The 144,179-nt window shown below is 42.0% G+C and overlaps 1 protein-coding gene across 1 annotated transcript; it reads left to right on the plus strand.

Annotated features, from left to right (window-relative positions):
* Nucleotides 1-15,502: 15,502 nt before the first annotated feature.
* RNF180 (ring finger protein 180) lies at nucleotides 15,503-116,509 on the plus strand. The gene is made up of 7 exons (XM_084833316.1): nucleotides 15,503-15,625; nucleotides 27,578-27,710; nucleotides 36,928-37,023; nucleotides 39,414-40,361; nucleotides 89,625-89,838; nucleotides 98,265-98,390; nucleotides 112,220-116,509. Exons 2-7 carry the CDS (start codon nucleotides 27,606-27,608, stop codon nucleotides 112,414-112,416), a joined length of 1,686 nt encoding a protein of 561 aa, XP_084689442.1. The 5' UTR covers nucleotides 15,503-15,625; nucleotides 27,578-27,605; the 3' UTR covers nucleotides 112,417-116,509.
* The last annotated feature ends 27,670 nt before the right edge of the window (nucleotides 116,510-144,179 follow it).

Genomic DNA, 144,179 nt, shown 5'->3' on the forward strand with positions numbered 1-144,179 from the left:
TTTAGGGGACAATGAGCTCCGGCATGCATGCTCCCTTCTCTTCTAGCACGGTTGCAAGGAGGAGTTCTGAAGTGTTCACTGCTGGTTTTGATTAACCACAATTTGTCATGTCTTTCAAGCCTGACAAACTGTGAGTAATCTTAACTATGGTTAGTGGAAACAAGGCAATTTCAAACTATGGTTTACGAACTCCCCACCCCCAGGAACGCCACCTTTCCCCCGTCTCCGCACTCCATTTACCGAGTGCGGAGAGGCAGCCGGCATGGTTCTTGCCAAGTTGGCTACGAGGAGGCAGGGGAGGGGAGCACGGTTTCCTGGCTCCAAGCTCGGAGTCTTGTCTAAGAGCAGGAAGCCAGGAAACCGAAAAATTCGATGGCCCCCAGACACTGTCTAAGGGACACAGGATTGCTCCCTTAGGTACATTTCTTTTTATTAATAATAACATGGATATACCACCTTTCCACCAATGTCACCAAGGCAGTGTACAGCAATTCCAGTAGAAGTGATAATACATAAAACATTAAAACCCTGTTAGAACAGCATTGAAAGCTGTTCTTAGGTGACATTTCTACAAGCTTCATCAAAAATCACAACCAGCCTCTTCCCAAGTAGCATCATTTCACTTTGGGAAACTATGGAATGTACAATAAGGAGAGGCTATAAGCAAACCACACCTTAATTTTCTTTTAAAATGTCCAGTGAACTCATATCTAAATGTGAAGACACAATTTTTAAAAGTCAAATGTTGTTCATCAGCTGTGACACATTTGCCAAACCTGTAATTTTCCTAATACTTATTATTTTAGCTGTTTGCAAAAATCTAATGCAGTGACATATGCATGATGTTTTAGCACATTGTACTTTGAGGATTTCACTTTTCTTCACAGTGCACATCCCATGCACCTGACTCACTCTAACCAGAATAAGTACTTCCTTTAGAGGAAAATGGAGCAGATCGCTGGCTTGATTGCTCATGGAAGTGAATGGGAGGGGGAAATATTTTGTGTAATTGGGTTAAAGACAATCTCCTTTGTGTATCATAAAGGAAAATGATTGTTGTAACAGTATTACTCACCTGAGAAATCAGATTTGGTCCTAAGTAAGTGTTCTAAAATAATTATTTCCCAAAAAAATGGAGACAAATGGCATTTTCCTCTGGATTACATCGCAGCCAGAAATAAATTTGTGGATGCGTCAGAAGGATCAGAATTTGAGAAATCCTCTGGCACGACAGACGGTTAAGAGCCTATTCAAATATCCAGTATGCATGGGCACAGTCCTCTACATGACTGCCTCAGAAAGCATGCAAGGGTTGCTTGCTTGAAAGGGTGCCCTGCAAAATGTAGTACCTTATAACATAGGCACAAACATTACAGCAATTGTCCCAGCCATTTCAGGCCCAATTTAAAGCGCTGATGGTAATTTTTAAAGCCTTAAATGGTTTAGTACCAGTGTATTGAAGGATCGCCTGCATCCATATGAACCTTGTTGTCGTTGTTCAGTCGTTAAGTCATGTCCGACTCTTCGTGACCCCATGGACCATAGCACGCCAGGCCTTCCTGTCCGCTCTCTCCCGGAGCGTGCTCAAGTTCATATTCATTGCATTGGTGATGCTATCTAGCCATCTCATCCTCTGCTGTCCCCTTCTCCTTTTGCCTTCAATCTTTCCCAGCATCAGGGTCTTTTCCAGGGACTTTTCTTTTCGCATTAGGTGGCCAAAATATTTGAGCTTCAGCTTCAGTATCTGTCCTTCCAATGAGCACTCAGGGTTGATTTCCTTTAGGATGGACTGATTTGACCTCCTTGCAGTCCAGGGGACTTGTAAGAGTCTTCTCCAGCACCACAATTCGAAAGCATCAATTCTTCAGCACTCAGCCTTCCTTATAGTCCAGCTCTCACAGCCATACATTACTACTGGGAAAACCATAGCTTTGATTATACGAACCTTCCATATGAACCTGCTTTGGTCTTAAGATTTGCTTCAGAAGCCCTGCTTGTGGGCTTGCCATCAAGATCTTTCAGATTGGTGGGCCCTAGAGGCAGGAGCTTTGGGATGGCATCCCCATATTTGTGGAACTTCTTCCTTTGGGAGGTACATATGGCCCCTACTTAACTGGCTTTTAAATGGAGCTTGGAGACCTTTTTATTTCAAGCTGCTTTTAATTAATATTTGTGATGCTCTGTATCGTTTTTAAGTGCTGCTATCTTAATGTTTTAATGTTTTTAGTTTGGACTGGAGTTTTTACTGACATATGATGAATTATATAGTACTGCTGATGGTTCTGATATGAACCACCTTAGGAGAGTTTTGGCCCTGAAGGCTGGCACACAGATTTTGAAATAAAGAAATATTTAAAGCAATCGTCTCTTACAGCTCCTTCTTGATCCATCCTGGCCTTTGTTTTGCCTCTCATCCCACTGAAATGGAGTTGCCATCCAAAGTGCAAATCATACTACACAAGGACAATAAACAGCAGCACAGTAAGAAAAAAAAAGTAAGTCTGAAACCTACGTGGGAGTAAACTCCTGGGGGAAAGATTTAGCAAAGACTTAACAGAAAATTCCCAACAATGTACTGCGGTTTTGTGTAATGAAGGTTCACAATCTTCAACATCAATAAACCTCCAAGAGAACTGATATAAAAGGACATATGATGGTATTTAACACCTTGGGAGCTTTATAGGATCTGTAACAGTGGAAATGGCCATTGCTGGCATTGTCTAGCACAGGGGTGGGCAGAAGGTTGATTTCCACATGTTTTGGACTTCAACTCGCAGCAGCCCCTGCCAGCATGGACAACAGTCAGGAAAGCTGGGAGTAGTTGAAGTCCAAAACATCTAGAGATTTACTTTCTGCCCAACCCTACTCTAGTACATAAAGCTGACTTTCACCATATGGGGTATCCCTACAGCACAGCAACTAAATGCTGGAAAATGGTAATTGGCATTATTAATTTTCCATTTACAACTGACACCAGAGGTGTGTGTGTGTGTGTTTCACTTACAACTCACACACACACACCTTCTACGAATATTCAGGAACAATTTGTTTATTAACAGTAGCTAGATCAACTCAAAAATATTGGAAAGGACAACAAAGACCAAGGAAAATGAATTGGAATTGGAATGGCTGAACAGAATATGGGAAGTGATTAACTTGGTAAAACTGATAACACAGTCAAGTGCAAAGAAAACACAGAAGCTTGGAGAGCTATACTTGTTTAAATAATAAACACTGCTACAACACCTATTTTACTTTGTGAATCTATTTATTTGGTATTTATTTGAAATATTTATAAATCAACCCTCTGCTCAATGAGCACTCAAAGCTATGCACAATTAAAATGAAACACTAACAAAATTAATATATCAAACTACCAGCTAAAAACAGATGCAAATAAAGAGACCTTCCTTACAATAAAACCAGCAAATTACAATAAAATCATATAGCAATTTTAATCATTGAGAGCCTAACAGACGAATACCGTCTTCTTCACTAAACATTTAAAGGACAAGGAGCTAACTTAAGGTCCTTAGGGAGGGAATACCACAATCAGGGTGCTGCTACAGAGAAGGCCATGTCTCCAATACCCACCAGCTTCTCCTTTCTAGGTTGTGAGGCATGCAACAAAGCCTCAGATGATGATTGCACATTATGAACAGTTCCATAAGGGAAGAGGCAGTCTTTCAGGTGCTCTGACATAGGGATGTACGGAAGTCACTTACCTTTTCGAAGGGTGACATTCGTGGGGGGGGAGGCGCTCCGTCCCTCTCCCCGAAATTCTCTCCGGCCAGCTCCGCTCTGCGGAGATTCCACAAAGCCGCCGGCCGGGGCCACCCGCAGCCAAACATCTGGCTGCTGGGCAGCCTGCGGGGACACAAATGGTGTCCCTGCATTAGCCGTGATAGGCTGCTCAAGTATTTACATAGCCTATCATGGCTATAGTGATGAAGGGAATGGCGGCCACGGATGCAGCCGCCATTCGCAGAGCAGCACAAATGGCACCAGGTAAGTGTCCCGTTTCACACGCCTTTCACGGGGTGGGGGGGCAGGGGGCTTTGTTCTGCCACAGATTTCGGGGGGGCGAATGCTCTGGCATTCGGCCTCACCAAGATCCATGGCGGAATTCTCTGACATCCCTACTCTGACTTCAGTTTGTTCACCCACATCTAGATCCTTGCTGTGTCCAGACAATGGCTCAAGGCTTCCAAAGCCTCTTTGGCATTAGTCAAAAAAAGAGGGAGAGAGAGTTGGGTGTTATCAACATAATGATGAGTTTGGTGTGACCAGGGTGGGACATGTCCGGGTCAAATTCAAGGTGTTGGTTTTGACCTTTAAAACCCTATATAGTTCCAGCCCAGCCTATCTTAAGGAGCACGTTCAGCAACACCAAACAGGCCGCTTAACAAGATCAGCTTTGGATGACCTTCTCCTTGTCCCATCAGCCAGGACAGCTAGACTGGTGAGGACGAGGGAAAGGGCCTTCTCTGTGGTGGCCCCCACTCTGTGGAACTCCCTCCCTAGAGAACTCCGCCATGCCCCCTCTTTAATGATCTTCTACCACGCATTAAAAATGTGGTTGTTCAGGCAGACATTTGGGTGGGTTAGGGTATTTTTAGAAATATGATGTTTTTAATGTAGAATTTTATTGTTTTAAACTGTTTTTAATATTGTACATCGCCCAGAGTGGCTGGGTGACCAGCCAGATGGGCGATTAATAAATTTAATAAAAAATAAAAAATGTCAGTTTCATTCAGGAGCTGGGCTGCCACCACTCTCTTAAGCACCTTAGCAAGGAAGGGAGTATTTGCAACCGGACAATAGTTGGCATAGATCTCTGGATCCAGGGAAGGTTTTTTCATAAGTCTCCAGGGGTAGACCATCTTAATGGGTCCCCCACCCCTTCAGGGAGGGACTGGCACCATGAGACCAAACTTCACCAGAAAGTGATCTGACCATGACAACAGGGTGATTTCCAGCACCACCCAGAACTATGTGTTGGGCTGATGACAAGCTGAGACAGCCCCATGGAAAATGAAATCCTGAGCTGATCCTGTTAAGGCAGTTTTAGTGTGCATGTTGACCAGGGCCCTAGGGTTCTCCATCACCACCTCATCCAAGGTCAAGGAGACCATTGGGCAGCAGGCTGGGCAGGACACCAATAGCATCCCCAATCTGTCTCTTTGGCCCAACACAAAGAGATGTGCGCACCACAGAGCTTTCCTCTCCTGGGAAGTGACTAGGGAACCCTTAGGGACAGGGAAGCCCCATGAGCACATTACTGCCCCACACATTACTGCCCATAGCAAATATATCTATTTATTACATGTACATCCTGCCTTTCTTCCAAAGAGTTCAAATCAGCATACATGATTCTCGCCACTACATTGTATCCTCACAACAACTCTGTGAGGTAGGCTAGGCTAAGTGAGAGTGACTGGCGAAAGGTCACTCAGAGAGTTGCATGGATGGTTGAGTGGAAGATTTGAAACCAGGTCTCCCCAATCCTAGTCTGACACTCTTAATCACTAAACCATACCTGCTTTCAGTTACTTGGATTGAATGAGAGACAGAGACAATGTGCTCATTTCCTATTATTAAGGAACATATAATGATTTGAATAAATAAGAAAAGCAGGAAAATAAATCTCTTTCGCTATCACTTGGGGATAATGGAGACAAACCAGCTTTTAAGAAAATAAGCTGTAAATGGCACACAAAAAACCTCTGATCTGCAGAATTCCATCATGGCAATTTAAAATAAAAATGTTTGAGCCTCCTGCAGGTTTTCCAAGGGATGCCAGCTTCTATTATTATTTCTTTCCCAAAACCACACACTCCAACATTTATAGGAGTTGATTTTCTAGATTTAAGCACAGCACAATCACAAATGGGTTCCAAAGTTTTGATATGTTATAGCCAAGGCTTAATTTGAGGCAGAACTCAATGCCAAGTCCTGTGCGCCTGGAACCAGAAACTGTTCAGTGGCAATGCACAGCCTTAGAAGGCAAGTAATAACCAAGAGGAAAGGGTCTCCTAGTACACACAGGGTACATTTCCTTCACAACTGCATAATCACAGTTTCCCCCATGCATCTGGGATTAGGCAGAAGGGCGTCTTTTCCATGGTGGGGTCCCTAAGGGGCTATGCCTTAACAAGATTTTGATGCGTAGCTGCAAGCCTTGGATACCAGCCTGCTCTTTAGAAATAGACACACACACACACACACACCAGATGCTATTTGACTCAAGACAATATCAACTAATCCATATTGCTATGTGCAATTTCTTAAATGTTCCCACTGATCATTATTCCAGAGTTACTATAATCATAAACCTTCTCCTCCTATTTCCAGTTACCATGAGGACTACAAACTTGCTATAGCACACTGTCACTATATTACCTATACATTTCTCCATGGGTGGCACCAGAGGGCTAATTAGCTCATCCTCAGTCTCCCTCCTATTGCTGGTCTCCCTGTGATTACTATGAAAGAATGGCACTTTTCACATACAAATTATAAACCAGAAATTAAAATAATGCTCCAGTACTAAGCATACTTGCTTAAAAGTTAACTCCATCAAAATTGGTGGGACTTATTTCAGAGAAAATACATTTAGGATGGGAGTATTGATGTGAAATATATCATTATTTCTCTTTCAGAAATCTAACATGTAAGACAAAACTTAACTTCCCCTCCAGAAATGCACTTTGCCTTTCATATTTTCAGCTGAGAAATAAACTTGGAGATGGAAAAAAGAAACATGAGGTTATCTCTAATGCCCTTCGAATTATTATATTCAGACAGTGAAAAGTGTAAAAAGCTATTATCAAAGTTGTATAAAATGTTGATATTGGAAAATAACCAAGGTAATTGGTTTAAACAGAAATGGAGATGACACAAGGAAGATATCAACTTCCAGAGGAACAACAGAAAAATATCTCTCTGTCTCCCTTGGCAGCTTCACTTTGCATAAACATAACGGAAAATTATGATAAAATACTTTATCATTAGTATCTGACTCCTGAAAAATGGCAAAAATATCTTATTTACCACATTTGCATTGTTGGAAATGTAAAACTGAAAATGCAGATTTTAAACACGTAGGCTTGGAAGTTGGATCCAGATATGCTTTTCCATGAATGGATTGGCTCCTCCCTAGAAATAGGCCAACAGGAAATGTTCAAGATCACTGAGATTCTCTGAATCTCTACTTGAAACTCGGATTGCCTCACTCTCATGCTTGTGATCTTTTTTCATTTCAAATAGGAAAGGGGTGCATTTTTTTAAGTATGCACCAAACGGCCACATTCTCTGCCATAGACTAAAGCATGAAAATGCAATTTAAAAAAAAAAAGATTTTTTAAAATGCAGATTTTTTTCTTTATGTGCACATTTTTCAAATGCAAACAAAAGTTTGGGAAAATGCAAGCTTTTTCAGAAAATGTGCTTGCATTTGGAGAGCAAATTTGAGTAAAAAAAATGAACCAAAATGAAATTCTCATCCATCTACTCCTACCCTATGTGGAAAAGTCTTCAATTTAGAAGAGGCTTTCACTGTCAGAAGTCAGGGAGACAATTCTCACTTATTCCCCTTTCTTCTTCAACCCTCCTTCTATGCTGTTCCAGAGGCTCCCCAAACCAACCAATCCGTAAGGATGTGGGGGGCAAGGGGGAATCAATGAAAATTACCTCCCCTCTTCCTCTAGTGTGAGCATCCTATGGAGTCGAGCTCTGCTCTCGAGTTCTCAGGATCCAAGCCAAGTGGTATTGTTCCCTAATAATGCAGTTTTGGAGGGAAATGCTTGATTATATAAAATATATTCTATATCAGTTATCGTTGCATTTGAGAATATTGCTTTTGTAAATGGCCCAAAGAGCCTCAGCTATGGGGCAGCATAGAAATGTGAATGAATGAATGAATGAATGATAGGTGATTTGACAGGAGTTGCTGGACCAGCACAATCACAATCTCATTATAGCAGCTAGGATTCTAGTGGCCTCTAAATGGAAATCAAATAGTATATCTGCTATTGTAGAGTGATTAGGGCTGCAGCACACTTCAGTCCTATATACACTTACCTGGAAGTAAGTCCCATTAAACTCAGTGACTCTCTTCTGCATAAACATGCATAGGATTGCACTATTACTAGGGAGTAAGCCCTGACCATGAAGAGATTTACAGTGAGTAAAAATGCATAGGATTTCACTGTAAATAAGGTATTGCTCACTAAAATGGGATTAACAACATTCTACATTATCTTCAGAGATTACATAATGAAAATGTTTATTTAATTTGAGGTCCTTTTATATGATCCTGGATGACATGGCATGATTTATCAGACGTACTTGTTATGATTTCTTTGTGTTTATAATAGATGGTTTGTGTCAAGACAGTCTTTTAAACCTACATTATGTTTTGTATGTGGGAATAAATTTGTAACTTTAAAAGGGGGGAGGAGGAGAAATGCACTTTGCCCATGCTGTCCCCCCCCCACACACACACACACACACCTCCCGCATCCTTGCTTCTTTGGCCAAATACAAGTTCCCTAAGATACTTGGCCAGTTTAATATCCAGAGGTCTACATCCAGGGGAGATGCACAGAAACAATGTAGTCACAGTGGTTGTTTCTTTCTCTCTGCTTATGGTGGCATCTTTCCAGATCATCTGGATTATTTACCATGAGCAGAAGGCAGCCCTTGTGATGAAAGTAATAACATTCTAAATGTGCATTGAATGGTGGAGAGGAAGATTTAGTGCCTATTGTTACGGCAAGCAGTTCAGACAAACCCTTTGCATTGCTACAATTATTTCCTCCATTTGGGGATGGCCTGATTAGGTGGCGGGGGAATAGCTTTTCATCCCATAAACTGAGTCCTTAAGAAGGCCTTTCTCGGTGGTGGAACATACCCCCTTTTATTTATTTGTGATGGAGTTGGGGACCTTCCGTAGAGCATTCTCTCCTGAATCAGTATGCCACCATCTACTAGGATTCATATTTATGTCAAAATAACAGTAGTAGTAGTAGCAGCAGCAGTAACAGTAGTAGTAGTGCAGTAGAGATTTCCAAGGCGATCCTATGGTACATTGGCCAGCCACACCAGAGCGAACTCTGATGTAATACATTATGTTCAGTTGATGTATTGATTTCTATCTTCATTCCAGAGGGACCACTAAAGTAACTTATATTTTTTTAAAAAATACAATGGGGCTGCTTCTGCCTCTCTCAACCCCTGACATTGCTCTGAGATGTTCGACCAGCGCAACAGCTACAGAAACCAATGCTACATAGTAACACCAACAGGCACATCCATAGCATCCCTGCCAATTCTGCCACTACCACGGGGGTGCAGACCCTCATCCCTAGGGGCTAAATCCAGCCCTCCAGGGGTTCTCCAGAAGCCCATGCCTCCTTTTGCTGGCTCAACAGTGGCGTACCACTAAGATCACTGACGTTACTAGAGACAAGGCACTAGAGACAAGGCCTTCTCAGTGGTGACCCCCTCCCCTATGGCATTCACTCGCAAGGAATATATGGCTGGCCCCATCTGTGGATACTTTAAGAGTGTTTTAAAAACTCATTTGTGTTCCTTGGCCTTTAATTTAAAGGAATCTTTTTAATACTATTTGCTACTGACTGATATCAGACCCACGCAACCCCAAATTCATTAGGATGATTGCCAGCATCTGTAGGTTACTGCCCCAAAGAAGGGACTTTATCACTTTTTTCTCCTTGCTGCGACACACACATACAATTAACATTACTCCCACCTGTCCTTGTTCTTTGCCTTTAAGAACAAATGCACAATCTTTCTTTTGCTGACATTGCCAAGATATTTCTGTGCCACCTCCACAAGATGGTCATATAAGACTGATACGCCAAACAAAATAGATTTGATTTTATATTTTCACCCCAATAACACTTGCTTGCTTGGCAGTAAGAAAACGGTGGGATCTTCATTCACAGTGTTCAGCCAGTTAGTCAGGCCTCCACTGAGAGTGAGGAATTCCATGAAGAGCAATGTGCATCTGTGCACAGAGCATCTACCTTGTAGTTTTCATCCAGGTCTCTACTTTATGCAGGCCCTCCCTATACACCTACAAGCTAGACGCCATTTTGCTACTTCTGTCATGCTTCACAAGTGGAAGAACTGCAGAATACTCCAAGCACAATGCAGGTAGGACTATGGGGCTAGCCCAGGTTTCCATGCTCTTGCAATGTCCCTGGAAGTCATGGGAGTAGAGCGCGGGAAGGCTGATTGGTCTTTATTTTTAGGGAAAGAGAGGCACCATAGTGTGTGCTCTCCCCATTTCTGCCATCACCTTTAGCAAACATTACTGTGCCACTCCTAATCTTTGGGCTTAGGGAAATGCGTTTGCAGCTTTGGGCTTTGCAGCTTCTGCTGTGACTGCTACCTTTAAATGATGGATGCTTCTTTTGGCACTGCCTAGGGATGGTTTTACAGCCTCTCTGAACTGTCAGTATTGGGATCGTTGCATTTTGCCAAAGCCCACATATCTCCATCTAACAAAGATTTCACAGGATCTAACCCTTATTTCAGAGTTTTCTTGCAACTCATTGCTTTTCCTGCTCCTCATTTTGTCATTTCATTCAGGAGTCCTGAATTTAATTATGAACTCAAATGTCTGTTCTTTAGAAACTGTATCTTAATATATTGCATTTCAAAACAATTTCTCTCGGCTTTAGTGCACGACAGCCTCATCAAACAGACTAGAATCCCAAGTTCTTCTATTATTTTTGTCAGCACCTGCAATGTGCCTTATTGGGGGCTGCAAAGCAAGAAGAAATAGCAATTAGTGCTGCATCCTTCAAACAATAATATTGATCTAGTCCCACAAAGGACCCTTGATGATCCTTCATTTTTTAAACAGAAGTGGCAGCTTTTGTGAAGAGAGAGTAATAACTTAGTGTTTATGTGTATTGAGAAGTCAAAAATAGTGCAAATTCATCTTCCAGAACTTTGCCATGTTATATTTTTGTGGTGTTTTAGACTACAGGCTGTATCATGTTCTAGATGTATCTTAGTAAAGTGTTTTATGAATGCAATGGATTTGTGATCCACCAATGTAATAACAAATATTTGATGTGTTAATTTATTAAAACTAGATGCAACAGGGAGTCTTATTTTATATATACACACATACGTCAAAGCTAGTTAACAGTTATTATGCAACAATGAAATTAAACTCTAAATCATTGTAATTAACTATTTAAAACTATATTTAGTTAACAGTTCCTCCCTCAATACAGTAGCTTAATGGGTGTGTAAAAGCTCTGGAAAGAGATGTCTACTCCTAAATTAAGTACACATGGACTCTTGTAGGAATGGGAGACAACAGGCTCTCACTCCAGCCTTTGCCAGCAGATAATTGTGCAATAAAAACATAAGCTCTTGGCTTTGACATATAATTGACAATACTTGATGCAGTCAAAAAACAGGCTAAGAATGAAACTTTTATTAACAGGAACAGTATACTTCTGATCACCTGATGTTGGGTACAAAAAGAAGAGGGTGGCTTTCTACTGCAGAATTACTTGGAAACAACAGCCCAAAATCTAGTTTCCCCCTTCCATAATGTCTAGCCCAGCATAGCCCTGTCCTGATGCCACCAAAATCTGTTTCTCTGCCCACACTTGGCAATGGTGGAGCAGAGGTGATTAAACCAACCTGGCCTCATCTATTGGCCAGTGTACGAGGAGCTGCATGGAACTTGCTTTGCCTCTCCCTGAAGAAGAAACACTCAGCTCCAACTGACAGTTGTCTTGGGACTGGAGAGCAGCATGCACTGGCTTCACACTTCAACCAGGAGACCAAGAGCCACTGGGAGGCTGCACCCTGTTTCCTAGGAAGAACATCAAGGAAAGAGAGAATCCAACCTGATCCCATCCATCGGCCAGAGGAGGAGCTGCTGCTCCAATACTTACTTTCCTCTTGCTTATTTATTTATTATTTAATGTATTTATTTATATCCTGCTTTCCCTCCAAAAACAGTGCTCAGCGGTGCAAAAACGAATAATAAAATGCAGATTTAGAAACAAAATCTTAATTAAAACATAATATAAAAACAAATTTAAAACAGTTTTAAATCCTTTTTCTTTTTGTATCGTATCTATTAGACTGTGAGGCTGTGTCTTAGCTTTCAATAGCAGTACAGCGCTCCTGTATTCTTGCAGACCTGCCCAGAATCATGACTGTCTTATGAGCCTTCCAGAGACACCTGGTTGGCCGTTCTTGGAGGCAGAATGCTGGATAAGGTGGACCTTGCTCTGATACAGCATGGCAGTTCTTTTGTTCTTAATAGTCTAGTCTCTGTACCCCTCACCCCAAAGCAATAGCTCTGAATAGAATATAAGTGCCAATCCACCATGAGGACACAAACATATGCACATGAACGTTAGAGTAGAAGCATACAGTGTTACTACTCTCATTATCTGGAGAAGCTAAATTAATGGAGGAAACATATACCTGCAATATGAGGTTGCTATAATAATCCAATATACTAAAAGCATCTCCAAAGTGTGGATCATTATGCAACAAAAATGACACCATTCACGCACAAGAGGAAGGTACCAGCAGGCTCAGGAGAAGTCCAGGTTTACAAAAGTATAACAAATCTGGGGGGGGGGGCTGTAAAAGGAGGGGGGACAAAAACAGACCAATGAGAACTTCAGCTTGCTCAGTGGGCATGAAATGCTGCTCACCGACTATTTGCAGGGGGAGGGCGGGGCAATGGCAAACTAGGGAGTGGGAAACAGAATAGAATATCCTCCTGGAAAAGGGCATAGCTTGTTGACAGGAGTCCTAAACATTTTGTTGCAGGTCTCACTTGTTTCTATATAGTGCTGATTAGGAAGCAAGCCTCAATTCACATAACACTGGCTACTGTGGCCATATGCAGAGACAGGAGTAGGTGGGGAAAGAACCTATTACCAGGTACAGTTAATTGCCAGCTACCATTAGCCTACGGCTACCATATGTTATAGTTCTAATGCCCACTCATCAAAAAGAATGAGTACCTATGTATTTAGGGCATTTATACACCACTCTGTATAATATTTATCCCAGGGTTGCTAACAATGCAAATTAAAACAAAACAACAACAGTAAAATATACAATAAAACAACTGATCAAGTTGTAGGTCTCACAGATGTCAGCATCTGCATTGTCATGGCATATTTAGGTCCACAAACTGGGACCCAGATGGTTTGAGATTACTTCATGGGTATTACAAAAAGCTTTGGAATAAGTTACATGCAGATTTTCTGCCATCAGAGTCCAGCAATAAAACCAATTTTTTCACTTAAACAGATGGATGTTTTCAGGGCCTTTCCACAGAATCACTGAAAGCATGCCACAAGAACATTTTAGCCATTGTTTAATGCTCCTCAAATGACAACTCATTGACAACAGCATGAGTTACCCACAGGTAAGAGGAAACAAACTCTGGCATCTGTCACTAGCAAGAGGACAAAGTACCATGGGGAGATTGTAAAATCCCACCCCCAACCCCCTTCCTGGCAGATGTACTGGTAAATTTTGAAGAGCAGGCACTCATCATGACAGTCCCAAGCAGAATCCAAGCATGCAGGCAGCTGTGTTGATCCCTATCAACAAACCAGTTCTAGCGGCTTTTGTCTCTACCAGGAGCAGGTCTTTTATAAAGCTATTAGGTCTATTGCAGATTCAAGACCAGACCACCCCAAAATACTTTGCATTACAATAAAGATAGCTCACAACTATATATTGTTGCTGAGATGACTAAAGAGATGAAGGAAAGAACACTTTGGCTTAGTAAAAGGTCCATGGGCCACTAGGGCATTGCATTCCCCTCCATCCCAGGAAGAATACCAGTAAAGGAAGATCAACATGGCCCTAGTGTAAATGCCTGTTAAATCTTCACCTCTCATGTTGGCATTGCCAAACAAATCTCTCTCCTCTTCTCTTTCCCTCCACTTCCCAAGTGTGTCTTTCCTTTTAGTTTATAAGTTTGGGGGGAAAGGTCTGTTTCTTATTTGCATTTTATGTTCAGCACCTGCCAGCATGGCATTGTGTACTGAATACTAATTGATGTAAGCCACTATGAGAAAGAATGACTGAAAAGTTATATAAAAATATAATAAATAATATTCTGGCCATATATAGCAAAAATACACACACACATAAGTTTAACTGTTGCTGCAGGAAGAACAGCAATACTTCTGTATCCACCCTTGGTTCACTTTTTTTAAATATATAGGCTCCTATGCACTGACACAGCACAGCAGAGAGCATTTAGCTTCCAAGCTGGTGTGTGGGTGTGTGTGTATTTCATGAAATATGAACCTTTTGTTTAAAATGGCATGGGTAGGGGGCCTTGTATAATTTTTTCACTTTACACTAATTTTGCTAATACCCCAGAAGAGGCCATGACACTCACACAAACACATTCCAAACAGCGACTTGTAAATATAAACACTGATGTCAAGCTATCTGAAGGAAGTACATTTTCACAATTGCAACGGATGGGAAGACTTTGGATATTGTGTACTTGGAAACCTATCATGTTTTGTTAGTGCAACTCCTTTGTTTTTATTTATTTATTTATTTATTTCATCTCATTTCTATACCACCCAATAGCGGAAGCTCTCTGGGCGGTTCACTTTACACTAATTTCACTAATACCCCACAAATACCCTTTACCTTACCCAGATGTAGAAACCGCAGTCAGGACCTTAAAATCGTAAACTGTCAGATGATTATGTATCACATTCTATCCCTCCCGCCCAACAAGGCGCTGAGAGCAGCAGACATGCCCTCTTTTATCCTCACAACAACTCTTGTGAAGTAGTGGAGGCCCAGAAGTGATGGCTGGCCCAGGGCCCCCCAAGAGGCTTCATGGCAGAGTGGGGATTAGAACCAAGATCCCTCTGCCCATAGCCCTCTACCTACTACACCACACTGCCTTCCAGTGCCCGTTCTCATTGCCACCACATACTTATCCAGTAAGGTAAGGAATAAAAAGGGGACCTCTGAGCATGTACCAAGCGCACTACAAAGTCAGCACAAGCAGCGTCTACATATGCAAGCGTTGTAGGGCTCCATATATAAGGCTTGCAGGGGAAAGAACTGATTCCCAAACAAGAGAGATGACATGAGATTAACAGGTCGGTAGGTAGACGGATGCTTTGCCCTCAGGATCCTTCCCTACACGGCAAAGGGGGCCAATATTATCCTCTAGTCCCCGTACTCTGGTGGTCTTCTTTCAAACAAAAAAGAAGCAACCACCCAGCAGCCTACGTGAAGGCAATTATTTCCCGCCGCTCCTCCCAGTCTGCTCTATTACAGCCACACCGACCCCGGGAAGGGGTGGTGGCGAAGGAAGGGGCGGGGGGGTAAAGAAGACCAGCCCCACTTCCAGCCCCCTGCTTTGCTCCGGACTGAGCGCTTTTCGCAGCCGTTTGTCTCCAGTCTCTTCCCGTTTACTGCCGCCGCCGCCGCCGCCACGTCCGTGTCCCCCCGGCTCGGCTATCTCGACAAGGCCGAGCAGGCCTCCCTGCGGCTTCTTCTTCCCCTCAGAGCGCCTCCGGCAGTGACCGCGCGCCAGGACAGGCAGAGGCAGGTAAATGGGCGCGGGAGTCTCGTCAGCCGCCGCCGCCGCCGCCCGGTTGGTCGATCTCCCGCCTTTTTTCTGAGGAGAAAGGAGGCGGCCTAGTCGTGGCGGCCGAAGAGACAAGCAGGCGCCTCCTCCATCCGCACCGGGAGGCTTGGGCAGCTGCCCGGGCATGGGGAGCGTGAGAGAGCGGGGGTGTCGCGCACGGGTGTGGCCTCGCCCTTGAGTAGGCGAAGAGCCGCGGCGGGCTGAGCGGCGAAAGAGGAGCCGGGCTTGTAATTGGCCTCGCCCGGGCCGCCGCCGCCGCCGCCCCTTTGCCGGGAAGTTCTCCCGGACAGGCCGCGTGGAGAGCGCCGGCAGCGCTCTGGTGCACGCCTCCCCGCCTTAAAACACACGCGCTGGCCCAGGAGAGGGGTCGGGCAGAAGCCCAGCATCCACAGCGGGGCGCTGTTATTCTTGGGACCGGGCGAAATGCCACAACAGAGTGTGCAAGCTTTCAGCTTCACTAGGGCTCTTCATCGTGCTGGGGTGGGAAACGGAAAAGATCGACCGTTCTTATTTGGGATGGGCACAGAAGGGGGAAAGTGCATTTCGGAGGCTGGGCGATATTTGTCCCCGCATGGAAGAGAGAAAGCAAATGACGTTAATGCTGTAACCCTAAATGTAGTTCCTCTAAAGCGTCTGATTACTGTTGATGGAATCAGCGTCCAAGTAAGCGTGTTTAGGAATGCAGCGTCATTTTTTCTGGCATTGTATTTCACTTATACTTTATAAAGGAAAAGTGCCTTTCCTTCAGTAAGCACAGGGCACCAACGGTTTGGGATGTGGGGGTGGGGAAGCTACATCTGAGGGGCACATTCCCCAGCCCCCAGAACTCCAAGGCCAGTGAAATTATTTTGGTATCTGAGGCAGAAAAAGAAAAATCCCACAGACACTTCCCCTTCTAACTGGCAGTAAAAATACTGTAATATATAACAATTTAATGCACTTTCATGGAACTCAAAATCAGGTGCCTCAAGCAGCCACCTAATGATACGGCTGGTCCTGCAGGCTCACCCTCACCACTGCTCATGCTACCAATGCTGCATATTTTAGAAGTAACTGTTAGGCTACCTTACCTAGGAGAAAGCCCTATTGATGTCGTTTTCACTAGGCATGTATAGACTTGCACTATGTTTGTTCATAGATTTTTCGACCTTTCTATTTGCATACTAATGCCACTAGAGAAGTTACCATAGCACAAGATTATTGGAATAGTTTATTACAAATCATAGCAAATATAAGAATGAACAGATGAAGGATTATTCTCAGTGGGAACTTGGGCCTAGATTAAACAGTCTATGCATTTAACATTGTCTGGATCACCTGTAAAATTCCATGTTTGAGGCATGGTGATAAAAGTCTCATCTGAAAGTACCCCAAGGCTCAGGAGCTCATATGCATATCAATAAAATGCCACACAAAAAGAATCTTGATAGATGTGTGATCTCATCAAGATACTTTTTTGTAGTGCTTTTGCAGTGTGATCAGGCACATTGGTAATGTAGATATGGGAAAAGACACAAATGAATGGAAGGAACTGGAAGTGGTGACAAAGTGTACGTGCTCTAATTTTGGAATTAATTCTAGAAATTCTATCAGTAACACACGAGTACAGGAGGACGGAAGAGCAGACCAAAGGAAGAAGAAACAGAATTGAGAAAATCTGTTCATTCATACTGTTAAGTAACTATAGGCACATCCCATGTACTGTGGTCAGGGCTTTCAGGAAGGCCTGAGCCTAGCACCTCTCTTTATAAATTATGCACTGCTTTTTATGCTTTTATGGAGGAATGCCACTTTTAGGCCATGGGCTCCCAAAGTTCTAGGAGCTAAAGAATAAGAAGTATCCACTCTAACAGAAATGGGATGCCATGCTTGCTGATTGTGCTGGCAAGCAGCTATAGCTTGGCGTTTTTAAATATCCAGTTTAATACTAGGCACAACCTTGACCCAGAGCAATAGTTTTATGATCATGGAGGGAACATGTTGCAGAGGAAAGCAACAATTGTTCCAAAGTAACAAATTTCATCTACCAGGAATATATCCTGCAAGCTGTTACATCTAAGTGTAGACAAAGTTCCAAACTTCCCTTTAATGCATCACATAGAGATTTTACAACTGAGACATCACTTCAGGTGTTGAAAACTTGAATATAGCGATGATGCTCATTTTCAGAACAGGTGGGTTTGGAAACAATGACCCCTTCAAACTGTAACTAGCTTAGTAAATAAGCCTTCCCACTTTCCTTTCCCTAAGACATACCTTCCAGCAGCAACCAGGGCTGTGGGGAGATACTTTTCAGCCTTACCAACAGGAAATTCCCAGCATAAAGGCTTCTGAGAATTGTAATTTGCTAGGGTTTATTGCAAAATTTTGGCTTAAATTGAAGAATGTAGGGAAAACCACTAAACCATTCAGGTATGACCTAAATCATATCCCTTATGAATATACAGTGGAGGTGAGGAATAGATTTAAGGGATTAGGCCTGATAGACAGAGTGCCTGAGGAACTATGGACGGAGGTCCGTAACATTGTTCAGGAGGCAGCAACTCAATCCAAACCAAAGAAAAAGAAATGCAAGAAAGCAAAGTGGCTGTCTGATGAGGCTTTACAAGTAGCTGAGGAAAGAAGGGAAGTGAAAAGCAAGGGAGAAAGGGGAAGATATATCCAACTGAATGCAGAGATCCAGAAAATAGCAAGGCCTTCTTACATGAACAATGCAAAGAAATCGAAGAAAACAACAGAATGGGAAAGACTAGAGATCTCTTCAAGAAAATTGGAGATCTCAAGGGAACGTTTTGTGCAAAGACGGGCATGATAAAGGACAAAGAAGGCAGGGACCTAACAGAAGCAGATGAGGGTAAGAAGAGGTGGAAAGAATACACAAAAGCACTATACAGGAAAGATCTGAATGTCCCTGATAGCCGTGATACTGCAGTCACTGAACTTGAGCCGGACATCCTCGAGAGTGAAGTCAAGTGGGCCTTAGGAAGCATTACTAAGAACAAAGCTAGTGGAGATGACAGTATTCCAGCTGAGCTATTTAAAATCCTAAAAGATGATGCTGTTAAAGCGCTGCTCTCAATATGCCAACAAATCTGGAACACTCAACAGTGGCCACAAGACTGGAAAAGGTCAGTTTACATTCCAATTCCAAAGAAGGGCAAGGCCAAAGAGTGTTCAAACTACCATACAATTGCGCTGATTTCACATGCCAGAAGGTTATGCTCAAAATCCTACAAGCTAGGTTTCAGCAGCATGTGAACCGAGAACTACCGGAAGTACAAGCTGGGTTTCGAAGAGGCAGAGGAACTAGAGATCAAATCGCCAGCATTCGCTGGATCATGGAGAAAGCAAGAGAATTCCAGAAAAACGTCTCTTTCTGCTTCATTGACTACGCTAAAGCCTTTGATTGTGTGGATCACAACAAACTGTGGCAAATTCTTAAGGAGATGGGGGTACCAGACCACCTTACCTGTCTTCTGAGGAACCTGTATGAGAGTCAAGAAGCAACAGTAAGAACCAGACATGGAACAACCGATTGGTTCAAAATTGAGAAAGGAGTACGACAAGGCTGTGTATTGTTGCCCTGCTTATTTAATTTATATGCAGAGTACATCATGAGAAACGCCGGGTTGGATGAATCACAGGTTGGTATTAAGATTGCTGGGAGAATTATCAACAACCTCCGATACGCAGATGATACCACCCTAATGGCAGAAAGTGAAGAGGATCTAAAGTGCCTCTTGTTGAGGGTGAAAGTGGAGACTGCAAAAGTTGGTTTGAAACAACATTAAAAAAAACGAAGATCATGGCATCTGGCCCCATCACTTCCTGGCATATAGAAGGGAAAGAAATGGAAGCAGTGACAGATTTTATTTTCTTGGGCTCCAGGATCATCGCAGATGGTGACTGTAGCCATGAAATTAAAAGACACTTGCTCCTTGGGAGGAAAGCTATGGCCAACCTAGACAGCATAGTAAGAAGCAGAGACATCACCTTGCCGACAAAGGTTCGTATCATCAAAGCTATGGTTTTCCCAGTAGCAACGTATGGCTGTGAGAGCTGGACTATAAGGAAGGCTGAGCGCCGAAGAATTGATGCTTTCGAATTGTGGTGCTGGAGAAGACTCTTACGAGTCCCCTGGACTGCAAAGAGGTCAAATCAGTCCATCCTAAAGGAAATCAACCCTGACTGCTCATTGGAAGGACAGATACTGAAGCTCAAATATTTTGGCCACCTAATGCGAAGAGAAAACTCACTGGAAAAGACCTTGATGCTGGGAAAGATTGAAGGCAAAAGGAGAAGGGGCCGGCAGAGGATGAGATGGCTAGATAGCATCACCGATGCAATGAATATGAACTTGAGCACACTCCGGGAGAGAGCACAGGACAGGAAGGCCTGGCGTGCTATGGTCCATGGGGTCACGAAGAGTCGGACACAACTTAACGACTGAACAGCAAAGGGCTTCTAAAGGCACAGATTAAACCGTAGTAAACTACACTTTGGGGGGATCGTTATGTTGGGAGCTTCCTGTTTCAAAGGCTTTTTAGCACTTAGTGAATGGCTGAGGAGCAGCATTTTGCCCCACCCACCCCCCTTCCACTGGTAGTAGTGATGGTAGGGTTGTTTTGGGAAAGGGAATGGGATGGGGCTATACAAGACAGACAGGGGAGCACTGGCAGGAATGTACTTAGAATGGGTTAGGTACTTCCAAGGTTTCATATAACTTGGAAAAAGCCTGAGTTTTGAGACAAGTGCATTTGAAATCAAGGTGGGGAAGTTTCCCCTTCTGTACTTGAAGGTCTGACAGAGACTGTAAATGACTAAGTCATTTACTGCAGAGTAAATTAATAAATCAGTGGAACTAACATGCAGAAAATATTTGTGTAATGCATCCTTCACCAGTTTTTAGCTGTTGCTTTTTAATAATTGTTTCTTTTACCTTCTCCACATTAGCTTTTCTTTGAGATATATAATTTTACTGGGCATAACATTCTAAAGATTTTAATTACAAGGTGGGGCGTATTTTTTTAAAAAAATTAAATGAATGAGTTGTGAGAGATTGTGCAGGGCTGGAGTTCCAGCTAGGCTTGCTCCCAGTGTTGCTCCTCCTGAAGATGATTATAATGTTCTGGAAATGGGTGGGGACAGGATGCCAGGAACAAGCAGTGAGTCTAAGCCACAGAGGCTGCTATATAAACAGCATGGGACAGCTAGACAGGAGAGGGGCAAGGAAGGACAAGAGCTGGATTCCAAGTGGTGGAGACGGACAAGCACCAAGGCAAGCTTTGTTTCCTGGGAATTTGTGGAAGCTACAGTGCTAGGAGATAGATTTTTTAAACTGGGGGGAAGTATAGTAAAAGCTTCTACCTCTGTGATGAGATAGCCCTCCCTAGGCCAAGGTCGAGGCTGGGAGATATTTAGTTGTCTGCTAAATTGACTCCAAGAGGTCTTCTCAGTAAGGGAATTTATCACACAAATTTAATAAAACTGGTATATAGCCCTCTTTTTTCTTTCTTCTTCCCTAACTTCCTTCTGTCCTACATTTTGAAAGGTGGCAACTTCCCAGTAGAATTCAAGATAGCAACTATTCCTTTCACTTCTAGTGCTTGACCATATGATATGTCATTTACTTTTGCAAATAATGTATTCCTTCTTGTACTCAGCTTGCAACCTGGCTCACCTTTTCCAGAACTGAAGGAAAGGTGTTTTTGATATACCCTTTCTTTGACTTAACCGGGACATCATTTATACTGCTCTTTAAACTGTCAGTTACCTATAATTACATTTGTATTGTTGTTAGCCACTTTGAGCAACTTCTGGTGGAACAAATAAATAAATCAAGGAAACCAGAATTTATCTTAATTTAGATTATACCCACCTCTAAGAGAGTATGAGATGATGCTGGACTTGCTGGACTAGATGGGCCCTTGGTCTGATCCAGCATGGCTCTTCTTATGTTCTTATATTGTTGCAGAACTCAGAGTCAGAAAGACCACGGAGTGAAGGAAAAAGAGTTTCTTTATTTAACGCGCGGGCTTAAGGCTGGAATCATTTCCAAAGAGCCAGAAGCCCCGATTTACATCAGCACATTGTTTTTATAGATATTGTGACACATAGGAAACGGCTCCTCCTCTCCCTCCCGTGTGGGGTTGCAGTCCTCAACATTTCTTCTCCTAGCACCATTATTTATAATACAAGAAATGGGTTATAGGGTAGCCATGATAAGCAGAGAACAGAAGAGAACAGCAGAGAACAAGATATACAATTCTATGACCTTAGCCTTTGTTGACAAGATAAGAAATTCCTGTGTCTCGTCATCTTACAAACATATATTTCAGAGAGCAAGAGCTCAGCAAGAGCATGAAGCATGAGACTGCATGAGGCAGTCTGACCCCCGATATGGCTGCTACAATATCTTATGTTCTTATGAACAAATTATATTCAGTTTCTGGTTATAATAGCTTTTTAAAGAAACAGGAAGGATCTGATTAGAGAAGATGATACTTCTACATATTTGGAGAAGTTTTAGAAGCACTAGTAGCACACAAACATCCTTCATCCCCTTTGGTATGTGTGGTGATTTACTGCCCCAAACCAGTACTTTTGGGTTCTACAGAAACTAAGTGGATTCAGCATAGCAAAAGATTTAATTAGCCTCCACAAACTTCTTTTCCCACTTTCACCTGTAACTTCTCCCACATAGCTGCAGGCTGATTATACCAAAAGGAGGGTTAGGACAATATAATGTCATATTCCAGGAAGTGCTGGGGAGGCTGGATGAAAAGTGCATCATGCCACTGCCATAGGACAATAGGAAGATGCCTTATACTGAGTTAATCAGACCTTTGATCCAGCTAGCCCAACATTGTTGACAGTGACTGGCAGCAACTCTCCAAGATTTCAGGTTTACCTGCCCTACCTAGAGATGCCAGGGATCAAACCTGGGACCTTCTGCATGCGGACCATGTACTCTGTCACTGAGCTATGGCCTCACCCCGATTGGGTTTTCAAATAAGTTTTACCATTTAAAAGGAGGAAGGAGGAAGTCCTCAGCTACCTCACCTCGTAAAGTTAATTAAGGTATGTACAACCTTCATACAACCTCCCCAATTCCTCTGAAGTAGTACCTCTCTGAAAAGAGCTACTTAGTTTGGGAAATTCTCCTCCATTTCCAGTCATCATTCTTCTTCCCTCCTCCCTTATCCTATCCTGGTCTTTCCTTCTCTTTATTCCATCAGAGCAAGTGTTTGAATTCTCAAGTGAGGTGGGTGATGGGTGAGAGGGATTCTGGGTTGTATTTGACTTTATACAAATAGACAAGAGGATTTATTTTCTCCTTTTCATCCAGTTCTTTGGGAAATGTGGGTTCACATGGTTGCAGAGGAAGGAATATGGGGGGGGTTGTTTGTCAGTTGCCATTATTGATCAACGGAATGGCAAGCTTTAATAAATAAAAAAACAGGAGTTAATTGGGGGACAGAGGACAAGAGATAAATACTGCTCACTTATCGATGCCTCTATATGTCTATTCAGAAGTAAGTACATTATGTTCAATTATTCTTACCCCCAGGAAAGTGTACATAGGCTTGCAGCCCAAGTTATTTTTTTGGAGCCTGATCCTCTGCATGTTTACTCAGAAATAACTCCTCAGTTGTCTAGTCCTGCAGGTTTAATGAACTGCCCACACCGTTCCATTCCACTGACTTGGCTACCCTTTAAGCTCAATCCTGTGCCTGTTTTGTCATTTGTGTTTTGCCAAGGACACTAGTTTCACTGGTGAGAGGAAAGGACTTTATATATCCTCAGAGATATTTTCTCTATAACTTAGCACTAATATTGAAAACGGACTCCTTGGTTGAATTGTAGTGAAGTGTTGGCACAAACTAAGTTATGGGAGGAAGAGACAAGGAGGGCTTACACATAACGAGGAGGTAGCATTGTTGTTGTTAAGTCATGTCCGACTCTTCGTGACCCCATGGACCATAGCACGCCAGGCCTTCCTGTCCTCCGCTCTCTCCCGGAGTGTGCTCAAGTTCATATTCATTGCATCGGTGATGCTATCTAGCCTTCTCATCCTCTGCCGGCCCCTTCTCCTTTTGCCTTCAATCTTTCCCAGCATCAGGGTCTTTTCCAGTGAGTTTTCTCTTCGCATTAGGTGGCCAAAATATTTCAGCTTCAGCTTCAGTATCTGTCCTTCCAATGAGCAATCAGGGTTGATTTCCTTTAGAATGGACTGATTAGACCTCCTTGCAGTCCAAGGGACTCCTAAGAGTCTTCTCCAGCACCACAGTTCGAAGGCATCAATTTTTCTGCGCTCAGCCTTCCTTATAGTCCAGCTCTCACAGCCATACGTTACTACTGGGAAAACCATAGCTTTGATGAACCTTTGTCAGCAAGGTGATGTCTCTGCTTCCGACTATGCTGTCTAGGTTGGCCATAGCTTTCCTCCCAAGGAGCAAGCGTCTTTTAATTTCATAGCTACAGTCACCATCTGCAGTGATCTTGGAGCCCAAGAAAATAAAATCTGTCACTGCTTCCATTTCTTCCCCTTCTATATGCCAGGAAGTGATGGGGCCAGATGCCACGATCTTAGTTTTTTTAATGTTGAGTTTCAAACCAGCTTTTGCACTCTCCACTTTCTCCTTCAACAAGAGGCTATTTAAATGCTCTTCGCTTTCTGCCATTAGGGTGGTATCGTCTGCGTATCTGAGGTTGTTGATAATTCTCCCAGCAATCTTAATTCCAACCTGTGATTCATCCAACCCGGCGTTTCTCATGATGTACTCTGCATATAAATTAAATAAGCAGGGGGACAATATGCAGCCTTGTCGTACTCCTTTCCCAATTTTGAACCAATCGGTTGTTCCATGTCCGGTTCTTACTGTTGCTTCTTGACCCTCGTACAGGTTTCTCAGGAGACAGGTAAGGTGGTCTGGTGCTCCCATCTCTTTAAGAATTTGCCACAGTTTGTTGTGATCCACACAATCAAAGGGTTTAGCATAGTCAATGAAGCAGAAATAGACGTTTTTCTGGACTTCTCTTGCTTTCTCCATGATGCAGCGAATGTTGGTGATTGGATCTCTAGTTCCTCTGCCTCTTCGAAACCCAGCTTGTACTTCTGGTAGTTCTTGGTTCACATGCTGCTGAAGCCTAGCTTGTAGGATTTTGAGCATAACCTTGCTGGCATGTGAAATGAGTGCAATTGTACGGTAGTTTGAACACTCTTTGGCATTGCCCTTCTTTGGAATTGGAATGTAAACTGACCTGTTGAGTGTTCCAGATTTGTTGGCATATTGAGTGCAGCACTTTAACAGCATCATCTTTTAGGATTTCAAATAGCTCAGCTGGAATACTGTCATCTCCACTAGCTTTGTTGTTAGTAATGCTTCCTAAGGCCCACTTGACTTCACTCTCGAGGATGTCCGGCTCAAGTTCAGTGACTGCACTATCATGGCTATCAGGGACATTCAGATCTTTGCTGTATAGTGCTTCTGTGTATTCTTTCCACCTCTTCTTAATCTCACCTGCTTCTGTTAGGTCCCTGCCTTCTTTGTCCTTTATCATGCCCATCTTTGCACAAAACATTCCCTTGAGATCTCCAATTTTCTTGAAAAGATCTCTAGTCTTTCCGATTCTGTTGTTTTCCTCGATTTCTTTGCATTGTTCATGTAAGAAGGCCTTGCTATTTTCTGGATCTCTGCATTCAGTTGGATATATCTTCTCCTTTCTCCCTTGCTTTTCACTTCCCTTCTTTCCTCAGCTACTTGTAAAGCCTCATCAGACAGCCACTTTGCTTTCTTGCATTTCTTTTTCTTGGTTTGGATTGAGTTGCTGCCTCCTGAACAATGTTATGGACCTCCGTCCATAGTTCCTCAGGCACTCTGTCTATCAGGCCTAATCCCTTAAATCTATTCCTCACCTCCACTGTATATTCATAAGGGATATGATTGAGGTCATACCTGAATGGTTTAGTGGTTTTCCCTACATTCTTCAATTTAAGCCGAAATTTTGCAAGAAGCAGCTCATGATCTGAGCCACTGTCAGCACCAGGACTTGTTTTTACTGACTGTATAGAGCTTCTCCATCTTTGGCTGCAAAGGACATAATCAATCTGATTTCGACATTTACCATCTGGTGATGTCCATGTGTAGAGTCGCCTCTTTTTCTGTTGGAAAAGAGTGTTTGCTATGATCAGCGTATCTTGACAGAACTCGATTAGCCTTTGTCCTGCATCATTTTGTACACCAAGGCCATGCTTGCCTGTTATCCCAGTGATTTCTTAACTTCCTACTTTAGCATTCCAATCCCCTATGATGAAGAGGACATCTTTTTTTGGTGTTAGTTCTAGAAGGTGTTGTAGGTCTTCATAGAATCGATCAACCTCAGCTTCTTCTGCCTCGATGGTTGGGGCATAGACTTGAATTCCTGTGATGTTGAATGGTTTGCCTTGGATTCGTACTGAGATCATTCTATCATTTTTAAGATTGTACCCCAGTACTGCTGTTCCCACCCTTTTGTTGACTATGAGTGCTACTCCATTTCTTCTAAGGGATTCTTGCCCACAGTAGTAGATATGATGGTCACCTGAATTAAATTCGCCCATGCCTGTCCATTTTAGTTTGCTGATTCCCAAGATGTCGATGTTCAATCTTGCCATCTCATCTTTGGCCACCTCCAGCTTACCTTGATTCATTGATCTGACATTCCAGGTTCCTAAACAATATTGTTCTTTACAGCATCGGATTTTCTTTTCACCACCAGACACATCCACAGCTGAGTGTCCTTTCGGCTTTGGCCCAGCCGCTTCACTCTTTCTGGCGCTACTTGAAAATTCCCTCTGCTCTTCCCTAGTAGTATATTGGACACCTTCCGACCTGAGGGGCTCATCTTCCTGCGTCATCTCTTTTAGCCTTGTGATACTTTCCACGGGGTTTTCTTGGCAGGAATACTGGAGTGGGTTGCCATTTCCTTCTCCAGTGGACCACATTTTGTCAGAACTGTCCACTATGACCTGTCCATCTTGGGTGGCCCTGCATGGCATAGCTTATGGCTTCACTGAGTTACACAAGCCCCTTCGCCACAACAAGGCAGTGATCCATGAAGGAGGGAGGTAGCATTAAAATATATCTATATCTATTCATTCAGTGTCATGTGGAGGAGGACTGGCCTGTAGGTCTCCCAAAGTTGCCCACTCTTGGTTTATACACATGTATACACATGCAAATTTATGTCATGGGCCTGTGCCCTGGATCTTTCAAGAACATAGTAACGCCAGTGGGAACATGTAAAAATCTAACCTCTGGGCTATCTACAAACCTTAAGGGTAGTAATTCAGAGTTTGACTGGAAGAAATATATCTCTGAACTAGAAACACACACACACACACACACACACACACACACAGTATCTAAGAGGGGTGGCTTTCATACACAGTTACTTTAATCTCCTTCTCATAATTTCTGGCAACTCATTTTTAAATTTGTTACTTCCCTGCTAAACTGTGATCTTACGGCATTCTTTGTATGGGGAGTGATGATTGAAATTTGAATTGCTGTATCCAAATAATAACTTCAGTACGGAATTGTATGATTGTACTTTGCCTGTACTATATAGCAAGAGGTCTGCTACTAAACAGTCAGAGCTGGTGATGGTAGATATTGAGCAGAAAGCAGATTTTTTTTCTTCAGACTTTACTTTTCTCCCTTATTTATACTCTATGGGATAAACTTTTGTCCTGCTCTTGGAGCCCCTACAGATATAGGTTTTGCTAATTTTGAAGGGAACATAATCTGTATTTGACATGAATTAAAAAGCAGACTTCAGGGATTCTCCCTTTCTCAGTGAATGAACTAGTAGAAAAACACAGAATATAGAAAGTTAATGAAGTATGTTATTTTTATTTGTTTCTAACAGATATACAGTTCAGAGAACAAGAGTTAAAATGAATAGTCAAGGACAAGTTGACATGTTTCGTTGTTGGAAGTGTAGAAAATATGTAGCTAACTCTGATTGCTTGATAAAGGACCAGAATACAGATGTACTTGAAGTAAGTAAAAAAACTTTTTGTTCTAGGTCATTACTATAATATTTATATGTAACACTGGAATTTGCCATGTTTAAAAATTGCACAATTTATAACCCCTATTTTAATAGGAATCATATTATGAATATTCACCCACTGGAAAATTTAAACTACATTGTTTATCAAATAGAGATTTACCAATATTTTTTTAATATTCTGAAGCATGACAGCTAGCATTACATTATGTCTGCACTGTAGAGATTGTATATAAACAGTGCACAAAAGGCAATTTGGCAAGTCAACAATAGTAAAGGGAAATAATTTAAGAGAATTTGGAATTATGTGTTTTTGCTGTTATACTAAGTAGGTGTCACTTTCATAGCAAAGAGTGTCTTTGTAGACAGCTTATCTTTCCAAGGTTTTCTACATCTGTGCAACGCAGACGAGTGCGGTAGACTGATCAGTGTGATTTACAATTACGACTTGGTGCTATTAACTCAGAGCGGGCATTAAAATGGCAAATGTGGTTCAGTGTGAGCAAGAGTAAAATGATGCACATTGGGACAAATAATCTGAACTTCACATATGCTAATGGGATCTGAGCTGCCGATGACTGGCCAAGGAAAGGATCTTGGAGCTGTGATGGATAGCTCAATGAAAATGTTGATCCATTGTGCTGCTGCAGTGACAAAAGCAAATTCCATGTTGTGGATCATTAGGAAAGGAATCAAAAATAAAACTGCCAATATCACAGTACCCTTATACAAATCTACTGCAACCATACTTGGAATACTGTATATAGTTCTGGTCACTGTGCCGCAAAAAGGATATTGTAGACCTTAAAAAGATGCAGAAAAGGGCAACTAAAATTATCAAGGGGCTGGAGCATCACCTCTGTGAGGAGTGGCTACAGTGTTCAGAGCTTTGGAGCTTGGAAAGAAGGCAAGTAAAGGGGGGACATGATAGAGGTGTATAAAATTATGCATGGTGTGGAGAAAGTGGAGAGGAAGAAGCTTTTCTTACTCTCTCATAATAATAGAAGCTTGAATAGTGAAAGGTTCAGGATATAGAAAAGGAAATATTTCTTCACACAGAGCAGTGTTAAACTATGGAATTCACTACTACATACATGGCGATAGCCACTATCTTGCTGTTTTAAAGGGGATTATACAAGTTCATGGAGAATAAGGTTACTAATGGCTACTAGTCCTGATGGCTATATATTACAGCCAATATCAGAGGCAGTATGCTTCTGTATACCAGTTGCTGGGGAACATGAGCAGGAGGGTGCTATTACATTCATGTCCTGCTGTGGGCTTCCCATAGGCATTTGATTGGCCACTGTGAGACCAGACTGTTGAACTAGATATGTCTTTGGTGTGATTCAGCCACAGCTTTTCTCATATTGTTATGTTCTCAAATAAGAGAACCGGGAAAAACCTCTACCTGAGACCTTTGAGAGCTGATGTTTCCGTGAGTATACAGTATGTGGCTAGGTGGACTGATGGTCTAACTCAGTTTAAAGCAGCTTCATGAGTTGTCAGTATATCATAAATCACTAGATCAGAAAACCAATGACATTTAAAAAATGTGACGTTTGAATCTTAGTTTAAAAAAACAAAAAACAATGCATTTGTGCAATTCCTGCTGCTTTGCAGCATCAGTTAATTATCAGGCAGGAGTTTCTACTCACTTCCCTGCTGACATTTTTCATGATTCTCGTTCAGAGAGAAGAGGAAAGTGAAAGGGCACCATGCTGATTCTTTATCCACAATGAAATGCTGTGTTTTCCAGGGAAGAAAATAATTGATGGAGAATAACATGAATTTTCACTCTTCTAAGCTAACATAAACATAGACTATTGGCAACTGCTTTATTTTTAATCAGATTTGTACAGAATCAGAAATGCCCATACTTTATAGCAGACCTTGAAATAGTTTGTCCTCCGTAGGAAATGAAGTAATCTGCTTTTGAGAGTCAGTGTAGAAGGTGGAGGGTGGGGGGTTTATCTGCTTACAGCAGAGTGGCCTATCTGCAGTCTCTCCTTCATTTTCTTCTGATGTTATTATATGAGAAAGAATAACAGGCTAAGTGAACAGTCAAGTGCACCATGTGAAAATACGCAGGAACAGTATGTGAATTATTTTGTGGTACACGACTGTGTGTGTTTTTTAATATAGAGTACCCTTAGCCCCCTCTATCTTCCACCTGTCATCTGACTAGCCACAAAAACACCAGGCTGTTATGCAGCAGCTCCTCTAAAAACAGTAGACAATAATATTGTATTTTAAAGTTATTTATTTATTTCTAAATGTAAGATTGCTTTACACAGTATCATAATTAACTAAAAGCCTCCAGTGCTTTCCAGGTTTAGTGTTAGGATTGGTAGCATTTTTTTCCTTGATTGTCAAACACTTCCTGCCTGGATGGGTGGAAAATGGATATCTGACATCCCACAAGTGAATTCCCTAAATGACTTTTTCAAATAAAAAATAAATATGAAAGTAAGTCTCTGTCACATGCAGAAGAAGGAGGGGGAAGCTCAATGGGAGATTATGCCCAGAATAAATACATGCACATGTGCATACAAGCACATACTTTTAGATGAAGTACTGTGCTTGTTTTACTGATTGCCTACAACAAGAGGCTCAGGGAAAGCTGTTTCCTATATACATGTACCTGCATGTATGGAAAGCATTCTTCCCTTGCTGAAGCTTCCATGATCCATTTACTGTCCAAACTGGTGGACAGTGCATGCAAGTTGTATTTAGGGATGAACAAGAATTTAATTCCTGTTCGCAAATCATGCAAACATACCCTGTTCACAACCATTAACATGAGCAGGAACGTAATTCTTTGGAAATTTTCACAATTTCCTAAACTTGTGTTTGCATTCAAAAGTGCATACTTGCACACTTCCAAAAATGCTCATATGTTCATTTTCAGAAGTGCACATGTACATATTTTCAGATACATGTATTTGCACAAATCCCCCCAAAATCCGCATTTTATTTTAGCGTGGCGGGGGGGGGGGAGCACATTTTTGATTGGAGGAAAATGTATATTTTTAAAAATGTGTATTTTTTCCAATTGGAAAAAAATCATCCACGTATACAAGTGCATATTTTTCCTGATCAAAAAGTGCATTTTTCTCTGATTAGGGGGAAAAAAGATGCTCATGTTTGGAGACACAAACGAGATGAAACGAGCTTTGAGAACCTCAAAGCTCATTCCAAAGTATTTGGAGAACCTCAACAAACTCGAACATTGCATGTTGCCCATCCTTAGTTGTATTTCCATCTCTCTGGAGAAGAAAACAATGCACATACATATCTAAATCCAAATATGTATCCTATAAGCTAATGTATCTTCAGCTTGTCAGAGGGCTCCAGGGAAAAGCAGGTTTGATAAGAAGCAGTATTAGGACAGACACGCTGGCCCTATTCAGATGTGACTGGGGGAAGGGTGGTTAAAGGAACTATGATGGGTGGGATAGGAAAAGACAATACATGCGCCTGTCGCACAACCAGGAACCACATAGTTTACTTACCCCACAGAGTAGTTAGTTCCCTGGCCTCCCACTGCTGGTTATTACAGCATCCGTCATGCCGGGAAAACACACACACCGAACACTCCATCCGTCGCTATGCGATGGCAACTATAGACCATAGAGTGCCGCCAGAAGTACTGGATGCTCTAGGCCTTTATGGTTATATAGATCTTTATGGTCACAGCCTAGAAACCCCCTGGAGCCCGTTTTAACTACAGGAAAGGCTGCCGTACATAAAGGTAAGCAACCCTGGGGCTCCTTAACCCTGCTGCAGGAGGGTGGTTACCCAAGGTGGTTTACTAACTGTCATTGTTGGGATTCTCAAATTTGTCATCTAGTAAACTAGAAAATCTAAGAGGGGCAAACTTAAGTGCTGTGTGTGATAATACCGGGCTTCAAAAGTAATATAAGATGAGGGATATGTTATCATTCTCCAGACCAGAATGCTCAGCATGATTTTGAGATGGTAAATGAAATCAGGGAGGCATCCGAACAAGGAAGTGTTATAATAATGGGTGACTTAAATTACCCCCACATTGTCTGCCTGGATAAATGTATTTATCCAATCAAAGAGATTAAATTTCTTGATGCCCTAAATGACTGTGTTCTAGAACAGGTGGTCATGGAATGACCAGCAGGGAGGTGACCCTGGATTTAATCCTAAGCGATGCTGCCCAGGACCTAGTATGACATGTCAGTGTTGCCGAACCAGTTGGGAACAGCAACGACAGTGCTATCAGGTTTAATATATATTTAGAGCACATCCTATACCTGTTTAGACAAAAAAAAAGTTCTACATCTCCCAGCATTCCTTAACCAGCCATTACTTTTTTCAGTCTAAACAGGCATAGGATCATGCCCTTAAGTGAAAAATTGCCAAGGAAGTCCACCACAGTCCCATTTGACTTCAAAAGAGGTAAGTTCCCTAAAATGAGGGAACTGATAAAAAGGAAATTGAAAGGGGGAGTCAGGAGGGTTAAATCCCTTAAAAATGCTTGGAGGTTATTCAGAGCCACAATAATAGAAGCTCAGCTAAAATGTATCCCACAGGTTAAGAAATGTAGCACCAAGTCCAAGAGGTCACCAGCATGATTAACAAACAGTATCAGGGAAGCAATTAAAGAAGGAAGTCTTGCCCAAATGAGAACAAAGGGGAGCAAAAACTTGTACAAAGGAGATGCAAGCAGACAAAAAGATGCAAAAAAGCATATCACTAACAACATCAAGGCCAACAGTAAAGAATTCTTTAAATATATCAGAAGCAGGAAACTAGCTAGGGAGGCAGTTGGACCGTTGGATAACAACAAGCAGTACTAAAGGTGGATAAGGAGACTGCTGAGAAACGGAATTAATTACTTCCATCTGTCTTCGCTGCAGAAGATACAGGACAGGTACCTTCCCCCTTACAGATGTTTTTAGGAAGGGAGTCTAAGGAACTGAGGCAAATAGTGGTGACAAAAGATGAAGTTCTCACCTTATTGACAAATTGAAAGTTAATAAATCACTGGGCCCCAATGGTATCCATCCTAGAGTTCTTAAAGTACTCAAAGGTAAAATTGCTGATCTAACATAAATATGTAACATGTCCCTAAGATCAGCCTCTGTACCAGAGGACTGGATAATGGCCAATGTAACAGCAATTTTTAAAAAGGGATACAGTGGGGATCTGGAAAATTGCAGGCTGGTTTGTTTAATGAGTGTTTCTGGTAAATTGGGTGAAAGCATTATTAAAGATAAAATTAATAAGCATATAGAAGGGAAAGTCCTGCTAAAAACGAATCAATATGGTTTCAGCAAAGGTAAGTCATGCATGTCTCACTAAACTTTTAGAGTTCTTTGGGAGTGTCAATAAACATGTCAACAGTGGTGATCCCATAGACATAGTTTATCTGGACTTTCAAAAGGCCTTTGACAAAGTCCCTCACCAAAGACTCCTGAGCAAACTTAGCAGTCATGGAATAAGAGGAGAGGTCCTCTTATAGATCAGTAGCTGGTTAAAGAAGAGAAAGCAGAGTGTGGGAATAAATAGTAAATTCTCCCAGTGAAGGGATGTAAAGAGTGGGGTCTGACAGAGATCTGTACTGGGACAAGCTTTTCAATTTGTTCATAAATAATGTGGAATTAGGAGTGAGCAGTGAGGTCAACAGGTTTGCTGATGCCACCACATTATTTAGGGTGGTTAAAACAAAAAGCTATTGTGAAGAGCTCCAAAAAAATCTATCCAAACTGGCAAATGCAGTTCAATGCAAGCAAGTGTACGGTTATGCACACTGGGGAAAAAAATCCCAACTTCACATATACACTGACGGGATCCAAGCTAAAAGTGACTGGACATGAAAGAGATCTTGGTGTTGTAGTGGACAGCTCTATGAAAACGTTGATCGTGCGGCTGCTGTGAAAAAGGCAAATTCTATGTTAGGCATAATTAGAAAAGGAACTGAAAATAATACCGTTCTTATACAAATCTGTGGTGTGACCACACTTGGAATACTGCATACACTTCGTGCACCACACCTGAAAAGAATATTGTAGAGTTGGAAAAAGTGCAGAAAGGGGCAACAGAGGGAGCAATCCTATGGAGATAGGCGGCTGCCGCCAAACTCGGAGGCAGCAGGGCAGGCAGAGTGCAGAGGGGATCTTCTCCACACTCCAGCCACCCTGCATTTGCAGCTAGATGGCTGATTTCAGTTGCCTAGCCGCAGTGCTTCGGAGTGGGGGGCAGCCAGACAGCACATACGCATCATGCCAGCCTTTCCACGGTCCCTGCCCCACCCCCAGAAACACCCCCTTTCCTCCTGCTCTGTACTGCTCTTACAAACATGGAGCCGGGGATGATCCACACCACCTATGAGGTGGCGGGGGAGGGGGCAGGGAGGTAGTTTTCTCAGAGCGTGGGCTCCAAGGTCGGTTCCCGAAAATCGAATAATCCTATGGCCATCCAGCCGCTGTCTAGCGGCCATAGGATTGTGACCTAAAATGAGAAGGGGGCTAGAGCAGCTGTCCTATGATGAAATGTTACTACATCTGGGACTGTTTAGCTTAGAATAAGAGGAGACATGATCGGGGTGTACAAAATTATGCAGGATGTGGAGAAAGTGGATAGGGAGACATTTTTCTCCCTATTTCATAATACTAGAACCCAAGGTCATCCCACGAAGCTGATTAGTGGGAGATTCAGGACAGATAAAAGGAAGTTTTCTTCACATAGTGCATAGTCAAACTATGAAATTTCATAGTTTGAAATTTCAAACTATGTTTGAAATAGTCAAACATAGTGCATAGTCAAACTTTGCTACCACAAGATGTAGTGATGGCTATGAATTTGGATGGCTTTAAAGAGGATTGGACAAATTTACGGAGGAGACGGCTGTCGATGACTACTACTCCTGATGGCTAAATGCTACATCCAGTATCAGAGGCAGTATGCCTATGTACACCAGTTGCTGGGGAACATGGATGGGAGAGTGCTGTTGTACTCATGTCCTGCTTGTGGGTTTCCCATGGGCAGCTGTTTGGCTACTGTGTAAACAGAATGCTGTACTAGATGGACCTTGGTCTGATCCAGCATGGCTCTGATGTTCTTATGACTGCTGCAGGGCTATTTTTATTTATTTTAAGAACTTATATTCCACCTTATTTCCAAAAAAAGGAACTTGGGGCAGCTAACAAAAAGAATACCACATAATATTTAAAACAATGATCAAAACCATTTAAGTCCCATATTTATATAATAACAATAAACCAACAAAATGTAATAATAAAAGAAAAATAAAACAGTGCTAGATGTGTGTGTGTTTTAGCATAACAGTAAAATAAGCAGTCCTCGCTCCTGCCATTTTTAACAAATGACCCCTTAAAAGTTGAGCTTCTGCCTTCACTGCATCATTTCGAGTTCATGTAATATTTTACAATATTTGACGATGGTCAAATAATATTTATTTTGTTTGTTTAAAATATTTATCTCCCCCACACACACTGCATTTGCAGTACTTAAGGTTGCTCATAGTGGTTTAAAAATCAATAAAATCCAATAGAAAATAAATACATCATAAACAACAAAAGTAAAAGTAGTTAAAACAGAGACAGGTGCAGCAGATCAAACCAATCTTTAAAACTCCCAGAGAGACAGCCACCAAAAAATCTTGACCCTAACTGGTCAATAGAATAAAAAGTTTTAGCCAGGCAGCAAAAAGCAAGCAGAGATAGAGCAAAATGGAGCTCCCTCCTTTGGCTCTAGTGGGGCATTCCAAGGTGCTTCCAGATGGAGGGCTCCCAGCACTACTAGTCAAAAGACATTGTTAGTGATTCCATCTTTTTGTTCTTAATGGATTTTTGTGAAAAGAAAAGGGGTGGAAGAAGTGATGGAAAACCCCAGGAGTGTTACAAGTGGAAGAAAATGTTGTCTGGACACACACACCCTTAAAAATTCATAAATAAGGCTTGGCGATTACATGATAAAAGCCTTGCCTGGAGCAGCCCCAGAATTTAAGCTCAGCCACAGAGGAAGTCCTCTTCCTCCATCCTAACCAGCCATGCCATGGCCACTATTGGAAGATGACAAAGAGCATCCCAGCAGATCTTAGGGAGCAGGCAGACTCTTCTGGGAAAAGATGGTCAATTGACAATATTTGACCAATCAATTGACTGGTATGCCAGTACAATAGTCCACATCGTTACAAGCCTTCAAGCGGGCGCTAAAGACTCACCTGCCTACTTTGGCCTATAATTGAGTTAAGAGTCTACTGGGGCTGTTGTGTAGATGACAATGTCTGGTTTTAGCTGTTATTTTGATTTTATTACTGTTATTGTTTATTATGTGTTTTGGTTTTAAAGTTTAGGGTAAACCATACCAAGATGGCGTACAACAAAGTGTGGCTTATACATCTTTTAAGTAAATAAATCTACCTTTTTTTTTTTTAAACCAATGAATTTTACTATAGTTTTCAAGTATAGGCTATTAATGGCACTGAGCTAAGTGAAAGACAAAAGAGGCTATCTACAACTATGCTCTGACTTAGGCTGGACAGCCATTTGTCAGGGATGCTCTGACTTGGATTCCTGCATTGAGCAGGGGGTTGGACTCGATGGCCTTGTAGGCCCCTTCCAACCCTACTATTCTATGATTCTATGACTTGGATTCCTGCACTGAGCAGGGGGTTGGACTCAATGGCATTGTAGGCCCTTTCCAACCCTGTTACTATTCTACCTGTTCACCATCCTTTTCATTCATTAAAAAACTTACCACTTACATGGATGGCTCCCAGTAGTGAGTTTAGGCACTGATCACGTCCACACCCACTTACCTCAGCAATTCTACATAACTGGATGCTCCCAGACCATTCACTGCATATATTGGGCTATTACTCTTCTTGTGTTTTACTCAGTGAGATATTGGTTAGAAGCTGGTTGGAAGGGAAGAAGGGTGGTGGGGGACTAACTGGAAGGAGAACTGGTGTAAAAGGAGAGCTTTATGAAGGAAGAATTTGCTTGAAGACAACAGGGAAGGGTGTGGAGAGAAGATGAAGGTGAGAAATGGAGAAGATGGATTTTAATGTACAAAATTTACAAATTTTGGCAAATGTAGGATCAAAGAAGATGATCATGGAACTGGAAGTGGAAATACGAACAAAAATTTCTCAAAATAGAAAATATGTCTGAATGCTATTAATTCACTGCATTTTAATTTAACAGCAGTCTCATTCTTCAACTGCTTCTCAGGATATCTGTAATGTATGGCACATGAACATAGAAGCTCTTCCAGACTGGGTGACTTGTATAATAGAAAAGGTAAGTTATTTAGAGCAAATTGCTTAATTAAAAGCTAAACCATTGATTCAGTTATATTTTATTCCCCTACATATTGAGATTGCCAATTCTGTTCTAGAAAAAGCTCATGTGTTCTTTTTACACTGCATTGGGGCAGGGGACCTGTCTGGTCTTACAAAAGAATAATTATTAGGTCATGGTAATGGGCAGTAGAATTACAACTTTATTATTTCATATTTTATAGTTCCTTAAAGCCAGTAAGTGCCTTTGGAATCTTTTTAATAAACATGTTATTGTGAGAGATCTCTTCTGCCTTATTTGGCATAAGGATATATATCAACATAAACAAAATCTCTGTAAAATTGTACTAGGCTGTGTTTCCACCAGTGATTTACTCCAACCTGCCTGCGCCATGGGGTCTCTGTGGTTCCATGACATCGTGGCCATTCAGCCCCACTGTCGCATTTTATCGCTGAAAAACCGCTTCTTCTGAGACTGCTTATAGCCCGACTTCTCCCGGTTATGGCGGCTCCATTACTGACCTGTTTCCATAATCGCACTGGGCTCACTGTCTTAGCCCTGCCCATCAGGCGTGTAGCCCGGCCTTTGTGGGTGTGTCACTCTGACCTCAGTGACCCAACCCTTTCCATCCCTGTTTTCCGGAAGTTTCATTGCCGTTTTGGAGCAGGATGCGAGGGACCAACTTTTAAAACATCATTGAAAATAAGCACTAGAACATAGCCCATGACCCCCAGTCAAGGGGTGTTTTCTCCCATTGTGCTGAATGAAACTTGCCTTTGAATGCTTACATCAGAACTCAAAGATTCCCCCTCAATTGAAATGGCACACTTTTAAGTCCAATTCCTTAAATGCGATTAAGCAAAATTAAGTGAGACCTCGAGGCTTCGGTCCATTGCCTTAGGACATAACTCCTTCACAGCTTCCAAACACAGATCCTGTGCATTAAAATGAGGGCTGATTTTGCTCTCTTTCCCACAACAAATCCATTACTGTCTTGTCAGAAGTAACTCCCATTGTGGTCAATGAGGTCCCCTGGGTTAAAATGGGGGCTAGTTTCCCTCTTTGTGTGTGTCCCCCTCTTTCCCAGCACAAGCATATGTGTGTCTACACGGAAGTAACTGCCATTGTGCTCAATTAGGCTTGCTCCTGAAATGCCTGCATCTGGACTTTCAGGGGAACGGAGAAAGGGGGGGTGAGGGAAGCCTCTCTTCACAGCAAAGCTGATTCCTTTTTAAAAATCCTGTACTCTTCCATTAGCTTCTCCTTCCATTGTTCTGGAAACACGGCTGAGGAGGCAGGAACACTGAAGTTGTGTGAAGGAGAGGGGGAGATGATCCTGGAGGGAGCAGTTGCAGATGAAAAGATGCACACATAAGCACCCATTTTAGGGGCAAGAAAGAAATTTTAAAGGGGTGTGGGATGCTTCAGACACAGTGTTTTGATTTCTCACCACTTCATTAATGCACAACTGCACTTTAAATCCCCATTTCAGGAGCAACAAGGAAGGTTTAAAGGGGGGAGATGCTCCAGGCACAGCACTTTGATTTTTTGCCCCTTCGTTAATGCACAATTGTGGTTTCAATCTCTGTTTTAGGGGCAACAAGTTTTTCGCTCCTTCTCTAAAGTAAAACAAAAGCGCTGGGAAGGCAAGGAGGAAGGATACTGGCCAGAGCAGGAAACTTCAGTGGGGCAGAGGAGGTGAGGGAGGGGGGAATCAGAAATAGGAGGAGGAGGGAAAACAGACAGGGTAAGCAGAACCTACCCACTCCAAAAAGGCTCCACCCAGCCATCAAGAGAATAACGCGATTAGGCTCTGTGGAAATAGCGCAGCCCACCAGGGTACAACGATGATAGACCAGGTCCTTTTGGGACATGGAAACACATGAGACAGAAAATGCGCTTGGGAAAACAGCACAACAAAGTTGGAAAAGAAGTGAAGGTGATAGTGTGGAAACACCCCCCAACTTAATGCCGTAGTCCTGCACATAGCTAGGATTTTTACATCCTGGAAATTTCAGTAAAATTTCATCAAACTGACTTGACATGAATTATAGTTTACAAGACTATTTGATGATTATTAAAGTTCCTTATTAAAGTATGCAGTGATTAGTACAAATCTAAGAACAGAGGCTTTAAGAATATCAAGGAACATTTTGAAATGGTTACACTGAGAAATTAACATCTGAGAGTTTTCCAGAATTATGCATCTCAAGCAAGTTTTTTTTTTTTAAAAAAAAAACCCTAGGTTGTGTTTATTTGCCCCTTTTCAGTCATAAAGCAAGATGTTAAGATGTTTTCCTGCTCTGTGGGGAAAAAAGACTTGCAGAATAGTTTCTTATATTCTGGACTACAAAGAATTCATTGTTTGTTTTCTTCTTCATTATCCATAGGCACAGTGGACAACTGGAAAATTGAATTGCCCATTCTGTGGGGCCCGTCTTGGGGGCTTTAACTTTGTCAATAATACAAAATGCTCCTGTGGCCAGTTTACAAATATCCATCTTTGCAAGAGGCGAACTGACTGCCAGACAGCTAGTTCAGTTACATCACCAATATTACAACTAAAGCACTTGTCACTTTGTAAAGTTCATTCTAATTTTAACAAGGAAATACAGCAGAGTGTGACAGGTGGAGCTTTGGGAGCTAGAAATCAAAGACTTTCATACATGGCCAAAAATAATGACGGTATTGGAAGATTAATGGAGGCACTTTGCCTAGAGGTGAGATCAACCAGCTTTGAGATGAATAGTAAAAAATTACACTTCAAACTGTCTAATCCAAAAACAAGTATTTCAGCTTCACTGGCTATGAATGACAGATACAGTGTAAAAGCTTTTCATAGAAAATCACAGAGTTTGGACTTGAACTTCAGAGAGAGGCTTGTCTTGTTGCCTACTTTATATGGAACTTCCATGACCAAGAGACCTGTTTTCTCCAGGCAACAAGAAACACAGTCTTTTAACATAAAGGGTTGCTTACAATTAAAGTCCAGTAGAACACGTAATTATTTTCAGTTCCCACTTAAATCAGATGCTGGTGAGCTTCCAAAGACTTTTTCTGTTACTTCCAACAGTGTATTACCACCAGAAGAGACTAAGTTTAATCGTTGTTTAGAAGCTTCCAAAAACTATCTTGGGAATGCTACTACTGACCAGCAGCTGTTCCTGTCTTCATCAGAGAGCACTGCAGAAGAAGACATTGTGCAACAGCCCATCACACCTCTTGGTCAACTTCAGCCCTTGACAATTATTGATCAAAAACTGAGCAAGAGAAAAAGAAACCGACTGAATAGTTTGAGGAGGAAGCAAAAGTGGCAAGAGAGGTGGCTACAAAAGCAGGTACACATTAAACAATTTAGAGATTGTATTACATGAACAAATTTGGTGTGATTACCAAGGGGAGTTTTGGTGCATTATATCAAATTAACAGTTTTTTCTGAGAATGTGCTTTGAGCTTCTAACATAAAGGCAACCTATGGTACTTTAGAATTGCTTGATTATGTTCATTTTCCATATGCTCAGCATTCCGTTTCTGTAGTACAGCAACCTCTAAATTGGAACCGTGGCTGTAAGAATAGTATATCAATTCAGATATCATACCAAATAATAGTTAGCACAAATCATGATTTGTAAACCCAGTTCAAGCCATTATTTCTTATTCTGGTTTGTTGGCTGATCTCAAACAATGGCTTATTGATTCGAGTATCATTTCAGACCATATATAGGCTTCCTTAACTATGGTTTGGCATGATGTCTGAATTAAACCATTGGCTGGGGGACTAAAATCTGCTCAAACATTTCACATTGTTATAAAAGATACTAGAAATGTAGGGAAGAAATGTGCATGTGTGTAAGTATTTTTTTTGTCCTGAGCAAAGACTTGTAACATTATAAAGCATGAGGAGCCAACTTGTGGCCCTCCAGATATTTTGGCCCACAACTCCCATCAGCCCTGGCCAGCACAGTCAATGGTGAGGGTTTATGAGATTTGTAAGCCAAAACACCTTGAGGCCACAAGTTGCCCACCTGTCATATAAATCATATGTAAAGGACTCAGTCCAAATTCGGGCAGCTGTTTACCCTTTTTTTCTAAAGCAATAAAGGAACATTGCTCTTCAATTGGTATTGGTTAATCCAAGAATAATGTTTTAGGTTTATAACCATCTTGGAGTATGTGCTTGCATGAACAAACACACTGTGTGCTAAAAGATCACCCACAAAACACCCCCAGAATGATGCTGTGTTCCAAGGCATTTGGAATGGCCACCATAAGAAGCAGTGCTGCTGCCTTGAGTTAGGTTGCACATGATCAAATGCAGCCCTTGGGCTGATTAAGGTTTCTCCCTCCCCTCCTTAGACCAACCTCCTTTGAAGTTCCAATCTTGGAAGACTGTAATGTTCCTCTGGTTGGTACCTCTGTCTGCAGCCAGGCATGTCTCTGAGAATGCATTCTCCATACCTCAGGAGGTCTGCATGTTCACAGGGATAATGTTGCCCTTTGGCCTGTCACCATGATTCACCCCTAAAATAATCGTCAGCCTTTGCAGATTACAAGAGCTCTGTCTGTTGCCCTTTGCACCAGTCCTAAACACCCCCAGGAAAAGATTACATTTTCAATGCCGATATGCCTCTTGGCAATAAGAGGCATATAGGCATTTAACTCTTAGCAATTAACAATACAAATATGTTCCATAGTACTATCGTTTAGTTTCTACCAGATAACCATGTATGTGTTGGAACATAGAGTTTCCCTTCAGTTATTCTTGGGGCTTGTCACAAAGTAGCTAGTGGAAGAAAGCCCCTCCCTTGGGACAAAGTTGTTCTTTTCTTTTCCTCCAATCCCAGAAAAAAGAGAACTTCCTAGTCATTTTGGAATATCCTCCTGTTTCTGACTAGAACAGAGATTTATAAGTACAAGGAGAAAACCTCCATATCTCCCTAGTTCTATTTCATAAGTTGTCTACAGATTGGCTGTGCCTAGTGTTCCACTCCACCTGTCATAGGGAATTTCTATAATTAATTTTGAACTTGGCTTCTATACAGTTTGCTCTTGCTGCAGCTTTCTACTTTATTCAACATGCATTTCCATTATCTTAATACTATTCTCTGAAACATTAGGGTATACTACTAGATATTAAGACAAATGCATCCATGCATTTTGTGTGGCATGCAAAGCGAGAGAATTCAGGTTTGTTGTATTTCTGCACTACAGTTCTGTATTGTCTCTTTTTTGCTGCTAAGATCTCTGTACATGGGGTCTTCCCAGTACACGTATAACAGAAGTTTGCTTTTTTAACAGCAGGGGGCACCAAACTTCCTCTAGCTACAAAACAATGAAAAATTGTAAACTTTTTATGAACGAACATTGCATGGTAGAGTGTGGTGTATTATGTTTTTAGAATGTTTTATAGATTAAAACAGTAACGCTGCTTATATCTGCTGATTATAGGTTTTAAACATAATAGTGGTACTTGTTGCTGTTGCTGCAACTCAGAATCTGCCAACATTTGTGTAATAAGCTGTCTCTTGTGGCTGATTTTATTATATATCCATACTAAGCAATGCCTTTGTGAAAAGCTTGTGATAAATGACTGCAATCTCTCAGCCAAGAAACTGCTTTTATGCCTCTTAAAAATTGGTATCAATTGAAGAGGAAGGATATATGAGAGCCAGTGTGGTGTAGTGGCTAGAGTGTTAGACTGGGAGCTGGGAGATCTGGGTTCTAGTCCCCACTTGGCTATGGAAGCTCACTGGGTGACTTTGAGCCAGTCATTGACTCTCAGCCCAACCTATCTCACAGGGCTGTTGTGAGGGTAAAATGGAGAGGAGGAGAAGGACGATAATGTAAGCCACCCTGGGTTCCTTAAGGAGGAAAAAAGGTGGGACATAAAGATAATAATAAATATAAATATTCATCTTTATGTAGGATTCAGTTGTTACTGGAAAATAATAACTGTAAATGATAAGAGGCATAATACTTCCTTGATATTTTTTGTTATTTGGCATTGCTGTCAGTTCATAATCAAATTTGTACTGTTTGCATTTGCTTGGGGGGGGGGGGGTTAATAGAATATAGCCAACTGAACATGTGATATTTTCTCATAATATTTTTAATATTGCTGTTATAGCGCAAAGGATGTTCTAACTCTGAATCTTTTAGAAAAGACATTGGAAGTATTTCTTTTCAAGCAGATTAAAGATGAGTTGCTTCCATACAACTTTATTTATTTATTTATTTATTTCTATACTGCCGAATAGCCGAAGCCCTCTGGGCGGTCCACAAAAATTAAAACCAAAGAGCACACAATAAAACAATACAAAATATATAAAACTTTAAAACCAAAGTATAACAATATAACCAGAATAAAACCAGAACAAAACCTAGCAGCAGTGCAGGGATTTAAAATACAGATTTAAAACAGCAAAGCTAAAAGCCTAAAGAGCTAAAATGCTAAAATGCCTGGGAAAATAAAAAGGTCTTCACCTGACACTGGAAAGAATACAATGTAGGTGCCAGGTGAACCTCACTAGGGAGCTCATTCCACAACCAGAGTGCCACAACAGAAAAAGCCCTCCTTAGAGTAGCCACCTGCCTCACTTCCTTTGGCAGGGGCTCACGGAGAACTTCATGCGTGAAATATTAATTATGGTTTATTAAACAGAGGTTTAGCATGTCATCCAGCCTTCCCCAACCCGGTGCCCTCCACATGTGTTTACTTAATTACATTATCCTCCCTTTTTTCCTCTTTAAGAAACCCAAGGCAGCATATATAATTCTCCTCTATTTTATCCTCACAACAACAACCCTGTGAGGTAGGTTAGGCAGAGAGTCTGTGACTGGCCCAAAGTCACCTAGCAGAATTCCATGGCTGAGCGGGACTAGAACCCAGATCTCCTGACTCCCAGTCCAACATTCTAGCCACTACACCACACTGGCTCTCGGACTGCAACTCCCATTATTCCGAGCCAGCTTGGTCTTTGCTGGATGGGAATGATGAGAGTTGCAGTCAAACACCTCTGGAGGGCATCAAGTTGGGGAAAGCTGAGGTAATCTAATGATGGCTACTACCTTGCTGATCAGAACTGGTTATTAAAATAGATATAGAGGGGAAAGGTTTATTCACTAAAGCACTCCAATTTGTTTTTAGATTTCAGGGTTTCATTTCTGCCTGTGTCATTTATTGCCTTGTTTCCTTGGACAGATCACATAATATTTCTGGAGCATAAGACATATTACTACTCCTACTTCCCATCTATAAAATGCAGTTGCAGATTCTGTTCAAAGGCTCTGCCTGTTGGGCATTTGGGATGATCCAACAACAGCATTGTTGGTCCTGGTCCAATTCTGCCTATAGGTCAAGGGTGGGCAACTTGTGGCCCTCCAGTAGTTATAGCCTACAATTCCCATAATCTCTCACCATTAGCTATGCTGGCTAGGACTGATGGGAGTTGTAGACCCAAACATCTGAGAGGTGACAAATTGCCCACCCCTGCCTACTTAATTTGCTTTAAATCACTCTGATCCTGACATAAGTTAGCACATAAATGTAAATAAATAACATAGAATTTACTTTGTGGACCTTTCCTAATGGAAAGAGACACAAGTATTACAGTTATTGTGGCTATGCCCAGAAGTATAAATGCTAACATTTGAATTTTTAAAGATAAATGTATGCCCTACCTTTGTCCTGCTCTAGACTGAGTCCTGGCTCTTTGCAAGTAAATACAGGGAGCAATGCAATAGAATAGTCAGTTTGGCAAGCAAATGGTCAAGCACCCAGATTTCAGTCCAAGGAGGGTTAGGCTAAGGCAAGAGTGGTCAAACTCCAGGCAGAAGTCAGAAGCCATGCAGACAACAAGGATCAGTCAATAGCAGGAATGGTCAAGGTAACAGGCAAGAGGTAAAACACAGTAAATCAATCAGGTACATTACTCAAGTTCAGAAGCAGAATCAAGAAACAGTCCAGGGTCAGTAGCACAGAGCATCCAACACAAGGTGGCACACCATAAACAAGGTACCAAATACTACAAAGGCATTGTTTCCAGCAGCTCTCAAGTTACCAGTGAGAGCTGATATAGCTAAAGCTACTAGAACCCCACCCAATGCTGAGCTGCTTCCCATTAGAGGCTTGTCAGATGTCCTTCTCATGAGGAGGGCCCAACTCATGAGTACTCCTCTTCAGTAAGCAAGCACTCCTTCGCCTGGCAACCATCCTATCATGGACCTTAAGGTGCCAGCATACTCTGGAGCTAGGTGGTGGCTCAGCATCTTCCTCTGCCTTAGAAGCTGAAAACTCTGTCTCTCTAGGAGGCAGATTCAAAGACATTACCCCTGAGGCTCCCAGACCATCTTGGCTAATGCCACAGTCTCCTGAGGGGCCAGCTGGCTCTGACGGTTCTGGCTCCTCCTCTAAAGATGACTCCAGTGGTGGCATGACACCTGGGACCATGACAGTCTTTGACTCTCATGGCCTACTCTCTGACTTCCATACAGGCTCTACAGCCCTAGACTTTATATTACTTTACAAAAATTTATGTGCTGCTCCAAGAGGTTTCTGAACTTTATATAAACCAAAAAAGTTACATCCATAATCCAGAAAGCAATAGTCATCAGTAGACAATGGGCTTGATATAGCAGCACTATTAATCTATTAAAAGGGAACAAAAGAGAGTGGAAGCAGAGTAAGTGGCATTTATTATGCACGAACACCAAGTCAGAAGCTGGGCACTGACCTTGCTAGAAGAGCAATGTTCTTCTGGCCTTTGAGCGGGAGGAAGATTTTTAGAGAGTAAAGAGACAGCTAAGGGAATTGGCTGGAAGACATGACCCTAAAGGTTTGCCTCCATGTCTCCTCAAAACCACAGGGGATGATGAGATGCAGCAGCATTGGCTCTGATACAAGGTCACGAAGAGAAGTAGCTGCAACACACAGGCTGCCTCAGCATCCGTTGTGACATTTCAAGGGATCCTGGGATTCAACTCTTAGTTCCTAGGAATGAAAATAGATACTTGTTATATAAGCGTGCTTACAAAATGATGTTTGTTCCAGATTTAAACCCGTGAGACCTGAAATTAGGAGGGAGTTTTGTGTGTGTTCTTTCAGAAAATCTTTGAAGGAGGTTGCTTAAGGCAGAAGACTATTGGGAGTGTAAGTTTAATGATTGATTTTAGACTACAGTCCCTTAAAATTCCGCAAGTGCATTTACAGTGCAATCCTGCACATGTCAACTCTAAAGTAAGTCCCACTGAGTTCAATGGGGCTTACTCTCAGGATTAAATCCTATAGTCTCAGGGTATGGGATTAAAATCTTAAATTATGAAGATTACGTAGACTTCAGTAAATATAGTTTGTAATATTTAATGTGTCACCTCAAGAAGAAATAACTTTTATCCTGAGTTGAACTGTTGTGAAACAGAGCTATAGAAAGCCTGAAGACCTATTACAATACTGCAGTCAAGGCTGATTTTAGATCTAAGAGAACACGCTAGATATAAATAATTGCTTTGGCAGATGGTGATTAGTAGTCAGATTCCTTATACAGACAATTACTGTAGTACAAAAAGACGCATACTGGCTTTCTAAGCAGTTTGATATAGTAAACTATTTTCTATAATGGTAGAGCAACAAAACTAAAGCCTATCTGGATTAGAATGGTTCATGCTTTGAGGATGTATTCAAATAAACCCCATAATATTTGGAGTGACTCGAATTTCTAGTACTGATGTTTATAAACCTAAGTATCAGATAAATATCACATTGCACCCTCAAACTGCTTTAACATCACCATTGTGCTTGTGTTTTCAGTAACCCTGTGAAGTGGCAGCATTATTCCCAGTTTACATGTTGGGAACTGAGGCACAAAACTGCACAGTGACGCTATAAAACTGGTGGGACTGGAATCAGATCTTTCCTACTAACTATTTTACCCACACTGGCTATCAGCCTATATATACCTATATAATTATACCTACATAAACCTGAATAAAATTTAATTGTACCTATAATAGGAGAAAATATATGTCATTAATAAGGCTATGTGGTTTTAGAGCAGTGAAACAGAATCAAAATGATGACACAAATATTTTCTGAGTATGGCTCTGTAGTTCTTTACAGGCATGTGCAACCAAAGGCCAAGAAAGATCATTTTAATAGCCTGATTTCTGCAATTTGACTATGGTTATATATTTCACAAAATCATGCTCACAGCTGCAGAAACAAGCTAATTTTTAGGAAAATACACACTGAATTCTTTGTGAATTAACTGATTATAAAAATTAATCCAGAATGACAGACATATCAGCAGAAATAATTTGGACTGGGGTATTAATATGGCAGAGGTCCCACTTGATTGCTTGGGGGAAAAGGTTGGTCTTTAAAAAAAATGCCATTATCACCAACATTAATTATGGCCCTTCATTAACATTTACATTGTATGCTATTTCTTGTTTGTTCGGGATTATTTTTCAACTTACAGAAGCTGATTTTGTGTGTGTGTGTGTATTTGTTTTCCTTGAAATGGTGGCTTACAGAAACATGTGGCCCGTGACAGTGTCTCTTATTAAGACGACAAGGGATACACAATTAGTACATTTCCCTACCAAACAGTGATAGTGGGTTCTGCTGTACAGATAATTACAGCGGTGCTATAATTGCAGTTACAAGAATTCAGGCAACTGTAAGTAAAACAGTTGGCAGGAACGCAGTCTTGATTTCTGCCATACTGTTTCCAAATTCATTTTCTGTGAAACTTATCTGATTTTGTTTTCCTAGGACAAAAAGAAACATTCCTTGCTTAAAATCAAGAAAATGTGTTTATTACTTAAATAACTTATTACTTATTAAGAAAGTAAAATGACCAATATCAGTAATGCCTATATTTAAATCTAAAGTGTGGCCATCCGTTGTTCCATTGGGAACTGGAGGCTATGGTGCAGCAGATACAAAGCCTCCCCCAGACCACCCTCTTTTTACTGTTATTGCTGTCAGAGCACCAACAGTGGAGCAGCAAGGGTTTCTGTGCCCACCTACTTCTCTACCCACAGACCTCTTCCACTTTGAGCAGAGAGGGAGATCCATTCTGTCCTATAGCCCCTGAAACCTCCTTCCAGGAACTATAGAATTGCAGTCTTAGAAGACATCCTAGAAATCATTTACCCATTTTACAGATGAGAAATGCTGATGTTAAAAATCTCTGTCTTTGGAGGTGTGGAAAACTTGGTCTTAGGGTGAGGACTTCTCCACGAGGTCAGTCCCATCCCTATCTCCAAATGTGGAGAATCACCCCTCAGCACTGTGCAATCCCTTCCTTCCGCTCCCACCATTAAACTACACCCCTTTATTTAAAATACACCTTTTCCCCTAAGGTAGCAGATCATTAGGCATGAGACAAAACAGATCAGAGGTAACAGGGAAGTAAACAATGATATATAGTATTTTATTGAAAAGAAATAAACAAAAAGGCATATTATTTATAAATGTTGTTACTACTTTTAAACAGGGTTTCTGTACAGTTACTTTTACCACCAAACAGGTGGTGTGTGTCCCCCATACCAACTTTAAGCCAATTCCCTCATCAAGCTCCACCCCAGTTAACTCACAGGCCTAACAATGAGAGCCTAAAAGACAGTCTTCTCTCTGATCAAGATTGACTTACACCTGGAACCTTCAAGGCTCTCCTGAAGTCTTCCAGCAGCTGATCAGTCTTCAGACCAGCTGTCACTCAGGCTTCAGCTATTTCCTCTGAAGGCTGCTCCAGGAGACTTTCTTCCCTCATCTGCCTCACGTGCCTCAATTTGGCCTCCCAGTCTTATAGCTGCTCTTCTTCCTGGCTGATGTCAGGCTCCCCAGCCTCTCACAAACACCTCCTGATGACTCTTCCTCAGGCAAACTCCCCTGTCAGACTCCTCCTGACAGACTTCCCTGTCAGACTGTCTTGTTAGAACCCTCCAGCCAATCAGCTGTGGGGTGGCTGACATTCTGCCACCGCACCTCTATTTAAACTTAGGACCAATGGGCATCCTTAGAATGTTCCATTATTCTCCAGTCAGATAGTGCCAATTTCAATCCTACCTTCCCATATATAAGGACAGAAACCTGGCTTCATTTTCACTCTTAGTAGTAACAATAACTGCCATTTTGTAGCACATCATATTTACAGTGTAACTCCTCAACATAAACCTCAAGCAAAAAGCATACATTTTTCTTCCTCTATTAACTCATTCAGTCCTTTAGGGCACAATCCTATCCAGATAGGTGGCCATCTCTGAACTCAGAGGCAACCGCCTATCCAATGCAGGGCAGGAGAAGCACCGAGGGGATCATTCCCTCCGCACTCCTTCTGCCCTGCATTTTTGGCTAGACAGCCGATTGCAGCTGTCTAGCCGCAGGAGGGCTGAGCGGGGAAGGAGGCTGCTGTATGACACATTGGAAGTGTCATACAGGCATTTCTGCCCTTTTTGGCCGCTCCACACTCCTCTTTTGTGGAGGGGGGAGGCTCCGAGGTTGGTTCCCGGAAAACAAGATATCCTGTGATCGTCTAGCCACTGTCTAGCGGCTGTAGGATTGCTCCCTCCACATTGAGACAGTTAAACTTTTACCTTAGTTTTACCTCAATTTCTTCACAGCAGCAATCTTATGGATCCATAGCAGAGTCAGTGGATTCATAGCAGAGAATTCAGTACCCAGGCAAAGCAGATTAATCACATCAGTGTACTCCACTGCCGTTCTTATTCCCAGCCCCGGGAGGGTTAGCTGGTATGTCGGTGCTGTAAGTGGTTGACACTAACTGGAAGTTGGAAGACATGGGCAAGGGCCAATACAAGCAGCAGAGCTCTAGCTTGAGGAAGTGGAGCAAGCCGAGCAAGCCAGCATGGCTTCTCCTCACTGCCATCTACCAACACTGCACATAGTATAGCAACAATCTAAGCAAACCAGGCTCATGGGCCCTGCCGCTCACAATGGGGGAGGCACAGGCCAGTTCAAGAGGCACTGTCTGTGCATATCACAGAATGAAAAGCTGAATTACTCTCAGCACTACACACAGAAAGACCAAATTTTGGATTTCCCCCTGAATAACTTACAAAGCTTCCCCCAAAAATAGATGAATGCAAAAACCAGCTTTTGCCTCCTTGAAGCAGCAACCAGGGGAGAGGGAGGACAGAAGCCTCCAAATCTGCCAGGCTGATAGTCATCCAGTTGGTTCGTAACCCAAAGTGCACCATACAACTTGCACCTGATTTTTAGAATACTCTTCCAACACAAGGTATTTTGGCTTCAAATAGATAACAAAGCTAGAATAGAATGCTTCTACTTGGCACCTAGTTTTCTGTGAGGAAATACTTTTTTGTAGAGAGGAGCATTCAACTTATATGAGTCCCTGTCTGTAGAAGTGCAGCCCAGACATAGGTTTACCCCTTCAATGAGAAGTAGGCTTTAATGGTGTAAAAGGAGGAAGGAAAGCTGTCTGCTTTCTTTCATGTAAATCCAGTGACAATAGCAGATGTTAAGAAATTCATGATCACAACTCAGAGGAGAGACAGTCACCAGAAACTTAGCTCATAGCAAGACCATCCAGGAATCATTTGCAAGGAGCTAAGAGAAGATGAAGATGTACAGATGATGAACAGAGATATGATTAACACCAGCACAAAATAAATGTTAAACATGCAAAAGAAAGACATCCACCAAAGTATTTGAAGACTATATATGCTAAGCTGAGTTGCGAAATGACAAATCAGTGTAGCTGCTGTTGTTTGTTATATGAATTTATTTATTTATTTATTTATTTGCAATAATTCTGAACCATGGGGTTTGTTTTGAATGCCAACACTGAATGGAGTTCACACTCCTTCCATCCAAAAATCCACCCCTGGTTACTTCAAACTTTCTCATTTATCATAATTTGGGGCAGGGAATCATTTTATTGCTACTATTATTAAACAATTGGGAGTTGAAAATATACTGTAAATCCCCAGAGATGTACCAGTAAATCCCAACCTATGTTCTGTCTGTCCAGAGCTTTTTTTTTCAGGACTTAAATTACTCTAGTGAAAAGGCACTGACTTAAAAAAAAAAAAAAAAATCTCATGTGCATTTACACAACAATAAATAATCATGTGTTAATATACACATGAACATAAACATGTGTCTGTACTTGCCAGTTTAATTCCTGTTCTCAGTCAGAGATGAGTTAAAGTATGTTAATTATTTGCTACTTTATGTGTTCATGTGTAAACATACGTAGCATTACTGCCAGCACAGGCTCAACATATCAGAAGTTAGTCTAGATTACAATACTTTCCCATTTTGTACATATGTTTGATAGTAGAAACAAATTGGTTTATTTTCCCTTCCAAAGGAGAGATCTTTGGAAGATTTCTACTGTTCCTTATGTGCTTTTGTTGGAAAACAGCAATTGGCTACACATTTTTAAATCTCACTATCTTTAGATTTATACACATTCTCCCCCCACCCCCCTTGAGCTGAGTTAAAAGCTGTTGTATTGATTCTGGTGGTTGGAAGCCATCTGATAAATTATTAATTTAGCTTTATTTGGCAGGTATGAGTTTTCAATTGATCCCTTGAAAGACTATGCACATTCTGTCATAGAGTTGCTATCTTCATTTTAAAGATACGATAGCATGAATGAATATTTTATGTATTATCTGCATAAATGAATATCGACTAAAGGGAAAGTGTAATTTCAAACGAAAACTGCTTGCTTGCAAACGAACAGTTTCATGGAAAGCACACCTTTCATTAGAATGCACCTAAAATTCCCTACTTTAGATAATGATTTGAATGGTAGCTGATTAGTTGTTTGTACCACTCACTCAATGAAGCATTCATAGAATCACAGAATTTTGGGGTGTGGAGGGTGTCTTGAAGGTCATCAAGTCTAACCCCTTGCCCAGTGCACGATTCAGCCACAGCATCCCCGACACATACCTGTCCAACCTCTGTTTAAATACCTCCAGCCAGACTGTAACGGTCTGTTCCACTGACTTATCATTAGAAAAATTATCTTCATATTTAACTGAAATCTCCTTCCGTCCCATGATAGTACATCTCTACAAATGCAGTGGAATGAGAGAAAACAAAATGGTAGAAGGCTGAGGTAGTAGAATAAATTGTAGCACTTCAAACAACAGGTGGGGAATGCTACTTTCAAGTGTGTCCCGCACCCAACCCCCACACATAGAAAACTAGGTTCTGATGTACCCTGTTGTTTGCTGTGGTGTTGTTGTTGTTTTTAATTTACGGGGACTGAGCATTCTTAATGTAGGAAACATAAAAGACTATGACATCCTACCTGTAGTTTGAAAAAGTGCAGTCCAGTCTACCACCTTAGCTTACATACTACAGCCTGGTCTACACATGCAGAAGAATGAAGTGGGAATGAGATGGTAGAGTCCTGAGGTGGTACACTGGACTGAACCACAGCAGATGGGGGAAATAATATTTTGAATGTTCCCCTGCGTTAAAGAAAAAGCCTGCAAGTAGTAAACTATTTTAGCAGGTAGTGGGGCTGATGTGCTAAGTTCTAACTAGTAAGGAGGGTGTTGCTGTTTTTACTTAGAGGAACATTCAAAATGGCATCTCCCACCCGGAGCCTGAAGTGGTACAGTTCATGCTGCCCTCTTATTCTGCTGCATTGTAGACAAGGCTAGATGTACAAGGCTGGACTAGTGGAAGTACACTAGGCCAAGGTCATTCCTGCTTCAAATTTTATTTATTTATTAAACTGCATTGTTCCTCCAGGGAAGGATCTGCAAATTCTCAATTGAAAAAGCCCCCCCCCCCCCCCCCGGTGTTGCTCAGCTTTAGGGGCTATTTTAAAACATAGTTTCTAACTAACTATATTGGAGGCTAAATTTATGAAAGTCCTCAACTTCTGTTTTGTTTTCTATGTCAATCTGTGTTCATATGAAGGCTTATCTTGTACGTTTTCCAACAGTGGGAGATTTTGGAGTTTAAAGATTGACTTATTGGCCTCCTTTTTTTTAACGTAGATATTATTTATTATTTTGTGTAAAATATAATTGGAAATTCTACTGACATCTCAGTAATGGTATTTATGCACTGAGCTGATAGGAAAATGCAGATTACATAAAATAACCTTGCCACATGAGTTTCCATGATGTGTTTTCAAGTTGCATATAAAACTTGTCACCAGTTCTGCCTCTCAGATCACATATGGGAGAGTGTTTCAAAGAGTAGCTGCCATTACTGAGAAGGCCTGTAGATACTGCCCTATGTGTAGGAGGTGAATATACTAACCAAGCCATTTTTCTCTTTTGTAATGAACATGCATGCATGTTTTGAGAACAAAGTCTGTAAAAATGCCACCTATACTTCTTTTATTTTAATTTATGTTTGAGCTCATTTCCCCATTTTAGAAATAGCTATTCCACATTTGTAAGAGCATGGTGCATACATCAGCTGTGTGTGCAGCACACCTCTGGTTAAAGGCCCCCTTAGGCCCATGTTCATTATTACACATGGATACATGCAAATTATGTGTCTGTGTAAAGGTTGTGTGGCAACAGGGTTCATTTGCTATCTCTGACAGGCCACAAGGTCCATCCTTAAGATCTATTGCAGTCCACCATTTCTGCTATCACCTTGATGCTGGTTGTGAGGCATGAGGCAAGTCACATAATATATGACTTAAGGGTGGTGTTTTACTTGGCGAGTCATAATATTTTGAAGGCCTGCATTAATAAAATAGATTATGTAGTCCCGCACTGATCCATTCTGAATCTGCAATTGAAGTACATACGAAGAGCCATGCTGGATCAGACCAAAGGTCCATCTAGTCCAGCATTCTGTTCACACAGTGGCCAACTAGCTGTCGACCAGGAACCCACAAGTAGGACACGAGTGCAACAGCACCCTCCCACCCATGTTCCCCAGCAACCGTTCCCCAGGTGTACATAGGCTCACAGGCTCTGGTACTGGACGTAGCAAATAGCCATCAAGATTAGTAGCCACTGATAGCCTTTTCCTCCAGGAATTGATCTAACCCGCTTTTAAAGCCATCCAAATTGGTGGCCATCACTACATCCTGTGGTGGCAAATTCCATAGTTTAACTATGCACTGTGTGAAGAAGTACTTCCTTCTATCTGTCCTGAATCTCCCACCAGTCAGCTTCATGGGATGACCCCGGGTTCTAGTATTTTGAGAGGGAGAAAAATGTCTCCCTGTCCACATTCTCCACACCATTCATAACTTTGTAGATATCTATCATGTCCCCCCTTACTTGCCTTTTTTCCAAGCTAAACAATTCCAGCTGTTGTAACCTTCTCTCATAGGGGAGATGCTCCAGCCCCTTGATCATCTTAGTTGCCTTTTTCTGCACTTTTTTCAGCTCTACAATATCCTTTTTTAGGTGTGGTGACCAGAACTGTATACAGTATTCCAAGTGTGGTCGCACCATAGATTTTTATAAGGGCAGTATGATATTGGCAGTTTTATTCTCAATTCCTTTTCTAATTATGCCTTTTTTACAGCGGCCACACACTGGGTTGACATTTTCATCAAGCTGTCTGCCACAATCCCAAGATCGCTTTCTTGGTCGGTCACTGCTAGTTCAGATCCCATCAGGTTATACTTGAAGTTGGGATTTTTTGACCCAACATGCATCACTTTACATTTGCTTACATTGAACCGCATTTGCCATTTAGATGCCCATTCTCCCAGTTTGGAGAGATCCTTTTGGAGCTTTTCACAATCCCTTTTCGTTTTAACCACCCTAAATAATTTGGTGTTATCGGCAAACTTGGCCATTTCACTGCTTACTCCGAATTCCAGATCATTTATGAACAGGTTGAAAAAGCATTGGTCCTAATATAGATCCCTGTGGGACCTTGCTATTTACTTCCCTCAATTGGGAGAATTTACCATTTATTCCTACTCTCTGCTTTCTATTCTTTAACCAGTTACTGATCCAGAAGGGGACCTCTCCTCTTATTCCATGACTGCTAAGTTTGCTCAGGAGTTTTTGGTGAGGGACTTTGCCAAAGCCTTTTGGAAGTCCAAGTAAACAATGTCTACTGGATCACCTCTGTCTACATGTTTATTGACACTCTAAAAAGTTTAGTGAGACAGAACTTACCTTTGCGGAAGCCATGTTGATTCTTTTTCAGCAGGGCTTGCCCCTTCTATATGATTACTAATTTTATCTTTAATAATGCCTTCAGCCAATTTCTCTGGAACATACATTAAGCTAACTGGCCTGTAATTTCCCAGATTCCCCCTGGATCCCTTCTTGAAAACTGGTGTTACATTGGCCATCTTCCAGTCCTCTGGTATAGAGGCTGATCTTAGGGACATGTTGTGTATTTGGTTAGAAGATCAATTTCATATTTGAGTTCTTTGAGAACTCTAGAATGGATCCATCTGGACCCAGTGATTTATTTGCTTTCAATTTATCAATAAGGTTGAGAACTTCATCTTTTATCACCACTACTTGCCTCAGTTCCTCAGATTCCATTCTTGAAAACATCAGGTCAGGCACAGGTATCTGTCCTATATCTAGACATTTATAAGTAGACATTTATATTGATTAAAACAAATGTACTATTACTGAGTTTTGATATGTGAAAAAGAATCTAAAATAAAATTTACATTGATTTAATTATTAATTAACAGTGTTTCAAAAAGCTTCATAAAAGCAAAGATATAATGCTCATATGCATTGGTTAAATGTACTTAAAACAGTATAGTTCCCAAGCTCAATAAGAAAAAAGCTAAAAAGTAAGCCACCTTGGATCCATTGATTCCAATGGAAGTAATTACCCTAAATTCATATGTATTTCAGCTCAACTGATTGTAGATTCAGCTGTTTCATCTGCAAGCAGTTTTTTTTAGTTAACCTAAAGTAATAATAATATTTTTCAGACTAATAATTTTGATATTATTTGAAATGTATAGGAAAGATTGTCAGAATTTTAAAATTAGTGTACAAAATACACAAACTAGAATTCCCTTTATGAAATCTTCTAATATTCTTTTTTTTTTTTTTTTTAGCCTTTGTGGTAAATTGGCTTCAGCGGTCTTTGATGCAGCAGAAACCAATAGCTAGGTCATATTATAGTAGAGGTAATAAATGTCTTAATTGTTTTCTGCAGAGTCATTATTATCCAAGCTGTGGAGGTCTTCACTCCTGTTCTCTTCAGAGGAGCTATTTTAAACTTTTTGTGCTAATCTTACTCAATCCTTATGCTTGTGACTTTGCAGACATTTTAAAATATACAGGATCAAGGAATGACTCATTCTCCCTGTTCTTAATTGTGGAAAATACACATCAACCAGAAAACCTCCCACATTGACCTAATAATCTGAACTCATCTCTTCCAGAAGCTTCCAAGGGAAATATGATTCTTGTCATATTATGTGAAGGGCATGGGACAGGCCTATAGCATTTGGTCTCTCCCAAACTAAATACAGCTCCCCAACCGCATAATGTGGCCTGCCAGTTCTTCAATGTGGTCTCTATGCATCACACATATGGGCTCTGTGCTTACGTGGGGCCTCAGTTCAGGAAACTTATGTAGCTGAAGAGTTTGGGCAGGAACCCTTCCCCCCATTGTCCCACTGTGCAGGTTCCTGCTTATTCCCTCAGTTCTCTTCCAACCATCATTGTGGTAGCCTCGTGAGGGAACTTCTCTTGCATTCAGGTCATTCTGAAAGCGTGTTTAAAAGCTGAGGCTTTATTATTCCTTTCTCCTTTCTATCAAAGTTTTCTGTCTTTACTCTTCTGTGTTTTATTTATATTGTTTTTCTCGCAGTCTTGCGATCGCCCTTATGAGCATATGGTCCATAAGGTGCCATTTAGAAAGTGTCTGTTGTGGGGGCAAGTCACCACCAACATTCTTGTCGCCTTTTTTTTGCCTTCAAGAAGGCCACGTTGTTGAGGCTTGTCCTCATTGCCAAGCTTTTTCTAAGCAGGCAAGGCTAAATTGTTTATTTACTTATTTATTTAGGGCATTTTTACCCCACTCTTCAGCCGAAAAAGGCTCCCAGAGTGGCTTAAAAGGATGAATATTAAGACAGTCCCTGCCCTCAGGCTTACAACAACTGAAAGCTGCTCTTCTTGGGAGCAGGCATTGGAAGCAGTGGAGGAGCCAAAAGGTATGGAAGGAAGACAACCTCACCCTCAGAGAGTTCACCTGCCACCCAGGAGCTTGCCTCAGTGTTGGGGATATCCTCCCCTCAATGTCATACTCCTCCGAGTACACAAGATCCCCCCACTCTGGGCCAGTCTTTGGCATTTTCACTGGCTAAGAAGCTGGCCAAAAGGGCTAAAGTTTCAAAGCAGGCAGGCCTGGCTTCTTTGGAACCAAAGAAGAAGAAGAAAAATACTTCCAAAAAGTTTGAGGATTTTTCTCAGGATTGAGCACACCCCATGGTTCTGGCTGCTCTCCCTGAGCTTCCTCTGGCATCTGGAGATTGACAGCGACCTCCAGTACCAGTCGCATCTCCTAGTAATCTAACTCAGGATCGAGCATGTTCTTCGCCTCCTACTGCTCCCCCTGACTCTACTCTGGCATCTCAAGATCGGCCTTATCTCCCATTGCTGCACCAATGCCACGAACTCAAACACAGTCACCTGTTCTGATGACTGTACCTCCCACTCCGCCAATGGTATTCTCACAAATCCCAATGGTGCATCATGCTCCTGTGGAAGATCCCATTCTGATCAAATTGACATCAGAGGGTGAGATTAGAGACCCATCCCTGGTGGATCCACCCACTCTACGACCTTATCTGTACCATCTACATTGGTACAGAACTTTCCAAGATCAATATCCAGGATCTCTGGATTCACTACACTCCATTGCTTCCTTCAACAGAGGTCATCCCCCTAGTTTTTACAAGCAAGCCATGATCAAGATCGGTCCAGATACTCATTCTCTAATTGGGAGAGATGCCCAACCTGATATTTTTGATACAGGAGACCCCACGACTGGGAGGAATACTGTGAGGATCTATATTGTGCTTACTGCCCTCCTCACCATCGTGACCCTCCTTATTGGGATGTGAATCGATACCATTGGTGTCCAGTAGCCACCCTATCAAGATCACCGGATTGGGAAGAAGGTTTTCAAGCACCTCTGCTGATTGTAGCTCCTGCTCTGCAGCCGTGACACGCCACTCAGCTGCAGACCACTCCATCTCGTGGACAACCACCGGCAACATTACAGTCATCACCACAAATTATTACTGGTTACGTCTCGTTGCTCCCCCACAAGGAAGGCGATCAATAGGCTCTGCCACAGGCTTCACCAGGGGAATCCCACTTTCTGGTATGGAAGGGTATTGACACCATGTCTCAGTCTTCCTGCCCTTTGTCCATTTCTTCACTAGATGCCGTTATTGGGTCAAATTATGCTATCTTGCTGTCAGAGGACCTTGGACAATTTTCTAATCAGGTTCCGAGAATGGTGCAGTCCACCCAGCAAGTGACTGCAGAGCTATTCTGGCCTGTGGCAATACCTCTCTTCCTGTATTGGAAGAGACCATTAAACAGTTCTGGGAGGCCCCCTTAATTATGCCACCAACATCTAAACATTTAGATGGAATGTGTCGCTTGCAGGAAGCTAATGCTGAATACCTGATTAAACACCTCGCTCTGAACTTGATGGTCATAGAGGCTGCACAGGGGAAGTCTTGGAGGACACATTCTTGTCCAACTGATCAAGATGGCAGATGCCTTCACCTACTTGGGAGAAAATTATATTCTTGGGCAGCAGTGGACCTAAAAATCTCTAATCAGGCAGTTATGTCTGGGTATCAGCTGTTTCTGTGGGACAAGGCTGGATGACAAAGTGGATGACAAGAAAGTGCAACTCATCTCTTCCAATCCAAGGCAATGAAGCTGTCAAGGCAACAAATAAATATGTCTCACCATCAAGTTGACTGTGACTCAAAAGTCCTCGTCAGTTCCATGGCTCTACGTCGCCTACTTGAGGTCGCCTGGCCTCCCCCAGGAAACTAGAGCCTGCATCGGAGACCTACCCTCTGATGGCCAGGACCTGTTTAATACAAAAACTGACGACACATTAGAATCAGTCCAGAAGGCCCATACCATGGCATGGCATATGGGATTCCTGTCCCAGCATCTGCTAAGACAACAGCCCTGGTCCCAAACATCTACCACCAGGTATCAACCCCAACAACTGGGGTCTTTGCAGCAGCAGCACCCTCAACCGGTGGCATCTGGAAAGTCTTTCTCAACTTCAGAGCTTCACAATTATCACCATAAAGGGGACAGCAGAAATAAGTGGTGCCTTTGACTCAGACTCCCTTCTTCTTTGTCCCTCTTCTCATCTCCCCTTCTTCAGAACTCTTCCATCTTCTTATCGTCTGTCCTGGCGCAACATCATATCGGACTCATGGGTCCTCTCCATTGTCTGCAGAGGTACCGGATCAAGTTCATTGCCCTCCCTCCACTTGGTACCATGTATGTGACAGCTCTTTCCCAGGTCCTGTACCTTAAAGTTCAGACACAGCTTGAGAAGGGATCAATTGAACCTGTCCCACACACCCAACTTTGGGGAGGTTTCCACTCTAGGTACTTCACGGTACCTAATAAGGATGGAGGACTCCGGCAATCCTGGACGTACAGGAGCTGAATCTTTACATTTCTCCCAGAAAGTTCCGTATGATGTCCTTAACATCAGTACTCCCTCTTCTCTCCAGAGGAGATTGGTTTGCCTGTATCGACCTCCAGGACGCTTATTTCCACATCGCCACAGAAAATCATACCGATGTTATGTTACCTTTGTTTTGCCATCAGTACCGGTGGCTACCAATTCTGGGTGCTACCCTTTCCTAGCAACCGCTGCAAGGGTATTTACAAAGTGCATGGGTGTGGTGTGCTCCCACCCTAAACTGCTAGGCGTCAAGGTATACCCGTATATAGACAATTGGCTGTTGGTGACATCAATGAGAGATCAGCTTTGGTTGATAGAGGTGACCTACAACCTCCTCCAGGAGCTTGGACTCTATATCAACACAGAGTAGTCTCACTTCCAACCAACACAAAGGCTTCCATTCATAGAGGAAGTCTTGGACTCTCAACTAGGTTGTGCATTCCTGCCAGGCACCCAGGTACAGCCACTGACATCCTTGGCAGTAAAACTCCTCATGTGTAAGTCCACCACAGCATTCAGGGTGCAACGTCTATTGGAGTTTATGGCAGCGATGATGGCTGTTATTCATTATGCCTGGTTGCATATGAGACAACTCCAGAATTGGTTAATATGCAATTCTGATACTGATCGGGACACCCATTGGACAAGGCTATGATTGCCTCTGCCTCAAATCCTCTGTTCGATGGTGAACTGTACCAACCAATCTAACCCAAGGCATGTCGTTCCTTCAGGCCTCCCCGTCCATAGTAGTGACTATGGATGCGTCGCACTCGGGATGGGGAGCTCACTGTCTGGGCCTCACAGTCCATAAACGATGGGTATCCAATGAAGCTGCAGAGCTCAGCAACACCTTGGAGCTCAGGGCAGTCGACAAGGTGCCCTGGACATTTGAACTGAATCTGGTGGACAGACTGGTCCAGGTTACATCGGACAACAATACCAAATCACTCCCCTTACTCACCTTTACACTCCAGATTTTTCAGGAGTGCATCCCTCGCCAAATTGGACTTGTGGCAGTACGTGTTGTTGGTGTCAGCAATGTGCTGGCTGATCAAATCAGTCAAACCACATTGACCTCCCACAAGTAAGAGATGGACAGATAGGTACTAAGGACACTTTTCCAACACTAGTGTACACTGGAGGTGGATCTGTTTGCCACACAACACAATACCTTCTGTCAGACTTTTTGCAGAAGGGCACTACACGGTGTTCGCTTCAGGGAGTTGCTTTTGTCCACATATGGATGGGAGCTCTGTACTACCTTTTCCCTCTATTCCCACTAATCATAAAGATCTTGGCAAAGATTGCGACAGACAGGCCCACGTGCATCCTTGGTGGCCTTGCCAGTCTTGGTTTGCTCCATTACTCGGAATGGTGCATGGTCAATGCCAACGCCCCCCATTGCATCCGTGTCTTCTACCAGGGAGAATGGTCAAATCTGTCACCCAGACCTAGCAATTGTCTGCCTGACAGCACGGAAGTTCGGGTAACAGGCACAGCTTCAGTCCTGACAGCAGTACAAAGGATTCTTGATGCTGCCCATAAGCCCTCTATGCAGTGCTCCTACTCAACAAAATGGACCACTTTCTCTTCCTTTGCCCAAGCTCAAGGATTTCATCCTTTACGGTGCTCCTTGCACCAAATTCTACAGTTTCTCGTCTCTCTTTTTGAGAGAAACTGTCATGTCTAAGAGTCTCCTTCTCTGCTGTCTCCTCGTTCCACCCTCCAGTTGAGCTGTTTTCTGTCTTCTCACATCCAGTTTCTAAAAGGGTTTTTAATCTGGCACCACCATTCCGCTGTCTGGTATTGAGCTGGAGCCTTCTGGTAATACTAAAGGCACTTTCATCCAAGCCTTTTGAGCCACTGGCAACTATGAACCTGCACCTTCTTTCTTGGAAAGTAGCATTTTTGGTGGCTTGACACATCTGTGTGACACACAAATGAACTCTATGTGCTTAGAGTGGACCAGCCTTATCTCACCTTTCACCGAGATAAGGTGGTGCTCAGGCCTCATGTTACTTTCCTGCCAAATGTTGTGTCAGACTTTCATCTAAACCAGGACATTGTTTTGCCTGCTTTCTTCGCCTCACCATGTATGCCTTAGGAGTCAACCTTGCACACTCTCGACATTCATAGCGCTTTAGCCTATTACAAGTCAAGGACTGAACAGTTTCGACTTTCACCTCTCCTTTTTGTGTGCTACGGTGGAAAGCGCGAAAGGCCAGCTTCTCTCAACTCAGCGCTTCACTTCCTGGTTCGTGAAGACCATTGAGCTATCCTATGAGCGGATTGGACTCAAACTGTCTGCCCCAGTCTGCGCTAACTCTACTTGTGCAGTAGCAATATCAGTTGCATTCAACAGACTGGTTGCCATCCCTGAACTGTGCCACTGCAACCTGGCTGACACCACCTACCTTTGTTAGACATTACAGACTAGATGTTCAGGCTAGAGTTGACTGTACGATCCTTTTGTTGCACCATCCGTTCCTCTGTTTGTAACAGGACACTGACCCACCACCTTGTAAGTTAGCTTGCTACTCGCCCATATGCGTGATGCACAAAGATCACGAAGAAGAAAGACAGGCTGCTACCTGGAACTGTAGTTCTTCAAGTGGTCACCTGTGCATTCACACAACCCACCTGCCATCCCATCTTCAGTGTCATACTCGAATTTGATGTTGGGTAACAAAAGTATTCCTTCTCAGTTCCAAGGCTACAATGTCACTCTCAAGGAACTGAGGGAATAAGTGGGAACCCGCTAGGGACATGCGCAGTGGGACAGTGGGGGAAGGGTTCCTGCCAAAACTTTTCAGCTTCAGAAGTCTCCCAAATCGAGGCTCCGTGCAGGCACAGAGCCCTTATGTGTGAATGCACAGATGATGGCTTGAAGAATTACAGTTACAGGTAGCAACTTGTCTATATTTGACAACCATCCTGTTTTTGCAGTCCTGAGTAGGCAACAATAATAGGATTACCGAGTCCTGATAGGCTTCCATAAATAACTGGAGGGCTGGATCTGGTTTTGCGAATCACTAGTTACACAGGCCTGTATTCGTGGCTAGTCCTGTAAATAAGATTATGGCTCATCACCTCTTGATCACACCTTCTTAGCTCGTATATCAGGGCAATCACAGTCATGTGAGTCGGCCTGAGATTTTGATTATTAATAATTACACAGTCAGAATAGTTAAAGCTATCAATAAGCATAGTCATTACAGTATCTCACTAGATGACTGTGTGAGCCACTCATATCAGCTGTAGGTGAGCTGAGAAATCTACATTTACCACAATTAAGGCTGGAAGAATGGTATATTTAAATAGCAACTCATTTCCCAGGACATTTTTCAGTAGTCCCTATATATACATTTATAAAGGTTTATAGTATACTGCTGTGGGGTCCTGTAGAAGCTCTAGCTTTGACAAAGACCTGATAACATGATGTTAGCTTTTTATTATAGTTTCTTTCTACATTTTGAAAGAATTCAGCTGTTGAATCTGTAAAGAAAGGGTAATTTAAAATGAATTAGGATTTTGTTACCTGATGTGGTAACATACTAAAAACTAGAAATGATCTTAATATTTCATATTCATCTGAAAGAAATCATGTACTGATAATTAAGGGTGCAATCCTTGAAGTCCATAGCAAAACCTTCATTGAATTATAATGGAGCAGAATTGCAGCCTAAACGGATATTGCTTGAAATTACAATGCGCAAAACAGTATTATAATTATTTTGAAGGAAAACCATCAGCAAAAGAATTATCAAGTGGATCCAATGGATTCTTCTTAACTTTGTGCATATAAAATGTTATGTAAAAATTTTGTATTGTCAGACTATTCATAATGGCTTGGATCAAGACAAAGTTAGTCATGATTTAATCCCATTGAAATTAGTGGGATTAGTCAATGAGATTAAAGCATCGTGTTTAATTTAGTCTGAATTCAGCTGAATGTTACCAGGTTTCTGACAGTCTAGTGCCTACGTAATGGGCATTTTGAGCAAGTTTTTCAGTTTTTCAGCAGTAACTGATACATAAATCTATTGCATAGGAAATATATTCATAATTGATTTATTCTGCAGTGTATATAATTAATATTAAATTCTCCTTGTTTTTACACTCCTTTGAGAATACTAGGTAGTTCAGTATTAAGACAATTCGTATTATCTTTAAATTGAATTTGAATTGTAGTCCTCAAAAGTGTCCCATTAGCACATGCCCATTACTTTCAACATCACTTCTTCATTATTCTGATTGACAGTATACTACACATACACACGCACACAAACACACAGATCTACTTTATCACTAATAAAGGTGCATGGGGAGGTGGTGAAAGAGAAAAGAAAGGATATGAAGGCCTCACCATAAGCTAGACTAGAACTATACCCTAAGGACCATCAGAATAGCCCCATCCTCCTAGCACAACTGCAACGTTGCACTGTTTAAAAGTATAGCAGTCTTGAGGAATTGTTAACAGCAAGTGGAGTTGAATTAATCCATTGAGAGTAAGAGGAAGTAAATTATTAGGGAAAACCTGGAAATGTGACTGGGCAATTGGAAATGGAGTGGGTGAAATGTTGAGAATATGGATGGAAATGGCAAACGTGAGGAGAGGTACAGAGATGAATGTAATGAAGGGGGAGTGCTAGAAAAACTGAAGGGTAGATAGGTGAATCTGATGGGCATTTGGAAGTAGAACAGAGATAAGTGAAGGGAGTTGGTAAAGGGGGTTATGGGAAGGCAAGTAAAGACAATAACTATTGGAAGAAAGGCATATAATGAGGGTTACTGTTTGATACAGGGTTAAAGGGGACAAAGTGAGGGCAGGAAGGGAAGTCATGACTAACTAGTCCCATTGATTTCTGTGGGTAAGTATGACTAAATCTGGATCCAGTCTTCTGTTCAAAAGAAGATGAAATATCAGCTGAATACAACCCTGAGTAAACTTCCCCTGTTCTTCCCCTCATGTCATTCCATGTTGTCATGCAGTAAAAGGGTCTTGTTTGATTGGAGCAGTGGGTGTGATTAGTACAAAAGAACTAACTGCTAATTGGGGTCTGCTAATTCAAAATTATTGCATGCATTGTTATTTAATGCTACTGACATGGTGGATGGCAGTCAGAATTGTGAGTGCTTTATTCACAATATACTGTTTACGCACAGGTGCCAAAATGAAACAATATACTTCCAGCCATCTTTTCAAAAACATTTTGTGTTAAATATTTGTTATACATATTTTCTGTGGCAAAATAATAAATACATATCCATACATGCCCAGAAGAGTTTCCCAGTAGAGAACATGTTAGAATAGATGTGTAGAGATTTATTTTCTGTTTAAATTAATCCTTCAGTGCGTAAGTGCCTTTACTATTTCTCTGTTGATTTATTTAATTCCTGTATAGTCATGGTTGCACTGTTAATGCTACAGCACAAATGTATTTGTTCAATTTATCCTCCATTTGGTTTTAAGATAGCTTTCTTTGATGAATATGCTAAGATGAATATGCTAGATGAAGATCAGTCAAGTTAGAGGAAAGGGAGGGATGGAGAGTTCTAGTCACATGTCCTCGACATAACCCCTATCCTCCAATCCATCTATCGACTACTTCCTCAAGTAGAAAAAGGAGCCAAACTTGGCTCTGTCCCCTCTTTTCCCATCCCAAACATAACTTCTAGCCAGTAAGGAACACTTTCTCTTTTTGACCCAGAGGTTGCATTCAGCATGAGTGGGGCAAGGGGCAATTCTTCTCTGTCTCCTTCCCTCTTCCTGGATTCTGCTGGGTAGGAGGAAGCAAAGCATCAAATAGTGGGGGAAATTTGGGGGTGCTTGGAGGTGGAGCCAGAGCCAGGGGACAGACAAAACATGCCAGGAACACGTTGATGGCTAGGCAAAGCCCCAGTGCAAACAGGAAGCCTTTTATAGCTTTTATATGGGCCCATTGTCCAGCCTGGCTGGATAGGAGCAGACCAGAACCTGGCAACATTTTACTGACCAGGAAGAAGCTTGAAACTGCCTTGGTGATGGCTCACCTCATGGGGCAGCTATGCACAGAGAAAGGGTTCCTGGCTCTAGCCCCAAGGACTCCTGGCTCACTGGAAACAAATTCCTTGCCCTTTCCCACAATCTTGTACGTACTTTCAGAATGGGGGAAAGAGGCATTGGCATCCCTATTTATTTAAATGTCCATTCTACCTTACAGATTGAAAAAATCTTACAGGTGACTTACAATATTTGAATGAACAATCAACAGTATTGAAATACATTCCATTAAAAATAAAACAAAACAAGAAAAAGCATTAAGAGCAAAAAGCAGCAGCATAAACGGAGTGCCTAAAACTTATTAAACTGGGCACCAGGAAAACAGTACAGGAGGGGACATCCCAGAGTCATGACAGCACAACAGACCACCCCCTAGTATTGGTGGCACCCGGGGAAGAGCCACTGATGATCTTAGCTTCCAAGGCAGCCAGCTGTCAGGGCAACCAGAGGTGTGGAGTGCAGGCTTTGTCCTTACCCCAGTCTTGTCCCCAAATAGGAATGATTGGCTGCTATTTATTTATATGGAGGAAAGTAAAAGCTTGCCTTTGGGGGCCAAATCTTCCCCTTGTATTTGATGCCTGGAATGACAGCAGATTTTTCTCCCCTTCTCAGCTGCGTTCTATATTGCAGTGTGTTCTTCTTTGCCCCACAGAGCTCTGTGGGGAAGCAGTGAAGAACCAAGCTAGCCCCTCCCTGCATAGTCCTGCTTGGGTTCTCTTTCTTGGTCATACTAGAGGCAGATGGAATGTTTGTGCTTTTATATTATGGATAGATGACTGAACAACTACTGTTGCATGCTGTTTTATGTGATCAAAATGAATAGCTACTATCCTTTCTATTTTTTAACTTGTGCAAATAATTTTTCATTAGCAGATGAAGGCTTCTGTTTTAGGCACAGAGATAGCAATTGCTTTGCTGCAGTATCTAGCACTTTTATTCTTTTTGGTATTTCATTTCCCAGCATATACCTGCCCAGACACTATTATTTGCTAATAAATATATAATTGCCAACTGAGGAGTGCAGGTTGCTAAGGTAAGAAGATGATGATATTTGAAACCAATCATGTATATCCTTTATTGCAAATAGTCTCCACCATAATTCAGTGTATACATAACCTTGCATAACTCGTGCCAGAGGTTACATATAACCCTCTTAGGTCTCACAGTGTGCACAGTCCTTCTCTACTGCGCTGAATTATGCACTTTGTATTGAACATCTAGCACAGAACTATCAACTTACTGACAGCTGGTCTTGGCCCAGCTCTCTGGGGTTTCAGGCAGAGTAACTTGTTGGCCCTGCTACCTGAGATCTTTTAGATGGAGAGGCCAGCTATCGAACCTGGAACCTAATATTGAACTTGGAACATAATATCGAACCAGCTATCAAACGATGACAATCATGGGACTGTCCCAACATGTCATTGGCCCAACGCATGTAGCAGGGCACACTAGACATGTTTTTTTCAGCCAGTCATGGAGATGGTGACCTGAAGGTGGGGGACTTTGAACCAGTCCCTTTCCCATGGTCAGATCACTTCCCGTTGAGATTTAGATTGAAGGTGGCTTTTCCCCTCTGCAAGGGTGGGGGACCAATTAAGATGGTCCGCCCCCAGAGGCGAATGGATCCAGATGATTTCCAGAGGGCTCTAGGGGTTTTCCCGGCTGATATGGCTGCAGCTCCTATCAAAACCCTGGTTGATCTGTGGAATGCAGAAATGATGTGGGCAGTTGACACAATTGTCCCTGAGCGCCCTCCCTGCAGTAAAGCTTGTATGGCTCCATGGAATACCCTGGAGCTGAGAGTGACAAAACAAAATAGGAGATGGCTTAAGTGCAGATGGAGAAAAACTCCTAGTGGATGCAATCGACCACTGCTATGTGCCTATGGTAGGGTATATTCAGGAGCAGTGAGGGCAGCAAAGGAACAACATCTCACTGCTTCCATTGAATCCTCTGTGTGCCACCCAGCAGATCCTTTCAGGGTTGTCCACGAGCCTATTATATGTTAGGCCTAAGAACTAGGGATGTCGGAGAAATCCTGCACGGACCCCAATGAGGCCGGATTCAATAGAATCCAGCCCCCCGAAGTCTGTGGAGGATCAGATTGCCTACCTCCGCCTCCCCTGCAAAGTTCTCGCCGGCGGATCCTGCCTGCCTCCAGCTCCGAAGTCCACTACGCAACTTGCATCCCTGCTCTTTGATGTGATAGGCTATGTAAATCTTTACGTAGCCTATTGCACGAAAGAACAGGGACGCAAATGGCGTATTTGCGTCCCTGTTCCTTCACACAATAGGCTACATAAAGATTTACGTAGCCTATCATGTCAAAGAGCAGTGACGCAAATGGCATCCGCTATGCTGGACACCATTTGCGTCCGCAGTTCATCAGTCCAGCCAGCGATACGGCAATAGCGTGAGGATTCCGGGGGAGTTTGCCTCCCCCCCCGTGGACACCCCCCTGCCAGAACAGCAGGTAAGTAACATCCCTACTCAGGACACTGTAGATCTGCCTGAGGTCCACTGAAACATACTTACTAAGCACTTCCAGGATAAAATCTCTTGCATCTGCCATGACTGAGACTCCAGTGGTATGGCAAGTTGATCAGGTAAGGTATCCAGAGCACAGCCTTGTCCAGTTTTCTTGGATGAGTTTCAGTTGGTACAGCTCGAGGATGTTGACAAGATGCTTGGACAGTTTCATGCAACCACTTCCATACTGGATCCTTGTCCATCTTGGTTTATAAAAAGCAGCAGGGAGGGAATAGCCCGCTGGGCCAGAGAGGTGATTAATGTTTCTTTGCAAGAGGGAGTGGAGGCGGTGAGACCACTCCTGAAGAAATCCTCTCAGGACCTGGAAGATCTTAACAACCTTGGGCCAGTAGCAAATGTTCTTTTTCTGGACAGGGTCCTTGAGCGGGTGGTGGCCAACCACCTCCAGACACTTTTAGATGAGACCAATTATCTGGATCCATTTCAGTCAGTGTTCAGACCTGGTTTTGGCACGGAAACAGTTTTGGTCACCCAGTATGATAAGCTATGTCGGGAGAGAGATGGGGGAGCGTGACCCTGTTGATATTACTGGATCTCTCAGCTGCTTTTGATACCATCGACCATGGTATCCTTCTGGGGTGACTGAGCTGGGTGTGGGGGGTACTACATTGCAGTGGTTCCACTTGGATGGCCAGCTTCAGAAGGTGGTGCTTAGGCAATATTGCTTGGCACCATGGATTCCCCAGTGGGGTAATCTGGAGTTGTAGAGTGTGTGATGACATGCAGCTTTACTTCTCCTTTTCATCTGCATCATGTGAGGATGTGGATGTGCTAAATTGGTTCCCGGCTGCGACAAGGGACTAGATGAGGGCTAATAAACTGAAGCTAAATTCAAACACCCCTTCATGGATCACTGCCTTGTTGTGGCGAAGGGGCTTGCGTAACTCAGTGAAGCCATAAGCTATGCCGTGCAGGGCCACCCAAGACGGACAGGTCATGGCAGAGAGTTCTGACAAAATGTCCACTGGAGAAGGAAATGGCAACCCACTCCAGTATTCTTGCCAAGAAAACCCCATGGAAAGTATCACAAGGCTAAAAGAGATGACGCCGGAAGATGAGCCCCTCAGGTCGGAAGGTGTCCAATATGCTACTGGGGAAGAGCAGAGGGTATCTCCAAGTAGCGCCAGAAAGAGTGAAGCGGCTGGGCCAAAGCCGAAAGGACACTCAGCTGTGGATGTGTCTGGTGGTGAAAAGAAAATCCGATGCTGTAAAGAACAATATTGTTTAGGAACCTGGAATGTCAGATCAATGAATCAAGGTAAGCTGGAGGTGGTCAAAAATGAGATGGCAAGATTGAACATCGACATCTTGGGAATCAGCGAACTAAAATGGACAGGCATGGGCGAATTTAATTCAGGTGACCATCATATCTACTATTGTGGGCAAGAATCCCTTAGAAGAAATGGAGTAGCACTCATAGTCAACAAAAGGGTGGGAAAAGCAGTATTGGGGTACAATCTTAAAAATGATAGAATGATCTCAGTACGAATCCAAGGCAAACCATTCAACATCACAGGAATTCAAGTCTATGCCACAACCACTGAGGCCGAAGAAGCTGAGGTTGATCGGTTCTATGAAGACCTACAACACCTTCTCGAACTAACACCAAAAAAAGATGTCCTCTTCATCATAGGGGATTGGAATGCTAAAGTAGGAAGTCAAGAAATCACCGGGATAACAGGCAGGCATGGCCTTGGTGTACAAAATGAAGCAGGACAAAAGCTAATAGAGTTTTGCCAAGAGAACATGCTGATCATAGCAAACACTCTTTTCCAACAGCACAAGAGGCGACTCTACACATGGACGTCACCAGATGGTCAATATCGAAATCAGATTGATTATGTCCTTTGCAGCCAAAGATGGAGAAGCTCCATACAGTCAGTAAAAACAAGACCTGGAGCTGACTGTGGCTCAGATCATGAGCTGCTTCTTGCAAAATTTCAGCTTAAATTGAAGAACGTCGGGGAAACCACTAAACCGTTCAGGTATGACCTAAATCATATCCCTGATGAATATACAGTGGAGGTGAGGAATAGATTTCAGGGATTAGACCTGATAGACAGAGTGCCTGAGGAACTATGGACGGAGGTCCGTAACATTGTTCAGGAGGCAGCAACGAAATCCATCCCAAAGAAAAAGAAATGCAAGAAAGCCAAGTGGCTGTCTGATGAGGCTTTACAAGTAGCTCACGAAAGAAGGGAAGCGAAAAGCAAGGGAGAAAGGGGAAGATATACCCAACTGAATGCAGAGTTGCAGAGAATAGCAAGGAGAGACAAGAAGGCCTTCTTAAATGAACAATGCAAAGAAATCGAGGAATACAATAGAATGGGAAAGACTAGAGATCTCTTCAAGGAAATTGGAGGTCTCAAGGGAACGTTTTGTGCAAAGACGGGCATGATAAAGGACAAAGAAGGCAGGGACCTAACAGAAGCAGATGAGATTAAGAAGAGGTGGCAAGAATACACAGAAGAACTATACAGGAAAGATCTGAATGTCCCTGATAGCCATGAGAGTGCGGTCACTGAACGTGAGCCAGACATCCTCGAGAGTGAAGTCAAGTGGGCCTTAGGAAGCATTAGTAACAACAAAGCTAGCGGAGATGACAGTCTTCCAGCTGAGCTATTTAAAATCCTAAAAGATGATGCTGTTAAAGTGCTGCATTCAATATGCCAACAAATCTGGAACACTCAACAGTGGCCACAAGACTGGAAAAGGTCAGTTTACATTCCAATTCCAAAGAAGGGCAACGCCAAAGAGTGTTCAAACTACCGCACCATTGCGCTCATTTCACATGCCAGCAAGGTGATGCTCAAAATCCTACAAGCTAGGCTTCAGCAGTATGTGAACCGAGAACTACCGGAAGTACAAGCTGGGTTTAGAAGAGGCAGAGGAACTAGAGATCAAATCGCCAACATTCGCTGAATCATGGAGAAAGCAAGAGAATTCCAGAAAAACGTCTCTTTCTGCTTCATTGACTACGCTAAAGCCTTTGATTGTGTGGATCACAACAAACTCTGGCAAATTCTTAAAGTGATGGGAGTACCAGACCACCTTACCTGTCTCCTGAGAAACCTGTACGAGGGTCAAGAAGCAACAGTCAGAACCAGACATGGAACAACCGATTGGTTCAAAATTGGGAAAGGAGTACGACAAGGCTGCATATTGTCACCCTGCTTATTTAACTTATATGCAGAGTACATCATGAGAAATGCCGGGTTGGATGAATCAGAGGTTGGAATTAAGATTGCTGGGAGAATTATCAACAACCTCCGATATGCAGACGATACCACCCTAATGGCAGAAAGCGAAGAGGATCTAAAGAGCCTCTTGTTGAGGGTGAAAGAGGAGAGTGCAAAAGCTGGTTTGAAACTCAACATTAAAAAAACTAAGATCATGGCATCTGGCCCCATCACTTCCTGGCATATAGAAGGGGAAGAAATGGAAGCAGTGACAGATTTTACTTTCTTGGGCTCCAAGATCACCACAGACGGTGACTGTAGCCATGAAATTAAAAGACGCTTGCTCCTTGTGAGGAAAGCTATGGCCAACCTAGACAGCATAGTAAGAAGCAGAGACATCACCTTGCCGACAAAGGTCCGTCTAATCAAAGCTATGGTTTTCCCAGTAGTAATGTATGGCTGTGAGAGCTGGACTATAAGGAAGGCTGAGCGCCGAAGAATTGATGCTTTCGAACTGTGGTGCTGGAGAAGACTCTTACGAGTGCCCTGGACTGCAAGGAGGTCAAATCAGTCCATCCTAAAGGAAATCAACCCTGAGTGCTCATTGGAAGGACAGATAATGAAGCTGAAGCTCCAATATTTTGGCCACCTAATGCGAAGAGAAAACTCCCTGGAAAAGACCCTGATGCTGGGAAAGACTGAAGGCAAAAGGAGAAGGGGACGGCAGAGGATGAGATGGCTAGATAGCATCACGGATGCAATGAATATGAACTTGAGCACGCTCCGGGAGAGAGCGCAGGACAGGAAGGCCTGGCGTGCTATGGTCCATGGGGTCACGAAGAGTCGGACACGACTGAACGACTGAACAACAACAAAATTCAAACAAGACTGAGATGCTATTAGTGGGTGGTTCTTCTGACCAGATGGAGAGTGCTCAACCTGTTTTGGATGGGGTTGTACTCCCCTTGAAGGAACAAGTTCGTAGCTTGGGGATTCTCCTGGAGCCATCTCTGTCACTTGAGGCCGAAGTGGCCTCAGTAGCATAGAGTGCCTTCTACCAGCTTCAGCTGATGGCCCAGCTATGTCCCTATCTGGACATAGATAATCTGGCTTCCGTAATCTATGCTCTGGTAACCTCCAAGTTGCTGTAGTGCATTCTCTTGGGTCTGCCCTTAAAAACTGTTCAGAAGCTGCAGCTTGTGCAAAATGCAGTAGCCAGATTAATAACTGGAATTCTGGCCTGTTTGTATTGGCTGCCTGTGTGTTTCTGAACCCGATTCAAGGTGCTGGTTTTAACCTATAAAGCCTTACATGGCTCGAGACCACAATACCTGACAGAGCGCCTCTCCCAACATGAATCTACCTGGACACTATGATCAACATCAGAGGCCTTCCTCTGAGTGCCTCCTCTGAGGGAGGCTCAGAAGGTGGCAGCAAGCGAGCGGCCCTTCTCAGTGGTGCCCCCCCCCCCCCGATTATGGAATGAACTCCACACTGAGGCCTGCCTGGCGCCAACATGTTATCTTTTCAGCACCAGGCTAAGACTGCTCTCTACTCCTTATATACTCATATACTCATTATATACTCTAGGCATATAATGGCATATTTATCAGATCTAGTATTTTACTGAAGTTGTTTAGCTGTTTAAATTGCTTTAAATTTTGTATGTTAAAAATTTTATACTGTGTTTTTATTATCTTGTATTTTATGGTTTGTGGTTTTTGTGAATCACCCAGAGAGATTTGGCTATTGGGTGGTATAGAAATGAAATGGTAATGATAATATATGCAAAGCTGAAGTAGGTTGTTGCTTACAAAGGTTAGTACCATGATAAGATGTTTTTAAATCCCTCAGATACAATCAAATAACACATATGTAGATGAACAACCAGTGGCCTTCTTTGTTTTATGCTCATAACATTACAGTGCTTATAAACATTACAGTTAAATAAGAAGGGTGATATACTACCAGGAAAGGTGGGGAAGCACATTAGGCATGATCTACAAAAGGGAGCGCAGCATTGTTGTTTTCTTTCCAGAGCTCCAGGGAGTCATGAACAACAAGAAAATTCAGTGCTCTTCCCATCTTCTTAAAGCTTCTTAAGGACTACATTCTTTGCAACCTAGTCTTCAGGGTACTTGGGGAGTTCTAGAAAGGAAACATATTGCAATTCTTTCTCCCTCCCTGCAAGAGGGAGCATTGAGATGTTTGGCCCTTCATACTCCTCAGTGTCTTTCCTGTTTGCACTTTAAAATTTTGTCTGTGTTCCATTGCTGCTTTTGTCTCCCTTGTAATACATTGCCTAATAATAACAACTGCCAGTAGCCTCATATCTGCCTGCAAAGCACCCATCATTTCTGGTACTTCCTCACCCACCATGTGGGAATTGCCAAGCATGAATGTGTGTCTAAGCATCTTGGAAAGGCTATTTACATGGGCCATTCTTGTATTTATTGTGTTAATTTGCTTTAATAGAAAAAATTCTCCTTCCCTGAGTGATTGCCAATAGCTTCATTGAGAGCTGCATTCCCAAAAGTTCTTAGTCTGAAAAATGTAATCTTTTCCAATAGCATTTATCCAGAAACTAGTTGTGTCAGTTGCCACTTAAGATGTATATTCTAATAAATGACATCCCAATTAGGACATAGAATGATCTGGAGCGATTAGTACAGCTGTATAACAAAGATGGTTGACGTATAATCTTTAATAATGTTGATGCTGCTGAATGTCCTCAAAAATTTTGCTAAATACTAAAACAGGCCTATCTTCAGATTGCCGTGGCTGTGTCATTCCCATTCATTTCAGTGAAACTTGCAGCAACAGAGTAGTGTGACAAGTGCAAGTTCTTACAGAAAAACCCTTCAAGGCAATTCCAATGCTTTCAGAAATGGGTTTTAGAATGTTTAGCACAGTGATTTGCATGTTTTTTTCTTAGTAAGCCTCACTAATATAAGTCTGTTAGAATCCCCTTACATGAAAGACAGAAAATGTGATCTATGCAGGCAGTCATTGTTCAGTTTGGGCCCAGAGCAGTCAAGGGAAGCAACGGAGCATACACTGGACACTCACAACATACCCTGACTTGGGGAGGGGGTGTCTATGGGTTGTCTGAGCATGCAAAGAAGAAGGAAACTATGAAAAATAGGGAATTGCGTAATTAGGATCTCAGGGTAGTATCCTATTGGGCCCGTGCACTCACAGGACCCACTGCTTGTGCACTGGGGCATTTGTGGTTCTAAAAATAACCTGAAACGAGCAGAAGTTCTAGTTTCCAGAACCATTTAGGTCAGTGGACCTCACAGAAGGCTCTGCTAACCTGACCTGTCCCGGTAACTAGCGTTTCCACTCATTTCAAGGCTACTTTTAGAACCGCAAAAGCCCCGTTGCACAAGCAATGGGTCCTGCAAGTGCAATGGAACCAGGGGAGGCAGAGTGGCACCACTGGATACTGTCTTCAGTCAACACATTACTCCGCAGGAATTTGCAAGTGGAGTACAAACATGCACATTTCCTTTTTCAGGGATGAAATGGGGTTATTGTATCTACTGGCTTGCAGAGTAATGGGAAGGGAAGGCTAGGGTTGAATTCTTTCATGTAACAATGGCTTGGGCCTCCTCAAAAATACTTGGCTTTCTCACTTTGAGAAACATAGATTTACTACAGTGATGTTTACACTATAAACTGACTGCTGATTCACCATGAACCCCAGCTTGTGGACGTGTACCACCGCTACACGTAGTAGGATACCAAGCAAATGAATCCCCACACAAACACTATGCGTAGAATACAGTGTGTACATGCAGACATAACTCCATAGTGATGGACCCACCTCACAGCTAGGTTTGGAATTGGACTGAACTAATATGAACTATTCCCCCACACACACAAAATGTTTTTACTAAATTGCCTTTTTCCCCCAAGCCCAATTCCTACATTTGGAAGCCCTGTTGCTTTCTCAGTTACATCACTGCGAATTTCCCCATGAGCTCACAGATTCATCACACCTAAGCCCTTCAGCCCTGCCTTACCACTACCCTTCCCTTCACTCAAAGCTTGCCTAGCAATATCAATCAAAAGGCTTCCATTTCTCCCTGGCACATGGAAAACCCAAACTGCAGTACAAACTGACTGCTGTTTCCCTAAGATGTCGTTTTGGGCCATGCAGCTTTCCAGGGCACCTAAGTATTCAATAGTGATATCAGGTGCCCTGGAAACAATATGACGTAAAGCTTCTTGTACCTGAAGCACCGCTGAGCTTGCTCACAAACAGCAGTACCCCGGAAGATACAAGAAGACCTGGCACATATAGTTTTCAATGCACCCTCAGGTGCCTTGGAAAACTAGATGGCCCATGAGCCCTTGCTGACCTGTGCATGAATCGGAAGCCTAGTTCAGATTAAGAGCTGTAGAAGAACTGCTTGGGGAAATGGCAATCAATTTGTAATGCAGGTATGTACTATGACCTGGCCCCTTCATGGATCACTGCCTTGTTGTGGCAAAGGGGCTTGCGTAACTCAGTGAAGCCATAAGCTATGCCGTGCAGGGCCACCCAAGACGGACAGGTCATGGCAGAGAGTGCTGACAAAATGTGGTCCACTGGAGAAGGAAATGGCAACCCACGCCAGTATTCTTGCCAAGAAAACCCCATGGAACATATCACAAGGCTAAAAGATATGACGCTGGAAGATGAGCCCCTCAGTTCGGAAAGTGTCCAATATACTACTGGGGAAGAGCAGAGGGAATTTCCAAGTAGCGCCAGAAAGAGTGAAGCGGTTGGGCCAAAGCCGAAAGGACACTCAGCTGTGGATGTGTCTGGTGGTGAAAAGAAAATCCGATGCTGTAAAGAACAATATTGTTTAGGAACCTGGAATGTCAGATCAATGAATCAAGGTAAGCTGGAGGTGGTCAAACATGAGATGGCAAGACTGAACATCGACATCTTGGGAATCAGCGAACTAAAATGGACAGGCATGGGCGAATTTAATTCAGGTGACCATCATAGCTACTACTGTGGGCAAGAATCCCTTAGAAGAAATGGAGTAGCACTCATAGTCAACAAAAGGGTGGGAAAAGCAGTACTGCGGTACAATCTTAAAAATGATAGAATGATCTCAGTACGAATCCAAGGCAAACCATTCAACATCACAGGAATTCAAGTCTATGCCCCAACCACTGAGGCCGAAGAAGCTGAGGTTGATCGGTTCTATGAAGACCTCCAACACCTTCTAGAACTAACACCAAAAAAAGATGTCCTCTTCATCATAGGGGATTGGAGTGCTAAAGTAGGAAGTCAAGAAATCACCGGGATAACAGGCAGGCATGGCCTTGGTGTACAAAATGAAGCAGGACAAAAGCTAATAGAGTTTTTCCAAGAGAACACGCTGATCATAGCAAACACTCTTTTCCAACAGCACAAGAGGCGACTCTACACATGGACATCACCAGATGGTCAATATCGAAATCAGATTGATTATGTCCTTTGCAGCCAAAGATGGAGAAGCTCTATACAGTCAGTAAAAACAAGACCTGGAGCTGACTGTGGCTCAGATCATGAGCTTCTTGTTGCAAAATATCGGCTTAAATTGAAGAACATGGGGAAAACCACTAAATCATTCAGGTTTGGCCTAAATCATATCCCTTATGAATATACAGTGGAGGTGAGGAATAGATTTAAGGGATTAGACCTGATAGACAGAGTGCCCGAGGAACTATGGACAGAGGTCCGTAACGTTGTTCAGGAGGCAGCAACTCAATCCATCCCAAAGAAAAAGAAATGCAAGAAAGCAAAGTGGCTGTCTGAAGTAGCTGAGGAAAGAAAGGAAGTGAAAAGCAAGGGAGAAAGGGGAAGATATATCCAACTGAATGCAGAGTTCCAGAGAATAGCAAGGAGAGACAAGAAGGCCTTCTTAAATGAACAATGCAAAGAAATCGAGGAATACAATAGAATGGGAAAGACTAGAGATCTCTTCAAGAAAATTCTTGACTAGACTAGACTTGACTAGAGATCTCTTTTGTGCAAAGACGGGCATGATAAAGGACAAAGAAGGCAGGGACCTAACAGAAGCAGATGAGATTAAGAAGAGGTGGAAAGAATACACAGAAGAACTATACAGGAAAGATCTGAATGTCCCTGATAGCCATGAGAGTGCGGTCACTGAACGTGAGCCGGACATCCTCGAGAGTGAAGTCAAGTGGGCCTTAGGAAGCATTAGTAACAACAAAGCTAGTGGAGATGACAGTATTCCAGCTGAGCTATTTAAAATCCTAAAAGACAATGCTGTTAAAGTGCTGCATTCAATATGCCAACAAATTTGGAACATTCAACAACGGCCGCAAGACTGGAAAAGTTCAGTTTACATTCCAATTCCAAAGAAGGGCAACGCCAAAGAGTGTTCAAACTACCGCACAATTGCGCTCATTTCACATGCCAGCAAGGTGATGCTCAAAATCCTACAAGCTAGGCTTCAGCAGTATGCGAACCAAGAACTACCGGAAGTACAAGCGGGGTTTCGAAGAGGCAGAGGAACTAGAGATCAAATCACCAACATTCGCTGGATCATGGAGAAAGCAAGAGAATTCCAGAAAAACGTCTCTTTCTGCTTCATTGACTACGCTAAAGCCTTTGATTGTGTGGATCACAACAAACTGTGGCAAATTCTTAAAGTGATGGGAGTACCAGACCACCTTACCTGTCTCCTGAGAAACCTGTACGAGGATTAAGAAGCAACAGTAAGAACCAGACATGGAACAACTGAGTGGTTCAAAATTGGGAAAGGAGTACGACAAGGCTGCATATTGTCACCCTGCTTATTTAACTTATATGCAGAGTACATCATGAGAAATGCCGGGTTGGATGAATCAGAGGTCGGAATTAAGATTGCTGGGAGAATTATCAACGACCTCCGATACGCAGACGATACCACCCTAATGGCAGAAAGCGAAGAGGATCTAAAGAGCCTCTTGTTGAGGGTGAAAGAGGAGAGTGCCAAAGCTGGTTTGAAACGCAACATTAAAGAAACTAAGATCATGGCATCTGGCCCCATCACTTCCTGGCATATAGAAGGGGAAGAAATGGAAGCAATGACAAATTTTACTTTCTTGGGCTCCCAGATCACCGCAGACGGTGACTGTAGCCATGAAATTAAAAGACGCTTGCTCCTTGGGAGGAAAGCTATGGCAAACCTAGACAGCATAGTCAGAAGCAGAGACATCACCTTGCCGACAAAGGTCCGTCTAATCAAAGCTATGGTTTTCCCAGTAGTAATGTATGGCTGTGAGAGCTGGACTATAAGGAAGGCTGAGCGCCAAAGAATTGATGCTTTCAAACTGTGGTGCTGGAGAAGACTCTTAGGAGTCCCCTGGACTGCAAGGAGGTCAAATCAGTCCATCCTAAAGGAAATCAACCCTGAGTGCTCATTGGAAGGACAGATACTGAAGCTGAAATATTTTGGCCACCTAATGCGAAGAGAAAACTCTGGAAAAGACCTTGATGCTGGGAAAGACTGAAGGCAAAAGGAGAAGGGGACGGCAGAGGATGAGATGGCTAGATAGCATCACCGATGCAATGAATATGAACTTGAGCACGCTCCGGGAGAGAGCGCAGGACAGAAAGGCCTGGCGTGCTATGGTCCATGGGGTCACGAAGAGTCGGAGACGACTGAACAACAACAACTATGTCCTGGAGAGATTCATATTCCAAAGCAGGTAAATACAGACTTCACAACTTCACTATACATCAGTAAATTCTTATTACATAGTCCGTTCACATCAGGAAAGACTGATTCTTTCTTGTTCCCTTTCACAAGGAAAAATAGGAGTAAAAGCATATGAAGTGTTTGTTTAAGCTGAACTGAGTGTATGTGTGTGATTATTATTTAGACAACTGATGGAAACAACTGGACAACAGTAGATCATAAGGGAAACAAAGTTTAAAAAGAAACCAGTAAATAAAATACTAGGAATTTGCTCAACAATTCTTATTAATAGTGCAGAAATTATATTCTATGCTCTGTGATCTGACTGATAAGAACTCAGTGGTCCTTGTGAAAATGATGATAATCATGCCTTAGATAGCGCAGTTGGCTTTGACCTGTCAGAATTTTTCTGACATGGATTTTTCTGTGATTTTTGCCTTTGGCTGATACCTTTCGAAAGATTCCTGCAAGTGGCAAATTTGAAATGTGGATTTTTTTAATTAACTTTTGAAATTTGAAATCTATGTGCATAATTTTATCCTGGCAAAGTGTGTTACTGTTTAAAAGTTAGCTTCTAAGATCTTTACAAAGATCTTTTTATATATATAATGTCTACTGAAGTATCATAATAGCTAAGTAATGTTAATTTTGCTTAGCTAATTAAATTCATCACTGGCTGGAAGGGCACATTTAATCCTTTTATTGTCTGTCTTTTCAGCCCTATTTCATGTTTTTTTGCATGTGTTATACATGGAACTAGTTGCTTTTTAGGAAATCTTCAGGGCCAAGCTACATACGATGCTAAATATGTCACTTGGAAGCAGATCAGGGTTTAAAAACATTTAATAGTAGGCACCAGTGGGGAGGGAGATTTTCATCAGGACCATAGCATGCAGCCACGATATCAGTAAAGTCCCCTCTGACTGCTGTTAGCTGTAGAAAAAAAGGTTCTCATTGACACCAGTGAGGTTTTTTCTTCTAAGGTTAATAGTGCAGGGTGGGGGATATTTTTTATCAAGATTGCAGTTGTGGAGGAAGAGTTAAGCTTCCCCTTCCTGCATGCTGCAGTCCCAAAGGAGACAGCCCACCTACACATATTATTGTTAAATACATTTTTAAAACTCTGACATGCTTCAGAGTGACACATTTAGTATCACATGTACTTTGGCCCAGACAATTCTATTTGCTGTTAATATGAAACATTTTGGACAAAAATCCAATCATCTAGTTTATTGTTTAGCCTTATACTTATTGCTTTAGAGAACTCAAAGTGCTTCACACACATTATCTCAGTAAGCCTTACAACAGCTATGTAAGTTAGGCCATTATTATTATCCACATATAGCGAACAGGGAGCTGAGAATGGGAGCTTGCCAAAGGCTGCCTTCTGAGTTCACAGCATAGGCAAGGTTTGAACTGAGGGCTTCTGCTTCATAGCTCAATCTTTTAGGCTTTTAGAGCCAGTGTGGTGTAGTGGCTAGAGTGCTGGACTGGGAGTCAGGAGATCCGAGTTCCAGTCCCCGCTCGGCCATGGAAGTTCACTGGGTGACTTTGGGCCAGTCACAGACTCTCAGCCCAACCCACCTCACAGGGTGGTTGTTGTGAGAATAAAATGGAGGAGGAGGATTATGAATGCTGCCTTGGGTTCCTTAAGGAGGAAAAAGGCGGGATATAAACATCATACATACACACATACATACAAACTAGGCTGCTATCCTATACACACTCATCTGAGAGAAAGTCCCATATTGGGACCTACTTCTGAGTGCATGTACATAGGATTGCAATGTTAGTCACTAACTTCTAGGAACCAGTGTCTCCACTCATTTGCAATGAATACTGCCTTAATATTCTATCCATTTCTCTTCCCAGTGTCAATGGACCAGTCATTCTAGGTACCATAAGTAGACAGCATCTATTTTAAATGTAAATGTTGTGCCGAAAAAATACTTTTTTATTGTTTTCCCTGTGAGCAGTTTATCTCTTCCAAGCTGAAGCAGAAAAGCCTGAGAGGAGGACATAGCTCTTTGCAATTCATCACTCCAAAGAGAGTCTTAACCTACTTTGTTGATGTTTTGACTGCTGTTTTATATTTTAGTGAGAAGCTAGATATGGAGAAGTGCAAGTGAATTATTAACTAACTACAAATATGGGATTTTTGACCTCTTTGGCTAGCTGTGCTCTAAGAAATTTAAACATATGTTTTCCTGAAGCTTCAAACAGTAACGCATTGCACTAAATACCGAACCTCAGCCTGAGAGCACAGAACCTTCAAAGTTATAGTTGGGAAAAAGATCCATCTCTTTAGTTCATAATGAATTTCAATTCTTTATGTAGGCTGGTGCACATTAATCTCATACTAATTCACTTAGAATTATTTACTACTTTATGCTTTGCTTTTCTGCACTTATTACATAAACCATGCCACTTGCTTATAACCTTCATACTTTGGGATGTGTCTGCCACTTTGGGTGAAGTGGGTGATGAATTGGAGGGTGAATCACCATTAAAATAAACTTTTCATTAGTTTATGACAATTGAGGACAGCCTTGAATTGTGGATGATATTGAAATAATCTGCTCCAGAGCTTTTGAAATTCCACTTCAGTAATAATAAATGCTGCAACTGTTGCAATGTTGTGAGCATAAGCTCTGTTGTAGTTTTCTTTCACCTTGGCTCAGCACATGTGTTTTACATTTATAAAATATAAAAATACACGTCTATATGTATTTGGTAAGAAGCAATCAGCACTTCTGTCATATTGCTCACAGAGCTTAATAATAATTCAGGATTTCATGTAGTTTGCTGCATGCAAAAAATGGCACTATCTTTAATGCCAAATTCACAGTCAACAAAATAAAGTAGACCAATTTAGGTTAGTTTAGGCTAAGGCTTCAGCAAAGGAGATCGTTACCTTGTCATGGTGCTGGAGCTTGAGCACCTCAATGATGTCATGAGCTAAACTGTGAAGGGACACCCAAGGCGGGAAGGTCATGGCAGAGAGGTCAGACTAAATACAATCCCTGGGGAAGGAAACGGCAACCCTCCCCAATATTCTTGCCATGAAAACTAAATGGATCAGTACAACCAGAGATATGTCGGTATACCATCGGAAGATGGGACTCCCAGGTCGGAAGATGGTCAAAAAGCTACTGGGGAGGAACAGAGGATAAATTCAACTAGCCCCAGGTGTGATGATGCAGCTAGCTCAAAGCCGAAAGGACGGCTAGCAGCCGATGGTGCTGGTGGTGAACGATGAATCCGATGTTCTAAAGATCAATACACCATAGGAACCTGGAATGTAACATCTGTGAGCCGGGGCAAATTGGATGTGGTTATTGGGGAGATGTCAAGATTTAATACAAACATTTTGGGTGTCAGTGAACTGAAATGGACTGGAATGGGCCACTTCACATCACATGACCACCAGATCTACTACTGTGGACAAGAGGACCACAGAAGAAATGGAGTAGCCTTCATAATTAATAATAAAGTGGCTAAAGCAGTGCTCGGATACAATCCCAAAAATGACAGAATGACCTCAATTCGAATTCAGGGTAAGCCATTTAACATCACAGTGGTCCAAATATACGCCCCAACAACAGATGCTGAAGAAGCAGTAGTAGATCAGTTCTATGAGGATCTGCTACTGTCCTACTGGATAGTACGCCAAACAAAGATGTTATTTTCATTACAGGAGACTGGAATGCTAAGGTGGGTAGTCAAACGACACCTGGAATTACAGGCAAGCATGGTCTGGGAGAACAAAATGAAGCAGGACATAGGCTGATAGAATTTTGCCAAGACAACTCACTGTGCATAACTAACACTCTCTTCCAACAACCTAAGAGACGACTTTATACATGGACTTCACCAGACGGTCGACACCGAAATCAGATTGACTACTTCCTTTGTAGCCAAAGGTGGTGGACATCTATGCAGTTGGTAAAAACAAGACCTGGAGCTGATTGTAGTTCAGATCATGAACTTCTTATTGCCCAATTTAGAATCAGACTAAAGAGAATAGGGAAGACCCACAGATCAGTTAGATATGAGCTCACTAATATTCCTCATGAATATGCAGTGGAGGTGAAGAATAGTTTTAAGGGACTAGATTTAGTAGATAGGGTCCCGGGAGAACTATGGACAGAAGTTCGCAACATTGTTCAGGAGGCAGCAACAAAAAATGTCCCAAAGAAAAAGAAAAGCAAGAAGGCAAGATGGCTGTCTGCTGAGACACTGGAAGCAGCCCAAGAAAGAAGGAAAGCAAAAGGCAACAGTGATAGGGGGAGATATGCCCAATTCAATGCAAAATTCCAGAGGTTAGCCAGAAGAGGTAAGGAATTATCTTTAAACAAGCAATGCGCGTTAGCGGAAGAAGATAATAGAATAGGAAGGACAAGAGACCTCTTCCAGAAAATTAGAAACGTCAGAGGTTCATTCCAGGCAAAAATGGGTATGATCAAAAACAAAGATGGCAAGGACATAAGAGAAGCAGAAAAGATCAAGAAAAGGTGGCAAGAATATACAGAAGATCTGTATAGGAAGGATAATAATATCGCGGATAGATTTGACGGTGTGGTCAGTGAGCTAGAGCCAGACATTCTGAAGAGTGAGGTTGAATGGGCCTTAAGAAGCATTGCTAATAACAAGGCAGCAGGAGATGACGGTATCCCAGATGAACTGTTTAAAATCTTGCAAGATGATGCTGTCAAGATGATGCATGCCATATGCCAGCAAATTTGGAAAACACAAGAATGGCCAACAGACTGGAAAAAATCAACTTATATCCCCATACCAAAAAAGGGAAGCACCAAAGAATGTTCAAACTATCGAACAGTGGCACTTATTTCACATGCCAGTAAGGTAATGCTCCAGATCTTGCAAGGTAGACTCCAGCAATTCATGGAGCGAGAATTGCCAGCTGTACAAGCTGGGTTTAGAAAAGGCAGAGGAACTAGAGACCAAATTGCCAATATCCGCTGGATAATGGAGAAAGCCAGGAAGTTTCCGAAAAATATCTATTTCTGTTTTATTGACTATTCTAAAGCCTTTGACTGCGTAGATCATCACAAATTGTGGCAAGTTCTTGGTGGGATGGGGATACCAAGTCATCTTGTCTGCCACCTGAGGAATCTGTATAACGACCAAGTAGTGACGGTAAGAACAGACCATGGAACAATGGACTGGTTTAAGATTGGGAAAGGAGTACGGCAGGGTTGTATACTCTCACCCTACCTATTCAACCTGTACGCAGAACACATCATGCGACATGCTGGGCTTGATGAAGCCAAGGCTGGAGTTAAAATCGCTGGAAGAAACATTAACAATCTCAGATATGCAGATGATACCACTTTGATGGCTGAAAGTGAGGAGGAGCTGAGGAACCTTATGATGAAGGTGAAAGAAGAAAATGCAAAAGCTGGGTTGCAGTTAAACCTAAAAAAACCAAGATTATGGCAACCAGCTTGATTGAGAACTGGCAAATAGAGGGAGAAAACGTGGAGGCAGTGACAGACTTTGTCTTTCTAGGCGCAAAGATTACTGCAGACGCTGACTGCAGCCAGGAAATCAGAAGACGTTTACTTCTTGGGAGGACAGCAATGACAAATCTTGATAAAATAGTGAAGAGCAGAGACATCACACTGACAACAAAGGTCCGCATAGTTCAAGCAATGGTATTCCCCATAGTAACCTATGGCTGCAAGAGCTGGACCATAAGGAAGGCTGAGCAAAGGAAGATAGATGCTTTTGAACTGTGGTGCTGGAGGAAAATTCTGAGAGTGCCTTGGACTGCAAGAAGATCAAACCAGTCCATACTCCAGGAAATCAAGCCAGACTGCTCACTTGAGGGAATGATCTTAAAGGCAAAACTGAAGTACTTTGGCCACATCATGAGAAAACAGGATACCCTGGAGAAGATGCTGATGCTAGGGAAAGTGGAAGGCCAAAGGAAGAGGGGCCGACCAAGGGCAAGGTGGATGGATGATATTCTGGAGGTGACGTACTCGACCTTGGGGGAGCTGGGAGTGGCGACGGCCAACAGGAAGCTCTGGCGTGGGCTGGTCCATGAAGTCACGAAGAGTCGGAAGCAACTGAACAAATAAACAACAACAACAAAGCTAAGGAACTAACCAGAAATGATTTGTCAGAAACTAATTTAATTTGACATCAGCAAAAAGAATACAATCAGGAAAAGAATACAACAACAAAGAGAAAGAGAAGTCAAGGAAGAAGGAGGATCAAGGGATGGATTTAATAAACCTGGACAGGGGTTTGTAAAGTGCGCTCACACCAAAAACAGTGCTTGGCCATTTCAGACTTTCTATATTCTCAGAGATTACTACAGGAACCTATTTAATATTTCTCTGCAAGCATAGGATTCAGAAATCTGCTTATAAAAATGAAAGGTAAGATTTGCCATATTCTGTCCTTGCTATCTTATGTCCTTGATATCATAGAATCATAGAGTAGTAGGGTTGGAAGGGGCCTACAAGGCCATCGATCCAACCCCCTGCTCAATGCAGGAATCCAAGTCAGAGCATCCCCGACAGATGGCTGTCCAGCCTCGTCTTGAATGCCTCCAGTGTGGGAGAGCCTACTACCTCCCTAGGGAATTGGTTCCATTGCCATATTGCTCTAACAGTCAGGACATTTTTCCTGATGTTCAGCCGGAATCTGGCTTCCTGTAACTTGAGTCCATGATTCCGTGCCCTGCACTCTGGGATGATGGAGAAGAGATCCCAGCCTTCCTCTCTGTGACAACCTTTCAAGTACTTGAAGAGCGCTATCCTATCTCCCCTCAGTCTTCTCTTCTCAAGGCTAAACATGCCCAGTTCTTTCAGTCTCTCTACATAGGGCATTGTTTCCAGACCCCTGATCATCTTTGTTGCCCTCCTCTGAACACTCTCCAGTTTGTCTGCATCCTTCTTAAAATGTGGTGCCCAGAACTGGACACAGTACTCCAGATGAGGCCTAACCAGTGCTGAGTAGAGGGGAACTAGTACTTCCCGGGATTTGGAAGCTATGCTTCTATTAATGCAGCCCAAAAGAGCATTTGCCTTTTTTGCAGCCACATCACATTGTTGGCTCATATTCAGTTTGTGATCGACAGCAATTCCAAGATCCTTCTCGCTTGTAGTGTTGTTGAGCCTCATATCCCCCATCTTGTAACTGCGCATTTGGTTTCTTTTTCCTAGGTGCAGAACTTGGCATTTGTCCCTATTAAATGTCATTCTGTTGTTTTCTGCCCAGCGCTCCAGCCTATCAAGATCACTTTGAATTCTGTTTCTGTCTTCCAAAGTATTAGCTATCCCACTTAATTTCATGTCACCTGCAAATTTGATCAGCATTCCCTGCACCTCCTCCTCCAAGTCATTAATACAAATGTTGAAGAGCACTGGGCCCAGGACTGGGCCCAGGACTGAGCCCTGTGGTACCCCGCTCGTTACCTCTCCCCAGTTTGAGAAGATCCCATTGATAAGCACTCTTGGAGTCTGATTCTGTAGCCAACTGTGGATCCACCGGATCGTTGTTTCATCTAGCCCACTTTGAGCTAGTTTGCTCATCAGGATATCATGGGGCACTTTGTCGAAAGCTTTGCTGTTGAGGTATATTATGTCTACAGCATTCCCACAGTCCACAAGGGAGGTTACTTGATCAAAAAATGATATCACATTCATCTGGCAGGATTTGTTCTTGACAAATCCATGTTGGCTTTGAGTAATCACTGCATTGTTTTCAAGGTGCTTACAGATGGATCACTTTATCATCTGCTCCAGAATTTTCCCAGGGATGGATGTCAGACTGACTGGTCTGTAGTTCCCAGGTTCCTCCTTCTTACCCTTTTTGAAGATAGGGACAACATTAGCCCTCCTCCAGTCATATGGCACTTAACGCGTCCTCCATGATTGCTCAAAGATAATAGACTCTGAGCGTTCTTCTGCCAGTTCCTTTATTACTCTAGGATGCAGTTCATCTGGCCCTGGAGATAACTGAGCATTAGTGTGCTAGAGATGCACATTGGATGCATGAGTTCAAACCCATTGCTCAACTACATAGATTGCTGGATGGCTTTGGACAACTCATTCTCTCTCTCCACCTAACTGTCCCATTCCCACTAACACAGCTTAGAGAGATTCTCCACTTAAGAGCAAGGCTGGGGAGCTGTCCACGGTCAGGGAACAAGGTTTCTACAAGAGCAAGGGAGCTGCCCAATTATAGTCAACAGGGAGCTGAACTAGGTGAGGTGTTGCATCAACAATGGCTAGGCACAACTGAGAAACTTTATACCTACCCCTGCTGCCCCATCCCTTCCTCAATTATCAGCAGTTCCTTGATCCAGAGCAGGTGTTCATTTTGGCTCCATCCTTCTGAATAGAGCTCAGGGAATGGAGACCTTTGGCTGCAAAATAGGTACTGCACCTTCTGGTCTGGGCCTGTGCTTGGACTGATAGCCCCCTTTGCTCAGGGGGTCCTAGGGGTAAATTTGAGGATCCAAAGCTGGGAGATGGGGCCAGTCAGAGTTTGTTGGGTCATCTGAACCTATACCCTCCCTGAGCAGGACACCTTCCCAGGTGGTAATCTCGGGGGGGGGGGGGTCAGTCTCCCCTGACTCCTCTTGAGGCCCATAAGGGCTAGGGTTAGCAATGGAATTCTCCTGTGGGCTGAGGCAGGGTTGAAGCCAGCTGCTGATCATATACACATGTAAATATAACGGAATACTTGAATCAACTCCCTTAATTTTATTCACAAAATATACCCAAACATTTATTTTTTATTATCACCACACTTTAAGAAGGATGCAGACAAACTGGAGCGGGTTCAGAGGAGGGCAACAAAGATGATCAGAGAACTGGAAATAAAGCCCTATGAGGAGAGACTGAAAGAACTGGGCATGTTCAGCCTTGAGAAGAGAAGACTGAGGGGAGATATGATAGTACTCTTCAAGTACTTGAAAGGTTATCACAGAGAGGAAGGCCAGGATCTCTTCTCCATCATCCCAGAGTGCAGGACAAGGAATAATGGGCTCAAGTTACAGGAAGCCAGATTCCGGCTGAACATCAGGAAAAACTTCCTGACTGTTAGAGCAATACAACAATGGAACCAATTGCCTAAGGAGGTAGTGGGCTCTCCCACACTGGAGGCATTTAAGATGAAGCTGGACAGCCACTTGTCAGGGATGATCTGACTTGGGTTCCTGCATTGAGCAGGGGGTTGGACTCGATGGTCTTGTAGGCCCCTTCCAACCCTACTCTTCTATGATTCTATGCATTTAACATAAAATGATTTTAAGTAAATCATTAAGTTAGTTAAGGGTAGAACCCAAATATCTCTCAAAAGTCATACTCAAACATTTTTAAAAGCTCTTTCACCTATGAGATGATGATCTGTACTGTAAGATGGTTTTTCTGTAAGGTATGCTATAATACCTTACAGGTATTGCAAACAGATAGGAGATAACTAATGAAGAGGAATCTTTAAAATTAGGCATAGAGATGCAGACCTGCTGGGGTCAGAAAGGACTAGATAGTCTAATTTTTGTGACTTTGTGGCAGTTTTGTTCCTTACTTCTGCCCTCACATGGCTGATCTAGGTTTTCTTCACTGCCATAATATGTTAGCTTTGCTTCATTCCTGATGAACTGAAATGTTTCTATGAATCAAAGCTGCATACTTTATGCTTTCTGCCACCTTGTTTTCTGCCTTCATACAGGACAGCCTTTCAGTAGCAGGCCAGTAATATTGTGCTTTACAAAATGTAGATGTGGGAGAGGTGTATAATAACCGTCATCTGGGGATGACATGGACAATCCCCACCTTTGCAGACATCTCTGAGAGACGGAAATAAATATGTGTGTGGCATAAACTATAGAGAATGTAAGCTCCATGTCCATATTTAGCAAACTAAAGCTTATCAAAGCTTGCACTACCCTACATTACAGTCCTGTGGCAAATCAGTCATTTTAAGGTAAAAAAAGAAGAAAAATTTCTGGCAGGGGGAGGCTTGCATTGCTCACCACAACTGCAGACCATGTGGAAAGCTGAAGAAGGTATCTCAACCAAATGTTTCCTTATATGAGAAGCTAATTTGATACAAGAAAGCTAAGCAACCACATACCTTAATTTATACCTCTAGACCCATTTTTTAAATAATTGCCATAGAATAGTCCATATAATGTGCTCACCACAAGGGATGACAAAACTTGCCATTAAACAGAAAGCTAGGTAAATTGTGCTATTTTTCAACTGTTGGACTGAAACATTTTTCTTTTTGTTCTAGACCCACCTAGAATTCTTCACATAACTTCAAAAATAATATTTGCACTTTAGGATTATCTTGCAGAAATAATTATACATTAAACTTGGCACATAAGGTCTTTATTCACTTTGATGATATTATACAATGTGTTACATCTCTTATTTGACTGACTAAAATCATTTTTGGCAAAGATTTGTTTTTTCCCCCTCTTGTAGACTATGAATACAGAAGAGGAGCACAAACACAGACAAGATAAGGAAAGCTACCTCTGTGCAGTGTGCCTGGATGTCTACTTTAATCCTTACATGTGCTATCCATGCCACCACATCTTCTGTGAACCTTGCCTACGCACACTCGCCAAAGATAACCCAACCAGCACCCCATGTCCTCTGTGCCGTACTGCCATTGCCCAAGTTTTTTTTCAATCAGGTAAAAAGCTTTTAAAAATATACTTCATCAGTTATCGTTATTCTTACCTAATAAGTACTAGTAACCAATTACATGTCCTTTTTAAAGTAAATGTTTAGGGCTAATTAAGGACTACACTCTAAACACAATATACTGGTAACTGGGCTTGGATACTAGAAGTGAGCAGTGCTGGCAGAAAAGCAATTGGGAACATAGGTTATGGAGAGACAAGCACTTTTCATGCATGCCTCACCTCCTTCTTTCCACATAATTGGGGGAGATATAGGTTTAAGCACATGGATCTGTTGCCTTGTAGTCTAGCTTGAGCCTTAGTGATTATTAGTTTCGTACACTGAACTTCCTTAAGGTACATCCAACATATTTGTCCCATTAGACTTGACATAGCAATAGACAACATGCCAACTCTGTCTGATGGAACAGACTCAGAAAAGCATGTTGTATAAAAATCTGTGGCTACAGCAAATTTACAAGTTATTCCACAGTGTGATCTCGGTCAAAGTACTAGCGAAGAATTCAATTACCACCAAAGCACTCACCTTTCAGAGCTTTAAAGACATAGCAACACAAATCAGTCTAGCTGTAATCCATTCCTTTTTTGCTCCAGAGCTGCAACTTTTGAAATTAGAGTGTGGGTACAAGCATTATCTTACTGCGCATAGAGGTCCTACAACCCAGAGAGCTTTTTTCCTATTAAGTTTCCAGCATTAAAATCTGCAGTAACAGAGGAAAGAGTATTCAGTGTGTGTGTCTCCCCGCCCCCCCAGAGACAAGATAATATGTATTTGTGGTTCAATGGAAATTGAAGATCTAGCTCATTTATTCTGCTGTCCATTATATAGCACATTCATAGATAATCACTTGGACACTTTTTTAAAAAGGACAAGTAATTGGTCCACAAAATTCCAGAGTAATTTTTGCTGGATGGGGAAGATGTTTGTAACCCACTAAATAGCTAGCTTTTCCAAAATGGTAGCAGAAACAACTTATATGAATGTGCTGGGGAGGCAGCCTATTAATCGCAAAGGCAATGAAAAACAATAGTATTGTGAAGGAGCATTGAGGTTTCAGATGGCTTTCCTCAAGACTAGGGCCAAGGTTGGGTTATATTCTTTGCTGAGCTTGTCGCTATATGCAGTGGATGCCCTCATCTGTTGGACATCCACAAGTGGTATAATACTTCAGTAGAGCAGGAGTAGGAAACTGCTGGCCCTGCAGGGCATTCCCATCCAGTGTATCGACCTCTGCTCCTGGGCCCCACCCCCTCCTGGGCCCCGCCATGGTTTGCTGTTGTTCCACAGTGATCTTTACCACCAGCCTTCTCTCCATGGCTCCACCCACCGCCTGTGTCCTGCCACTCCTCCTTCAGCCAAGCCTCCCCATGGCACTCCCATCTCTACTGTGCTGCACGTGAGCATTCTTGTCAGAGCTTGGGCCCCATGGCCAGAACCACATTGAGCTTTGTTCCCCTCTCTCCAAGAATCTGCCATCAGCTATCCCCTTGCATCCCACCCCAAGCTCTCCTCTCTGCCCCTGCTGATGAGGCTCCCGCTGCTTTTCCTTGCAGATGGAGGAAAAGAGTGGGGGGAAGCCATTGGGGTGTGGAGCTTAGCAGGAGAAAAGGAAAGGGAAAAATCCAAAATGATGGAGGAAAAGGGGGGAAAGCACCCAAAAAGCTGAGTAGGGTGGCTGTGAGTAAAGAAGAGAAGACGGGAAGGACATGCAAGAGAAGGAAAAGTGAAAAACAGGCACAAGAAAGCCAGAAGCTAGGAGAGGAGAAAGATGGAGGGTGGCACAAAGAGAGACAGACAAAGGTAGAAGGCAAGGAGGTAGATAGGGGTTAGAACTAGAGACTGTTACAGAGCAAAGGCTATAACGAAGGAATGGAGGAGCAGAGGTGCAGCTCATGGAGCAGGAACAGAGCAGCAGAAGAAGAGAGTGAGACGTGACTCAGAAGCAAGAATGGCTGGGGGAAAGGGCAAGGGAAGAGTACCAATAACACTGGAGGAAAGTAGAGCATTTTCTCTCTCTCAAATTTATAGGATGCTTGGGGCGGGGGGATGAGAAAGAGAGAAAAAGTATTTGAAGTAATTAAGAACAGCATCAGTAGCATCTCTCTCTCTCTCTCTCTCGATTCTTGAGAGAGAGGAGTGATGATCTTAAGAGAAAGAGTGGGGTGGCTCTGCCCTTTCCACTGCCAACTCTAGCATGCAGCCCCCAGAACATGGACCCGAGAGAATGCAGCCCTTGGCAGAACAGTTGTTCCCTTCCCCTGGAATAGGGTATACATGCTCCAATTCAACACACCTATGCCTGAACAGCATATACTATGTCCCAGATCTGGGAATCATCTGAGTGAACTCGTTCTACATGAATTAGATTTTACATACATGCAACCTGTTCAAATGTTATGCCTGTGCACTGACATCTGGTATCTTCAGAAATGAGACAGGCATGTCAACCATGCTTCCACTCCCAGCTGTGAGCAGCAAAGAAATCTGAAGAGTGTCATCTAAATCAGGCCTTGATATTTTCTTTTTATGGCATGATATGTTACTTGTGCATTCTTGGATATTCTGAGATAATGTTATGACCCTTTGGGCATGCAATAAATACATTTTTAATTTTAGTAGAATTTTAGCAATATTGGAAAATAATAAATGATTTATCCTGGTTAAACTTAAGTTGGTGCTGAAATAAGGGAAATGGGAAAGAAAGTAACATTGGACTATCATTGACCTCAAACACATACTGAAATCCAAGAGTAGATGAGTATACAAAAAGTATACTGACCAAAGATACTTTGCTGCCTGAGGCAGAATAGCAAATAGGGCACACAGCCCAAGTCAAAGTATATAGTACTCAAGGCTGGCCAAGTTATTTTTAGCACCTCAGGTAGAAAATCCCTCAAACACCTATCCCTCAGAGTAAAAATATATAATAATAAACAAACAACAACTTTCTGCCCTTGTAATAATAAACAGTAATATTAATAATATGTATTATTAAATAATATATAATAAACGAACAACAACCCAGTTGGCCACTGGTGGTCTCTGTTTCTTTATTCATTGTTGAAAAATGTCTAGCTTGTATTTCTGGCTTTTACAAAATGCTCAGGGCATTTCAAACCAGGGTTTAATCCTGGTTTATTTTAACTAACTAGAAGTGTCCTCTGATGGAAGCTTCTTCCTCTGTCGGAACAAGGCTTCTATAGACCATTCTTTAATGGATTAAGGGAGCAATCCTATGGCCGCTAGACACTGTCTAGAGGGCCATAGGATATGCTCTATTCCAGGAACCAACCGACAGAGCCCGCGCTCCAAGGTGGGTTCCCGGAAATCCGACATGCCTCCTTGTCTGCGCTGCCTCAGAGGCAGTGTGGAGAAGGCCTGTCCTCCGCGCTCAGAAGACGAGCATGGAGCAACTGAAAAGGGGCGGGGCTGGGGGCAGCCCAGGGTGGGGAAAGCGGAGCTGTGCATATGACACATCCTATGTGCCATACAGCAGCTTCCTCTCCCAGTCAGCCCTCCCGCCGCTAGACAGCCGAAAATGGCTGTCTACAGAAAAAGAGCAAAGCAGGAGATGCACAGAGGGAACGATCCCCCCATGCCTCTCCTGCCTTGCTGTGGATAGGCGGTCGCCTCCAAAGTCAGAGGATTGTGCAATCTCCTTGTGCAATCCCATCGAGAGCATCTGGATCAAAATAAATGGAGCAAAGAATAAAAGGAACCTGGTGGTCAGAGTCTTCTACAGGCCACCCAACCAAGGAGAAAATGAGGATGAAACTTTTGAAAAGGAAATAGCCAATGTTTTAAGGAAGCATGATGTAGTAGTAATGGGGGACTTCAATTTCCCCAATATTTGCTGGGAGACAAATTCTGCAAAACATGGCCCCTCCAGGAAATTCCTGACTTGTGTGGTGGATAACTTCCTCCTACAGAAAGTAGAGGATTGGCTATCCTTGACTTGATCCTAACCAACAGAGATGACTGAGTGGATAAAGTAGCAGTTACAGGAACTCTGGGGGAAAGCAACCATGTTGTACTTGAGTTCTTGGTTCTAAGGGAAGCAAAAGCCAAGTGTAGTCAAACGCGTACCCTGGATTTTAGGAAAGTTTATTTTAATAAACTCAGAACAATGATCAGTAAGGTCCCATGGCAAGCGACTCTAAAAGAAAAGGAGTCCAAGAGGGTGGGAGCTTTTAAAAAAGGAGATTCTCAAGGCACATTTACAAACCATTCCAACAAGAAGAAAAGGTGGAAGACAACAGAAGAAGCCAATGTGGCTTCACAAAAAGCTTAGGGATGACCTGAAAACAAAAAAAGACATATATAGGAAGTGGAAAGAAGGCCAAGTAACAAAGAAAGAGTACAGGCAGATAGCACAGAATTGCAGGGATGGCGTCAGGAAGGCTAAAGCTGAGAACGAGCTGAGGTTAACGAGGGATGCTAAAAACAACAAAAAGGCTTTCTTCAGCTACGTGCATAGTAAAAGGCAGAGGAAAGAAATGGTGGTTCAGCTATTAAATAAGGATGGCAAAACGATAACAGATGACAAAGAAAAGGCAGAGGTGCTCAATTCCTACTTTGGCTCAGTCTTCTCCCAAAAGAGGGTCTATGACCCCCCTGGCAAAGGCAAAGTACAGGCTGAAGGGGCAGGTTTGCAGCTTGAGATCGATAGGCATAGGGTCAAGGAACACCTAATTACTTTGAATGAGTTCAAATCTCCAGGGCCAGATGAACTGCATCCTAAAGTAATAAAGGAACTGGCAGAAGAACTCTCAGAACCGCTGTCTATTCTCTTTGAGAAATCATGGAGGACGGGGGAAGTGCCAGATGACTGGAGGAGGGCTAATGTTGTCCCTCTCTTCAAAAAGGGTAAAAAGGAGGAAGCTGGGAACTACAGACCAGTCAGTCTGACATCAATCCCAGGGAAAATTCTGGAGCAGATGATAAAGCAATCCATCTGGAAGCACCTTGAAAACAATGCCATGATTACTCGAAGCCAACATGGATTTGTCAAAAACAAGTCCTGCCAGACAAATCTGATCTCATTTTTGGATCAAGTAACCTCCTTTGTAGACCGTGGGAAAGCTGTAGACATCATATACCTCAACTTCAGCAAAGCTTTCAACAAAGTCCCCCATGATCTCCTGATGAGCAAACTAGCTCAAAGTGGGCTAGATGAAACAACAATCTGGTGGATCCACAGTTGGCTACAGAATTGGACTCCAAGAGTGCTTATCAATGGGACCTTCTCAAACTGGGGAGAGATAATGAGTGGGGTACCGCAGGGCTCAGTCCTGGGCCCAGTGCTGTTCAACATTTGTATTAATGACTTGGAGGAGGTGCAGGGAATGCTGATCAAATTTGCAGAGGACACAAAATTGGGAGGGATAGCTAATACTTTGGAAGACAGAAACAAAATTCTAGGGATGTACGAAAGTCACTTACCTTTTCGCAGGGGTGATTCACGGTGGGGGGGAGGCGCTTCGCTTCTCCCCCCGAAGTTCAGGCGAGGGGGGGAGGCGTCCCGCCTCGCCCGGCTGAAATTCAGGCCGGGGGGAAGCGCCCCATCTCCCCGGCCGCGAAAGAAAAAGTTAAAAAAAAAAAAAAACGTGATAGGCTACGTAACGATTAACGTAGCCTATCACGGCTAGATTTCCAAAGTCAGCCGTGATAGGCTGTGTTAATCGTCACGTAGCCTATCACGGCTGACTTTGGAAATCTAGCCGTGATAGGCTACGTAAATCATCACGTAGCCTATCACGGGTGTGTGTTTTGTTTTGTTTTTTACTTACTTTTTTATTTTGTAATGGCGGCGGCGGCAGCCAGTCGGGAGACCGGCCCCCGCCCTCGACGAAACGCCGCCAAACCGTCGCCGGGACCCGCCGCCGAGAGGGACATTCGCTGAAGGTAAGTCCCATCCCGGGGGGGGTGGGGGGGCGGCGGAGAATTTCCGCAACACTTTCAGGGGGCAGAATGCCTCAGTGCTCGGCCTCCCAAAGATTCAGGGAGAAATTCTCCGCCATCCCTACAAAATTCAAAGTGATCTGGATAGACTGGAGCGCTGGGCAGAAAACAACAGAATGACATTTAATAGGGACAAATGCCAAGTTCTGCACCTAGGAAAAAGAAACCAAGTGCACAGTTACAAGATGGGGAATACGTGGCTCAACAACACTACAAGCGAGAAAGATCTTGGAATTGTTGATCACAAACTGAATATGAGCCAACAATGTGATGTGGCTGCAAAAAAGACAAATGCTCTTTTGGGCTGCATTAATAGAAGCATAGCTTCCAAATCCCGGGAAGTACTAGTTCCCCTCTACTCAGCACTGGTTAGGCCTCATCTGGAGTACTGTGTCCAGTTCTGGGCACCTCACTTTAAGAAGGATGCAGACAAACTGGAGAGTGTTCAGAGGAGGGCAACAAAGATGATCAGGGGACTGGAAACAATGCCCTGTGAAGAGAGACTGAAAGAACTGGGCATGTTTAGCCTTGAGAAGAGAAGACTGAGGGGAGATACGATAGCGCTCTTCAAGTACTTGAAGGTTGTCACAGAGAAGAAGGCCAGGATCTCTTCTTGATCATCTCAGAGTGCAGAACACGGAATAATGGGCTCAAGTTACAGGAAGCCAGATTCCAGCTGAACATCAGGAAAAACTTCCTGACTGTTAGAGCAATACAGCAATGGAACCAATTTCCTAGGGAGGTGGTGGGCTCTCCCACACTGGAGGCATTCAAGACGAGGCTGGACAGCCATCTGTCGGGGATGCTCTGACTTGGATTCCTGCATTAAGCAGGGGTTGTAGGCCCCTTCCAACTCTACTATTCTATGATTCTATGGTTCTACTTAGGATTGTGCCCTAAGGGTTCCTGCATAAGAGGAAGCACCTTCCATCACAGGAAGCTCCTTCTGTAAAAGGAAGGGATGTTACCCAATGGAGGAAATAGAAGATAGATGAAGAGTGAAGAAGTTGATGATGAAGAAGAAGCCCTAGGAGGAAGATGGAATAAAAGGAGAAGGAAAAATCCAGTGATTTCTTTTTCAGTGAAGTAGTACCATACAATATTATAGCACCGCCTAAGATCCTTATTAATGGCAATCAGACTATCAGAGCCGGTATAAAACTATTTATTTAGTGATTCTTAATAAAAATATATCTCCTTCTAATTATGCTTTTGCCTAAAATCAAAGATTTCCAGAGTATGCAGCTCTTATTAGAGGCTAATAATTTGAAATCCTACCCACCCTTCACCCCAGTTTCTGAAATAAAAGAATACAAAGATCATGCAATAAAGAACCATGAATACAAAAGTTCATGAGAATTTCTTCACAGACAGATGTGGAACAGCAGACTGGGGAAGGAGCCAGAAACACAGTCAGTGGAATTCTTGATATGCACATGTATTTATGATTGCCTTTCATATAACAAGAACCACAGCAGACGATGGACTCCGTGATATATGGAGAGCATTCAAGTTTTATAACTCTTCAAAGGGTCTGTTTATGCACTTTAAGCAGAGGGGGAAAGATTTGGCAATTTAGGTATTGAAACCTATTAGATTCCCAGAAACAGCATCCAACACCAAAAGGTAAAAAACTGAAACCTACCTCAAGGTGCAGCAAAGTTTACAAATAGGGCTCCTTCATTCCATATACCCAGCTTCTTTAACCGTTAATAAGAAGCACTTCTGCTTAAAGTTTGTGCTTTTTTGTAATTTTCTGTGTGTTTTCTCCCTAGACTATAACCGTCTACATAACTAATGATGCTTAAATATCACTGATTTCAAAAAGATAGATAGGATTGCAACTTTCGATTACAATGTGAAAACTAATTTATGCATGCCCAAAGGCTTACTTAAAAAATTTTACTTTTGTTGCAGCCTGGTCCTGTGCATACTTACTAAGTTCAATGGGACTTAATCCTTGGCAAGGATGCATAGGATTGCAAGCTAAGTCTTAAAAACAAAAGAAGAGCCATGCTAGATCAGACCAAGAGTCCATCTAGTCCAGCACTCTGTTCACACAGTGGCCAACCAGCTGCCCACAGGAAAGCCACAAGCAGGACATTAGTGCAAGAGCACCATCCCAATTGCAGCCTTTTGCAATTGTAGGCGTCCATGCTGTATAAAGAACTGCTTTTGAAACTCTTCCAAGTTTCAGATCCAGTTTGCCATGCAGCACAAAGGGCAGCTCTTATAAAAAGCACAAGCCCCAAAACCTAATTAAGTGGTAACTTCTGAACTAGTTACATGGTTCTCTAGATTGTGGCATTTGTCTTGATAGAATATACTTAAAATGCCTTCTGAAAGAAGCAGATCTGTCTTCAAGATCTCATTTGAAGGGTACTTACAAAATTGACATTATAAAATGGTTAAGATGTGTATCAAGTATCTTTCTCTTCTTCTCCCACATTGCAGAACTCAACAATTCCACAAAAACTCACTTTCCTATGGAATATTCAAAATTAAAGGAACAGTTTCAAGAATCAAGTTTAGCAAACTGGCCCCTCCCTAGCTGCAAGAAAGCATTCAGAGTTATTGAAGGTAAGAAAAGTATTGCTGATTATTTTACCTTAGCACTTCAGCAGTTTACAGTGAAATCCCACATATATTTCCACAAAAGTAAGTCCCATTGTGTTCAATGGGGGTTACTCTCAGGTAAGTGTGTATGGAATTGCAGCCCTAAAATTCAATATTCACAAATATGCATTGACCTAATTAGGTCATACTCCTCATGAGAATAGGTTTTCTAGTAAATTGTATTGTATATCCAGTCTAAAAATAGCAAGATCATCCAGTTGGAGATTGCAACAGCCTATAAAGGAAGACATACCTTTATGAGGGCTTGGTCTTCCATATATATATGGAAGACCAAGCCCTCATATATATATATATATTCATATTCATTCATTCGTGTGTGTGTGTGTGTGTGTGGAAGACCAAGCCCTCATATATATAAGACCAAGCCCTCATTTATTTATTTAAGAATATTAATATACCACTTCCCATTTTAAAAATCCTGAAGTCGTTATATAATAAAAGTATGGTGGGTAAGTTCATGTAAAAAGTGGGATGATCTGAACTTCCACTGGTAGTTTATTTAATCTCCAATTTCTTCCTATCACTTCTTACTACAATCCTTGCACATACTTTTCCCTCCTCTTTGTTGGATTAATTGCAACCTCCCATCAATTAGGGTTGCCAGGTTGCAATACAAAGAACCCGACTTCACCTTTCATATTAACAATACTGGAAGAGATTGTGCAGCCGCTGTGCCTCCCACCCACGCTTCTGTCACTCCCCCACCTGCTATGAGGCCCCATTTGGGCCCATAGGAGGCCCAAATGCCCCATTTGCTACACCAAGCAGACAAGAGGTGAGAAGAAGGGTATGGGAAGAAATAGACAGGAAATGCAGCAGCTACATCAGCAACATTAAAGGTAAATCAGATTTTCTGGACTGTAACCTGGCAACCCTACCGTCGATACATCCCCTTGGCCCCTTCCATTTTCATCTCCCTCCAATGCTTTCTACTTTATCTCTGATACCTTGCCTTCCTTCAGAGGTTCAGGTTCTATGTTTGGGTTAGCTCACCAAATATGTCTGCTATGTAAAAAGAAGGATGAGAGAGGAAGAGAGAGACAGAGAGATAAAGTAAGAGAGAGAGAGAAAGGGAGACCAAGTTGATTTAGAAAGGGATGTACATATTTCTTTTAGAAAGGAATAAACATCTTTAATAAAACTCAGCTTCAGAGTGAGCCCAAAAATACACTAGGTTCTTTTGTTTTGCATTTCGTGTATGGGGCATGTATGGCAATGGGTTTGATGCCATTTTTCTCTGGGGCCAATCACTGCATGTTTCTAAATGCTGTCTCAGAATGCATAGTAGGAAAGTTCTGGGTCACTACAATGAAAGATAGAATAGGGTGGTACCACTATCCAGATAGGTGGGTCTATTTGGTACTGACAGACTAGTCTAGGCACCATGTACGATGTTCTAACATTTGAGTCCTGAACATTTCGCAATTTTCCTGCATCTCACTATCAGTTTTGTCAGATATAAAATACCTAATATGGATATAAATCACCTGAAGTTTGTTTTTCATTTTGTTCATTTGCCTGCTATTGCCCTATGTAATGAGCTGTCCAATCTTATATTCTAATAAAGGGGTAACAGTAATTATAAATGAAAGTCACTGTTCATTTACCAGCAGTCTTCCCACCAATCTATCAATTCGCTCTATCCTAATTCAGCAGCAGACATTACCCTCTAATATGCAACATTGTATCATGGCGCTAGGACATGGAATAGTTGAGACTAGCTTAAGCTGAGGTCCTTTCTGCCTCATGACTGATGAGAAGTAGGGCAGAAAAAGAACAAAGATACCATCTGCTAGCATCAGTTCAGGACATTCCAGGTCTCTGGTTGGCCCCATCGTGACATAAATTAGTGACTCAATTGTATTGAACTGAATTCTGTATTTGAAAGCCTGTTCTACAAGGCCAAGCTTTTAACACAGATTGGAAAATTTGGTCCAAAGGGTACTGTATTCAAGACTGGTAAACCAGCTGACACAAAAGTATCTTCCAATGAAGTACATCAACTGGATCAGTCAGGGGCAGTCTTTCAGCACTGAAAGCGACAAGAAGTATTCAATGGCCTATGGTATATTTGTAGTTCTGATCCCAGGCAAAATTTAACAAAAGCAAGACTGTGCCTTTTTACCTTTCAGTGAATACTGTTGGTCTACTGCGCTTGTGCTGAGCAAATATTTTTGTTGTTACATAACTGGCATAAATACAACACGGGACATACATTGTTACTAGTATTCATGTTTGCTGAATGTCACTTTGAAAAGACTAATCATGCCGTGTAAAATGACAGATCTGATGAAAGCAACTTCCAAAAGTTGATCTGGCTAGATGTCAAATAAAGGAATGAACCTGCAGAAATACTGTTGGGATCTTAGGAAGGAGGATCACAGGGTTACAAGAAAACCAGAGGGCTACTGGTTTTTCTCTACTTTCTCAATATATTCCATACCTAAAGCATTCCTGCGAGATGTCTGTTCAGCCAATTCTGTAACCTTGCTGAAACACTTACTAGGACAGCTCTTACATTTTGGAAGATCTTTATAATGACAGAACAAACAAGATTTGAGAGGACCATCTGGGTCATCAGTTTGAAGCCCCTGACAGAAGTAGAGATAATGCTGGAAGTTGTCAAAAGTTTATGTACTCTCATCTTCACCTTTGGATATTTATTTGGTAATAAGAAGATGACATCCATATCTTCTTTCTGTTTCAAGGATGGAATCCACCTAACTCATCCAGCTTCTCAGACCTGCTCTTTAAAGATCTCCAGTAACAAATGTGTCCTTCATAGCCTTAGGAAATCTTATTCAGTGTTCCACTATTCAAGAGTTATTCCTGATGTCCTATTTTGGTTTTCTCTTTCCTACTCATTCATATTCCATACCTCTTTTCATTGGTGTTCCTCTTAGATTCTTTTCAGCTTTTTAAATCCTTTCTAAAAGTATGGACATTTCCCAAATAATAATTTTGTCTTTACCCACTCTTCTTACATTGCACTTATTACATTATATTCTATTTGTTTTCTTGTGAACTATAGGTAGTTTTGAATTTTGATCCCATCCTCCAAACTATTGTCAGTGCATTCCAATTTGGTATTACCTGCACATTTTAGCCATCTTGAGTGCCATTTTTAGGTGGAAAGGCAGGGTACAAATCAAATAAATAAATAAATGTTAGAAGTATACCTTTTTGTTAGGGGTGAGCGAATGTGTGATGTTCGAGCTCATTGAGGTTCTCCAAATTCCTCCTCAAAGTTCAGTTTGCCTCGTTCTTATTCCCAAATATGAACATTTTCAGTTTGGGCAAAATATGCATTTTAAAAAGTGTACATTTTCCCCTGTTTGGAAATGTGCATTTTCCCCCATAGGTTGAAGCATGAACATGCGGATTTGGGGGGGAAGTGCGCAGCTGCATAAATGCGCATTTTCAGAAGTGCGCACTTTCAAATACAAGTTCAGAAAACTGCATACATTTCCTGAGAATTGCATTCCTTCTCACATTTGCTTTCAGGATTTGTGAATGGGACATGTTGGCATGATTTGCAAACACAAACAAAATTCTCATACATCCCAACAACTTTGAGTACCTTCAAGTCATTAATGAATGCATTAAATAACAATTGGATTGTTATACTCATAGATTAAAAACACTGCTTCTTGACCTATTTGTCAATTGATAATTAGCATTCAGTTAAAAATCTGATTTTCAGTACTGACTGTAAAAGAGTAAGATTAGTACTATAATTTGGACCAGTAGGATCCCCCCTTCTCCTCCTTCCAATTTGTATCATCAATATCTAAACAAATCCAGATTATTTTTCTTTTGAGAATTTCTACACAAAACAGTAAACCCTGAGAGCATTAAAAAAAATGGACACGTGTCAAATAATTTTCAATTAGTTTCTTTTAGCAGAACCCTCAATAGCGGACCTCCCTAGTTCTGTTTCCATGTCAGGAAACTACTTGTTATCTTTTCTTTCTAAATTGTATACCGTAGGACTGATTAAATATTTATAGTATCTCTAAAGCCTTTTAGGTAACTCCTCCCAAAGGCTCAGTGGGCCATGTTTTAAACATGATGCATTATGTTTCTTTTCTCACCTTTCTAGACTTTCAGAACATTTTGAGTACACAAGATTAATTGCTACAGAGAGTTTGTGAATGTTTCCTAATAAAACATTTTTTTCATTAAAGGGAAAAATAGATCTATTTTAACTTTCATTATATCAGAGAAAACACAATATCCAAAAAGCAGCTGTATATAAAATGAGAGGTAAAGTAAACAATCCTTAGTACAAAATACTATTGCACAGGTTTGTAGTTGTTTTACATTGCCTTGTCTTCCATTTAGAAAAATAGTCTGCTGAAAGCTGCTCTATTTTCCCTTCTTTTTTAATATGGACTTTGCTCTGTACCTACTTAACTTATGAAACTGTGGTGTGATACAACATAGTTTTGAATCACTGGAAAATCAACAATTTGCTTTTGGTACAGTACATTATGCAGAAAATGAACTATATTATCTTGCATATAATTAAAATAACTGCACACTTTGCTAGTTACATGCTCACTTCTGTCATATGTACCTACAAATAATAATAGGCACTTCAAGATGTGATAACTGCACACTCCAAAAGGGAGTTGTTCTGGAAAGGTTCAGACCATAGTAACTGCCATCTTTTAAACTTACATCTCATGTAATGACTTGATTCAGCCAGAAGTAACCAGAATTATTTGGGTTGGGAAGCAGGAAACAGGAATGTGAGCTCCACCAGGGGAAAGGGGGGAAATGCCCCATCTCACCTTTTGCATGCCTGAAAAAGGAAAGTCATGTCAAGGCATGATCTTTGGCTACTGGGCAGTATAGAAATTAAATTAAATTAAATGCATGAATGCATGCATGCATGCATGCATGAATGGCAAAAGAATAGGAACTTCTGGATTTGAACCCACAAAGTAGTTCCCTGATCACTCAGCCACAACAGCAGGCAGCAATCAGACATATCATGGGACATTTGTCTTCCTCCCAGCTCCAAGACCCAGTCATAGATTCCAGAAGCACAGGGGCTGCAAGAGAGGCCTACCTGGATGGAACAGCTTATGTTCTATACACTGGAGATTCCTAGTTCAAATCTACTCTACAAGCCTGAATTAAGAAATGTGAGGAGCACACCTGAACCAATCTGCAGGAGCACTGCATGGCTGGCCCCTGCATGAGCCAACAAGCTCTTTTAGCCCACCCCTCCCTCTGGCAACCCAGACCAGAATCCCTTCTATGTTGCTAGCCCTTCTAGGTGGTGTTCGGTAGGCCTAAATGCCACTCTATCCTCTTTCCTCCCCCACCACCCGACTACCTCATATACTCTGGAAACAGAACCCATCCCACTTGTGCACCCTGAGCATCTACCCCCTAGAGGACCTGAGTGAACATAGAGAGGAAAGGCCACCACCCCAAGTCCATGAGACTCCCTGCCTCCCCCCCACACACACCAATCCCATCCTGAGGCCAGTTGAAGTGAGGTCCTACTAGGATGTAACAAACAAACAACATTTGTGGCAAAAGCAAAGCTTTTATTGAACAAAGTCTGGGATGTTGGAGGAGATCCTGAAAGAAAAGATATGTGGGATTGCCAACCAGTCATGTGAGCAAGACTCCTGTGCCTTGGGCAGTGGCTGAACAGACAGCAGGGTAGCAAGTATAGTATTCCTTATGAGGACCAGCTCCATGATAGGGATATCTTCACCTGTTGCGTAACTGTCTGTCTTGTAGCTTACAAGGATACAGGAGCCTGCCTAGAGCAAATAGATTAGCAACCCCATGGAGGAGCAGCTGGGAACATGCCAGTCACTGCTGCTGGTCAGCACAAAACAAGTGCGGGATGGATTATGTACCTCTGGGAGAACACCTTGTGAACAGCAGGGAGAGACACGCAGAGAGCATAATGAGCAATTAGTCAGCAGCTGAAACACTTGGTCCTTGGACCTGGGTTGTTGTTGTTTTTTGTATTTGTGAGAAATTGAGAGAGAAGACTAAGTGGTGCCACCTTGCTGCTCAGTCAGGTCTCTTACCTCTGCTTCCTCCTCAGCAGTGTCTGTGAGTATACTTCCTCCTCATAGGTTGTAGTGAAATGCTGTGTGTGCAGTGGCTGTGTGTTCTGCTCCATATGTCTAGGGTGAGATTCTGCAAGGCAAAAACATTCATGAGTGTTCAGCCAGCAGTGGCAATGGTTTGAGCGGCCTTTGCCAACAGAGAGTTTACCTGTATGTGTGGATCCCGTGTGTGGAGGCCACTGCCTCCCATGTGTGGAGGCCACTGCTCGCCACTATTGTGAGAAAGAGTGTTAGAGAAATGCAGTGCAGATAAGTTGAAATATTCACATATAGCAAATGGAGTGGGAGGAGATATGGGAGACAGTTGCAGCAGGTAAGGTAACATTGCAGTAAGTGTTTCACTTCCCTTGCTTACCTGTGTGAAATGCTCTGTCCTGGCATTGCCTGTTGTTGTAGTGTTGTTGGGTGATTTGTGTCTGCCAAGATGCCTGTTAAGATTCTAGGCAAAGAAAGATATGTGCTCAAGTTCCCATGTGTATTGTGTAGCCAGGCAGTTTTGTGCTAAAGTGCTCTTTTTGTGTGCAAAGTGCCTTATTTCCATAGTTCTCCATCACCAAAGTTCCCCCTTGTGAGCTCTAAGGGTAGGCGACATGGGCCAGAGAGACATAGCCCCATGCCACACATCATATCATCTAAGTTATGGTGTCACTGTGATTGGGATATATAAATGCCAATTTATATTGGGGGGTTGGACGCGATGGTCTTATAGGCCCCTTCCAACCCTACTATTCTGTGATTCTATGAAATACTGGTGGTGGTGTGTTGTGATTGGGTGCTGAATTACACCATATTCAATGCTCTCATGGATAGGGCCATCATCAATGCAAGCATGGCTATTTTAACATTTTTACCCCTCCCAATGAAACTAATGAGAAGAAAAGTTTTTTGTACCAGGACTGTGTAAAGTTGTGCCATCGCTAGGGTGTGGCCGTGAATTTAATGTATATAGGAAATGGCTTAGATGAGCTCCTTCCCTGTGACACCCATGTCCCACCCATGACTTCTATCCATTTTAGCTGTTCTGCTGGCATGTCTCTCCTGGCAGTGCCATATGCAGTGTCCCACTGGTATGGCAGGGCTACAGCGGAACGCAAGTATAGGATTCAATGTTACTAGCATGAATGTGTGTGTGCACCTGTGTACATGCACAGCCATGCGAGACTCAGCTCTCATTTAATTGAATTGCCAGGAGAACAAACCCCCCTATAAACATTTCTGCAATTATCTTAATGCTATTTTGAAATTATATGATAAAAAGTGTCACCAGCTTCTGTGAAACAGCCAACTAATTTGTTTAACTTCAGCACAAGATGTGCTCAATACTTAAATAACAGATTTAAAATAGCAACAAATCACAATGTGATATTTCCTAACATCTTGTTAATTACTTAAACTTTCAGATAACGGTAACATTCCTGGGATGGGTGAATATTAATGGTTTTCAGGATCATCTCTAGAACTTACTGGCATTATATTTGCCATATTCAAGATTTCACACAAAAATTGATCACAGAAAGAAGTTATTGTCAGAGACGAATTCTTGGGTGAACGCCACCTGTTTCTAGTGATTTATTACGGCTTAATCTAAGCTACAGTTGATCATTGTGTTTGGGGTAGGGGATGCAAAAGGAAGCATACCTCTGCACATCTGCGCATTGGTTGAGGAGAAGTACATATATTCACTCAGAGATTGGAGGGAATGCAGAGACTTTGATGTCATTAAAATGCTGCTCCTTCCCCTCTCCCTGATCATCGCTACTGAACCACACTCAAAGATTTCACAGCCTTTTCACCTCCGCTGAAGCCACTGATTTCGAAATAGAAGTCTTTGTGGAAGATTCAGGATGCAGAGAGGGCAAAGGGAAAGGTATTTGTAGATTCTACCATTTTGATAGCACAGATCAGATGATGAACATAGACATGCTGTCCAGTTGAATTTTTCCTAAAGCTTGTTGTTTGGATGCGAGAGACATTGGTAAAATGTGACAGAAAGGGGGAAGAACACTACACCTCTGTGTTGCGCTTACAATAGAAATTTAGACAGTGGTTATGGGGAAACTGGAGGGGAGGGGAAGCTCTCAACAGAGGTGAAAGGGCCTGACATGCAGTAAGGGAAGCAAGAGAGATTAAGGTTGCCATAGTCAAGGTATAAGATTACTAGTCCATTATATAGTGGAAGAGACCACAGTTCAGTGATAGATCTTGTGATTTACACACAGAAAGTGCCAGGTTCAATCCCTGGCATCTCAAATAAAAATGATCAGCTAGCAGGGAATGAGCTGTACCTGAGACCTTGGATCCTGCCAATCAGAGCAGACAGTACCGGGCTAGATGAACAAATAATCTGACCTGGTTCAAGGCATCTTCCTATTTTCCTCATGCATATATTGTGTTCCATATCTGGGTGATTTAATTTCTAAAATTAAATTTAAATTCCAATATGTGTTTGATGATTAACATTCAAGTCTCAACAGAAAACTTTCAAGACTTATCTTGAAAAAATTGTTCAGCCATTTTTCTTTCTCATCTAGAAACCTTCACCCATATTTGTTATCTTCATTAACAGCTGTTGCTAGCCACCTGCTGTGAGGCCTAAAAAGAAACTGAGTGACTGTTTTCCACATGATTTTCTCAGCATCACACACTGCTCACATCTATATATAAATTGCTTTGCACAATCATCATACAAGGGTAAATCTCACTTGGCAAAATCCCCTGAGCTGTGAAAAATGCAGTTACTGCTCTCTGCTTAGAATGTGCTAAAGTCTTAGCTGCCTTTTGATTTACTTACTTCTATTTGGTAAGTTACTTAGGTTTAAAAAAAAATCCTGTATGTTTTCCATCAGGTTGCTATTTGCCTTCTATTCATAATAAAATGAAAATGATGTTTTTGCATCATCTCACATGATACCATTTAATGGATGTTTGCTTATTGTTTCTCTTGAGGTAGGGGAAAGTGGTTCATTTCTTAAATGCTACAAAAATCAATGCAAGGAAACAAAAGCAGTTGAAAGAAGGAAGATGAGAGGAGAGTGTTAATTGAACCACAGACGGTTCATTTCTCAGAGCAAAACCCGACTGTCTCTGATTCAGTTATCAGTCCACCTTGGCCTCTTGGTTCTATAAGCATTATGCCTAAGCAAGTAACCTTTATCCTGAAACAGAATAGATCTGTTTTTAAAAAGATTCGAATACCCCAGTACAGGAACTTTTGGGAACATTTTAAACAGCTTATTATTCTAATAAAATACATAGTTTCACCTGTTTTGTGGCAGATACACAGAACAGTTTCTTGATGTCCATCCTTAATTACTCTCCAGGTTTATTTTACAGAAGATATATTACCACAGTTTGCCTTACCATCTCCATAAACACAGCTCTCACTTTCTGTTTCCCTGAGACATCACTATTTCTGAAGACCTTGAGAGTGAGTACCTTTTGTAAAGAAGACATGGAGAAAATGGTTGACAAGAGAGCCTTTTCTTTTGTGAAACATCCCAGGTATTCTCAAGAGAAGAACCTCTTACAAGGCATGTGATGTAAACAGCCTTTTGTTATTGAGAATCTCTCTCTCCATCAGCTATTCTTATTTGTGTGTGTGTGTGTAACACTATTCTTATTAGTATGTGTGTAACTATCAGAAAAAATGAAAAGGACATGAAACTTTGTTTTGAAAGCTGGATATTAACCAGTCTTGCAAGACCTAAAGCACTCTGTCATCATTGTTTAAAAATGCCTCCAACATTTAAATTTAGCCTTTGCACTAAATTTCTACTAGAAGTCTGGAAAAACTAGATTCTGCTTCCCTTATATCCTTTGCCTTTCCATTTGCTAAAAGGGAGCGAACAGTACTGACCACTTTTAATAATGGTGAAAATGTCAGGTTTATTGGTTAGCAGAAGCTTGTTTGGAAAGGAATGGTCAAAATGTGGTGAAATACCCTTCACACTCAAATTGGGTAGAGAACAATGAAATATTCAGGGTCCATATTCTAGTTAATTGCGCTCATTTCACATGCCGGCAAGGTTATGCTCCAAATCCTACAAGCTAGGCTTCATCAGTATGTGAACCGAGAACTACCGGAAGTACAAGCGGGGTTTAGAAGAGGCAGAGGAACTAGAGATCAAATTGCCAACATTCGCTGGATCATGGAGAAAGCAAGAGAAGTCCAGAAAAACGTGTATTTCTTCTTCATTGACTATGCTAAAGCCTTTGATTGTGTGGATCACAACAAACTGTGGCAAATTCTTAAAGAAATGGGAGTACCAGACCACCTCACCTGTCTCCTGAGAAACCTGTACGAGGGTCAAGAAGCAACAGTAAGAACCCGACATGGAACAACCAATTGGTTCAAATTTGGGAAAGGAGTACAACAAGGCTGTATATTGTCACCCTGCTTATTTAACTTACATGCAGAGTACATCATGAGAAACGCCAGGTTAGATGAATCACGGGTCGGAATTAAGATTCCCGGGAGAATTATCAACAATCTCAGATATGCAGACGATACCACCCTAATGGCAGAAAGCAAAGAGGATCTAAAGAGCCTCTTGTTGAGGGTGAAAGTGGAGAGTGCAAAAGCTGGTTTGAAACTCAACATTACAAAAACGACCATCATGGCATCTGGCCCCATCACTTACTGGCATATAGAAGGGGAAGAAATGGAAGCAGTGACAGATTTTATTTGCTTGGGCTCCAAGATCACCGCAGACGGTGACTGTAGCCATGAAATTAAAAGACGCTTGCTCTTTGGGAGGAAAGCTATGGCAAACCTAGACAGCATAGTCAGAAGCAGAGACATCACCTTGCCGACAAAGGTTCGTATCATCAAAGCTATGGTCTTCCCAGTAGTAACGTATGGCTGCGAGAGCTGGGCTATAAGGAAGGCTGAGTGCCGAAGAATTGATGCTTTCGAGTCCCCTGGACTGCAAGGAGGTCAAATCAGTCAATCCTAAAGGAAATCAACCCTGACTGCTCATTAGAAGGACAAATACTGAAGCTGAAGCTGAAATATTTTGGCCACCTAATGCGAAGAGAAAACTCCCTGGAAAAGACCCTAATGCTGGGAAAGATTGAAGGCAAAAGGAGAAGGGGCCGGCAGAGGATGAGATGGCTAGATAGCATCACTGAGGCAATGAATATGAACTTGAGCACGCTCCGGGAGAGAGCGGAGGACAGGAAGGCCTGGCATGCTATGGTCCATGGGGTCATGAAGAGTCGGACACGACTGAACAAATTTCCAAAAGCTCAGCTAAAGTAATGATTAAAAACAAAGAAAATATTTTAATATCTTTTGCAAAGCAAAAGTAAAAACACACCTGACAGCTAAATAACCCCTTCTCCATTCATTGCTGCATAATGTTGGTCTAAAGAAAGTAATATTGTCATGGGCAAACACACCCTTCCCTTGTTCAGTTCAGTGGGGAACCATTTAAACTAAATTAATTTGGAGTCTATAGAATTACTTTACAGTTTAAATGGCACAGACGTTAAGGTCGGAACCTAAATTTACCATTTTCATGCTTTTCAGTGAATTTGTGAATTTGTAAGGCCTTAACTCTTAAACTAAATGTTGTTTTTTTACAGTGAGGACATTACTTATGCTTTAGATTTTTGATTGTTTTACTTTTACTTAAAGAAGTAGAGGGGTTACCCATGTGTTCAGGTGGCAAAAATTGGGTCAGACATTTAGCTAATGCAATATGAGATGTATCACTGGGTTTCCACAGCAAGAACAATTACAGTAATAAAACTGCTATTCTTGAATAAAGAATGATTGCATTATAAAGTCTAATCCAGTGCAAATGTAATGCAGATTTGCTTAAAGTAAATCACACAGAGATACAAATCAAGGATTACATCTATTCATCTAAATCTTCTCAACTGGAGCAACTTAACTAGTCACAACTAATGTCAGTAACTGTTTGCATAATTATGCTTTGATTAGTGATTACAAGATGGTTCAAAGTTGTTGATTCAAAAATAGCCCTCTGGCATATTTGTGTTATATTTGCCATAAGAGTGGAAATAAATAGAAGGGAATCACATGTAGCCAACCTGATTAGAGTCCTCTGGAGAGTGCTACACAAGGAGGATTTATATGTGGAGAGCAAATAGTTTTCACCCCAGTGGCAAGGCTTTCTCAGCTACAGATTCATTTCGTACATGGAAATCAGATGAAAGAAAATCCAGGTGCACATTTTGTAGTGATATTTAGGATGTGTTAAAGTGCAGAATTCTTTAGGAACATACTCTAAGGGTGCTGGCTGGGGGATGCTGGGAGTTTTAGACCTTTTTTCTGTCTAAACATGCATAGGATAGTGCCCTAAAAACTTTTAAGATTTGATGTAAAATCTGGAATATTTTGTTTTCAGATGAAGCCTGAAAAGAACTAAATCAACATAGTAGATCAAACCTAATTGAGGAGAAAGTGATCTGATAGCACAGAGCCTCATTTCTACTTTTGTGCGAGGTTTATTGTTAAACTAGATTTGGCAATTAAACGAATGGGCCATGTTCCCCTTATATATCTATTTCTCATGGTTTGAGAACTAGAACGTCACAGCGGAGGAGCCAAATGGAGTTGGGCAATGATTGTTGTTGTTCAGTCGTTCAGTCGTGTCCGACTCTTCGTGACCCCATGGACCATAGCACGCCAGGCCTTCCTGTCCTGCGCTCCCTCCCGGAACATGCTCAAGTTCATACTCATTGTATCGGTGATGCTATGTAGCCATCTCATCCTCTGCCGTCCCCTTCTCCTTTTGCCTTCAGTCTTTCCCAGCATCAGGGTCTTTTCCAGAGAGTTTTCTCTTCGCATTAGGTGGCCAAAATATTGGAGCTTCAGCTTCAGTATCTGTCCTTCCAATGAGCACTCAGGATTGATTTCCTTTAGGATGGACTGATTTGACCTCCTTGCAGTCCAGGGGACTCGTAAGAGTCTTCTCCAGCACCACAGTTCGAAAGATTCTTCGGCGCTCAGCCTTCCTTATAGTCCAGCTCTCACAGCCATACATTACTACTGGGAAAACCATAGCTTTGATTAGACGGACCTTTGTCGGCAAGGTGATGTCTCTGCTTCTTACTATGCTGTCTAGGTTTGCCATAGCTTTCCTCCCAAGGAGCAAGCATCTTTTAATTTCATGGCTACAGTCACCGTCTGCAGTGATCTTGGAGCCCAAGAAAGTAAAATCTGTCACTGCTTCCATTTCTTCCCCTTCTATATGCCAGGAAGTGATGGGGCCAGATGCCATGATCTTAGTTTTTTTAATGTTGAGTTTCAAACCAGCTTTTGCACTCTCCTCTTTCACCCTCAACAAGAGGCTCTTGAGATCCTCTTCGCTTTCTGCCATTAGGGTGGTATTGTCTGCATATCGGAGGTTGTTGATAATTCTCCCGGCAATCTTAATTCTGACCTGTGATTCATGATATACATTAGCATATAGCTTCCCTTCTCTTTCTTTTCCCTGTGCATCTAAAAAAAATAAAGTTATAAAAGGTTTTGAAACAAGGTTGGCTCCTATTAGCTATCTTTGTTGCTGTATCTTTTTATGAATGGTTGTAAACTGCCCAGCGAGTTTCGGCTTTGGGATGGTATAGAAATGAAATGAATTATTATTATTATTATTTAATAGAAGTCTGACTAATATGAAATTTTTACTTGTCCGGCAGGTTTTCAGAGCCCAGATTCCTTTACACGAAGGCATTTCCCACATGCTGCTCACAGGATGGATTATATGGACTTTGAGGATGATAGCCGGGTATGGCGATTTGACATGGACATGGTGATAATCTACATCTATTCCATCAATTGGGTCATAGGATTCATTGTGTTTTGTTTTCTCTGTTACTTTTTCTTTCCTTTTTAAGGATTGTGTTGTTTCATTCAGCCATCAGGCAAGAGAATAGACGTACCCTGATGTAAAGAATGTAGATTATGTATGAGACTTGGGTTTACCAAACAAAACTGAGAACGCTATTGCATGAATAATTGCATCCATTTTCTAATCATTTGATTTTTCTGTTGTATTTTGAAGTGAAGGAAAATATTTGTATATAGAAATGAATGGTCAAATCTAATGCTTTTTCTAATGCCTACTAAAATGACGCATGATTTCCTAACCCTGTACTTTTTGGTTCTGTTTTAGCAACCTGTAAGCAAATTAAGGCAGATTTACACATGCATGTTCATCAGACAATGGCTTCAAGATCAAGTGATGGCTGATATGTATGAAACAGTCATCATACATAGAATTTCACCTCAGATATAATGATTTCTGTGGAGGTTTCTCACACATTAAACTGTTAAGCTAGGTTTAAGTAGTTCTCATGTAAGGTCTTTGCTTATTTTCAAAGTGTGTCACATGGGATTGGCATGTTGAGCCTCCAGCTTTCCACCTCAGGAATTCCACGAGAATTTGGCATGCTATCCTACTTGAGGGTAAAGTGCAACATTTACAGTAGGTTCACGTGGGATATGACTTGTGAAGAAGTTATTGGTCATAGTGGTGCAGTGGCCTGTCATGCAGCAGGGACAAACTAGCTTTTTTTTCTCTGGTTGTCTGTGAGAGTACCAGAGGAAGTCAAAATGACCATATTAGTTAAGGGAAGGAAACAGAGGCAAAGCTTCCATTTCAATAATACCTATGCTTATTGGAATATGTTTCTACATTGCAATAAAACACACACACACACACACACGACTCACAGAGCAAACACCACAAGTGATAACATTACACCTCACTTCCCACGCCACTGCCTAACAAAGTGGAAAGTGTAATGTTTAGATGTGGCTTAAGTCATCGGGTGATGTTGCAAGATATCAGGTGATATATGACTACGATAATCAACTCATTTTCTGAGCTATGAAAGAAGTTAGTTAGTCAGAGAAGAGTTAGTTGCCCATTATTGCAAAGCTCACATCTCATATGTGTTCACATATGCATGCAGCATTCATTGATGAAATGCATGTGTGAGTGAGCCATCACAGATCAAACACCACTGTCAGACATTTCATATCACTGCAATCTTAAACAGAATGCTTTTCAATGGAATTGGTTCACACATTCAACTATTATGAAGTCAAGTTAAGAAGTCAAGTAATCTACATCCATTTATGAACTGCCCTTAGATGTAACAGACTGAAAGTATTGCAGAGAGATATATTTCAGCTTCTTACAACACACACAAACAAAATATGTAGAAGTTTAGCTAACTGGAAGTACTATAGAACATCCAGATAGATTATCATTATGCTTCTTCATTAACTTGGTGCAAGAGATCTTGCTTACGTTCTTATACTAGAGCTCCATGTTGGGAACATTCAGATCAATGATAGAGGAATCTTACTTTCTTCCCCTTTATAGTTAGATTGGCATTTCCAGGTAAGGGACTCAAGGAATAGATTTTAATAATAATACAATATTTATGTCTTAAGTGCCTAAAAGAAAAGCAGGTGCTGTACAACATAAAAATAGAGTTAACAACAGCAAAACTCTGCCCGCATCGTTACAGTCCATATAAACAGACACATAAGGAAAAGTAAAGAGGGTAAGGAATGAGAACGGAGAAAGAGAGAAATGATTCTAAACATGATTTCTCCAACTAAATCCAGTGGACTTCAATAAGAGTTATCCTCCTAGTAAGTGTACTTATGATTGCAACCTAAAGGAAAATATCTGTTAATTAGAGGTGTATGAAAATAGATGAGGCACTCCATAAAGAGTAGGAAGGGCTCAATTGTTTGAATATCTGTAGGCAATATATTCCAAAGATAAGGTGCTGAAAATGGACAGAGTTGTGAGACTGAAGTAATCTTTGGTCTAACCAAGAGATTGCTACCAGAAGAATTAAGAACTGTAGAATGAGTATAAGAGAGTATAAGAAAGCAACAAAGTGAAAGCACTGAACAGTAAAAATAATATTTTAAAATGAACACAAGGGAAAAGAAGGCATGGCAAAGAGAAAAGGACAAACACTCATATTTATAGACAAGAAAGGTGAGACAAGCTGCAGAGTGAAAAGTAGATACTTGTGGTTGTAGTTTGGTTAAAGGAATACCAACAAGAAGGGCTGAACAATGTAAAAAACTAACATAAAATAAATTCAGAATGAGAATTCTAAGTGTACGGCGACAGTAGGTTGTGATGGAGTACTAGAATACAAATGCAGATACTTTCACTATCACATAACTGTCTGTCCTATTTAGCCATGAGCCATAGCAGCAGCTGCTTGCTGCCTGCTTTTTGCACTGATGAGGCAACCGCCTGCCTGGAAATGACACTGCTTAGCAGCACCGTTAGGTTACAGGATAACCTAGGAGTGAAAGGGGAAGCTGGTGAATATCAACATGGGGGAGGGTGCTATCAGGCCTGGCATACTGAAACTGTATTTAAAAGGAGAGCATGGTTTCATCACAATGGATGAGGATACCCTCCACCCCTACTCCATTGCTCACCAACCTCTTTCACTGCTGGATCAGCTTTCAATCCAACAGTGCTTCAGGATAATGTCATTTCCAGGTGCCACTGACAGTAGTCAGGCCAAGTTGGAGCCTGATTGGTGTGAGGTCAGATGGTGGATGGGCATTCCCACTGCTCCCTATGAATAAATGAATCTAAAAGAGAACATCCAAAATAAGTTATGCATTTAGGGGCGAAATCCAGTCTTCTTACTTCAGTTGGCTGGCCAAAGCAAAGGTCTTACTAGATCAGATTCTTACAAGATTAGCTCTGATTGGATCACTCTGCAGATAGAAGTGAACCATACTCTTGACAGCTATTCGCTGTCTTTTATGGCCAAATGACAAATATCATAGTGCAGCCACAAGAGATCTTCTGATAGATAATTTTACCACAGATTAGCAGCAATTCACACAATTCTCAATTTTACAGGAGGTTGTCTTTCCTTCCGTCTTTGTGCCTTCTCTGATATACCCGTTTTCTGATGTACTTCATACAGTCATTCAATTTATATAAATGTCCATTGTATTTATTAACTTAATGTTGTTGTTGTTGTTTTCCTTGTATTTAAGTTTGTCCAAACTAGCTTATTTCAAAGAGCAAAACATGGTCCTACTGAATGCACTGCGAGTATTTGGGTGGTATCCAGTGGTGGCACTGCACTTGTGTTAGTGATATTGCACTAGCATAAGCCAATTCTAGTGCAGCATCATGAACACTTGCTTGTGCAAAGGACAAAACAGTAATTTGCTGCCAAACTTTGTCAGCAGCACCATGTTTTGGCAGCAAATCACTGCTTTTTTACCTTTGTACTAGCAAACACTAATGATATTGTGTTAGCATTGATTTACGCCAGCACAGTGTCACTAGTGCTAGTGTTGTACCACCATTGGATACTGTCTTCTGATGCTGCAGCATTGCAAAAGCTCAGCAGTTGTGACTCTGAGTAATCCCTTGAATGAGACACCAGTGGGAGTCCAGTATAAGAATGAAATATATGTATATATAATATAAAACAGGAAACCAGTTGGCTACTACCAACACATGGCACATTTTGTCCATGCACATTCCATTTTAGAAATGTAGATTTAAAAAAATGCCATATATTCAATAATGCTACTTGGGACTATTTAAGAATGAATATATATTTCAGAATGTGAATTTAATATATTTAAATATGGGTTTTGTCTTTCTTTAAAATGTATGGGTCAGTTGTTCTTGGCTCAGCATAAAGAAGAGTGAAGTAAATTTTCAGCCAAAATCTACTTGTACTTTGGAGCATTAAAAAATGCGGGGGAGCTATAGAGAAACAATATCTACTAACTGCTTTTTTAATTCACTGATTTTTTTTAAATGTCATTCTCTAAACAAACAAACTGCATTTGAAAATATTGTAAGAGTGTAATTATGGTGCTGTTAAAATGAATATAATTAATTTAAAAATTCAGTGTATATCCATTTCTGTTCCAAACTATAAAACAAAATAAACCAGTTATACTTCATGCATTTACATTAATATTCTAGTACACTAACCCCAAAAGGTATGTAGGGCAATTCCCTCATATTGCTTATCAGTTTCTACTACATATTACATGTTTAGGATTATATATCAGTATAGCTGGCCTCTTAGGGAGCAATGCTATGGCCGCTAGTCAGCAGCTAGATGGCCATAGGATGTGTCAGTTTCCGGGAACCGACCTCGGAGCCCACACTCCAAGGTCGGTTCCCGGAGAACCACCCCCACCCCGTGCTGCCTCACAGGCAGCTCGGAAGAGCCCCACACTTCGTAAGAAGAGGAGCGCAGAGCACCGAAAACGGGACGCTCCGTGGCAGGGAAGGCAGAAATGCCTTTACGACACAGCTTATGTGTCATCCAGCAGCCACTTCCCCCAGTCTGCTTTCAGATGTCTAGCTGCAAATGCAGGGCGGCTGAAGCATGGAGGGGATGATCCCCTCCATGCTTCTCCTGCCCTGCATTGGATAGATGGTTGCTTACGAGTTCGGAGGTGGCCGCCTATCCCCATAGGATTGTGCCCTTAGTCACCAAAGTAACTTTGGAATGGTGCATGGGTTGTTCCTAATAATTTCCAGCTAGGCCCTTTGTTGCCATTACCTGTGTCTCATAAAACCTTTGTGTAATGTTACATACCTGGCAGTGCTGGCTACCACACCCCAATCTTCATGACAATTGATAAACTGTTCCTAAATTATGACAATCCCATGATTTTAGTTCTGAAGCAATGCCTGGTTGTAGTGATAAAGATGAACCAACAGAAACCAAAGCCAAGCAAGACTGGAGTAATGATGGCTGGGCCTGGCAGTGTCCTGACCTGAACCCCATGGGGCACAATGGAGTACGCAGCAAGACAGGCTGGTGTTACAAAGAGCTCCAACAAGGTCTGGGGTTGAGCTAAGGTCTTTTATCCTTTCAGGGCCAGATAACCCTTTCCAGGCTCTGCCCTTTCTTTGAGGAATGGAAGACCTTAAATCAGCAGTTCTCTGGCCTGAAAGCTAGCACTATGCCTCCTCTCTGTTAATTCCCACCAGGGTTGTTGCCTGTGCTGATAGCCAGGATAAGGGTGTATAGGGCTTCTAGTTTGAAGGTTCTTGAGGGTTTCCAGCTCAAGGGTTACTTTCTCTGGATAACATTTGTTTGAGGGGGCCCTGGCTGACAGCCACTGGCCCAGGTGTTAAGTTGGGGCTTGGGTTGATATCCAACACCTCTGTTTCTCATGCTGCTGATACAACTGAGCTGGATGGCCCCTCTTCATTTAAGTCAAATTAGGGTCTGAGCTGCTGCTCAGGGTGGAGGTCATGGTTGTACTCTGGAGGGAATAGGGACAGCTCTTTAGACTCCCATGCTCACAAAGGGCCAATTAGACATGTGGGGCAACTATGTGTGTTAAATACGTTTGTCCCATGCACATGTAAACAGGGGCTAGAGAAAAACCTCCCTCCAGTGCAAGCTGCCACCTTACCTCACTGAACTCCATAACTTCAAGGAATCTTATCCCTGCCTGGCTCACACCCAGTATTGGAACTGGGCTGGGGAAAAGCAGCTTAAAAGCAATGGAGCCCAGTGAGACAAGGCAAGGGAGGGCCAGATCTTGCTCCCCTTGCCTGCACAGTACTGCTGTGTAATGAATAGAATCACCCCACCCTCACTTGATATGTGAATGGGACAAGCATGTTCAACATACACACAGTTGCCCCACACATCTAGTTTGGCCTCAAGATACATGGCCTTGGGACACTCTGGACTTCATAATTTAAGGTCAGTGTTATATTGTAGCTAGCATGCATTTCACCAAGTCCATCTGGTAAGAAGGCTGCAGCTATTTCATTGCTTGTTCAGATATTCAAAATCTTCTCCACTCAATGTGCCTCGACTCTGCCTGGGGATGCATTTTCATGGAGGATGTCATTGGAGACCCAGGACATAGTCATAGCTGCCCAACAGTGACTTCTGTGATCCAAGTGGCTGAAAAGGTCACTGAAGAAGGTGCATCTGTATCAGTGGACATCTCATCACACAATACATTTTGTCCCCAGGAGGGTTGGGAAGCATCATATGAAAATGGTTTTGATCAGCCTTCCCCACCTGGGAGCCCTCCAGACATTTTGGACCACAACTCCCAGCATTCCTGACCATTAGGTATGCTGGCTGGGGCTGATGGAAGTCCAAAACATCTGGAGCACCCCAAGTTGGGGGAGGCTTGTCTTGATTGTCTGAATCAGCCCTAAGAGTTGGACCTGGCAACTGTCTGGCCTTGAAAATATTGAATAGACTTTGAAAACAGGTTGCACTTGATACCAAATTGGAATGTCATTCTTGGCAGCAGCTCCTCATTTACAGAAATCCATTCTCTGAAAGCTCTAGCAAGAACATATTTCAGAGGTATAGTACAACTCTTCTATCTGAGTAGGAATTTGGTGGCGTTAAGCAAATGGGGCTTAGCTTTTTTTCCCTTTCCAACCCTAGCCTCCAGCATACCATTGGCTCCAATAAATAAATAGTTTCACTGGTCCAGAAACCCATAGGATTGGGTCTGTAATCATAATAGATGTAATGACTTCATTAGCTAATTGAAAGGATAGAGTCTAGGATTTAGATTTATGTTGTTTCATAAGTTATTGGGAAAGTTAGATCCATTTGGGGAAAAGCCAAAGGTTTGGCAGTGGAGGGTGGAAATTAATGTTGAAATCATTTTTTGATCAGTGCCTTCTTACAAATAAAAACTTATTGAAATACTTGGACTCCATTCTGTTCTGCTAAACAAACTGTGATGAACATGCTGTTGACTTCCATGACTGTCTGCTCTTAGCCAGCCTTCTGTGACCTGATATATTTCTGTGAACTATTTTATTTGGAGATATATATTTCTACCTGGAATATTATCACGGGCTTTGCAGTAACATCTGAGATGCTTTTTGACACACATTTGGATTGTTATTTATGTCTGGAGCAATTACGTTGGAATATTTTTACAACCAATTCCATATTTCTGCTTTCATTTCCTATGTATATATAAGTGGGAGATGCCTACCTTACTCATAGTAGCAGAATGTTGTTGGGGTGCATTCTCTGCATGAAAAGCTAAAATGCCTCAAAGTGCTTTCATTCTAAAATGGCTCTAGCATATCTGCCCAAAATACTATCCCAGTGATACCAATACCACACACAATACCAGTGTGACTTCATGAATATGCATGTTTCAAAGGATAAGGATTGGCAAAAGGAAAGCCACAAATATAATGGGGATGGGGAGAAAGGAGACCAGATCACAGCCTCCTGGAAGGGCAGAGGTAAGAAGGGACGGTGGGAGAGAAAAGTGGACAGAATAAGGATCAGGCTGATGAGGTGATCAATGAATACATCCCCAGCCAGTTTTTAGCCTGTTCATTCTCTCATCCTATTAATAATTAGGGAATGCAGATACCCTGCAACATTTGTTATTTTATATCAACAATAATAAAAGCAGCTTACAAGTTGAATATAAGAAGTATAAAACATCTACTATAAAGCACATTAAGACAGGCAAATTTTAAAAAATTAACTCATCAGAAGCATACAGTCAAATTCTACTCAACAGCAATAAGCTTGTTGAAATAGGTGTTAACAGACCTGTAAAAAGCAGCCAACAATTGAGCTAACCAAATCTCCAAGACAATGTTCTATTAAGTACCCCTACAGAAAAGGCCCTATCTATTGTACCTGCATAGATCTGGTGTGGGTGGGTGGCCAGTGTCACAGATGCTGATCTCAGAATGTGGGTAGATTCATATGGGAGGAGGTTTTTTCTAAAGATATCCTGTCCCCAGACCACTTAGCACTTTAAAAGTCAGAACCAGCACTTTAAATTGAACCCTGGAAATGAATTGATAGCCAGTGCAGATCATTCATTCATTCATTTATTCATTCATTCCTTATTACATTTCTGTACTGCCCAATAGCCAAAGCTCTCTCAGCAGTTTACAAAAAGAAAAAAAGTGAGGTCAGATCAGATGATGTTTGGGACCCAGTTAAAATGTCCAGACTTTGCATCAGTTTGAAATTCCAGACTATCTTCAAAGGAAGCTTCATGTAGAGGATGAAATGTTTGGGACATGCATTACTAAGAGTTCCTATCAAATCCATCCAAAAATATAATTATCAGAGAGGTTTCCACATAAAGGAATACAGAGGTTTCTCACTGACACAATATCAAAGGGTCACTCTAGACATTAGCAACCCACCCCAGTGGTCTGAGAAGTCCAAAGATAATCACACAGAACAGAAGTAATGTGTGATCTGATATCTCCACAGATACAGTTACAATTCCCCAGTGACAATTTGTGTGAATACAGCAGCACATTTTCAGCTGCCACACTTACATGAATCATCAGCAGGATTCAACAACTCTATCTATGGGCGTGCTGGATCACACCTGATCTTCTCCATGTGGCTGCGTTCCAGAAGAAACTGACTAATGTCTATGCCAACGCAAAGAGTTTGATACTGTAAAAAATAATTGTATGTATACCCATGCACATGTTAATCATAAAGACTGTATGAGTTCGAGGTGTTTTCATAAAACTTTGATGTGTGTTTTTTTTAACACAGCTGCTTTAGAAGCATAGAATTGGAAGCGGCCGTTTCCGGTCCAACCCCCTGTGCAGGAACACAGTTTAAAGCATCTCTGACAGAAGGCTGTCCAATCTTTGCTTGAATACCTCCAGTGATGGAGAGCCCATCACCTCCCTAGGCACTTGGTTCAGTTGTCTGACTGCTCTGACCATAAAGTATTTGTTTTCCTGATGTTCAACTGAAATCTGCCTTCCTTTAATTTAAGCCCATTATTTCATGACCTGCACTTCTGGCTGCGGCCTTCTTCTGTGTTACAGCCCTTTAGATGCTTGAAGAGTGCTACCATATCCCACCTCGGTCTTCTCTTCAAGGTTAAACATACCCAGTACCTTCAATCTTTCCTTATAGGACTTCGTTTCTAGTCCCTTGATAATTTTTGTTGCCCTTCTCTGAATGCGTTCCAATTTATCTGAATCCTTACAGTGTAGTGTCCAGAACTGGACACGGTATTCAAGGTGAGATCTGACCAGCACAGAGTAGAGTGGAACTATTACTTCCTGTGATTGTGAAGCTACACTTCTATTGAAGCAACCTAAAATTTCATTTGCCTTTTTTGCAGCCACATCAGACTGCAGACTCATATTCAGCTTGTGATCAGTTACAACTCCAAGATCCTTTTCATACATACTATTGCCGAGCCAGGTGTCCCTCATCTTATACCTGTGCATTTGATTTCTTTTTCACTTTTTCCATAGAAGTGAATAGCTTATACGGAATGAGTTATATGGAGAAACAAGTGGGACCCACAACAAAATGTTGCAGTGTAAAGTACCAGACCACCTTACCTGTCTCCTGAGAAACCTGTACGAGGATTAAGAAGCAACAGTAAGAACCAGACATGGAACAACCGATTGGTTCAAAATTGGGAAAGGAGTACGACAAGGCTGCATATTGTCACCCTGCTTATTTAACTTATATGCAGAGTACATCATGAGAAACGCCGGGTTGGATGAATCACAGGTCGAAATTAAGATTGCCGGGATAATTATCAACAACCTCCAATATGCAGACGATACCACCCTAATGGCAGAAAGCGAAGAGGATCTCAAGAGCCTCTTGTTGAGGGTGAAAGAGGAGAGTGCAAAAGCTGGTTTGAAACTCAACATTACAAAAACGACGATCCTGGCATCTGGCCCCATCACTTCCTGGCATATAGAAGGGGAAGAAATGGAAGCTGTGACAGATTTTATTTGCTTGGGCTCCAAGATCACCGCAGACGGTGACTGTAGCCATGAAATTAAAAGACACTTGCTCCTTGGGAGGAAAGCTATGGCAAACCTAGACAGCATAGTCAGAAGCAGAGACATCACCTTGCCAACAAAGGTCTGTCTAATCAAAGCTATGGTTTTCCCAGTAGTAATGTATGGCTGTGAGAGCTGGACTATAAGGAAGGCTGAGCGCCGAAGAATTGATGCTTTCGAACTGTGGTGCTGGAGAAGACTCTTACGAGTCCCCTGGACTGCATGGAGGCCAAATCAGTTAATCCTGAAGGAAATCAACCCCGAGTGCTCATTGGAAGGACAGATACTGAAGCTGAAGCTGAAATATTTTGGCCACCTAATGCGAAGAGAAAACTCTCTAGAAAAGACCCTGATGCTGGGAAAGACTGAAGGCAAAAGGAGAAGGGGACGGCAGAGGATGAGATGGCTAGATAGCATCACCGACACAATGAATATGAACTTGAGCACACTCCGGGAGAGAGCGCAGGACAGGAAGGCCTGGCGTGCTATGGTCCATGGGGTCACGAAGAGTCGGACACGACTGAACAACTGAACAACAACAAAGCGTTCTTTATTCAGGGTTCCAACCAGTCAGCCATGCCATCCTCCAGGATACTCAACTCCATTCCTATTGCACACACCCCCCAAGCAACACAGACACTCAGCATTATTGGCCACTGAGTTCTGTGGGGTGGATGATGTTCCATTCAGATCTTTGTACTTCTGCAAGCCTTGGGCTTCCCCTGATCCTGCTGATACTGCCCTCTAGTTTCTCAGTGGCCCCATTTTGGCTACAACCCTGCACATATCAGCTGAGCTTGCTATTAGAGGATGTGGTAAGTACAGCCCCTCACAATGGTGGGCAGTTGGCTACTGTGACACTGTAACCATTACAGCATAAAGGGATCAGAGCTTTCTCCCTTTAGCACACAGCAGAATCTTATCATTAACAACTCTGGGTGCATTGCAGCCCATAGGACAGACAACTGATCAGACTGGAAACCATGTATGACCGAAGGACAAGCTGCTGTTTCTTTGTACAATGTTATAAAACAAGGGTGAGAAGGTAGATCTCCAAATGTTTTAGGCTTCAACTCACAGCATTACTACTGAACATTGGCCTTGCTGGCAGGGGCTTATGGGCACTGAAGTCCAAAATATCTGGAAATCTACCTTCTGCCATCCCTGTTATAAAAACAAACAAACATGCTTGCTGTGCAATAAAAAAAAAAACATCATCATGCACTATATTTCATGTTAGAACATGACTGGAATTAATGGAACCTAAGAGTAACTAGTGCTATATTAATTCTAGAAAAGAAATGAGGCTTCATGTTTTCTGACTTAACAGTCTATTACATTACAGCTTTCAATCAATGAGGAAATTAAAATAACAGACCTTTTAAAAATATATAATCTCTACCACAGTAATGGCATTATGGGGATCCCAGCTCTTTATATAATTGAGCTACCTTTAAAGAATATTTGATTGACTCACAGGCTGTATATGAAAAGAAATGAAAAATGTCAATCCCTCCTGCCTTCAGTCTACAAAACTTTGACCAGGGCCACCTGAGCTAATCTGTAGCAATACAACAAGTTGTTATTTATATATTGGGGGGTTTATCTATTCTTGCCTCCTATCAAAGAAGCTCCCAAAGGATCCAACACTGTTTTTAGCATAGCTTATTATACAGACAGTTTATAAACAGCTGTTCTCTAAGTTCCACCATCTGAAACATTCTCAGTTATATAGTGGGTGAGGGTTCTCAGAGGAGAGTAATGAGGGCAAAATGGGGAAAACAAGTACCATACACACTGACCGGGTTCACATGATTACCAGAGTGGTTAACAAGCCATGGTGGCTTGTCAACCATGCTGCACGTGTCCATCGCGTGCCAGCCCAATTTGCTTAATTGCCCTCACCAGTGTGGCTTACCGTGCTGTCTAAACCTGGGGACAGTGCGTTGACAAACCACCCAGAACCCGTGGGCTGTTTTAGGGTTCTGGCTGGGGCAGTTTGTTAACCACAGCAGCAACCCACCCTTGCTGGGTCCAGATGAAATGGTAAGCCACACCAGCAAGGGTAATTAAGCAAATCGGGCTGTCATGTGACTGGCATGCACCCCATGGTTAACAAGCCACCATGGCTTGTTAAGCACATTGGCGGTTGTGCAAATTGGCCCATTGTGTCAAATCTTCAACCTCAACAGACATCAGAACAGCCTTCACCAACCTGGTCCCCTCCAGATGTGTTGGACTGGATGGGAATGATGGGAGTCGCAGTCCAGCATATCTGGAGGGCACCAGGTTGGGGACGGTTACACCATAAAACCCAAATAGTGCTACAGCTCAGATCTGTAGTTATGGATTCAGAGCAGTTTTTCACAGCCTGTATGAATTTTTGTGTGTCTTTTAGAAGTGGAAATCAAGCACAGCACAGATAAGCTGAACTGGCAGGAAGGCAGCTTCCACATCATTTTTGGGCAAACTGTATGGTTGTGTTATGAGCGTCTTACTTCCTCAAGCAGCAAGAACCCTGGAATCGCTCAACAGGATTTCATTTCCTTTGGATGAAAGAGCACTGGAAATGTATGTATTTTGGTTGTAGCCAAAATGGGGCCACTGAGAAACTAGAGGGCAGGATCAGGGGAAGCCCAAGGTTTTAATACCTGATTTTTTTTTACAAATACACAAGTAGAGCCAAGTGGAATCAAATAGGCTCCTGCAACAGGTAGCATAGCCATTCATCCTGCCTCGGTTTCCCAGAGAGCCTGTTTCCGTCTCCATACCCAAAGACTATACCAGGTTTTAGCAAATCCTCCGTTCTGTTCCTGACTCTCTCTGAGTCTAGACTGCAGAACTGGCTCTAAACTGTTTCTTGGCTCCACCTTCTAGCAACTAATTAGAAGTGTGTCACTTTGTGAAGGCTGGACAGTGTTCCCATTAATAAATATCCTCAGCTATTAAAGAACATTAACGGTACAATTCTATACATATCTACTCATACGTAAGCCCCGTTGTCTACTCAGCAGTAAGCTCCAAGGGGTGTATAGGATTGTTTCCAGCCTATAGATCTTCCAAAATGACCAAATGCGTAGCGATTGATAGGTCAGTATCCAAAGAGATTCTTAACGATTCTGGTAAGTTGCAGTTTAGTTTGCTCAAATGAGAGCTGTAACAAAATGTTGCATTGTGGAATGCTCCCTTTTAGGATTCCAGCCATTCCATTCCCCCTGCCTTGAGGTTTTCCTCCTAGCAGTCAACCAGCATTCATTAGGCTTTGGGGGTTTTCTCCCCTTACCCTAAAGATCTGTTGTAGTTCTGCAAACCCCAGGATTTCCCCAGGCCTGCTGATACCATCCTCTTGTGTGTGTGTGTGGGGGGGGGGGGGGTTGCCAGCATAAGCAGAGGCACTCACAGCCTGGACATTGGAAATAGAGGGAATAAGTAGAGCCAGCAACAAAATTGTTGCAATGTGGAGTGCTTCTGTTCAGGGTACCAGTCACTCCATTCCAATCCTCCTCCCAATTTTTCATCCCCTCCCCCGAAACAGTCAGTCAGCATTCAGTACCCACTGAGCCTATTAGCGTTCCCTCCTCGGTTTGGGGGAGGGGGAGATTGGGGTGGACACTCTTGTGCCCAATCCCAACTATATTTCTCAGTTGATATTGATTTCTATGGGCAGCTCGCCATTTAACCCTTTTAAAACAGCTTCTCAGAGTGAACCAGGAAATGGCTATCCAGACAATGTTCCGGTTCTTTCAACCCTTTATATATCTTTCTCTCTCGCCCTTCCTTCTTCTCTTTCCAGCTACTCCATTCCCCTTCCCATCTGATTATCCACACACACTCCTCACTCACTCAGTGTTCTGTGGCATTTTATTTTTACCAGACAGTTTCTAGGGTTCCCCCTACTTAAGGTTTTTTTTTCTAAAGATTTTTTTGAACATCTGCAAACCACAAGGTTATCCCATGTTTGTTGTTACCTCTCTCTCGTGCATTGTTGGTGAGGTTTTAGCTACATAATCATGAGTATGGGTAGAATTGAATTGCTATTAGAAGGAATGATGATTGGGAAACATATGCAGAACCCTGACAATTGCTTTCCACATACCTCTAACTGGTTTTACGTAAATTATGTATAAAATGTTGAGCTGACCCAGTGTGACTAAGACTTGAGATTACATGGCATATTCATTTCTATATTCTCCAAGCAATTTGGGTATAGGCTGGTCACAGCTATTTCTATAAGTAGACTTTAGTGGCTCCCTGTCAGAGAGGTTTTAGAGGAAAACTTTCTACTGACTTTTGCAGTTTCTTTTCTGTAAGACTTTCCAAATAAATTTAAGGCAAATAAAGCCTACTATTATTTCTAAGTGGCTTTAACCAACATAGCATGCATAATAACATTTCCACATACATGTACATTCACTTCATTTGGAAACATTTTGCCCCCAATAGAGTCTGACCAGCTAGTCAATTAACTGATCAATTAAATAATTAAAACAGCATTTAACTTTCATTCAGATAATGTTTTGAGCACATTTAAGCATATTTAATTAAGGGGGTCATTTCACTGGATAAAATATCCAAAGTAATCATTTATTATCACTGGAAAATCAGATTAATAGTATTGCCCAGTTCAAGAGAATTACACACTTTTTTAACACGGACATCCGCACTGAACAGGTACAACCTGTGATTAAGGAATGCATCAATTAATGCTTCCACAGTAAACCGAAACCAAACATTTTCTTTGGGTGCTGAATTGTGATTTTAATTGTATCTGGTGCTGTAAAGCTTTAAAACTTTTTTAATATACCAAGAACAAAGACCAATTACAAAAAGATGTGGTTGAGCAAGAAGTGAATGGAAGGGAAGTTGGGAAAAATTAGAATAAACCACCACAGTGGGAATCTTGGAATGAGTGGGAAGGTTGAGCTTACCTTCGCATGGCAGGAAAGTAGACCTACCAATGAGATAATTACCAGGCATGTTTCCATGCTATCAGCTTCACTTTCTTTACAACTTTGTTGTGATGTTTCCCCAATCACATCTCCTCCTTTTCCTGTTTCCACAGCCCTTGAAGACCCAGTTTATCATCACCGTAGCCTGGGGCTCTGTGCTATTTCCACTGAGCTCTAATCGAATTATTTTCTTGATGGCTGGGTGGAGTCTGAGTGGAGTCTGGGTTGGGTCTGATTACCTCATCAGTGTTTCTGCCTCCTCAGCCACGTTTCCAGGACAACGGAAGGAGAAGCTAATGGAGGAGTACCGGATTTTTAAAAAGGAATCAGCTTTGCTGTGAAGAGAGGCTTCTCCCTCTCCCCTGAAAATCCAGATGAACCTGCATTTCAGGAGCAATCCTCCTTGAGCACAATGGAAGTTACTTCCAAGTAGACACACATATGCTTGGTCTGGGAAAGGAGGGGGGAGAACACAACGAGGGAAACCAGCCCCCATTGCAACCCAGAGGACCTCATTGACCACAATAGGAATTACTTCTGAGGAGACACTAATGGGTTTGTTGTGGGAAAGAGTAGTAAACACAAAGATGGAAACCAGCCCCCATTGCAACCCACAGGATATCTATAACAAAGCTGTGAAGTACTTTCTTCCTAAGGCAATTCATCAGAGCCTCGAGATCCAGCTTGGTCGCTTAATCACACTTATGGAATTGGACTTTAACATGTGCCATTTTAATTGAGTGGGGGATCTCTGTAAGTTCTGATGTGGGCATCCAAAGGCAAGCTTCATTGACTGCAATGGGAGTTACTTCTGAGGAGACACTACTGGGTTTGTTGTGGGAAAGAGACCGAAAACAGCCTCCATTTTAATGCACAGGATCTCTATATGGAAGCTGTGAAGAGTTATGTCCTAAGACAATGGACCAGAGCCTCGAGATCGTGCTTAATCGCATTTAAGGAATTGGGCTTTGACATGTGCCATGTCAATTGAGGGGCTTCTCTGTTATTTCTGTGGTCATTGAGAGGGCAAGCTTCAATCAGCACAATGGGAGAAAACACCCCTTGACTGTGGGCTGTGTTCTAGTGGACTGTGTTCTAGAGCTCATTTTCAATGATGTTTTAAAAGTGCTCCCTGAGCATCCTGTTTTCCAAAACTGGAAAACAGGGAGGGAAAGGGTTGGGTCACTGAGGTCAGAGCGACACACCCACAAAGGCCAGGCTACACGCCCCATGGGCAGGACTATGATACCGAACCCAGTGCAGTTGTGGAAACAGGTTAGTAATGGAGCCGAAGTAAGCGGAAAAGTTGGACTATAACCAGTCTCAGAAGAAGCGGGTTTTCCGTGTTAAAATGCAGGGCTGGTGCTGAATGGCCACAATGTCATGGAACCACAGAGACCTCACCACACAGCCAGGTTGGAGTAAATAGCTGGTGGGAACACAGCCCAGGTCAGCCCAAACAACTAAACACTCCATCCAGGCATGTCACTGCAGCCGTATGGATGGAGCTGCACTCAGCCACCCTAGCACTGCCTTATCATTACAGCATGATCTGCCATGACCACTGTGTGGCTCTCTCATTCTCCTGGCCTCAAAAGGAATAACTTTAACGTGTGACTTTAAGGTTAGAAAGTGCTGGCAGCACCAGAAAAAACCTCCTGAGATGAGGGATGCAGAAGGGGCAAAGTGCACTGGGGTGGGGTGGGGGAGTATGTACAGAAGTGTGTTTCTCACATAGGCATAGGGGTCTAGGACTGGGGAGTAGGAGTAAGGTCCCTCACACAACTAGGCTGAATCTACACATAGCAGTTACACCGTTATCATACCATTATCATAACTATTGGTGCTCACTGGTGTCATGTGTACCAATAGTTACGATAATGGTATGATAACGGTATAACTGCTATGTGTAGATTCAGCCCTACTCTAGTGTTAAACAGAGCAATGCTACGCTGGCTGTGTCAACCTGGTGGTACAAAGTCACTGCAGAATCCCCTTCAAAAAGCTTGGCATATGCTGAATTCTGGTCATTGCAGAGAGAACCAGTTTGTAGGGAGTATTCAGACAATACACACAGAATGAGATCCAAATGCCACTGTCAGTTAAAATGAGGCTGAAGTTGTGCCAAACTAGACATGTTGGTAGCAGATCTATCTTTTTAAACCCAGATGTGCCCCAATCAAATAGAAGAGGAGGGTGGGGATTATATTTAACAATAAAAGGGGTACTAAACTCTCACAACTGCAGCTTACCTCTCTGCAGTCTGCCCCACTTGTGCTATATGCTACTATTGACCACATGACCTTCCTGCTGGGTTTTGTTATCACCCTTACTTTTTTTTCACTAGGAGATGCTCTTTTTTAGAAACTGTTCATACGACATTTAGTACTCTGTTTTTAATGAAAACAAATATTGGTGTGATCCAGTCCAAGATCACAGCAATGGCTGGATATCAAGGGCCATTCATTATTCAGATGGGTATGCAGGTAAAACTTCAACTACCCTGTGTCCCCAGACCTGCATCCAGCAGTGTCTCAGGCCTGGCATACACCAGAATGAGGTGGCAGAGGGACATATACTACTTCAGACTGAACGTGGGTGATACTATTTTTGAATGCTCTCCAATACAAGTACTTCCTGCAATAAAAAAGTAGCACTTCAGGAAGGTTTCTACCCCTGCTGGCTTTCAGCTGTGCTAGTTTTCTACTTGCAGGAAAATTTTCCATAGGGTCAAATTTAAAAATGTGATTGCTGAAGTGGCATAGCCCATTCTACCACCTCAGCATTACCACCTTATTTTACTGAGTGTGGAAGCCAGGTCTTAGTTTCTTTATCAGTAAAATGGTGACTGCTAAAATCTATAGGTATAGGGGAGCCCTCCCTCCCTTATTAAGCAGAATGTTCTCATATCTTTAGATAGCCCTTTTAGGACTGCAAAGTATTGCTTATCGATTGGCATATTAATTCACAAGGCAATTATTTTGGCAGCCGTAACTGAACTACCATTACAAAATGGAAGTATAGTCATCCAGTTGTGCACTGGAAATGTTGCTGTGATTTAGCAGCACAAAAGTCAATATGATACATTGCTCAACTTTCCTAAGACCAGGGTTTGGATGTAATTTCATGGCTATCTGTTTTGAGCCAAGAGGAATGAAACAACTTGTTCTTTTTCTCTGAGTGTTAAAGATAACTTGCGAACCTCTTCTCTCTCCCCCACTCTGTTTAAGACAGGGCTGGGGAAATTGTGGCCCTCCAGATGTTGTTGGGAGTCCAGCTCCCATCAGCCCCAGCAAGCATGGCCAATGGTCAGGGATAATGGGAGTTATAATCCAATATTTGGAGAGGTTCCCCACCCCTAGTTTTAAAGGTGGGATAATATAAAACAGTGTTAGGCAACCTAGTGCCTTTCTTTGAAGTTTTGGGGAACAACTCCCATAAGCCCCAGCCAGCAATGGAAGTGGTAGTCCAAAACATTTGGAAGGCACCATATTTTTTAAGCCATTATAAAAAAAAAAAAATTGTAAGATAAGCTTTATGAGAGGGGGGTGATCCAGAAATGTATGAAAATAGTTAAAACTGTACTTCCATCCCATGGTTGTTTCATGAGGATCAGTTAATCAATACAAGTGGTGGATTGCAGCACTAAGTAGGTAGACCAGTCTCTGTTTGAAATAATACTCCAAATCAGTTCAATGCTTTCACATTGAAATAATATTTTTCAAATATATGCACTTCCAATGAAGTGGACAGTTATGTATAAAATGTGAAAATATGTATTTTTTAAAGAAGACACAGGAATGTCAATTTAATAAGCATGGGACACAAGCATTGTTTCTCAGTTTACTAATTATAAATACAAAAAAGCATTTATATGTCTTCGCAGAAATACCTGATGAATGGACGAAAAGTTTACGCTCATCACAAATGAGTAAAAAGTAAGATCAAGAGAACATGTAAAATAAAATGAAAAACAGAATGAAAATTATCCTCAAACAATTATCTTGACAGTGTTACTTTACAGTGTCACACACTTAACGTTTTCCTAGGTACCCTACTGCGGAGGAGGTGATTTTCCTAATGCTAATTAGATTCAGAATTCTCACTATCCTTGCTAAGAAGTAGAGGAAATGAGTGTAAGATTTCTTTCCTTGCTATTTGGAGCTGTCGCGTGTGTTCCTTAATGTCCTGTGAAATGTGATAGATCCTTCCTTCTATATCAGGCACTGCAATTATCGATTCTTTTTCATCCACTTCCATTTCAAAGGCTTGAAATGAAGTAATGAAATGTTAGCACAAAGCACTGAAAATATTTAATATGTAAAATAACCTAAATGAGCATTCCATTTGCTCATTTGTTTTTACATGGCTTATAAAAACCTTTATTATGCCTTCATCCTCTCAAGTCTTTCACCTGCTGTAATGACACCTTCAGGATTACATCAGCTGTGATCTACAATACAAACCAGTTAAGCCTAAGAACTTATATACCAGTTTTGAACCATCTGTGCCAAGATGACTAAACTTGGTTTACATATCAAGAACTCTAGCTTAACAGGATTGTGGACTGACCTGGCTCCTTTATCAGGATCTTAAATTCTTAGAGCTAAGCTTCCTCATATATCTGCTGTCCATAACATTGGCATATACTGCTTTGCTTTTCCTTCATCTCCATAGCGCTTTTGTATCAATAAGAAGTAAGGTGCAATTCTTTTTAATTTGTGTGTGGAAGAATCCAGGAAATATCTGTAAAATATGGTTAAAAGAAACAGTAGAATGCACCTAGAGATCAGAAATGGAAATCATCAGAAAGCTTGGAAATCAATTTTTTTGATTGGTTTCTCAGATGGATTTATGCATTGTGCTCTTTATTGGTGCTCTACTTGAAGACTACTCAGAATTACAACTGGTGCAAATTCAGCTGCCAGTTTCCTGATGGTAGATAGCAGAAGGGAACTACGGGTGGCAGCCAATGTCGCTGCTCCATGAATAAGAGGAGTTTCTACTCAAGGAATGAAAGTGGGCTCCCAGAAGGGATCCTCCCATCCACAGTGCAGCAATGTTGAATTTGCCCATTGAGATCAATTCTCAGAGAGTTACATTGGCTTCCCGTGGTTTCCTGGGAAGAAAAGTGGGTGGAGTGGATAAACTTATAACCTGCAAAAAGAATTTTTGTAGACCAGAGATAAGTCTGCCAAGCTACGGCTTTCTGTGTCATGTCACCTATTCTGTAGAGTCTTTAATTGTAGTTCTTTGGGTTTAGGCTCTTTTCAAGGTTGGCATTAAGACTTTAAAATGGTTTGGATGTTTCTGGTCAGCTGAAATTTAGTTGATTCTGTGATATTGTATAATTTAGTGTTCTTAGTTAATGTAACTTACAGATTTCAAACCCAGGGACCTCATGATGGCAAGCTAAATGACATGGTGGGTCATTAGTTTGGTCCTGTGCCATTTTTCATTGTCAACACAAATATTCTTCTCTCATCACAGCACATAGTATATATTTCTCGCTTGGGGAGTTCTTTCTGCAAAGAGCTTCTTTTCCCTAGAGTAGGGGTGGAGAATTGCATTTTAGGATACCGTTATGGTACCTGTATGTTTTGCCCATGGAGCAAAGAGCAGTTTCAGTGAGGGGCACTTTCAGTCAGGAAAATGGCATGGGGAAAGCATTAAATCCCCTCCCGCAGTGCTAGATTCAGTGCCCACCCACCCCAACTATCTCCTCCCCTCCCACAGTTGCTCTGATCTTTTTTTAAGCTGGAGATCCTGTTCATGGATCTCCCACACCATATATATGGTTGGCTCTTACCTTTAGGAGAAGTCCAGCAAACCTATACAAAATAGTTTTAGAATGAGAGCAGGAAATAATTGTACTAATATAAAGGTTTGGGGGATTTTTAAAAATGAAACATTAAGTTCTTGGTCTTTAAGCTGCTCGTTTTATTTAGATACTATCTCCCCTTTCCAGTTTGCAGATCATTTCTGGATTGTGGGGTATAAATTAGTCTGACATCATTACAAACTGGATATTTTGGGCAATTCTACAGTCTGAAGCTTTTTATTATATTAAATAAATGTTTAAGACATAAATCACAAAATAATACAATCTTATATTCATTTTGTATAATTTAATTCGACTTGTCTTCACAATCCAAAATGCTTTTAACTTGGATGAAGTGGCAGAAAGATGTATAGCCCATAAAACACCAAGAGCATCTCTTTGGAGGGATGAGTTTTCTGAACAACAGCACAATGCACAAAGCCAACCAGATGCCTTTGGGAAGCCCACAAGCAGGTGTATTGCCCCTGCAGTAGGCCTCTTAATTTAGAGGTGCCAAGATAGTGATAAATCAGATCCAGGTTTACTTAAAAGGAGTACTTTATTGAGTACCATCAGCACACAGGCGTACCCAATGGTTGGATCAGACAGCTTCTCTGAACCCAGAGCCATGGGGTCAAATAGGTTTTATACCATACATGTCAGCAGTGAGGCAGCATGACAGCAGCAAGCGTTAATTAGTGTTCATCTGCAACTTTCCCAGCATAGACTAACAGTGCTTGTTCAGAAGGAAAACAATCAGAACTTTCCCAGCACAGACACCTGTAACTCGGCATAAACATAGCGTCACTTCACAGGCACATCCTAGGCCGTGATAAGATACTAGCCTTCGTTAGCATGGAATGTGCTGAGGCCACGCTATTGACCTTTGACTCATTTCACATGCTCAAAGGCCCACTAGCAAGGAAACTGCACCAATAATGAACCTAAGCAAAGCATTATGGATTTCTAGGCCCCTCTAAAACTACAGGTGACTTGGTTACAGGCCTGGGACAAATACAGCAGGACATGAGTGCAATTGCACCTGCCTCATTTTCCCAGCAACTGGTATACAGAGGCATGCTGCCCCTGATACTACAGGTAATATATAGCCATAATGAGCCATTGATAGCTTTATCATCCATGAATTTGTCTAACCCCCTTTTAAAGTCTTCAAGTTGGTGGCCATCAGTATATCTTGTGCTAACTAATTCCATAATTTAACAATGTGCTGTGTGAAGAAGGAATCTCTTCCTGCCCCATATGTTTGGCTCAGTGATGGAAGTTTTTGAACTTCTTTATTCTTTAAAAGAGTCTGAGCCTTCATTGAAAAATAACTGTGTAAGAGAGAGAAAACATGAGCAATAGTCCCAGATGTATTAATACTGCCTGCAGGAAGGTAAGATGCCAAATAACAAGAAGGCTAGGTTGGCAATATGTATTTATAGTTCACAGTGACAGAGAACAATTATAAGTTCATATACCATTAGTCCTAGCAATTCTATTAGTTCTGGTAACAGCAACCATGCATAAGTTCTACCAAGACCAGTTGCCCAGCCTAATGTCAGCTGCCTTGGACAGTTTACCAAGAAATAACTATCATAGCTCAGGAGAGTCATGCATTTTCCAGCTCTTTTGCATATGATTGATGGAAAACAATTTCTAATGGCAAGTAGGCAGGAAACAGGAGCATCCCCAAAATCCTAAGTGTGACTATATTCAAAATGCAAAAGAAACAACAATAAAGTAAGCCTTCTATCTTCTGTCTCTACCCAGTTTCTTAGTGATCTTGTTACATATATGAGGTAGTATACCAGTGTGATATAGCACCATTGTAGGTGAAGTAGCTGGAATATGGGCTTGGCTGTGGCAAACCGGATTCAGTTCCCTTCTCAACCATGAAGCCCACTGGACAGTCTTAGGAAAATCCTGTCTCTGGCCCTGTTGGGAGAGTTCCGCCATCAGTCTTTCAGAGGCTCTGAACCTCTGCCAGCCAAGTCAAAAGAAAACAAAGCTGGACTGGAAGTGGAAGTGTTGGCAATATCAGTATGCATGTGCAAAACAATTCCAGTGTACATCCATTTCCTACATAAGCCCTAGGCAGTGAACTCAGTGGGCAGCTAAAGAGCCCCCAGAGTGCAGTGAGCTCAGCAAGTGGGGTGAGTGCAAGAAGGCTGGAGTGGGGAAGGAATGCTTGACTAGGATGCCTAGAGGAGCGCTTTCCCAGAAGGTAGCCCATCCAAGAGGCCTGCTACACTCCTGCAACAGGGGGCCACACATGGCTAGGCAGCCCAAGGGACAGCAGGGCTGATGATGAGGTGAGTTCCTCCCATCCTCATCGAGGGCATTTGGCTAGAGGACTGGAAAGGAGGAGTTTCCCCTCAAAGATCAGCCAATCAGCTTTAAACCCTACCTTCTGACTTAAAGGGAGACGCAACCTGATATAAGCTGCTAATGGACAAAGAAGCAGTGGTAACCCAACATCTTACCAATGGAGATTGACCTTGGTGAAAATCATTAACATGACATATTTGGAGTCATAGCGCTTGCTGTTAGGACTGCAGCCACGTCTTTGTGCAAATTTATTGGCAAAAATGTATTTCTAAAACAACATATGATCTGTTCACCTATCAATGATGCCAATCTTGATTTTGTAATTAGACTCATTCGGTGACCACAGAAGCATTGCTTTGTTCCTCATATAACCTTGATGGAGTCAAAATGATTCATAACGACTATGGAAAGTATCTGTGCACTTTCTGTATCAAACATTCTTGGACAACCTAGAAACATCAAGTAACCATCCTTTCCCTGAAAGACCAAAGAAGTTAAACTTGTCCACAAGTATATATACTTTACAGATATAAGCATGTAAATAGATGTTTCAAATATACATTTGATTATATGCACAATGACTATATTTTGGGATGATAAGGTTTACTGTCAAACTAAGAACTACAGAGACAAAACATTCAAGAAACCTTCAATGAAAAATATTTGGTATGGCATTAACATAGACCAATGCTTTGGGAGTACAGTTATCAAATCTGAATCTTCCCATATGATATTTACCATGTTTGTTTAGTTTATCTATTTTATTTAACACTTTCAACATCTCCTTTATTTCTGTTTCTAAACCAGCCATTAATTCAAATGAGTAACAGAAAGGAGAAAAAAATTAAGGATTGCACAGAAAGTAACATAATTAGACTTGGAGCGCAATCCTATACATGTCTACTCAGAAGTAAGTGCTATTGTGTTAGATGGGACTTAAGCCTAGGAAAGTGGATATAATATTGCACTATTAAAGATATTTCTCAGGAAAATCGTTGTATGCTGATTAGTCAGATTCTTTATAACATACAGCTAGGCAATGGTTTCAAGAACTGCAGCTGCAGCATTTCAGTAATAATTGATATATATTAACATATTACAAGAAAATTAATGGAAGCTGACATTTTAATACAAAGTAGCATGAGCAATTTGAAAGGGGTTGTCTCAAAAATATATAGAATGTTATTAAAACATTGATGAGATATGGTGACAGAAAAGTATAGAAGAAGGACATAGGGCTCCTTATAAAGTCTTAGAAAGGTGAAAGCCTTTGGATAAAACAGCCAATTAAATCATTATATGTATGTACTCAGGAGTCCATTTGTAAGCTTTTATTAGGCTCATGCCTTTTATATATAAGACAAAAATGGTAACGTGTGTCACATGTGGCAGACATGACAGCTGCATTCCCTCCCAAATGGGTGGGTGGAAGAATTTAAACTTTTGTTAAAGTGCTGGGTGCGCAGTTGAATTAAAGAGGGAAATTGCACATGCAGCACCCATTTGGCCATGTGGTTTCTCATTCCACTGGAGATATACCTGCCCTTCCCACTCCCATACCCCTTGTGCATCCTTCTGCCCCACAGATCATCAGATATGGGGCTTGAACCCCCACATGTTTTTATATACCATAATGGTGAAGGAGCTATATGATATAAAATATAATTGGAAGTAGGGAAATGCTATGACCCTTCCCATATGGTGCCAGTGTTGACAGTGAATAATAATTTTGGAAGTCGTCTCATGAATTATGCAGACCAACAACTTGCATCAGCAAGTCTCCATAGTTAGACCATACTTGAAAGACTATCATTCAGTCACCTTCAGTGGTTTCAGCAAAGATTTCATAATTGCTATAGCAAATGTATTGCTTCGCCTCTAAAGGTACGCCATTTGTTATTTTCCCCAATATAAGAATGGTCATAAGAAATACAAAGGAATACTTTTCACAAGCATTACTGTAATTCAAAATAATAAATTAAAACAAGTGCTTACATCACCTAAGTATTCCCTAATAGCAAACTGACAGATTTGATTTTTCTTTAAATACTCTCCTTGAATTTTTACAATCTCTTAAAATTCGATGCCCTGGTTCTGCATTTGGATCAAATCCAAATTCTATTCCTGCTACTTGAGGAAACCTAAATGTTAATAAAGCAGTTTATCTTTTGATTATGATGAAGCTCACCAAAGAATATTATTCATAGTCCATTCCCTTATCCAAGGAGCCTGCCTTGGCCAGTTAAAACTAGCAATATGCTGCAGTTTCTAGATGGGATTACAGCACAAACCACTGGTTTGTTCTTCAGCACTCGTCTACAATGACTTCACACAGATTTAGCACAGCTGTGCTGCGATTTCTAACTGAGAAACACAGTGAAGCCTTATCGCAGCCTCCTTTTTGCCTTAAATGGCAACTGGCCGTGTATAGATGCAAAGCATTCTGTTTAGTCGAGCATCTGACATCCTGTAAAATTCATTTGTCATGTTGTAGACTGTTTGTCCATTTAGCCCAATATTGTCTATTCTGACTGGCAGAAGCTCTCTAGGATCTTAGACTATCTGATCCTTTTTTAACTGGAGGTGCCAGGATTGAACCTGGGACCCTCTGCATGCAAAGCATACGGTCTACCACTGAGGTAGGGTAGAAAGCCTGTTGATACTCTTGAAGGCTGGGAAACTAGAGGAGTACTCATTAAAGCTTTCAATGATTAGAAAACTTTGATAGTAATGCCTTTTGTCCAAAGCAGGGATGCTTGAGGAGTTCAATCTTCGTGAAGTCTGATGCGAGCTGACCTGATCCTCACCTCCCAGCAGATCAGAACATAATTATCCTTCAGATTTTGCACTTCTCCAAATTTGTTGAGGGTGAAAGAGGAGAATGCAAAACCTGGTTTGAAACTCAACATTAAAAAAACTAAGATCATGGCATCTGGCCCCATCACTTCCTGGCATGTAGAAGGGGAAGAAATGGAAGCAGTGACAGATTTTACTTTCTTGGGCTCCAAGATCACCGCAGACGGTGACTGTAGCCATGAAATTAAAAGACACTTGCTCCTTTGGAGGAAAGCTATGGCCAACCTAGACAGCATAGTAAGAAGCAGAGACATCACCTTGCCGACAAAGGTCCATCTAATCAAAGCTATGGTTTTCCCAGTAGTAATGTATGGCTGTGAGAGCTGGACTATAAGGAAGGCTGAGCGCCGAAGAATTGATGCTTTCGAACTGTGGTGCTGGAGAAGACTCTTACGAGTCCCCTGGACTGCAAGGAGGTCAAATCAGTCCATCCTAAAGGAAATCAACCTTGACTGCTCATTGGAAGGACAGATACTGAAGCTGAAGCTCCAATATTTTGGCCACCTAATGCAAAGAGAAAACTCTCTGGAAAAGACCCTGATGCTGGGAAAGACTGAAGGCAAAAGGAGAAGGGGACGGCAGAGGATGAGATGGCTAGATAGCATCACAGATGCAATGAATATGAACTTGAGCACACTCCGGGAGAGAGCGCAGGACAGGAAGGCCTGGCGTGCTATGGTCCATGGGGTCACGAAGAGTCGGACATGACTGAACGACTGAACAACAACAAATTTTGAGATGTAGTTCTCAGCTCAACATTAAATATATTCAGAATGTATACTTTGTGAGAAAATATATTCAAAATGTGTATTAAAATACATACATACATACATATATATATATATATATATATATATATATGGATTTTCATACAGATTTTAACAAAATTGCACATTAAAGCAGAAACACATACAAAATTGACATGAGCCAGAATTATTCTGATGGTCCATCCCTAATCAAAATACCCCTTGCTTCACCAAATTCCAGTGCCTATCTCACGCCAACCACCATGCTTTCCCCTGTTCTACATTTTTTTTTGTCACTGCATTCCTTGTGGGAAAGTGCTATGCTTTTGAAAAATCTAAATCTTGGTATCAAAATAAATTATAGAAAATAATTACATGGGCAGTATCCAATGCTGCCACTGTGCTAGCAGGAAAAAGTGCTAGTGCAATGGGAAGCTAGGGCAACCAGAAAATGCCTGAAACAATGGTGTCCAGAATGGGATAAGTCAGTGGAGGTGACAAATAGGATCTCTACTGACTTGTCCCATTCCACAAGCAGTAGTTTCCGGTAGTTTCTTGGATTGCACTAGCAAGCGCAACTCTCTTGTTGCTGTTCCTACTAGCGCAATGTGTCTACAGCTGGCAACACAGGAACTGAATCCCACAAAAATGTAGAGTATAGGTCACATGCACTGTTCTACTTGTGTTGTATGTACCTGGGCATGATTATCTTAAATGGTCTATAGCGAAGCAATTCATACTGTATTCAAGTAAGTAGATGAAATCACTTTTTCATTAGTCCTTCCAGTAACAACTTTACTGGATTAAAAAACAATGGTTAAAATGTGTCTATTTATAAGTGAAGTTGAACATTACATGTGCAAAGCCAGAATTTTGGGCACAGATACACCCATCTGCTTCAAATGTTTATTGGACCCAGTGCCAACCGTCTACATACTGTAACTGCCACAGCTACTGATTATGATCCATCGTTTGTTTTATTTATTCTGTTCAGTTACTCCAGATTCAGCCAGTTGCTCCAGATTCAGCTCTGTTAAAATATTTCTTCTTCTCCAGTATATTAAGGTGGTTTTTAAAAATTAAAATATGTCCCTGTCTTCCAAATGGATTCAATTATATTGTCGTAGTTTCCTCTAAATTAATATCTTCTGAGTTTTTGTGTTTTTCATTTCCCTGATATAGTCCTTCCATCTAGTCCTAAAATGTATCAGTGAAATCAAACTGTTGAGTTGTTCCTTAGTTGTAAACGTCTAACTACATACGAAGATGTAGTATGGAAATGGATAAATGTTGACTCTTGCATAATTAAAAATCCATTTTCAGAGGAGTTCAGAGGGGGGAAAAGAGGCACCTTGTTAAAAATATGTGCCATACCTTCCATCAAGAGCTGGCTATCTATCAACTCAATTTTCAAGAGCTTCCAGCAATTGTTTGTCTGTGACTCTGACTGCTAGAAGGGCATCCGTGATGGGAAGAAAAGTCAAAAGGTCATGCATTATGAAATCTCCTGCTAGGTGTATTCTATTTGAATGAAGTGTTCCTTTAAAAATCAAACTGAAATCACCCATCAAAATTACAACATAACTTTCTGAAATGGAACTGGTAAACAATTTAATGTAACATTAAATTGGGGAGTGCATAGGAGAGGGGTCCAAGATGTGGAAGAAAACTATATCTTCCTGAAATATGAAAAAATGTGGCCTGATTGAAATGCAGTGTGTGTGGATCTCCATGTACTGGATGTCACATATAAACAGGATTGCTGAACAGGTAGCTGCAACTCTGGTGTGTGCACCTGTAACATTAGCAGGTCAGAGATCCATAGCCCAGGAGCATCTGACACTGGTATGATGATGTTGTATGTGTAGATGCCAGTTTATACATGACACTGAGCATGTGGAGTCCTGCCCAGGTACATTTTTAAACACCCATCATCATGTTTAAGTGAGACCTTTGTCTATATCACTATCATAAAAGGTTCCGTTCAGCAAACTTAATTCATTATTTAATTTAAATGCAGGTGTTTCGAAATTTAACTAGGCAAGGAGAAGTGCAATTCAACCATTTCTTGGTATGCTGTACAAAAAGAGTTGCCAGTTTCAGTTGTCCACAACCCGGTGCCCTCAGATGTGTTGAGGACAGCTTCCATCATCCCCAGCCAGCATGTGATGTTCAAGGAAGGAATAATCTCATCCTGAAAATCTTGTTTTTCATCAATATAAGGCAATGTTTGTTCCTTACCTTAATAGTGCAATCCTCAATATGTTTAGCTTTAAAGTCAAAACAAGCAACTGTTATATAAAACCAGCAGTAAGGAGCAACAATGAAATGTGAGGTTGATCCGCTGAAAATGACAGTGAAGAGATAGGGCACCACAGCAAGCAAGATTCCCTGTGCTCCCAGTTCAGAAGCAGATACAGTGTGGTGTAGCAGAACTCCAGTATTAGTATTACATTTGGGGGGTTTTTCAAACAGTATGGCCATGCGCTTCTCCCAATTATTGAGAAATCTTCTCAGGCTGACATGTGAAAAGCAGAACTGAATGGCCACCGGAGACACTCAGATCTCCATAAAAACTTGTTTTGACGCAACCTTCCATGAGTATAACAGCTGGCCAAATGTAAGCAGTTTATTAGCCTTTATTAGCCTCTCTTTTCTAATGGAAAAAAGACCATGAAGAGATAAATAAACTTACTTGCAAGTTTGAGCAGTCATTTACTAATGTTTGTATAAGGGAATCTTCCCCCCAAGTGCTGTAAAATGTCTGTTGTTGTTTTTTAATGTGTACTGAAATTCTTCACCAACCTTTCTTGTATTTATTTTTGTGAAATCCCTAAAATCAGATCCATTTTTGACAATCCATGTTCCATTTACCTTTTTTATCCCATAATCATGGTTGTGTCCTCCTAGAACTAGGTCTTTTCCTTCAGTATTCTGTGCAAGACTCATGTCATTAACCCATTTCATGTTTGTCATAGCAGTTATAAGGTCTACTCCCTCCAGTTTAAGCTCCACAGATAGTTGGCTGGCAATTTTAACATAATCAACATAGTTCAAGTTTGATTTGTTGATGGTAGCTAACGTGTCCAGCCAATCTTCTTCTACTAATCCCATAAAGCTGATTTTTATACTATTCCATGTAACAATATCTTTTATAGTTCTGTGTCCCAATGGTTCAGAGGTAAATTTATCCCATACATTGCTGAGGAACCATGGAAAATGCATTTGTCTTATATACTCTTCCAAAGTATCTACACCAAAATCAAACTCATGGTTTTCTAAAAGTAAATTGTTAAACTAATTGTTAAAATGAAACATAATGATATAACTGTAGAATTACAGAGAAAAACATAAGACTATTAGAAACATATTTCGAGATGTTAAATCATGCTTATTTTACAGTATTTGTTAAAAGGGATTTGGGTTTTGTAAAGCAGTAACCAAAAATGATACAGGCTAATAAATCACAGTAGTTGATGTGGTTCTTCAGTTCAAGTAAGGATGCATCTGTTCCCCCCACCCTTGTTTTCCATTCCTTACATGAACTTTCCAAGCATATCAGGTTTGACCTATGTGCTCTGTATGTTGACTTGTATGTGGCATGCCAGTTTGGCAAGGAGAATAAAGTCTACAGTCAGCTAGCTGTGGGCAGGCTCCCGCACAGCTCACCTTAAAATACATTCAGTTTTTCTGAGTTTTTCAGGATAATTCTCAGAAAAATGTTACTGAGTGTCCTCTCTGAATACGTCTATGCCCATATACATGCTCAGAGATACACGCATCTAAGGGATCTTTTAACATTGGTCATATCATGTGTAGGCAGATTTGTCCCAATGAAACACACATACATAGGAAACAGAAAGCTGCTTTTTATTGAACAGGAATTAAAAGGTACAAATGATCAATCATGGAATAAATATTGTTATTATAAACCTGTTACAATAATAATGATGATGATGATAACAGTGATGATGTTGATGATAATAAGCACTTATGCAAGTTCTAATGTGGATTCAATCAGTTCATATAAGACAAACAGTCCTAGGTATATTAAACAAGCTAAGCATAGAACAAAATGGATAAGGTACCCATTCCCAAGACCCAAAATGTATGTGTCGGGGGGGGGGGGGATGACTCCAAAAATCTGTTATTTGTCTGAACCACTGTGGATGGAAAACTAGGCAGCAGGCATGCATGGTCAATCTGGATGTCAAAGGGGTTGGGCTGTGGTGCTGAGACAGATGTAAGAGCTAGAGCTAGGCAAACTGGGGCCCTAAGACTAGGGACGGACAGACCCACCCGTGTCCAGTTTCAGTGGGCACCCACTGAAGCCCTGCCCCTGCTCAAGCCCTCCCAACCCATGCTCCAGCCCCCACAAGTTCTCTGAGCCACCCGCACTCACCCTGGATCCCATCCTCAAGCACCTGCCATTGTCCCGAGCTTGTTTTCACGAAAAAGGAGGTCTTTTAAAATTTGCATAAATATTTTCCTTTTTCGTGAAAACAAGCTCGGGACAATGGCGAGTGCTTGTGGATGGTTCCAAGTGAGTGTGGAGAATGTCCAGAAAGGCATGAGCAGGGGCAAGTGAGGCCAGAAGCTCGGCGGGCACAGTCCAGGGGCATGGGCAGTGGGGAGCACAACAGACTCCCGGATCCAGTCACACCATCCCTACCTATGGCTAACTGCGAGAAAGAAGAAGAAGAGAAAGATGCTTGAAAAAGGGGATATCAGATAGGGAAATTGCAGAGGTTTGTCTCTGGCCACAGGCAGCACACCAAGACTAATCCTTGTGCACACTCAGCGTGGCAAGAGAGGAGGGCAAGACAGGAAGGATATCTGTACTAAACACACTCAAACCAATTTCTAGCACAATAGGCAGTATCCTAGAATGCCACCGCACCTCCCCTGGTTCTCTTACACAAATAGAACAAACCCCTCACACAACAGGAATGAATGGGTCCAAAAATAACTGCCTAAAGGAGGGGCTCCCCTTCATGGATCACTGCCTTGTTGTGGTGAAGGGGCTTGCGTAACTCAGTGAAGCCATAAGCTATGCCGTGCAGGGCCACCCAAGACGGACAGGTCATGGCAGAGAGTTCT

The sequence above is a fragment of the Heloderma suspectum genome, chromosome 2 (genome assembly GCF_057233095.1).
Source record: "Heloderma suspectum isolate Gila_16-S chromosome 2, 16-S_ref, whole genome shotgun sequence".
NCBI lineage: Eukaryota > Metazoa > Chordata > Lepidosauria > Squamata > Helodermatidae > Heloderma > Heloderma suspectum.

What these genes read in the sequence shown, in the direction of transcription:
- RNF180 (XM_084833316.1), top strand. Translation starts at nt 27,606, where the DNA reads ATGAATAGTCAAGGACAAGTTGACATGTTTCGTTGTTGGAAGTGTAGA. An exon ending in AGAATACAGATGTACTTGAA is followed by an intron (nt 27,711 to 36,927) that starts GTAAGTAAAAAA and finishes TTAATTTAACAG; the next exon opens with CAGTCTCATTCTTCAACTGC. An exon ending in CCAAGTTTTTTTTCAATCAG is followed by an intron (nt 89,839 to 98,264) that starts GTAAAAAGCTTT and finishes CCCACATTGCAG; the next exon opens with AACTCAACAATTCCACAAAA.